This window comes from Abrus precatorius, unplaced genomic scaffold, assembly GCF_003935025.1.
Source record: "Abrus precatorius isolate BTA unplaced genomic scaffold, Abrus_2018 Scaffold4, whole genome shotgun sequence".
In the NCBI taxonomy this organism is placed as follows: Eukaryota; Viridiplantae; Streptophyta; class Magnoliopsida; order Fabales; family Fabaceae; genus Abrus; species Abrus precatorius.
In genome coordinates this window covers 18,902,489-19,046,667 of record NW_020874384.1, presented here as the reverse complement: position 1 = coordinate 19,046,667, position 144,179 = coordinate 18,902,489, and the positions used below count along the sequence as shown (strand labels likewise).

The 144,179-nt window shown below is 31.0% G+C and overlaps 16 protein-coding genes across 27 annotated transcripts in view; 5 read left to right on the top strand and 11 right to left on the bottom strand.

Moving 5' to 3' along the window:
• Positions 1-3,296: 3,296 nt before the first annotated feature.
• LOC113864445 (probable E3 ubiquitin-protein ligase RHG1A) lies at positions 3,297-9,872 on the bottom strand. Of its 7 annotated transcripts, XR_003504844.1 has the most exons (8): positions 9,525-9,830; positions 6,668-8,462; positions 6,454-6,507; positions 4,519-4,617; positions 4,241-4,381; positions 3,955-4,159; positions 3,815-3,858; positions 3,305-3,721 (listed from the first exon to the last, which is right to left on the bottom strand). XR_003504844.1 is itself a non-coding variant. In XM_027498157.1 (6 exons), the coding sequence occupies exons 2-6, from the start codon at positions 8,366-8,368 to the stop codon at positions 4,028-4,030; spliced, it is 2,127 nt and encodes a 708-aa protein (XP_027353958.1). In that variant the 5' UTR covers positions 8,369-8,462; positions 9,525-9,852; the 3' UTR covers positions 3,297-4,027. The 7 variants fall into 7 exon arrangements, 6 of the variants coding, with proteins under 6 accessions (XP_027353958.1, XP_027353960.1, XP_027353959.1 ...); XM_027498157.1 differs by having other exon boundaries at positions 3,297-4,159; positions 9,525-9,852; XM_027498159.1 differs by having other exon boundaries at positions 3,299-4,159; positions 9,824-9,872.
• Positions 9,873-18,589: 8,717 nt separating this feature from the next.
• LOC113865735 (uncharacterized acetyltransferase At3g50280-like) lies at positions 18,590-19,966 on the bottom strand. The gene has a single exon (XM_027500462.1). It carries the CDS (start codon positions 19,964-19,966, stop codon positions 18,590-18,592), a length of 1,377 nt encoding a protein of 458 aa, XP_027356263.1.
• A 5,434-nt stretch (positions 19,967-25,400) lies between these two features.
• Positions 25,401-27,074, bottom strand: LOC113865669 (uncharacterized acetyltransferase At3g50280-like). Its single transcript, XM_027500378.1, has one exon. The coding sequence runs from the start codon at positions 26,984-26,986 to the stop codon at positions 25,607-25,609; it is 1,380 nt and encodes a 459-aa protein (XP_027356179.1). The 5' UTR covers positions 26,987-27,074; the 3' UTR covers positions 25,401-25,606.
• Positions 27,075-28,724: 1,650 nt separating this feature from the next.
• Positions 28,725-30,246, bottom strand: LOC113865802 (uncharacterized acetyltransferase At3g50280-like). The gene has a single exon (XM_027500566.1). The coding sequence runs from the start codon at positions 30,244-30,246 to the stop codon at positions 28,861-28,863; it is 1,386 nt and encodes a 461-aa protein (XP_027356367.1). The 3' UTR covers positions 28,725-28,860.
• A 5,969-nt stretch (positions 30,247-36,215) lies between these two features.
• Positions 36,216-41,922, bottom strand: LOC113865527 (uncharacterized acetyltransferase At3g50280-like). Of its 5 annotated transcripts, none has more exons than XR_003504994.1 (4): positions 40,098-41,477; positions 38,380-38,778; positions 37,298-38,287; positions 36,217-37,201 (listed from the first exon to the last, which is right to left on the bottom strand). XR_003504994.1 is itself a non-coding variant. In XM_027500138.1 (2 exons), the coding sequence occupies exon 1, from the start codon at positions 41,475-41,477 to the stop codon at positions 40,110-40,112; it is 1,368 nt and encodes a 455-aa protein (XP_027355939.1). In that variant the 5' UTR covers positions 41,478-41,909; the 3' UTR covers positions 36,216-37,201; positions 40,098-40,109. The 5 variants fall into 5 exon arrangements, 3 of the variants coding, with proteins under 3 accessions (XP_027355939.1, XP_027355940.1, XP_027355941.1); XR_003504995.1 differs by having other exon boundaries at positions 36,267-37,201; positions 38,419-38,658; positions 40,078-41,477; XM_027500138.1 differs by lacking the exons at positions 37,298-38,287; positions 38,380-38,778 and having other exon boundaries at positions 36,216-37,201; positions 40,098-41,909.
• Positions 36,675-37,877, bottom strand: LOC113866274. The gene is made up of 3 exons (XM_027501154.1): positions 37,298-37,877; positions 37,082-37,201; positions 36,675-37,027 (listed from the first exon to the last, which is right to left on the bottom strand). The coding sequence occupies exons 1-3, from the start codon at positions 37,875-37,877 to the stop codon at positions 36,675-36,677; spliced, it is 1,053 nt and encodes a 350-aa protein (XP_027356955.1).
• Positions 41,923-43,783: 1,861 nt separating the features above from the next.
• Positions 43,784-46,646, bottom strand: LOC113865695 (protein ENHANCED PSEUDOMONAS SUSCEPTIBILTY 1-like). Its single transcript, XM_027500414.1, has 2 exons — positions 44,727-46,646; positions 43,784-44,039 (listed from the first exon to the last, which is right to left on the bottom strand). Exon 1 carries the CDS (start codon positions 46,607-46,609, stop codon positions 45,230-45,232), a length of 1,380 nt encoding a protein of 459 aa, XP_027356215.1. The 5' UTR covers positions 46,610-46,646; the 3' UTR covers positions 43,784-44,039; positions 44,727-45,229.
• A 1,651-nt stretch (positions 46,647-48,297) lies between these two features.
• On the bottom strand, positions 48,298-51,926 carry LOC113866273 (polyadenylate-binding protein 8-like). The gene is made up of 9 exons (XM_027501153.1): positions 51,707-51,926; positions 51,435-51,553; positions 50,682-51,338; positions 50,514-50,591; positions 50,339-50,428; positions 49,383-49,440; positions 49,240-49,319; positions 48,647-48,931; positions 48,298-48,528 (listed from the first exon to the last, which is right to left on the bottom strand). The coding sequence occupies exons 1-9, from the start codon at positions 51,924-51,926 to the stop codon at positions 48,298-48,300; spliced, it is 1,818 nt and encodes a 605-aa protein (XP_027356954.1).
• Positions 51,927-57,088: 5,162 nt separating this feature from the next.
• Positions 57,089-58,313, bottom strand: LOC113865649 (WUSCHEL-related homeobox 4-like). 2 transcript variants are annotated; one of them, XM_027500347.1, is made up of 3 exons: positions 58,071-58,313; positions 57,538-57,819; positions 57,089-57,389 (listed from the first exon to the last, which is right to left on the bottom strand). In XM_027500347.1, the coding sequence occupies exons 1-3, from the start codon at positions 58,311-58,313 to the stop codon at positions 57,231-57,233; spliced, it is 684 nt and encodes a 227-aa protein (XP_027356148.1). In that variant the 3' UTR covers positions 57,089-57,230. The 2 variants fall into 2 exon arrangements, with proteins under 2 accessions (XP_027356148.1, XP_027356149.1); XM_027500348.1 differs by having other exon boundaries at positions 57,250-57,405; positions 58,071-58,305.
• An 11,894-nt stretch (positions 58,314-70,207) lies between these two features.
• Positions 70,208-71,903, bottom strand: LOC113864956 (ethylene-responsive transcription factor RAP2-1-like). The gene has a single exon (XM_027499226.1). The coding sequence runs from the start codon at positions 71,748-71,750 to the stop codon at positions 71,289-71,291; it is 462 nt and encodes a 153-aa protein (XP_027355027.1). The 5' UTR covers positions 71,751-71,903; the 3' UTR covers positions 70,208-71,288.
• A 14,015-nt stretch (positions 71,904-85,918) lies between these two features.
• Positions 85,919-88,401, top strand: LOC113865706. The gene is made up of 2 exons (XM_027500429.1): positions 85,919-87,099; positions 87,474-88,401. Exons 1-2 carry the CDS (start codon positions 86,157-86,159, stop codon positions 87,980-87,982), a joined length of 1,452 nt encoding a protein of 483 aa, XP_027356230.1. The 5' UTR covers positions 85,919-86,156; the 3' UTR covers positions 87,983-88,401.
• Positions 88,402-98,737: 10,336 nt separating this feature from the next.
• LOC113864788 (kinesin-like protein KIN-4A) lies at positions 98,738-109,693 on the top strand. The gene is made up of 26 exons (XM_027498900.1): positions 98,738-99,110; positions 100,150-100,296; positions 100,378-100,527; positions 100,671-100,924; positions 101,431-101,612; positions 101,697-101,821; positions 102,227-102,263; positions 102,722-102,813; positions 102,917-103,024; positions 103,316-103,429; positions 103,611-103,698; positions 103,821-103,930; positions 104,380-104,478; positions 104,559-104,672; positions 104,778-104,894; positions 104,977-105,057; positions 105,361-105,432; positions 106,586-106,679; positions 106,926-106,957; positions 107,031-107,128; positions 107,208-107,303; positions 107,456-107,677; positions 107,940-108,102; positions 108,367-108,522; positions 108,599-108,914; positions 109,149-109,693. Exons 1-25 carry the CDS (start codon positions 98,994-98,996, stop codon positions 108,812-108,814), a joined length of 3,084 nt encoding a protein of 1,027 aa, XP_027354701.1. The 5' UTR covers positions 98,738-98,993; the 3' UTR covers positions 108,815-108,914; positions 109,149-109,693.
• Positions 109,694-110,856: 1,163 nt separating this feature from the next.
• On the bottom strand, positions 110,857-114,686 carry LOC113864559 (probable inactive receptor kinase At5g67200). Its single transcript, XM_027498409.1, has 2 exons — positions 113,181-114,686; positions 110,857-111,557 (listed from the first exon to the last, which is right to left on the bottom strand). The coding sequence occupies exons 1-2, from the start codon at positions 114,598-114,600 to the stop codon at positions 110,977-110,979; spliced, it is 2,001 nt and encodes a 666-aa protein (XP_027354210.1). The 5' UTR covers positions 114,601-114,686; the 3' UTR covers positions 110,857-110,976.
• A 7,283-nt stretch (positions 114,687-121,969) lies between these two features.
• LOC113866272 (low-temperature-induced cysteine proteinase-like) lies at positions 121,970-125,768 on the top strand. Its single transcript, XM_027501152.1, has 5 exons — positions 121,970-122,408; positions 123,999-124,234; positions 124,342-124,482; positions 125,120-125,572; positions 125,679-125,768. The coding sequence occupies exons 1-5, from the start codon at positions 121,970-121,972 to the stop codon at positions 125,766-125,768; spliced, it is 1,359 nt and encodes a 452-aa protein (XP_027356953.1).
• Positions 125,769-131,969: 6,201 nt separating this feature from the next.
• On the top strand, positions 131,970-134,322 carry LOC113865867 (protein RICE SALT SENSITIVE 3-like). Its single transcript, XM_027500646.1, has 8 exons — positions 131,970-132,114; positions 132,186-132,239; positions 132,327-132,458; positions 132,588-132,696; positions 132,804-132,845; positions 132,940-132,996; positions 133,074-133,532; positions 133,800-134,322. Exons 1-8 carry the CDS (start codon positions 131,981-131,983, stop codon positions 133,836-133,838), a joined length of 1,026 nt encoding a protein of 341 aa, XP_027356447.1. The 5' UTR covers positions 131,970-131,980; the 3' UTR covers positions 133,839-134,322.
• Positions 134,323-143,857: 9,535 nt separating this feature from the next.
• Positions 143,858-144,179, top strand: part of LOC113865331 (cyclin-D3-3-like) — a 1,810-nt gene continuing 1,488 nt past the window's right edge. Inside the window, exon 1 of the mRNA XM_027499798.1 lies at positions 143,858-144,179. This exon is cut by the window's right edge and continues 363 nt beyond it. Within this exon, the coding sequence (XP_027355599.1) occupies positions 144,030-144,179 (150 nt within the window). The 5' untranslated portion in view covers positions 143,858-144,029.

The window sequence follows — 144,179 nt, the reverse complement described above, 5'->3', positions numbered from 1 at the left end:
GGGAGTGAAAATCATAAATGAAAATATGGAATCGTAAGATTTTTCAAATTTCATATATATGCATATAAATTCATACTATACATTATATGCATGTAAATAGCATAAATTAGGAAAAAACAACATTTAAAGTCAGTTAAAGCACTCTAACAAAGTAGCATTCACATATCATAATTCATAAGAATGTCATGCATCGGCATGAGTAAAAAAAAGACCCGAACAGAAAAGATGCAAAAATAGCAGCACTACACTTGAACACACAAAGCAGTGGCACACTACTGGGTTTAGTTGCAGACCATGCTGCAAATAGTGGGAGGACTATTGAAATGTTGACAACAAAGTTAGAGCTCAAAGCTTCTAGCGGCAAACTGGATTTGATAAAAAAGAGATACCAAAAAGGCGTCAACTACATTAGGGTTCAACAAAATAGGCTTTTCAAGGAATTTTCAGAATCAAAGTGAAATCTTAAAATTCTAATAATTTTATATTTTGATATATTTAAATCTTATTATATATATATATACTAATTATGCTATTAATAGATACAGTTTAACAGAAAGTTATTATCAATATATTATGAAAATATTTTATATAAAAATTAGATAATTTTAGTCTTTAGACATGCTATGTGAATTTGAATTTTGAATTTAAAATTTAAATTTAGATAAATATTTAGATATGAAGATTTGAAGCAGTTTTCATTTAAGATTCTAAAGTTAAAATTATGATTGTGATAAAACTGATTCAAAAAGATAGAATTCAAACAACTCATAACTCAGGCACAATCTATATAAAAAATCCTTATATTCTACACTTGAGACACTTTTTTTACTTCATTTGACATACGTCTTCCTTTTCTTAGTTCTGACTTACTTCACCGTTGAAAGTTATTGGAGATTATTAGCAAAGACAACAAACTCATTCAGAGTCCAAAGCGAGCGATCGAGCACTTCTTAGAATATGAAAACTCTTTTCATCTTTTTTCTTTTGTGTTTCTCTTGTTTGAATTTTTCCTAGTGTTTTATGAATTAGTTTATTATATTTTTGGTTGTGTATTTCATTATGAGTAACTAAATCTATAGTTAGAGCTATAATGGATCTTATAGCATATTTTATGTGATTTTTACTTTTAATATCATTATTATTTTTCTTTTAATGTTTGGCTTTTAAGAGTAGATCACCCTTAACATCTCATAATTAGTTTCATCGTAACATCTCATAATTTGTTTCATCGTAGGTAATCGTAACATGTGTAATTAATAGAACTATAGGATTAAACGAGATAAAGAGTTAGGTTAATCACACTTAATTCCTCTCTTTCAACTGTTATTGAGTTAACAAATTTACAAAGTCTTTATGCTTTCTCGACCATTTGCCTCATATGATCATTGAGGGGTGATTGCTCAGGAAAAAAAATATTAACATTGTATGATTATTGTGTGTTAATAGAACTACTATGAGTGGTTGGCAATACCAGAACATAAAAAAATGTAATTGGTGAAACTATAAGTCCTAAGCTCATTTTATTCAATTTCTCTCATATGTTGCATTATCATCCTCTTTAATTAATTGCTAACATTTAGTCTTATTTTTAATTCATCACTCTCATTTTGCATTTAAACAATTGAATCAATGTATTTTTTATACTTAAAAATAATTTCTGTGAGATGATAATTTAGAAAAAAAAATTGAAAACATTTTATTACTTTTTTATGGTTACACTTGCCCAAGAACAAATCTATCAGGATTTTACAATTTAAATGAGATTTTACTTAGTCATGATTTTACCATGACTTAAATCGGTAAAACTTCTAAAATCGTAAGATTTTACAATTCAAATTGAGATTTTAACTACCATGGGTTGAATCCCTACACTAGGATTTTGTACAAAAATAAAAGAATTTATCATTGTCATCAGTTCAACGAGAACATATGAAACGATTTATGAATAAAACTAGATTTGGCTAGTTCAAAACTAACTTTAAAAACAATTTATGAAATTAGTTTTAAACTTGAATTTGGTTTAAAATTGAATTTAAGATTAGATGAATTTTATTATCGAAGCAATTTGAATTAGAGATAAAAAAATAAGAAAGAGAACGAATTTCATAAATCTAATTAAATAAAATATCTTTTTTAATAAGTTTTGTAAAAGGATTGACTATTTTTAGTGGACTAGAAATAATACAATTTGCTCTTCTTGCATGTGATTTCAAAAAATTTCTCTTTGTATATTCTCTTATATAATATTTTTTTATTTTTATTTTTTTTGCGATTACCATCTCTTTTTGATCATTTCTAATATAAATAGTCAAAAAAATTATATAAATAATAATTTAAAAAATTTATGTAAGAAAATCAATAATAAGACAAAATTTACATTATTAAAATAATTAGTTAATTTAAAAAATATTAAAAAAAATTACATTCAACTCAAAGAAATAATTAAATACAATTAAAACTAAGATATAACTAACGTATAAATATAAAACTATCACCCACTATAAGTTTGAGCAAGTTTTTAGATAGATATTTCTACGAGAAAAATTAATATAAAAAATAAATAAAATGTGTATCATAATTTTAAAATAACTTATATCTTTAAGTTAAATAAGAAAAATTTAAAAAAATTACAAATAGCATGAGTTATTTTAATTTATTGAAAGAATTTTATTTATTTTACTAATTATTTTTAAATCTTATAAGCATTGATTAGAAATTTTATTCAAATTAGACCATTGTCGTAAATCCAATTATTTTTTATTGTTAACAGAGGCACTTATTTATTCTTATCTCTTTTATATATAAAAATAACCATAATAACTCGTTCATATTACGTATCTTATAACATAAGTTGAGAATAACGTATGTCTGCATGTTAAATTTTGTTACAAGTTTTATTATAAATTTCGCTACTTAAATCATCTCTACCTTTTCTTCAATTGTTTATTCGCTTTTAGAAAAGTTCAGTTTAGAGACAAAATTTAGTGAGAGAATATATTTAAAAACGGGTTTAGCAACGGATTTTAAATAAATATTCTTTTAATACACAAAGCAACATGCCTTCCAGCACTCTCAAAAGGGTGAAAAGCTAGAAATGTCCTCTTAATATAGACCTTAATCAATTTAAAAGACAAATTTCATTTACACAATTTAAAGTTTAACTTCATACTCTTTTCTTTTTTAACATTACTTTATTCTCCTTTTTCACATAACTCTATATGATTTATGTAATCAAGAAAAACATATATTATTTTATTATTAAATAAATTAAAAAATAACATAGAATGAAAAAGTATATATAATTGATGAAATTTTATTAAATCTCAAGAGGTGTAAATGTAACTTATTTAAAAATGTTTATTACAAATCAAGGTCTAATTTAGTCCATACAAATTTAATATAAATTAGGTAATATTGACAAAGTGAACACTTCACTATTGCAATAGCTAAGGTTGCCCAACAGTTTTTCAATGTGGCCGCCTCCTTTCCAACCTTTTCTTCCTTCGCCCCATAAAGAACTCTCTTCTCTCAACTCTTTTGAACCAAACATAGTGTCAATCCCTTCTTCCCTTTCCTTTGACCCAAACATAGTGGCAATAGGAGCATTATGTCGACAAACCTAAGCAAGCTAAGGTAACCATGCCCTATAATATTGATTGATACGGGAGCACAGTATAATCATGAGAGCACCCCAAATACGTAAAATTCAGTACCTACGATTCTGATGTTTGAACAATAATTCTTGTCAGCATAAATCCAAAATGATATGTGCTACGTAAAAAATTTTCATGAATGTAAACCAAGCTTTGTCAACCTGAGTTAATAATTGCTCCTTGATCCACATCAACCATCCACCACCTAGACCGGGAGATTGTTGGCTTTAGATAAATAAACGAAATAATAACAAAAATACACTACAGATAGAAAACAAGGTATGACGAAGCACAAAAGCACCAGAACTTCCTGGGTAAATTGCGCCATTTTTCTTCATGGTCATCATTTTTGCCTGAGGACCAAGTCGCAGACCTCATGTTGCCAAGCCCGTTGTCTTACAAATGGGACACAGATTCTTGTGCATTAGCCACTGCTTGATGCAGTCCCTGTGGTAATCATGGCCACAATCAAGCGTTCCAATATCGTCTCCATCACCATAGTCCTCCTGCAGCACACATAATCAAGTGGTAAGACCCGTGTGCACAAGCATTTAGGGGATATTTCAAAGTCAGCAAATCAGGCGTACCTGACAAACACAGCAGGGTTCTGCATCAAGCTGAGATCCTGTTTCAACCGAATAATTTTTCTGTTTCAAGAGTTTCAATATGGTTTCCTCACTCAATCCAGTACTCACATTTCCAATGCGCTCTTCCAAAGCCAGTAACTCCTATTACAGTCATAAAAATTACGTTAAGAACTTAAGATACTCTAAAATGAAGCACCAACTTGAAATATAAGCAAGGGATAAACTGATTATGGCAGGTGCGTGTGTATTTGCATCCAGATGCAGAAATGAAATTTTACCTCGTAAGACATGTTATCAACATCAAGTCGCATATCCCTGTGCCGATCATGAACATCAGCTATTCCAGAAAGAAAGGATTGATCAAGGATCATAACATCCTGTCACAAAATGAAAACACAGGTCTTACACCAGCATTTAAGAGCTTAGAATAAATATGCATTGAGTGAAATAGTAAGCAGAAAACCAAATTGTGATTTTGAACAGCTAAAGATGTTTGGCTAACATGAATTAGATCAGATGGGTTGTAACCCCAGTGGCTACAGGTGGAGGGAGACCACGAAAAACTATAGGCAGAACCATTGAGGATTCAGAGGTCAATGATTTATTTATCGACATGATTCACAACAAAACATTATGGCATCACTTTTATTAAGTAGCTGACCCTACCCAGTGAGTCGAAGATAACTCTGATCTTTCTAATGCAGGAAAGAGGTGGTCAACTATGGTTAAATATGGGTTTGGTTTGGTCTATTTGTAAATTAATAATGTTCATGCTACCATAACTCATGTACCAACATTCAGTTTTTCTGTTCAAGTTACTTTCCATGGGTAGCATTAGAGCTATTCTACAGGTTAGCACTGTCTGGATAAGGGATTCTAAGCTTTTAACGGTTGTATTTGGGGAGAGGGTATGTTCTAATACAATTAATAACATAATCTTTTTTTCCAGTTTCCCCAGTTCCCAACCAGAAGAGACAGACCTCTGTGGGCTTTGGATGTGTTTTTGATCTCCTAGGTCTCTAACCCTACATCACTTCCACCCAAAATATATTACAAAAATGTAAATGCCTAGAAAACAGGTGAAGGTTATATCCCTTCACCTCCTTGTGCTGTGTTCGCAAACAAAATTAGAGGTTTCTCGGCTAAGTGCTGGAGTGTCCATGTGACCATGATTAAGGGAACAGAACCAGATGATTATTGGATTTCAAATCTTTCTCATGATTATGTGTCTTTTTTCAGAAGTGTAGTAGACTGCACCAAGTGAGATGAGACTTGGTTGTTATTGTTACTGTTATTGTCTTTCTTCAGAAGTGTTTTAGCTAGTTAGGGGGAGTACCCCCGCCTCCACTGTAGTGTAACCTTAAAAAGTAGCTTCCCTCTCCCAGATGTGATAGACTGTTGCTAGAAGATTTAACTAGTGTGCCTTTCTTTAGGAGTATTTTAGCTACTTAGGGTCCATAGTCCTTTCCACACAAATACATGCACATACAAAATAAAGAATTTTCTGCTTGGAGCACATTTCAGAATAGTTATCAGCAGTGTCAAATATCAGCTGAATGAAAAGTAGTTGGAACTTCATTTTGTTGTGAGAATTGCTGGAAAGAATTAATAAATAGAAACCGGAAACCATGTTGGAGGTGCATTCAAAATCACACAGATTACACTGTCACACTTTCCGATAGAAGATTTTACTTTTGATTCGATAACTAGTACCCTTTGCAAAGCGTATTTAAATTTTAGCTTTTCTTTTATACCCTCTGACCACTTGTTATCTGGGTGCATTCCAGTTTTCATCTTTGATTATATTATAAGAAATATACAAGTCATTATTATAAAAGTAGGCAAGACATTACACAAATAACGATGTACAAAATTTTGCATCCTTTCACTTTTTACTTCAAAGCTGCATCAGCTCATACTTATGTTTGACATACATGGACAGATTACCTTTCAGATTCCAAGTCCAAGTTCAATCAAAATTACAAATAAATCAAAATCATTGGTAGGCATGTTAGAGCCATCTTAACTCAATGCTTGCTGCTAAATAACAGAACAAGTAGTTATATTTTTGCATTGGAGCTGTGTCAGGATTGAACCAGCTTTGAATCCAATCCATTATGACACCATTAGTAAATTAGACACAGAAAGGTAAAGAAAACTTAACACTGAATCTATTTTTTGTGAGTATACACCATTAATTTTGAATAACTAACCTCAATTCGCATGCTCCCACCACCTCTACGGATAAGGCCCAAAACATTGCGGAGCTGCCCCATGAAAAAAAAAATTGTCATTTACAAGAGAACAATTATTCATGAATGAAAATAAAATACTCCAAACACTAAATATGATCACTAAAGCAACATTCTTCCTAGCAGTGAAAACTGTCTATTATTGAAATGTAAGAAAAGACAACTGAATACAGACCTCAGATACAAGTCTACTACTTCCTTCACCTGCCACAGCCAAAGTACGTAGTGAATAGGGAATTCCAAAGTCAGTATCTCCATGCCTCTCCAACCATGAAGATGATCTTGGGTTTGCTCCAGTGCCAGATGATAACATCCTCGATTCAGATGTAGAAAGACTTGAGTGCAAGGAAGAATTACTATTGCTTGGACTTCCATTAGCATCAGAACCAGGAGAAAACAAGGACCGACGGACATATTCAGATAACCTCCAAGGATGATGGGGAGCATTAGTATGAGAAGGCCAAGTTGAGGCAGATGGGGGATTGGTTGCTGGATTTGATCCAGTCCGTGATGAAGAAGCAACATTTCCTGATATGCTTAAACTTTCACTACTTGAGCTTGAAGCTCTAATAGTTGGAGTTAGAACAGAATTTCTTAAATCACTTGCAGGTACAAAGACTGGGCGTTCTAAAATATTTCTAGACATACTTCTTGAGCTTGTACCCTCCTGATCCCTGTTGGCACATACAACTGAGTTTGATGAATGGATGTTTCTTGAGCTAGAACTACCATTCCATCTAAATGATTGCCTATTCCTCGGCAAAGCAGGAAAATGAATTACTAGTGGCTGACTATGAGGAATCGTATCATTTATTGGTGGCGCTGACCTCAAGTTCAAAGAATTATCAACAGGATGAAACCTTTGTGACACTTGAGAGGACGAAGAAACACCAGAGTTCCTAATCATGCTGCCAGTCGAGAATGCTGTGGGAGGAATGGAATTCTGTTGGTTTGAAGGATTTATCCTCAACCGGAAATTCCTGAGAAAGCTTTCTGAGGTTCCTGCAACGTTTGAATCAGGGACGTTTTCAGATGCTTCATCCCCCATACCCAGTCCAAGTCTTGCATTTACCTGTTCTGAGGAAATATTTCTGCTTGAACTTCTCCCAGAATTATCCTGAGTAGGAATGGGGAGCCAAGCATTACCATCTGTATGCTGACTGTAGCTAGAACTTCCAGCACCTGAAGATTGTCCAGCATTTCCTTCAACAGCCTTTCTTTTACAAGATGTACGTCGGGTCTCGAGAGAACAACCTGACCTACCATCATTATCTTTTACCAGTAAGCCACTATTTCCAGGAGGAAGTGGAAAAGAACCAGATCCAACATTAGATGGTATACTCTCATTTACTGACCCACTAGACTTGTGTAAATTAGGGCATTCCAGATGTTGACTATTATCACTGCCACTGTCCGCTAAACCTGCATTTAAGTTGATACTCTGGGGCATCAAATGAGAATTGGGGCTGTGCATATATATTGGACCCGTATTGCCATTGTCTAGTGAAAGAGCATTGCCTTGTTCAAGGTGCCTTTCTTCTAGTCTTGGACCAGCTAATGCACCAGCATTTATGGTTGATGACCATCCAAGTTCTCTATTTTGATCATTATTATCAACCTCATTTGGTGTATTACTGGAACTTGGCTCTCCTAAACTCCATCCACTCAAATTTCGCCATTCATGATTTCTAGAATTCGCATAAGATGAGTTCATATCACTGGGAGAAAGAATACAGTCAGGCATTTGATTCTCTGCAGGATTCCGCACATTATTCCAGCAAATCTGCTGATCCACAGTAGAATTATTTGATGTAGATCCACAATCAAATTCTAACGTTTCAGACATTGAACCAATTGTATTTCTCTGTCTTTGCATTGAAGGAATCTATGAGTTTCCCACCTTAATATAGTTAAATAAATGAAATAAATTCCTCAATAGAGCAGCAAATCATGCACTAATTTTGGCAGGTCTGTTCAAGAAAACAATAAAATGCTCATTAGAAATAAAAAATGGACAAGTCGTTAAAGTTATATACTACTGCTAAATTGAAACTATACATAACATTATAGAGTGGTCTTTTTGCTGTCCTGCACCTTATGATGCCAACAAACCAGTGAAAACATTTAAAATAGCATATTTAATCTATAGCCAGGTGCTGACTGTAGTTACATGTAAACCCTTTATAATACTTCTTAATATGGTTTTGATCTAATTTTGCAAAACCGCTTGTAACCTAGTTTGATATAATAATTTCCAAATGTTGTCTCAAAAGGCATCTAAAACCAATAAGTATCCCTTCTTTCAAAGTTCTCATTATCTCTATAATGCACCTCAGTCACAGTTGAATGTTTTCTGTGGACCTTTTTGTTGTAGTTAAAAGATGTAATCTGTATATGTTTCAGCACAACAACATATCAACAAAAGTATCAGAGCATAAGGTAGCACAAGTGTTTCTAACACAAACTCTACAATTAGGCAACAATATTATGAAATAGTATCCTTTAACTATTAATGAGACTAATTCGGAACTAAAGATTAGCTTAAGCATGCTTCTATGCCCTAACCTTAGGAATTAACATGTGGAACAGGTAAGCACCACCCAAATCACAAGCACCGCCACTCAAACCTCTTTTATCAACTAAATTATTATGTAGTACCAATCCCACTAATGCAGCATTGCCAATTGATTAAGTACCGGAAATTTGAGCACCCAAAAGACAAAGAGACGAAACCTCAATAACAAAACCGGCACCTTTTCACACAAGACAACGAATAAAAACGTGGAAGAAAAAAAGAAATAATTTTTCTGACAAGATCAGCCACAATATCAACAATACCGTATTGGGTTGGATTGACACAACAAGAAGCTGAATTAAAGGAATCAAGAACCGTTAAAGAAATTCAAGAAGCAAGCAGAATTAAAATAAAACCATGGAAAATTCAAAGTTTATAAATTTCCGAAGCAACAGCAAATTACCCTGATCACACCATAAAAAAAAGTAGGTTAAGTAGAAAAAATGAAAAAACCTACCAGATGAAATGGAAAAAGCTCGATCTATATGAAAAATCAGAAGATGGGTGACGCAGAATAGATAGAGAAAGAAAGCACTCGTATTGAAGGAGTGCTTTTTATTTGGTTTATTGTTTCTTGTCCTTTAGAAGAGAAAACAAAGAAAGCCAATACAGTGAGAAAAAGGTTAGAGCAGAGAGGGTTTGGAGGACATCGAAAAAAGAAAAATATAATTAAAACAAAAATCTAAAGAGGACGGTAATCTTTAATTTACAAGACAACGCAATAGATTAAATTAGAGTGAGGATCTTGCTTCTTGCCTCGAAATGGAGAGACCATGTTTTGTCTTGTTTTATTTTGATCTTTCCCACAAATATATACTGCAAGGAAATAAATATGTAAAATTAATATTATTAACATTAACTACTCACTTGTAATATTTCATTCAAGATTTTTTTAAAACATTTTATTACATTAATTATTTTATGTTATAACAGATATTCAGATTTATATATTAAAATTAATATTTTATTTTAAATGTTTAAAAATATGTTATAATTTGTTATAAAGTCGTTTATCTTTTTTTTATTATACTGTGATAAATGTATAAACTTTATTTTTAAATTAAATTAAAGTAAAATCAACTTATTTGTCAATTCATTATTTTATTAATGAAAAATTTTATTTTTATAATTTCATTAATTAGTATTTATTTGTTCCAATTAACATTAAATATAATAAAATATTTAAAATCTTCATTATGATTAAAAAAATTATTAATTAGACATTTTTATTTTAAAATTTAAAAATATTTTAGTATTTGGATATTTAATAATCTAGTATCAGTAAAATAAGTATTTATTAATTAAATTGTTTTGTATAAAAAATTTGAATTTAATTTATGTATTTTTATTAAATTAATTTTGTATGAATATTAACCAATATAAAATTATCATAAATATATTATCTCTTAAAATGAAATTAACAAGAAGAAGAAGAAAATTCCTAACATGGTAATTGGTAATTCGATAACGAGAAAAAAAGGCAGAAAGGGTGGCGTGTTTGGGCGCCTGTCGAATGAAGGAGGTGATGTGATATTTGTCTTTGCTTCTGACTTATGTCCCCAAACACGCCAATTACAACGACGTTGGATTTTGGTGCTGAATGCAGCCCCCTTCTCCTCTTTCAGTTCGCATCTCTATTCTCTGTGTTGTACGGATCCAAAAGAAACTAATTAAACCCGAGTTGAGTTTTAATATAGGTTACTTAATCAAAGTTATTAATATTTATGATTTTTTATTTATTTAAATAAATTTATTTGTATGAATTTTAAAAATAAATCATTTTTAAATATCTTAATAAAATATATTATTAAGTTTATTGTATATATCACTGTTAAAATATTATTAAACAAGCATTTAAATAAATTATGTATACAAATATATCCTCAAAGAATAATGCTTTAAAAATATTAAAATGTACTTGTCATTAAAAGAAAGTAAATTGTATTTTTTGAAAAATTACATTGATTTACAATTTTTTATATTAAAGTATACACTTTTCTCTATTAAAAATAAATATATGTTAAATTTGAGTCATAGTTAGCATGAGAAATTTTATTAGATGATTTTTCTTCCATCACAGTGATTTGTTTACACAAATAATCGTTAATTTTAAATACTTAATATCTATTTAGCAAATTTAGAAGATAAAATAAAGTTTCAAACAAAATTCTGAAATTAATCATAGAGATATTTAAAACTTTATTACATGTTTAAAAATATTAAAATCAATAAAAAAAAATTTAAATTCACTGTTGATAACACTAACTGTAGTGATAAATAAATAAAATATATTAGGAGAAACGTTGTAATTATTCGACACGGTTAAAAATATCTATTTATATTAAAAAATAAATAAAAATAAAGTGTGACACTGTGACTCATATACTTGTTCTCTTTTTTGCTTGAATTTCAAGTTCGGAATTGAAGAACTGGGAGTTAATGCAGCTCAACGCAGGCATCGAGTCTAAGATTATGAAAGCCCAGCCCAGATTATATGTAGACTTAGTCTACTTTTTAGTCTTCTTGAGTCTAGTTCTTTTGACCAAATTAAAAATAATATCACTCTTCAGCCCATTTTTTATCGTTGAAAAAAACCCACGAAAAACAATACCTCAACCCATGTCACATCCCCAATGGCCTAGAACACAATTTATGGACTAAAATAACTTCTAGCCTTTTGTTGTTTAGCTCATTCTGGGCGTATTTGCTGCGTTTGGGCCTTGTATTTTGTCATGTAAAATTCAGTTGATAGAAAAAGGCTTTTCACAAAAACAAAGTTGATAAAAAATAACTAAATAACTTTTGAAAATAATTGATTTTTTTATAAGTTTTTTCTAAAACTTATAGTTAGTGTAATTTATTAAAATACGTTTTTAATTTATTTAAATGCATTATATGATAAAATTTGTGACATAAATTTTATATAAACAAATTATTAAATAAAAATTAATTATGTTATGTATCTAAATGCACTTTTAAGTATGTTTTTTAGTCTGCACAAATAACAATTTGCGTGAGACTGGACCAGTAAAATCTTGAATCATTTTAATTGGGACTTGGCAAATTTGTCCGCACAAGCTAGATGAGTTTGATTCATAAAACTATAACTACGATTCATTTCCCTGCATAAATATTTAAAAAGAAAACAACTAACCTATGCAATTGGAATCCTTTAAAAAAAATATATTACTCAAAGTGTTTTTAAGTTTGCTAATTTGGTATGACAAATTGTATTCTCACACATGCAAGTTTCAACAAACAAAAGTTGTTAAATACTTCTTTTTTATACTACCTTGAGTTTTATTTAAAATAAATAAATACTTAAAGATCAATAAAAAATAGTTATATGTTGTAATTATTTATTTATTTATTAAAAAATATCGATAGTATTAATTAGTGTTTAAATAAAAATACTGATAACTATTTTTTATAAATAAGACAAAGTGTAATATTCTTACATCTTTTAATTCATATAAAAATTTGAAGGTGATTTATATAATAAAAGAAAAGAAGATATACCGTATTATATTATTATATAAGTTAAGATAAATTTGACTGGAAATATTAACACCAGATATAAAGTTATGCTATTAAATTTCAAACTATTTCATTAAAATTTATATTATACTTTAATATTATTTTTATGGTAGATTTTATGTGTATATTATAATAATATATATTGAATTTATTTTAGAATTTTATTTGACTCGTCCAAAGTCTTTCATTCAAGTTTGGGTAGTGGTCATGGTTCCTCCCATGCACGGTGGTCAGATAAATTATAAATGGTTTCGTTGTCCAAGGTGAACGAGACAATGGCCCCATGGTGATTCCTGCATGACTAAGATGTGATGGGTTCACATCATGCACCGCCCATGAGTGTAATAACTATACGATGGTTATTGTATGACTAGCATGTCGTGGTGGCCCATGAGTGTTAAGGTGCTTGCTCTGAAGTGTCTCATGGATGAGTTGTGCCATGGTGCATGCGGTATTATTAGGTATGTGCATGGTTGGGTGGCTCGTGATGCATGGTTCAGTAAGTGTTTGGCACGGATGGAGTCGTTAGATGAACGGTTTGCGCATGCTTCGTTCACGGTTAATTTTCAACTAATTTTAAATCAATCATTGTTGTGTTAAAAGATTGTTTTTAAAAAAAAGAGTTTTTTAATCATTAAAATCATATAGTTAACTAAATTTTATTTCAATGTGATAGAATTGGTTAGTTAATTTTTTAAAAATTAAATTAATTCTAAACAAATAAATTTACTTCAAAACAATGTTGAAGTTTTTTTTTTAAAAAAACCTCATAAGACCTTTTGTAAATATAAAATTATTATCGCCATTTAAAAGACTCATTAGTTTGTTTTTTCTAACAAATTTATTTTTTGTGTTATCGGATAATTGAAAAATGCACAAGTGACTAGAAAAAATGTTTGTGGACTGACTGATCTGATCCAAGTAAGCTGTTATGGGATGTGAGCCTGAAAAATAATAAACCTACTCATATGCGACATTGCGTATACATGTCCATTTAATCGTGAATTTAAACACGTGATGCAAATCATGTTGGATTAGTCAAAAGTGATAAAACGTTAGAATTTAATTTTTCATTACACGTTATATGAAAATAATACAAGAAAAATGAAAATATAATACAACAAAATCTTTTTTAAATATAACCAAATTACTTTTAGTAGGTGCTCTTATTTATTTTTAAAATATTGTATATCAATTTTAATGGATGTTATTGGTCTATCTTCAAGACGTCTTCAGCCAAATAAAATGTCTTCAACCCATTATTACAAAAAAGAATGTAAAAGGAATGAAAGAAAAAGACAACAATCAATATACTAACCTGATAGAATTTTAAAAATTAAAATAAATTAAGATTAAGATAAATATGAAAATAATTTAATATATAGCATCAATAATGAAATTGAATAAAATTAATAAATAAATAATTATTTATTTAAAATTTTAAAATAAAATAAAATCAATAAACAACAAATGAATTAAAATATTATTTATTTATATTTGAAAAATTAATATTTAGACAGAGATTGAATATTTTTAAAAATATAATATAATAAATAATTTAATAAAAACTATTATTAATTATTTATATTTGATTCTCAAAGTTGAACCTATTGGCGTTTTCTCTTTTCTTATACAGCAAAGAAATAAAGACAAAATACAATGCAGTAAAGGATATGCCCAAATTATGAAGGAAAGAAATGACGAGTGAGAATGCCTGAAATCATGGCAATGACAAAGAGAAATACGAAAAGTAGGCTGAACATTTCGTGTAATGAAGATAAGCGAGGGTCGTTCCTTTACGACATCTATTGTCTGAGCTGTACAAATGTATCAGAATCAAACATTAGTTACTTCCTTTCACCGAGAAAAATAAAAGGACATTGTTACTTCCTTAGCCAGATTTCATGGGTATTCCGCAAATGCAGGCTTCCCAGTAAAATAACCAATTAATTTTGATTAGTGTTTTAATTAAATTTAATTCAACCCAACTTGTAATCATCCATAATTTGGACTAGTTCATGTTAGGTGAACTTACTTAAAAGAATAAAATTAATTACTACTTGAGCTAGCAAATGTTCATTATTGATATCCACATATTTTTAATTGCATGTTTAATTTAACTAATTTTTTTAAAAATTAATTAATTACAATGCACTTCTAAATCAGCAAAATTTAAACATAACAATTAACGATGCGAAGTTAAATAATACATATAATTGGAAACATACCTGCTTTAAAATTTTCCATAACAATTGCAATTAATAAAACAGTTCAAATTATGATATATTTTGTTTTCAATTTTTTTTAAGTATATCCTCTAATTGCATAAATAAAAAACTATTCTTTCAAAATGTGATTAGATTTGATGACAAATATTTTTCAGATTATCTTGTGTACATATAGTATTTAAAATAATATATATATATATATATATATATATATATATATATTAAAATATAGAATTAAGAAAATACAAAAATTTGAAAACTTAAATATCACCTTTGTTTTTTTTAAGTACAGGTATAAAGGATTTAGAAATTGAACATTTAAAAAATTTTAAGTATAAAAAATTGTCATTAATAATTTTTAAATAAATAAAAAATACCAATAATATTTAAAATAATAATAATAATAAAGTACTAAAAATTGTCATTAAAAATTTTAATTTTTTTATATTCTCAAAATCTTTAGTTTCTATTTTTTTTCATAAAAAAAGTCAAAATTCTCTTAATAGTTTTTTTTTATATTACAGGTATTTTTCACTTTCTCTTAATATTTGTTTATGTAAATATATTTAAAATTTCTATAAATATATTACATTATTATTTTAATTTTTGTTTGTTTTTTGTTTTTTTTACATGTCCACAGTTCCTACCAATAATGATAGTGTACTAAAAACAATGACATCTAAGGAAAGGTTACATAATCGTTGTTACACGTTTTTTTTTTTTTCATTTTTTAAAGGTACATTTAATAGGTAATATGAATATTTTTTTAAAAATATTTGATATTGTTGTATATTTAAAATCAAAACATAAAATATTAATCTAAACATATATCTGAAATTTAGCTTAAATAATTTTTAATAAAGGTTTTTCTGGTTTTTATTGTTGTAAGTATTTTGTTTGACTATAGCATAACTTTTTAAAAATTTATGTTTTGAATCATTGTTGATACAATTTGGTAGACAATGATAGTACAAGCTCATTGTCACATTAATATCTCTACATTGACAAAGTAATTTCGTGTTACCCCACAGTTTCCATTATGTGCCTTTTTACTCTCAATAATGAAACCTGAAAATAGACCTACTCACTACACGTGATCTTTAGGCACAACATAAACTTGAACATATATAATCAATCATTAAATGGTATCATAGTTAAACCAAGAACAAATACAGACCTTGTCATGAGCCCAAAAATTTATGAAATCATAAGTAAATTGTCTTTGTTCATGTCAAATCACTAACAAACTTAACTAGGATGAGCACGCAAGTTCCCACAGAACCAAATTCATATGTTAAACCTCTTAGTTGTTATCATAGCTACGCAACAGGCCCTCTTCCTTGGACCATCAACTCTGCAGCGTGCTAAATACTAGCTAGCCGCTCACACAACAAATTACTTTGTCTCTTAGTTCCTATCCTCAAACCAGTAGTAGTGACGAAGATTATCTGGTTTTTTATTTTAATAATAATAATAATAATAATAATAATAACAATAATAATAATATTATTGTTATTATTATTATTTAAATACATATATATATGTACATTATAAAATTTATGCATAATAAATTTTTCATTAAAAATCATAAAATATTTAGTATATTAAAATATTGTGTTTTTATTATTTATTAATTTTTATCATATGTTGTTTAAAATTATTTTAAAATTTATCATTATTTTTATTATTTCAACGTGTCATTATTTGTATCTAACGTTTTGAAGTCAGGGTCTCGTACAAGACTGTCTGCTTTATCAAAGAGGGAAAACAACGATGCTTTTTGTTAGGCATTGGCCACCAATTTCAGTGATGTTCATGAGGAAGAAAAAGGGCTTTTGTATTTTTTTAATATTTTTAGAAAACTAATTATTATAATAATTTAAAACAACTTTTATGTTTAGAATTTTTTACCACATTATCAAAAGTTTCTTTATACAAGAGATCAAATTTAACTTTTTTCATCTATACTTTTTTTTTTTATTAAGTTATATCTAACAATAAAACCAATAAATTAAGACATGTGGCACAGTAACGTTAAATATCCCATGTTAAAGGAACAAAACTTATCTTTTTTATATATTTTTAAAGAGTTTCATCTAAAAATATGTACTTACAATGTACCCTACAGAGTATCGATTGAGGCATTATTTGTCTTATAATACAATTCACTCAAATAATATGTATTATCAAGTTCCGGCATGTTTTCTTCTTCCGGTTTTTCTTTTAAAAATTATAAAAAATAAGTTTGATGTATTCTTTAAATATATATATATATATATATATATATATATATAAGTTATATTCCTCTAATTGCAAAATTTAAAATAATTGCATTTCACTTTTTAGGTAAACAAAACTTTTAACGACGTGATAAAAAATTTTGAACAAATAAATTGTTTTTAAAAAATATTATTTTAATCGTTTAAATTTTAAAAAAATACAATAGCCGCGGAATATATACAATGTACCGTCTAATTAATTTCACAAGGAGGGCTAGTACTTTTAAGACATTAATTAAAAAATAAAAAATTAAAATGTAGTGTCTTTTAGTAATTATTAGTATATTTATAATTTAATTTTATAAAAAGGTTTATTAAATTTGTACCAAATATTTAGGCATATTTTTAGTAATATTTATTTAATAAGAAACTAAAAAAATTATTAAAGTAATGAATAAATGAAAACTGTCATTAAAAATTACAGCGTAATAAAATCACGAGACTAAATTCATTTTTATAATTTTTATAAGAATGTTGTTAATCAGCATTCCTAAAACAATTGTTAACATTTTTAATAAAAATACAATAAATTATATAACATTTTTATTTATTTTCATTACATTACTTATTTTGGCTTACTTATTTTCTTTCACCTATCTTATTTTATGCATTATTACATATTTTTTCTGTACAAATATAAGTTTCCATTAAAAAATATTTGTATAATAAATTCTAAAATTAGATCTGGACTATATATGGGTGGTATCCATTAGTTACTAAATTTTAAAATTTATTTCTTAATTAATGTACACTTTTACAAAGATTTAAAACTAATAAAAAAAACTACAAGAGCACAAAACAATAATAAAAAGTGTAATATAAAATTTAAAAATTACAATAGATAGCCCTTATAATTTTGAAAATATACTTCAAACACATACAATTAAAAAAATTAATATATCAATCAATTCTTACACATTATTAATTAACTAATTTACAAAACTTTTTTTCATAACACTACAAACAAATTCGTTCATTTATTATACCAACAAATATCAAATTATATTAATATTTGAAATATTAGTACATATTAATATTTTTATCGATAAAATACTTTAATAATTTTCAAACATATTTTATATTAAGTTTATCATAAATCTGAAATTGAAAATACTAAATGTAAATATTTAATATTAATATTTCAAAAAATAAGCGTACGAAATTAACCTTCTTAAGAAGAATTTTTTACTATACGTTTCAACAACATGATTTTATAAAAAGAGTAAAATTTCAAAACTCCTATAATAAAAAACGTTCTCAATAATTTTTGAAACATGGCAAATGCATTCCATAACATTCCAAACACATATTTATTACATTGAAGAATCTTCCAAACGTACCAAATACAAGCATTTCATTATCAGAAATTATGATTATATAAACAGCACATTCCTCAAAAACATGCTTCTCACAAATGAAAAAATAAAATTACGTGCCAAACACGTCCTCAAAGTTGTAGTGACTCGGGTGACCACGTATCAATATGGTGCACACACTGAGACAGAATTCATGAACTCTTGGTCTGATTCCAATGCACTCATTGTCTCTGGTGAAAGGCACACTTCTAAATCCACGCTTCCTCCTCCTTCACGACCTGGGTATGACGTAACCTTTCCATCAACTTTGTTGGCATAGCCACTTCTAACAGCTATTGCTTTACCCATTCCAAATTCATTTCCGTACATGTTGAACCTTGGTGAGCTACCCATCATCACACAGAACGGGTCAAAGAATTGACCAAGTTGATATATCGAAGGAGACTTTAACCACTCTTTCAGCAGCTGCAGCACCGCTCTATCGTTATGGTTTGCAATAGTCACGTGCAACTTCCACGCTGCCCAACCCAGATCATTCTCAAGCAATTCCCCAACCGTGGTGCCCGCATTCAGCGTATGAATTGAGTTTCCAAAGTACTCCTGAGGCAGTGGCGGTTCCAATCTTGTGCGGTTGTTTATGGACAGCTTGCAACTTGTTCTCTGATTATGTGGCAAGCGGCGCGCACGAGTTATGGATCTCCAAACAAGTGCTGATAAGGATTGGAATGAAGAGATTTTTGTCGTGTCAGACTCAGAGTTAGCCTTTGCTTTTAGTTTAGCAATGGAATCTGTTGAAAAGTGAAAGATTCTCTCTCTGAGTTGGGGCGCTTCAAACCTACTAATAAACTCGTCATGATGTTTAAAGGGAAGATTGAGCATTGGACCATAGCCCTCTGGAAACCAGCGTTTGAGAATGGGTTGGAGTGAAATGGGAGTATCATGTTCATGCCCTTTAGCTTGGCCTCGAAAGATCTCGGACCATGTATTGAAGAAATTCCAATACGAAGTGCCATCACCAATAGAGTGGTTCATGGAACAACCTATAAAAACACCATCCAACAATTCAGTGACCTGGATGGACAACAAGGGCATGGTGTGACCATCATGGTTAAGTGCTTTGTGTTGATCAAAGAATGATTGAACAATGGGTGGGACATCAACGGGGGAGATGATGTCAGATATGGTCAAATCTAAAGTAGCATAGATGAATTTGGCTCCATCACTATTGATACAATCAACGAAAATGGAATAAGTGGGAGGGTCTTGGGTTTTGTGTGTGACAAAGCGTCCACACAATGGATAGAAATGGAATAGGGTGAGAGAAAGTGAGTGTTTGAGCTTGTCCAAAAGATTGTTGATGAAATCTTGTTGATTAACTAGTGGTGCGGGCTTCTGGAATAGCAGGCCCTTTTGAATACAGTGTGCAGACAACATGCTATAATCCCAAGGGGTTAAATAGCATGTTTGGTTTGATTCATGGGTGAGACGCTGTGGCTTGATGAAGCATTCTGAAACGCGACGAATGGTAGGAGTACTCATCTTCCAAATAGTCACGCGCTGAAATCGGTTTGTTTTGCAAAGAATAGAAATGTAGATACTTGCTCCGAGGTCTGCTAAGCCATATATAAGCTAATGTCTCGTTACCGTGCGACGTACGGAGCTACAAATGAATGCATGCACGAGACACTAATTGTCGGCACTTTGGCACGGCTAAAACGTTTAAAAAAAATTAAAATAAATATTTTTTAAAATATTAGAGGACGTTTTAAAATTAAAATAAATGTTTTTTAAAATAATAAAATAATTATCATCTAAATTTATTAAAAAAAATTATATGAAAGCAAAATAAGATTAGAAGTAGTTTAAGCTATTGCCATACTATAATGTATGTTTAAAAATAATAATTATTTTAAATTAGTTGTGTAAATTTATTTTAATTTTAAAAAATATTTATTTAATTTTTAAATAATAAATATTGTTATTTTATTTTTAAAAGATTAAACTTTATTTATTAAAATATTAATTAGTATTTTGAGAAAGAAAAAATTATTTTGACTCAAAGAGTTCAATTCTTGCTCTTAAGTATTCTCAAGTGTAATGAGAAATCAAAGTAAAGTAATTTTATCATAAAACTTCTAAGGTTGATTGATTAAAATTAAATTTAGTAAAAAAAATTATTTTAATATTAAAATTATTTTTATAAATTGATAACGTTTAAAATATAAGATAATGATACGAATATACATGTGTCTTATGATAAATAATATAAAGAGTAAAGGAGACCACACAGTTATATTATGAAATATTAAAAATAATTTAATAAATTTTAATAAAATGTATTTGTAAATGAAAAAGTTTGAATTTATACTTGAATTTAAAAATTTATATTGAAAGAAAATTTAAAATTGCATAAGTTATACATAAATTCTTTATCACTATATTCATCATTTTTTCACTATAGTTAGTAGCTTAGAGCTGAGTTTAGTGCAAGCTTTACGCAAAATTTATAAGGTCAGTATACGGAGAAAGTTAGTAGTTCGTTTGGCATCTATTTGCTTAATGTAATGTGGAAGAATTTGACCAAACATGGATTGACGATTCCATCATAAGTTTGTGGATTGTGTGATACTGAATAAGAGGACTTATTGCATATTTTTTTGCATTGCGGTATCTCTATAAAAATATTGTACATGGTGTTTGAATGGTTCAGTGTCAATTTATGCTTTCCTGAACCTTTGCACGAGATGTTACTGAAACCGGAAAAAGTTATAATGGTATGATTTGCAATAGTATGAATAATTTGGCTTTAGTGAAATAATATTATCTTCAATAACAGTATGATAAATGTTAGTAAAATGTTTAATTATATTAAATATCGTTTGTGGAGGTAGCTTGCAACAGGACCTCAGTGAGGATTAATTATATATGTGAATTTAATTTATGATTCTTAACATGTATTGTTAAGTGTTTTTAGAGTTGTAACATGTTAGAGTATCCTTATACTCTAAATTTATCCTTAATAAAATATTGATATTTAGAAAAAGAAAAAGTTTCTTATAATTTATTGAATAATCGAAAGTAATGTAAATTATACATTGATATTGCAAAAATTTATATAATAAAATAAAGAAATAAAATTAAGTAATCAAAACTTGAAACATGACTTAAGAAATTTTAAAATATAAAATTAAATTTATTTAATGAATGAAAAATATATATTTATTTAATAAAAATATTGAAATATAATTTAATAAATTTGTATTGTATGAGGTCCAAGGTAAAGTTGCTACATAAAAGGCTCAATAATTTAAAGTGTATAAAAGTAGAAACACTATATAATTATACTACAAATTTTTGTATTAATATGATGAAAAATTTATAATTTGAGTAGATAAATAAATTATTTTTGTATGAATATAAGAAGTGTGTTTAAATTATTGATATATATACAATTAATTGAAGATAAATATGATTGAGTTTTACCAATTTATGTTATTCAATAATTCAAATAAAAGAATGTTTTAGATGATAAATCTTAATTAAATAAAAACAATCATATGATTGATTAATTTTAGAAGTTAGATTTAAATTTTTTTAATATATTGATAGTGTATAAAACTTAAGATAATATTCTTACATGTAGATTTTGACAAGTTATAACGTATAAAGTAATTGTCACACATTAACATTATAAATTATCAAATTAATAAAATAATTTTAATTGATTAATTAGTAAATTCGTAATTAGAAGATAATACATCTTGAATAATACATTATGATAAAAAATCTATACATAAATATTATAAATTAATATAATTATATTATTTTTTATTTATTGATTATATAAAAATGAATATTTGACTATTCTTATTATAAGAAGAAATACTTATAAATATAAAATTAAATTATATCAGCATTCTACAAATATATAATAAATAAAATAAAAAATAATAATCCTAAAAAGTAAATAACTAACATAAAAATTAAGATATAAATAATGAAATATCATAAAAAAAATTAAAAAATATTACTAATATGAGAATGAGATAAATTTTATAAATAAAAAAACACGATTCAAATATAATATGATAAAATAAAATAATAAAAAAATTATGTTTATTTAATTTTAATAGCCTTTTATTATAATTATTCTAATTATTATTATTTGAGAAGATTAATAAATAGTATTAAGAGGACTAAATTAAAATAAATAAATAAAAATAAAACAAACAAAATAATAAGAATCATATTTTTAGACAAAATAATATTCACAACAATAATAATTAATAATAATACTAAAAAAAGAATAATAATGAAAAAATAGAAAAAACTGAAATAAGAAAATGTATGTTGAGCTAAATAAATAAAAAATTAAAAAAAATTAAAAAAAAGAGAAAAAGGTCCAAATTTTGAAAATTACAAATTTGAGAGGTATATGATTTTAGAGTTATGGGCGTATTTTTCTTCAAGATAAAAAGGAGTCATGAAAGGATAAAGGTGAAGTTAATGGATACTATAGTTTTCGATGGTGAAAATTGGTATGAGGGAGAGGGAAAGAAATGAAGAATGGTAGGAGATGAGTTGTAAGTTTTGTACTTAGAAATTATAATAGATTAAGAAAGAGAAAAAATGATGAATAGAGAGATGGTGAATCCTTGCATGCTTGAAGGTGTGGTTTGGAAAAGACAATGATGAGTAGAGAGGAGAGTAAATTTTAAGTAATTAAAGGTGATGATTTAGAAAAGAGAATAAGAGAAATAATAATGTGATAATTTGTAATGAAATTATGACAGAGGCACGATTGGAGTTGACAAAAGCAGTTTTGATTGCTCATTCAAATTATGAATATGTAAAAAGTTAAATATTTACTTTTTATTTTTTTCTCCTTCTCTACATCTTTATCCCATGGTGTTAAATTGCAATAATGAACAACGGGTGGGACATCAAGGGGGGAGAGGACGTCTGATATGGTCATATCTAAAGTTGCATAGATAAATTTGGCTCCATCGCTGTTGGTACAATCAACGAATACGACATAAGAGGGAGGGTCTTGGGTTTGGTGGGTGACAAGGCGTCCAGCCAGTGGATAGAAATGGAAGAGGGTGAGAGAAAGTGAGTGTTTGAGCTTATCCAACAGATTTTGGATGAAATCTTGATGATTTACAAGCGGTGTGGGCTTCTTGAAGAGGAGGCCTTTCTGAATATAGTGTACAGACAACATGGCAATATCCCATGGGGTTAAATCGCAGGTTTGGTTTGACTCTTGGGTGGGGCGTTGTGGCTTGATGAAGCATTCTGAAACGCGTCGAATGGCAGGGATAGGCATCAAATCTGTGTTGCAGAGAGCTTAGAGAGACGCCGTGTTTTCTTTGATATCTCTAATGGTTACCCTTTTGTATAAATAAATAATATGGATGTGTGCAATCCAATGCGCCCCTTTCGTTCAAGTTTAGGTTTAAGTAATCAAAATTAAACTTTCGTTTGTCTCTATAATATGACAGGAGAATCTCAATTAGAAGAATTGAAGACCTCGTTCCTTATTACTACTTTTATTTCCCACAAAAATGAACGTGTGTCTCGTTCCAATGTATGTTTAAGTAATATACAAAAATATTTAAAAGAACGTTAATTTTAAGGAGATAATAGAATCATAAATTACAATTATAATATAAATATTTATTTTTTAATTTAAAAATAATAAATTTAATGCATTTAATAAAAAATTAATCATTGTTTGTAAAATTGTTATTATGTCTAGTATAAATCAAATAAAATTTATCATTAACTCAAAATATAAGAAAATTAAAATCTCTTTCCATTGAATAGATTAATATATATTAAAAATATCATCTTTGCTAACAACTAACATTGAATTTCCTCTATTAATTAGTATGTTGTTTTTGATAAAATTTAATCTGTGACATTATACTAACATTATGATATGTTAGATATATATTATAAATAAATCAAATGTTAAAATAGTATATTATTTATGAATTTAAATTTTTAAAATTTATACACTATTTTTATTTTTGTTAGATAAAAAAATATATTAACAAAAGTTATTCTACTTCATATTATATTTTTTTAGAAATATTTTTTTACTCACTCAAACTCAAAACAACCTATTGGTATTCTCAATAAGAAATTTTACTTATTTTAAATATATATATATATATATATATCACATCTTAATTCAAAGCAAAATATCTTAATAACACAGGCTTAATTAAACTTTGACTTAAAAAAAATATTTTTTTATCTACTATCTTATTTTTAAATTTTTAAGCAAGTGTCTCGAAAAATATTTTTTATTATAAAATAATCCTTTTTTATATTCTTGTAAGTATCATGACTTTTTATTTAGCCTCTTATTTTAGAATAACTAAATTAAAATTTCATTATATTTATGAAGTTTAAATGAAAACATTGTAATATTCAAAGAATCCAATAAAATTTAAATCTTAAAAATATATATTATAAGATAACAAGAATTCTTTTTAAAAAATATATATATAATTTTTTAAGGACCAAAATCTTAAATAAAAATATTTACTAAAATAAACGTTGATTGATATATTGAGTACCTGACGTTTAATTTGTCCTATTTACAACGTGGAAAAACTAGTTTAGCCGCCACAGCAGATATTGGTTGAACAAGTTAATATTTTTTAACTCATATTCTTTATGTATTTTTATATTTATATATTATTTTTCTGTCACATCATTCATTAACTTTTTTGGACTTTCCTTTTTACACTTATTTAACACTCCAAATGCAATTTCAAACAATCACTTTCGGTATATCCTGACCCCACTAGATACCCCCCCTTTTCTCCAAATAATATCGCGGTAATAATGTCAAAAAAGTTATTCAAACAACAAAAATAATAAACTATATCAATTCTTTTACTTGTTAATTTTTAATACACCTATTTACATAGTAGTTTTACCTTCTATATAATAGATCTAATTTATTATTTATAAAACTTGCATAAATTTTATAAGAGAAAATTACAACCATGTTGATAACCACATAATACTAACGCTCCTGACAATATTGACCTTAGCAAATGACTTCCCATGCAAAAAAAAGGATTTCTGCGCTTAATGAAATACAAATTGGCCTTATTTTAAAGATGTAAAAATTCATCACGGTGAAGTGCATTTCATAACAACTTAGTACAAGGGATTGAACACAGAAACTACATTCATGAACTCCTCATCTGATTCCAAGGCACTCATGTTATCAGGTAAAAGACACACTTCCAAATCTATGCTTCCTCCTCCTTCACGGCCAGGGTATGATGTCACTTTCCCAGCAAATTTGTTGGCATACCCACTTCTAAGTGCTACCGCTTTCCCCATTCCAAACTCATTCCCATACATGTTGAATCTGGGAGAGCTACCCATATGCACACAGTAGGGTTCAAAAAGGCGACCAAGTTGAGGGATAAAAGGAGACTGTAACCAATCTTTGGCCATTTGCTGAACCACTGTGTAGTTATGGTTTGCAACAGCCAGGTGTAACTTCCATGCTGCCCATCCTATATCATTCTCAAGCAATTCTCCTGCCGTAGTTTCTGCACTCACTAAATGAATCAAGTTTCCGAAATATTCCTGAGGCACAGGTGGTTCTATTCTTGTTCGATTGTTTGTGGCCAACTTGCAACCTGTTCTCTGATCATGGGATAGCCCTCGGGCACGAGTTATGGATCTCCAAACATGTGCTGACAAGGATTGGAAAGAAGATATTTTGGTGGTATTGGACTCTGAGTTAGCCTTTGCTTTCAGCTTTGCAATAGACTCTGCAGAGAAATGGAATATTCTCTCTCTCAGCGAGGGTGCTTCGTATCTGCCAATAAACTCGTCATGATGTTTGAAGGGGAGATTGAGTGGTGGGCCACAATTAAACGGAAACCAACGATTGTGAATGGGTTGGTGTGAAATAGGAACACCATTTTCATGACCTTTAGCTAGAGCTTGGAAGATCTCAGACCACGTATTAAAGAAATTCCAATATGCAGTCCCATCACCAATAGTGTGGTTCATGGAACAACCTATGAAAACACCATCCAATAGTTCAGTGACTTGGATAGACAACAGAGGCATGGTGTGACCATCGTGGTTAATTGCTTTGTGGTGATCAAAGAATGATTGAACAATGGGCGGGACATCAACAGGGGAGAGAATGTCAGAAATGGTCGAATCTAAAGTAGCATAGATGAATTTGGCTCCTTCACTATTGATACAGTCAACGAAAATGGAATAAGAGTGTGGATCATGGGTTTTGTGAGTGACAAGGCGTCCAGACAAAGGATAGAAATGGAAGAGGGTTTGAGAAAGAGAGCGCTTGAGCTTGTCTAAGAGATTCTGAATGAAATCTTGATGATTAACAAGTGATGCGGGCTTCTTGAAGAGAAGGCCTTTCTGGATGTAGTGTGAAGACACCAAAATAATATCCCAAGGAGATAGATAGCATATTTGGTTCATATTTGGCCTTTCTGGGTGCGGCTTGACAAAGCACTCTGATATGGGTCGAACGGCAGGGGTACTCATTATGCAAAATGTCACGATGAATTCAGATTTGTTAGTTGCAGAGAACTTGGAGATGTATTATCTCCTTCCAGATCTCAGCAACCGTAGCTTAATTATCTTTCTTTGAATAAATAATATTACATATATTAGCATTTCAATGCCAGCTGGTTCCCACCGTCCATCCCTCTTTTTTTCAGTTTTCTACTCGGGATTCAACTCTTGGATTATTTTTTTTACATATGATATTTAAAAATTATATATATATATATATATAAATAAATTATAAAAATATGAAGTTTAAAAGTTGCTAACGAAGATTTTTGGTATAAATATACAAGTTTTAAATAAAAAAAGTGATGAAATTTCAAAAATTACAAATGACAATTTTTTTAAAAAAAATTAAAAGTTAGTAATGACAATTTTTTAAATAATAATAAAATATTTAAAAAAAAATTCATTATTATTAATTAAGGAAAAGGGGTTTAAATTTTCTATTAATGATTTTTTTAAAAATTCATATATTTTTTTATTTTGTCAAAAATCCTATATTTCAGTAATTTTAAAAAATAATATAAAAAAAGCCTTCAACTGTTATATTATATTTCTAATATTTGTTATTGAGAAATTTAAGGCAATTTTTCACAAGTACTATGTAATTAGGCAAGGAAATTCTGAGATTGATGTAACTTTTAAAATTTTTAAGCAAATAAAAAGAGCAGTATGTAAAAAAAAATATTAACCTCACAGTGTAATTATATATTTTTTATATACGAATTTTATATTTTTTAAAAAATTTAAAGTTATGTAATTTCATAATTTTAATTCCTAATTGTACTTAAGTAAAAATCCCGAAATTCGAATACATTCCACATTCCATAGCTTGTCAAGGTTACGATGAAATTTCTAAAATTAAGAAATACCATATCAATTATCAAATATTGCTTTTGATGGAACATGATCCATGGCAGCTGCTACAATTTCCATAATACTTTCGGTTGTTACATAAAAGTATTATTTTTGGTCTATTCAATAAAAATAATTATTTTTTATTCTAATCATGAAAATCTTTATTTTAAAATATATTATTTATTAATTTTTTAAACTGTTATTTATTACAAACTTTGTGTTGATAAAATATTTATTCATTGTTTTATTTATATAATTAGATAGAATTAAATAGAATTAGAATTGATTCAAAATTATATTTTTTATGTTTGAGTTGTACAAATAATTACACTGTCAATTATGACTCTAACTTGAATGTTAATTTTATTTTAATACTTCTATTTAGAGAAGTATGGGTAAAATTAGATTGAATTTGAGTAATAAACAAATAACATATTATAATGAAAAAATAATGAGAATATTGTATAAAAGTAGTGACAAAATAAAAATGATAGGAAAAACTATTTAGATAGAGATGGTGGTACCATGGTAAAATATATTTATATATACAAAAAAAGTGGCTTGCAGTAATATTTTTAAAAAAATTAATTTGTATATGTGAGTTGGATTAATAATTTTTTTAAATAAATTATTAATTTTTTAAAAAGTTATAATGAGTTAAAATACTTTTTATCTTTTAAATTTATTATTAATAAAATATTGATATTTAAAAAAAATATTTATATATATACATAGATTATATATGTATAACTTTATTATTATTTATAAATATTTAAACTCAGTTTTTATCTGTGCAATGTATATATTAATTTCACGGTTTATGTAATTATAAATAGAATTCATGTTACGTTAAATTACTTAGACAATTTTATTGCAATAAGTCGGTCTCGTTTGACCACCCAATGATATTACAATTCCATTGATTTCTTTGAAGGCTTTTTTATCTTATTGGGAAAGAACAGGCACAAAGGGCAAACTAGTAGCACACACTACACAAGATTGGACTTAGACACAGAAACAGCACTCATGAACTCATTGTCTGATTCTAACTCACACATGGTTTCTGGCAGAAGACACACTTCGAAATCTATGCTCCCCCCTCCTTCATATCCTTGGAATGACGTCACTTTTCCGTCAAATTTGTTGGCATACCCACTCAGAACTGCCACTGCTTTCCCCATTCCAAACTCATTCCCGTACATGTTGAACCTGGGTGAACTACTCAACAACACACTGTACTGGTCATAGAGAAGATGTGTTTGATGAACAGTAGGAGACTGTAGCCAATCCTTAACCGTTTGTTGCACTGCTTTGTCGTTATAGTTTGCAACAGCCGAATGCAACTTTGATGCTGCCCATCCCAAATCATGTTCAAGCAATTCCCCTACCGTTGTCTCAACAACCAACCCTTGAATTGAGTTTCCAAAATACTCCCGAGGCAGAGGCGGTTCCATTCTTGTTCTGTTGTTTGCGGTGAAGTAGCATCTGATTCTCTTTCCATATGGTTGTCCACGAGCACGTGTTATGGATCTCCAAACATGTGCTGCCAAGGATTGGAATGAAGAGATTTTGGTGCTGTTGGACTCTGAGTTGGCCCTTGCTTTTAGCTTTGCAATTGACTCTTCTGAAAAGTGGAATATTCTCTCTCTCAACAAGGGTGCTTCAAATCTACTAACAAACTCATCATGATGTTTGAAGGGAAGATTGATTAATGGATCACAACCCTCTGGAAACCAGCGTTTGAGAATGGGAGGGTGTGAAATGGGAAAGTCATATTCGTGCCCTTGAGATTGAGCTTGAAAGATCTCAGACCATGTATTAAAGAAATTCCAATAAGAAGTGCCATCACAAAGAGCGTGGTTCATGGAACAACCTACGAAAACACCATCAACTAATTCAGTGACTTGGATGGACATCAAGGGCATGGTGTGACCATCGTGATTAACTGCTTTGTGGTGATCAAAGAATGAGTGAACAATGGGTGGGACATCAACGGGGGAGAGGATGTCGAATATGGTCATGTCCAAAGTTGCATGGATGAATCTAACTCCGGGACTGTTATTGCAATCAACAAAAACAGCATAGAAGGGAGGATCATGGGTTTTGAGGGTGACAAAGCGGCCAACCAAAGGGTAGAAATGGAAGAGGGTAAGAGAAAGGGCACGTTTTAGTTTGTTCAATAGATTCTGAATGAAAACTTGTTGATTAACGAGCGGTGAGGGCTTCGTGAAGAGCAGACCCTTCTGGATATAGTGTGTTGAGAACTTAGCAATATCCCAAGGTGTTAAATAGCATATTTGGTTTGATTCTTCGGGGGAGTGTTGCGGCTTGATGAAGCATTCTGAAACACGGTGAACCACAGGGGTAGCCATCATGCAAATAATCAGATAAAATCACAACAAATCGGTAACGGGGAGCTCAAAGATTTGTTGCTATGAGATTATTGCTGTCTAGGAGGCGTGGTTTTTTGCAGCGGCTGTCCCTGCCTTTTATGGACAAGTCCCGATTCACTGCCTCTTAGTTTTTAATTTTTTTAATGAAAAATTTACCAAAATACGGTATTTTAGAAAAAAAATTGTAAAAATATGAGAAATTTTCAATTTAACAGGATTTTTTTTGGTACTTTAAAATTTTTATTAATTTTTTAAAAATTATTATTGAAGAATTTTAATTTTTAAATTTTTTTATTTTTAAAAAATCATCATCGCAAATTTTGACTTTTTATAATTTTTAAATGTTTCTTTTTTTAAATTGTGAGTAGTAATTTTTAAAATTTGATAACTTTTTGTTGTTTTACCAATATTTATGCTAAGATTTGCTAATTGTAATTTTTGAATTATATATTTTTTTCTCCAACCAAAAAATAGTATAATATGTTTGCGTAGCTTTCTACAAGTGAGTGCTTTCATTTAATAATTTTGATATTAAATTCTTTCAACATTCAAAGTTCAAACTTACTGTTAATTTCTTATTCTATTGCATTATTTTATTTTATTTTTTGTGGGAAAGAAAACTGAATTTGTATAGGTGCGTTTAGAAAATTTTGAATAATTAGTAATATTTTCAAATTTCATGTTTTGAACCAGTGCAAAGGAGTTTTAAAAAAGCTGAAAAAGGAAAAGAACAATATAATTCCTAATAAAAAATTAGATGCCATTAATTTAATTTTATAATTAAAAAGAGCACTTGTTAATTTTTTATTTTTATTAAAATGTAAAAATGAGACATGAGAGATTAAGATTATTATTTTATTTCGCTTACATTTTAAAGTTGCTTGTGTACTATATGAAAATTGATTAGATCGTGATAGGTTTTACAAAGTTAGAGTCTAATTTTACTCTTAAATTTAAAATGTATTATTAACTTAAATTTATTTAATATGAGCCAATTTTTAGTATTTGATTATATCTTTTAAAAAATCTAACTTAGTGTAATTTATAAATTTATTTAACGACTTCGTTTGTTATGTAGTATCTTTCAAATAAATTAAAATATTTGTCAATAGACTTTTAAATGTATAAACTATAAATTTAAGTCTTTAAATAAAATAATATATCTTATTTATATTTGAATAAATCAACCCATTAAAATTTTAAAAAATGTATATTCAATAGTTTAAAATCTAATTTTTTTATTATATAAAATTTTAAAAATATTAGCCGAATCTATTTAATAAATAACTTTAACCTATTTTAAATTTAATATAGACTAAGTCATAAACTCCCAGCAGCCCCTTTAAGCGAACGGTAATGATGTTTCAACCAACCTATTATGTGGTATAAATTATTCGAATCCTTTGAGTGATTTCAAAACAGCACTATCCCTTAAAAATAAATTTAAATAGTATTTTTATTAAAAGTGAAATTAAATATATTAAAATATGAATAGATAAAAAAATGTTTTAATTAAAATTTTTAATAATTTGTGAAGTCTGAGCGTATAAAATTATTAGAACCAACCAAATAAAAGTATCAGTTAGAATAATTAAACTGAAATGAATCAAATTAATTTAATTTTAGTGAATCTATTATGTAGTAACTAAATTTGACAAGATTATTTTTATATTAAATAAAACTTATTATATTTTCTATTAAAGATTCAAGTATAAAATTTGAAAATTTAGAATGACCACTCCGGAAAGAAAACATTTTAGTTAATCAGTATTTCTAATTTAGGGATTAGTCTCGTAACGACATATACCTGAGGTAATACGATCACTCAGAAGACAAAATAATCGTTTATCATAACAATTCTCAAATTTTTGTTGTTGCAGTGTATATATTCGTTTTGAACACCTCGAAGCAGCCTTCAACATCTTTTGCGTCGTTATTTTAAGGAATTTAAATCTAATCCCCGTTATTTAATTTTTTATTGATAATATATAACGAACTGATGACATAAAAAATATACACAATAACACAAATAATAACTTAAAACTATTTTTCAATGCAAAACTCAGAATTTATATTACAAAAAAATGTCTATAAGAATAATTTTTATGTGGACAAACTTAACCCCTAATTATACTCAAACAGAATTGTCTCTAATAGAAAAATACAAAACTCCTAATTCTTAATCATAGTCCATTAAATCATTAGTAATTAATATGGAGTGTTTTAAAGGTGGGAACGTAATTCGACATTAGTAATTAATATGGAGTAATATTATTACAAATTTATTAGTATATTTATATACTTTATAATATTTCATTAATATATGAAGTCGTGTTGGCTGTGTCTATCCATAGTCTCACCAAGTCAGAATATCTTATTGGTTTGGTAAAAAATGGTTGACACCGTCAACGACGTTTCTTGCAAACATGCAAAGCTACATTACTCCTCAAAGCTATAAAATTACAAATGCATCTCTGAAAATAGCGGTGGATAATCAATAACGACCAAGGTTAACGATTCACTTTTTATTATTAACTAAAATTTAATAAAAATTAAAGATTTAAAAATATTAATTTAAAAATAAAAAATAAAACTCACATTAATTTTTAATAAATTTTAATATTTTAATTAATAATAAAAAACGTGTTAAAAAATTATGTTAAAAGGATATGTTATTTGCATTATTCAGTATTCTATTTAATTTTACCATTTGATATGTCACATCTATCGTAACAAAACACTGCTTACAAGTCCTATAAGAAAATGCTTATAATAATCAATCCCCAAAGGTCCACGAGCCGCCTTAATAGACTGCCTAAATGTTTTTACCTCACGTGAACTTCTGAAAAGTTCTGCTTTTTTTATTCTCTACAATTAATTAACAAATTATACTAAATTAGTAAACAAAAATATTTAGGGAATTTAATTTTAATATGGCGTTTTTATGATATATTGACCGGAATATGGACTTTTTTTGTATAGTTATGAATGTGTGGTATTTGAAAAATTGTCAGAAACAATTTTTGCAATGTCTGACAGCTATCAATTTTAACTTTTCAATCTTTAATTTTGACTTATTTGTCAGGCAAAAATACAAACAAGCACGCGTATTTAATTAGGTACAGATACTATGAAAAATCAGTAAAATCGTGAGTGGCGACTTTTACTAGCACAATAATACATTGTCTTGCAACTGAAAAATCGTGAGTGGTGATTTTTACTAGCACAATAACGTATTGAAATGTTGCGAATTGAATTGAAACTATGCTTATAAATAAGAATTGCACCATGCTGTATGCGCAAATGAGAAAGAGAAATACGAAAATCGCCAAGGAGGAAGGATCTTACAGAAGAACAATATCAAAGAGGGGAATAAAATGGTTCAAGATGTGACTATGGAATCGTACAAACATATTTCACAACATATTCGTACTCAAAATGTAAATAAATATTTATTTTTTAATACATGCAATGTAGTATAATAAATTTTTTTATTAATTTTATTTGAGTTATTTATTTTTTAATTAATGCAATTTATTTTAAGTTTGTATAAAATAAAGATAATTATTTTAGTTTAAGTAAAAACATAATAAAATTTATAAAATTTTAGTATTGGATAATTTTATTATATTATTTACTTTTAATAAAAATTATTATCATTGAAAAATATATAATAAATTATTCATACTAAGTGTTAATATTAGCCATTGTATAGTATTAAAATAATAATAATAATAATAATAATAGATGTAAAAATAAGTAAAGCACAATTTATATTAAAATAATAATAATATTATGTGTGGGTATAATTAAGTAGAAACATATCATTTTTTTATAATTAGTTTTTTTATATTTTGATATATATTTAATTCATAGATTATGGATAAATTACTATTTTTAAATTATGTCAAATGCATATAAACGGTGACCTTATAAATGCACTTGTTGAACATTGGAGACCAGAAACACATACATTTTATCTTCCTTGTGGAGAATGCACAATAACATTAGAAGATGTTATGTTGCTTGGACTGCGATGCAATGGTATAGCAATTACTAGTTCTACTAATCCAAATATTTTGGCATTGCAGAATATGTGTGAACAGTTACTCGAAAGTCAGCCCGAATCAAATGATGTTGAAGGTTTTGAAATAAGATTAAAGTGGATCACACAACACCCTAGTTGGCTTCCTACTAATTCAGACATTAGGATAGCTCAACATGCTCGAAGATATGTACTTTCTTTGTTGGGACATGTTTTAATGCCAAACAAGAGCAACTCCCTGGTACATGGAAAATTCTTACAATTGTTGGTAAATGTCCATGAAATTGGAATGTATAGTTGGGGTTCAGCATGCCTTGCTTTTTTGTATAGAGGTTTGGATCGTGGTTCACGACATGATGCCAAAGAAATTTGTGGATGCATAATATTATTGCAGGTATGGGCATGGCACAGGCTCCCGTGGTTGGCTCCAATACCTGGTGAACCAGTAGTATTTCCACTTATACTCAGATGGAGACGTCTTCGATATCCAACCAAGACTCCATATAAGGATCTAATAAATGTTAGACTAGCATTAGATAAAATGGCACTACATGAGGTACCTGTTAATATATTTATACATTTCTTAACTATTTTTATACATGTTTGAAATTATTTATGAATAATTATTTTTGAAAATGCAGTTCATGTGGCGACCATATGAGGATGAAGCGATTGATGCCATTGTTCCACATGATTTGAGAGGAGAACGTTTATTGTGGTCAATTGTAAGTCTATTAATATGCTTTGAGGTTGTAGAGTGGCATGCAACTGACCGTGTGATGCGGCAATATGGATTTGCTTAACCTATTCCTCTGCCGCCCCAAAGTCTTGACGGAGTTCACAACAAAGATTTACGTGGATTAAGAGAACCAAAGAACTGGAGGTTGATACATGATGATTGAGTGATGATGTGGGAACAACGACATCAGCATATATTACAAGGAATGGCAATTGACTAGTATTACCAGTCTAATGAGTATTGGAATTGGTACACATTGTATGCAATGAATTGGTTATGGTTGTCTCCACAAATGGAACAGCCACCACCCCAGCAACAACAATTTTTGGTGGATGAAGAGCTTATGTCCTCGCCACTGTCTGAGCATCAACAGGGGATTCCACCACCGTCAGTTCAACCAAATGAGGAGTTTTATTGGTCACCACACACAAACCAATGGCAGCCATTTGAATGGGATGAAGAACCCCCACAACAACAATCTTCACGAATGTCTGTCGATAGAAGAGATAATCGTCGTGGGTCAACAAGCAATGAATCACGTCGAAGGAGATCAATTGATTGCAGTAGTGAAAGTGAGACATCTCGTGGGTTACTTTCTACATATGACTTTCTATTTGAGGATGCCAGACCTTCTCTTGACATTCCTGCATGCAACTTTGACCTTAATGAGAGCGCAATTGTGGATGAAGGGAATTATGATGATGAAGATGTTTATCGATCAGAACTTGTGACAACAAAGTGTGGTGGTACTTCTCAGCAAACACTTTCATTAGGTGAACAATATTCTGTGCCAATCATGTCTTGGGAGATGACACAACAGCACAACATATGTATAAATACATCTGAAAATGTGGTACAAGCAGAACCTACAGTTGATGAGAGAGTTACACACGATGTCACAGATGATCAGGGTGTTGGGGATGACGGTCCTACAGAAGGAAGACGAAGGGAATTTTTTTCGCGCATGTTACGTCCCTTCACCCATGCCCCTGATAGATATAGCCCCTCATTAATCAAGAAGAAAAAGAGAAAATGATGTTTGTTTAATGTTAATGTTTAATTTATGTTTTCATTATTGTCTTTATGTTTAAGCATGAAATGTTATTTATATTATGCAACTTTGTTTGTCAGTAAAATATTTAATAAGGAAAGCTTTGTTTGTTAGTTAAATATTATATGATTTATCATCTCTGATAAAGATACTCTTTCAAAATATAACAAATATTGCATATGACCCTTAATACTGATTAAACAATACTACTTCATCTTACATGACGATAACAACTTAATCATCAACAACAACAACAACATAAATTAAAACTACATAAAACAACAACATCAACCTTGCAAACTTGACCCAGGATCATTTGGACATGTTCTTCTACTATAACTTTCACCTCGGCAAAGAGTGCAACGTCGGGTTCTTCTCATCTCACGCCTATCCATTCCATTCAGAAAACGTGTTGATTTTGGACGACCTCTTATTATGTGCTTTAAATTTGGGTTAGGAATAAGTTTTGGACCTCTATATATCCGCCACGTAATTTCATTTCCAATGACTCCAAACTCCTTCTTATATACTTTGCACAACTCATTTATCTTGTAAACATCTTCGACATAACAACGTCAATCAATGTTCTGACTAGAGCAAACAGCAATGACATGACGACATGGATATCTATCAGTCTGGATGTCACCACAATCACAATACCTTTGCCTGAGTTGGACTTTATATTCTTGATTGTTGTTTACATCTTGAACAAGAAAAGTCTCATTTTGCCTATCAAATACAGTAACACAAAGGTTTCTAGATGCTTGCTTATTTGATTGAAGTCGAGTCGTCATAGCATCAAAAAAAATATGTCCAGCCTTTTTTCGCGCATATGCCTCACAACCTTTACGTGCAAATAACTCAGCCAATCGAAAGTAAGTTGCTCTAACCAGTGCTGTTATTGGAAGATTACGAACGCTCTTTAATACTGAATTAATGCACTCAATAAGATTAGTGGTCACGTGACCCTATCGATGCCCACTGTCATATGCAATAACCCACTTCTCTCGTGAAATTTCATTAAGCCAGTCTGTATATACTTCTCCACGTTGTCTCAACCGCTCATAATGAATATTAAATTCTGATTCAATTCTTGAATAACCTGCATACCACAAACTCATTAATATAAATATGTCAACAACATATAAAATTTATAATTCAATGTAAATATTATTGACAGAAGAATAATGTCAATTACCCATGCGGACGACAAGTTTATGCAAGTAAGGTGTCTTAAATCGTCGCAAGAAATTAGCAGCAATATGCCTGATACAATACATGTAAAATGCCTTTGGAGGTTCCCATTGTCTGTTACTTCGTCTTATTGCTGCATTAATTGACTCGTGCCGATCAAAAATAATACCAACACTATCCTGCGTCACGACATGTTTGCGTAAATTCTCAAGGAAAAAATGCCAACCATCTGCAGTTTCTCCTTCAATAATAGCAAAGCCAATTGGCAAAATATTCTGATTGCTGTCTTGTGCAACAACTACCAATAAAGTCCCCTTGTATTTTTCATATAAATGTGTCCCATCAATCTGCACAAGTGGTTTGCAATGTCTGAATGCCCGAATGCAAGGAGCAAAACTCCAAAAAATACAACGTAATATTTGAACATCATGAACCAACTCATCATTGCGATAAGCTTTAACAGCATCCAATTGAACAATTGACCCACGAACAGCGTCACACATCGCTACAGACCATTGCGGCAGGGCTTCATACGAGGCTTCCCACTCACCATACACTTTTTCAATTGCTTTTTGCTTTGCCATCCATGCTTTTCTATATGTTGTCATATATCCAAATTGAGCTTAGACTTCATTAATCACAAGTTTGATCTTAAAAGAAGGGTCAGATTCTACCATTGGCTTAATACATTCTGCAATTATGTCTGCATCCAACTTACTATGATCCTACGAAATCTTAGCCCTCATACAAGTGTGTGACCTATTATACTTCCTGATTTCCCAAAAACATTTGTTTTTCCTCAAGCTAGCCCGAACAAGTCAATCACAATCTATGTCATAGCTTACACATTTACAGTAAAATGTATTTGGTTCAGACTCAAATACTTTGTAGTTCACTCTTTTTGATATACTGTAATGTTTAATTGTTCGTATAACATTTTCTCTGTCATTAAATTGCATTCCAACACACAATTCTCCTACTACCTCAGAATTACCTATCAAACACAAATTTTAATAAAAAAACTAATTCATTAAATTAAACATAAAATGATAAGAGTATAATTAAAATATTTCAAACATCATATACCTAAGTTAGCATATTCTGGAAATTTAGGTGTTTGCATACTTGTAAGATCTAACGCACGCACGAATGACGGCTCCTCAAACAGATGTTTGCCAATCATTGGACTTGATAAATAGGAGTCTTCATCAACTCCCTCATCTTCTGATTCCTCATCATCACCGTCTTCATCAAAGTCAGGGTCATCACTTTCAGTGCTGTTTTGATCCTATTCAATCTCTCTATTGAGAACGATGCTCACATAGGCTTCATCTTCCTCATCGCTACCTTCTGCACGTGTATTAGCTGTAATTTGTTTAAAAACAATATACAGCTCAATGGTAGGAGTTGGGACCCGACGCTCATTATGTATTTGTTGAATATCTTCGTCGGTTATTATTGCAACTCCTTAGTATTACATGAAACCTCCAAAAATAGAAATCAGACACCTATACATTATACTCTACTATTTTTAGAGTCTCCACTTCAATATATTGACAAAGCAAATATTTTAGTGCTTCATATGATATATTATAAAAAATATGCATACAAATTGGCTTCTCACATATAAATCTCATAACTTCACATGTGTTTGTAATAATTTCACTATTAAAGTACGCTATTATATTTGTACTCATTTCTTTCTTCAACTATAAAAGAATAGTCAAATTTGACAAACAAAAAAATACAAACAGCAGAAATGCAATAGAAAAGCTTTAGAGAGTGGAGAGAATAGGGTTACGATGCAATTTATTACAAATTGCAATGACTATATATAGAACGAGATTTTAAAAAACACCAGTGACGATTTTACTTCTTAAAAATCGCCATAAACGATTTTTACTTTCAAAAATTTTTGAAAACTCGCCAGTGACAATTTTTACCATCATATAAAATTACTTTTTCTTACATTCAAAAATCGCCACTGGCAATTTTTAAAATTTTCCATATTTATGTAATTTTTTTCTAAAGTCTATATTATGGTAATTAAGTAAAAAAAATCCCATATAAAAAAAATGACCCAAATATTTACATCTCATTTTAGAATATAAATTAGGCAAAGGAAAAGAGATGAAAAAAGGAAAATAGAATTAAAAATAAAAATTATGACGGATAATAAATAGAAAAGGAAAAAAAAAATGATAAAAAGAAAATAAGTATAAGACATGGTTAGGCAACGCAATGATGTTGTATAGTATTACACCATTCGTTAAGGAAATGGAGTCGCAAACTCCTTCGTTAAATTTGGCCTTGATATGGATAGGGATATTCCCATGTTAGATTTTGCTTGTATTCCATTTATTTACATGACTCGTCTAACACCTGATCTTGTGGGAATACTCTTATTTAGCTTTCAGTAGCTCGGCTAACCCTGTTTACCAAAAAAATAAATCCCTTTCAATTTTTTTAAAGATAAATAACTACTCTGTGATAATTTTTAAAAGCACATTTAATTAAATTTACAAACTGATAAAGATAGTTAATTTTTTTCGAACTGTAATATTATACTGTGATATTTTTATTCTCATTTCTCAACTTAAATTCCAATATCGATGTTTATCCACGTTTATTTTAATTTATGTTACTACAAGCTCTATTTTATTTTATAGAATAAGTTATGTTTGTAGAAAAGCACACGTCAAAAGCAAACAAGGATTAAAACTTGAAGCTATTTATCACTTGCACAAATTATTAATAAAACATTAAAATTAAGTTGGAAGCTACCTTAATGGACTTCAACTTACAATATGTGTTGCCTAGTTGCAAACTGCATTCATGAACTCTTCGTCCAATTCCAATGCGCTCATTGCATCTGGTGAAAGACACACTTCCAAATCGATGCTTCCTCCCCCTTCATGGCCAGGGTATGATGTAACTTCCCCATCAGATCTGTTGGCACACCCACACCTAACAGCTACCGCTTTTCCCATTCCGAATTCATTCCCATACATGTTGAACCTCGGTGAACTAGCCATCATCACACAGAAGGGATCAAAGAACCGATCAAACCGATATACCAAAGGAGATTGTAACCACTCTTTGAGCCACTGCATCACTGCTTTGTGGCTATGGTTTGTAACAGCAAGGTGCAACTTCCAAGCTGCCCATCCCAGATCATTCTCGAGCAATTCTCTTGCCGTAGCATCTCCACTAACTGTATTAAGTGAGTTTCCAAAGTACTCTTGTGCCAAAGGGGGTTCCATTCTTGTTCGGTTGTTTGTGAACAACTTGCACCTTGTTCTCTCATCATGTGGCACGCGACGTGCACGAGTTATGGATCTCCAAACAAGTGCTGATAAGGATTGGAACGAAGAGATTTTGGTGGTATTGGACTCGGAGTTGGCTTTTGCTTTCAGTTTTGCAATAGACTCTGCTGAAAAGTGGAATATTCTCTCTCTCAGCTTGGGTGCTTCAAATATGCTAATAAATTCCTCACGATGTTTAAATGGAAGATTGATCAATGGATTGCAACCGTCTGGAAACCAGCGTTTGAGAATGGGTTGGTGTGAAATTGGAACATCATATTCATGCCCTTTAGCTTGAGCATTAAAGATCTCAGACCATGTGTTAAAAAAATTCCAAAAAGCAGTGCCATCGGCAATAACATGGTTCATGGAACAGCCTATGAAAACACCATCCAATAATTCGGTTACTTGAATGGATAACAAGGGCATGGTGTGACCATCATGGTTAATTGCTTTGTGGTGATCAAAGAATGATTGAACAATGGGTGGGACATCAACGGGGGAGAGAATGTCAGAAATGTTCAAATCTAAAGTAGCATAGATGAATTTGGCTCCATCACTATTAGTACAATCAACGAAAATGGAATAAGAGTGAGGGTCATGGGTTTTGTGGGTGACAAGGCGTCCAGACAAAGGATAGAAATGGAAGAGGGTTTGAGAAAGCGAGTGCTTGAGCTTGTCTAAAAAATTCTGAATGAAAACTTGATGATTAACAAGTGGTGTGGGCTTCTTAAAGAGGAGGCCCTTCTGGATGTAGTGTACAGACAACATAGCAATATCCCATGGTGTTAAATAGCACATTTGGTTTGACTCTTCGGTGGGACGATGTGGCTTGACGAAGCATTCTGAAACGCGACGAAAGGCACGGCTACTCATCATTCACTCTTGGAAGTGGTTATGCATGTGAAATACAGCAATGATAAAAAATGCTGATATCTTAGGACTTCACCAGAAGGTAGTATCAAGTATTGAGGCATTTATAATTAAACTGCAAACTGCATTTGTCCTCGCAGTAACATTAATAAGCAAGAGCACCGCGTATGCAAAAAGGAGGAGCTTACCTTAATCAGCTCTGTGTTGTTTGCGACTTTGTGTTTGCCAGCACTCTGTCTTTTCTTCTCACAAAACTAAGAGCATCGTTAACGGCGTTGCATAACCGGAATATGCAACCGTTCCTAAAATTTGTTTCACCGTTAAAGTTGTTTCCCGTGGTACCATTCGTTGCTTGGAGAAGAAATTAAAAGTTGCAATATTACATTCCGTCCCTCATTAGATTTTGGACCGTTTAACCTCTGAAGGCAACAATTGCTTAAAAAAAATATTACAGTGGAATTTTAAAAATATAAATAAACTAATATTTTAAGGAACGAATACCAATATTAATAAAATATCTAGATATTTTCCTGTTGTCGCCGCTGCCGTACCCTTGTAATAAAATATCTAGATATTTTCCTCTTTCGCTCACGGCGTGCCTCTACTCAAGTAGCTCGGGCTAAAATCTCTGAATGAAATTTTAAAACTTTAGCGAACCCAGGGGAAAATCCATCATCTGTACCGGTATATGGGCCCAATTTTTAATTTCTACTTTTGGTGGAGGATGAGTAACTAATTCAACTAAAAAATTAAAGATTTTTTATATTTAATTAAATTTAAATTATAAGTTAATATAATTAATCACAAAATTTAATGAAATATTGTATTGCTGAAAAAATTAAGAAATCGTGTATATTTTAATTGTTGGAGTTTGAATTTTAAAGAAATTAGAAGAAGAAAATTGGTAAATGGACTATAAAGTAGAAGTTAAGTGGTGTAGAACTCAATTGTGGGAATACGAATTTTTTATTATGAGAATACGATGCTCACTGAGCATATAAAAGTAAAAAAGTTTTAAAAAGAAATATCTTTTACTTTTCTATTTTTTACGATTCCAAAGCACAAAAATTTAGATTTTTGTACGGTTTACATAGAAATGGCAATTAGGGTAATTTTTTTAACGTATTTTATAGAGGATTTTTATGAGAACTTGCATTTCCTTTTTATTTTCTCTAGTTTATGTAATGAAACAATAATTCTCTCATTTCTGTAAGCGTTTCTATGAACATGAATTTTGTTTTTGTAATATATTTTAATTTTATATTATTTATTTTTATTATGTCTAGCTAAATATCTTTAGGTTGAGTGAAGATGAACTTATGTCTTTACCTTTTATAATAAACTAACACTAGATATAGCTCAAGATATAAGTTTTAATATAACATTTTGATTCTGAATTTAATGCTTCTTTGTTTATTACTGTAAATTTGAATGAAGTTGATGAAAAAAAGTTTATTACTGAAAAGTAGTAAGCTTTCTTTAACTGAGATTAATTTGCTCATTATAAATTATCTAAAAATAAAAATTTATGATGATGTAGTCAATGAGTTTAATTCTTAATGCTGAATGTTTTTTGTTGTATCTAAGAAATTAGGATACTAATTTTATTTTAAAACTAATTACCAAGGAATTGAAGTTGGATATTTTAAAAAATTTGACCATTAGTCATTAGATGAAATTATATTTTAAGTTATAAATATATTTATATACAAAGGGAAAGAGATAAGAGATTTCAAACTCAACCTACCTTTAAATTATTTTTAGACCCACTTCTAGTAATTAAGATATTTAAATGTTGTAATTATTTTAATTTTTATTCCTAGATTAGTTTCTTAGTTCTGTTCATTTATAAAATTAAATTCTAGCACTTTTAATTTTATTTTGTTTATAATTCTGTACTTAGTTAAATTTTGTTCTTTTAGATGTTTCCTTGGATGAACGAACAGACGTATGCACGAACATATTCATTAACACACCGTGCTGAACTTGGTGGATTTTAATACGAGGAAGTTCAAACTTTCTCATGTGTGAAAGTGAAGAGTTTTGTTGCAAGTTAGTCCTTAAAAATAATTTTTATTCGTAGAGCAGGTAGAGAGACTATAGAATACCCTTCGGAGTCCGAAGATATTCATCGACTTGATCAGAATATCAATCCAACTTTCAACCATATTTTGTTGCGTATATCAACACATATTTTCTGCAACTACACCTGCAAGGATTAAATCCTAGTGAACCTTGTAGACCTGTTGGATCTTCGATTCTTTGAATTGTTGGTGGTGGAGCGTCTTTCGCTCTGAGAAGCATTTTGTTCCGCATCTAATTTTGAAGAACATTACTTTCATATAAAATATATTGAAGCTTTCGTCTATTCCACATCCATCAACATTGGCAATGTTTATGGCTATAAAAAAAAAAAAAAGTTTCCATAGGTAATGGTTCCACAGACTTTGGTTGAACAAAATGATTCCCTCTCTTTGTTGGAATTAGAAAGAGGAGGATTTGATTTGAAGGACGAACAATGCTGGTTCTGAGTAGGAGAGTGTGCAGGGAAAAGGCATCTAAAAAGCACTGCGGTGCATCCAGAAAAGAAAACAATTAAATTGCAATTGTTAAAATACTAATATATAAACCATTCATTATAATATGTATAAATTCAACGATAGATATTAACCTTCCTAATGTGAAGAACCTCAGACAAGGACCATGTTAATAAAATTACTAAACTTGGATGCAATTTTATTATTCATGAGTATCAATAAAACAAACTTACTCCCATGGACCAGGCTTAAAATGTCTAGTTATAACAGGTCATTAAATATTTTTACTTTTTACAATTTAGTATTTATAATTATTATAACTGCAATCTAGCCTTTCGTTTCGTATAAAAAATTAAACTGGATATCAAATAACAACTTTGTATTAGCAGGCTGTATCATGGTATAACATTAGAATATGAGTGAAGTTTCAGTTGTTGTTTTCTGCAACCTTTAGCTCAACGATATTAAATTTTATATAGTTGGATATGTATCTTTAGGTGTACTTTTAGTTATCTATCCTTCGTATTTAGGTGAGTATTCTTTCTTCATTAATATATATTCTTTTGCCCATAAAAAAACACAGTATGCATTAATTGCCAAGGAACTCAGATCAAGGTACACTCTCTTATGGCTCAAGGGGTAGTCCCATCTCTCCGTTATTCTACAATATGATAAATATATCTAAAAAGATGCAACAGGAATTACAGTCGTTTGCCACCTGAAAGATATTGACGTAGTAGAATTCCACCCTTCCTATTCTTGCTCTTTTTCTCTTCTCAGAACATCAAGCAGTACCTAAGGGACGTGAAAAAAGAGACTCAAGTTAAAATTCGTTAACATAAACAAGAGTTACTAAACTAAGTTCAAAAGCATTGGCATTGCTGGATAGTAAGTGTAGTGCTTTTATACTAGTATAAATACTTGAAGTAATGCTATTTTAACCCTATACAACTGGTATACATACTAAAATTGGGTGTTAGAATATCATTACTCCTAATACTAAAGAAAATTTTACTTCACTAAACAAATAGAAATAGGGTCTGTTAAATAATTTTAAACTCAGCTTTTAGCTTGACCATGAGCCTTTTTAATGGTTAGTTAATTAGTAGCTTATTAATTTTTTAAGGAAGAGCTGATAAAAAACCTTCAATCATAATGCAACAATACAAAGTAAAAGTGAATTTATACGGTCTCCAGGCAAATCCACTACACGTTACCAACTTAGGACAAGGGATTGGACACTGAAACTGCATTCATCCACTCCTCGTCCGATTCCAGGGCAGTCATGTTTTCTGGGAAAAGACACACTTCCAAATCCACGCTTCCCCCTCCTTCACGACCAGGGTACGATGACACATACCCATCAAATTTGATGGCATGTCCATTTCTAACGGCCACTGCTTTCCCAGTTCCAAATTCAATCCCATACACATTGAACCTGGGCGAGTTACCCATGGTCACACTAGACGAGTAAAATGACCAACCAAGTTGATATATCATAGGACGCTGCAGCCACTGTTCGACCTTTTGCTGCGCAACTGTATTGTTATAGTTTGCAACAGCCAAGTGCAACTTCCATGCTGCCCAGCCTAGATTATTCTCAAGCAATTCCCCTGCAGTCGTTTCTGCACCCACCCCATCAATTGCGTTTCCAAAGTATTCCGGAGACAGTGGTGGTTCCATCCTTGTTCGATTGTTTATAGCAAACTTGCAAGATGTTCTCTTCTCATGCGGCAGTCCGCGCGCACGAGTTATGGATCTCCAAACAAGTGCTGATAATGATTGGAACGAAGAGATTTGGGTGGTATTGGACTCTGAGTTGGCCTTTGCTTTCAGTTTCGCAATTGACTCTGCTGAAATGTGGAATATTCTCTCTCTCACCAAGAGTGGTTCTTCTCTTCTAATAAACTCGTCGTGATGTTTGAAGGGAAGATTGATTAATGGATCACAACCCTCTGGAAACCAGCGTTTGATAACGGGTTGGTGTGAAATCGGAAAGTCGCATTCATGCCCTTGAGCTTGAGCTTGAAAGATCTCAGACCACGTATTAAAGAAATTCCAAAAAGAAGTGCCATCCGCAACAGCATGGTTCATGGAACAACCTATGAAAACACCGTCCACTAGCTCAGTGACTTGGATGGACAACAAGGGCATGGCATGACCGTCATGGTTAATTGCTTTGTGGTGATCAAATAATGATTGGACAATGGGTGGAACATAAACGGAGGATAGGATGTCAGATATGGTCAGATCTACAGTTGCATAGATGAATTTGGCTCCATCACTGTTGCTACAATCAACAAATACAACATAAGAGGGAGGATCTTGGGTTTTCTGGGTGACAAGGCGTCCAACCAAAGGATAGAAATGGAAGAGTGTCTGAGAAAGTGAGTGTTTGAGTTTGTCCAACAGATTTTGGATGGAATCTTGGTTATCAGCAACATTCGTGGGCTTCTTGAAGAGCAGGCCATGCTGGATATAGCTTATTGACAAAGCAGCCAGATCCCAAGGTGTTAAATAACATATTTGATTTGACTCTTTGGTGGGGTGTTGCGGCTTGATGAAGCATTCGGAAACACGTTGAACGGCAAAGGTACTCATCTTCCAGATAGTCACTCAAACTCCAGAACTCAATTCTGTTTCGGGACATGTCATGGTTGCTCTATATAAATAAATAAATAAATAATTTTTAATATATGTGCGGTGACATAAATAAAAATTAAAAATATTTAAAAAATTTTAATACATGGTCGTGGTTTACAGGAGAGATTGGAGTTAGTTGAAGTATCATCAGCGATTGATTTATTGTTAATTAATCGTTTCGGGTCCAAACGTAGCTGTCGACGTAAGCTGGTTAGCTCTAGGTTGAGAATTTGTTACTTAATAGAAAGTTTCTTGAAAAATGAGGCTGAAGACCCTCGCCCATCGCTATGGCTAACTCTCTGGTAAGGGACTGAATTCAACGTGAATTCATGTGTACTGGGACGTTACAATCTATACATTAATTTCATGTTCAGAGGTTGTTGCTACACGCACTTCGTACTTCGGTCCCCACCGTGACCCCCTTACACCTTCTCACAATTAAACTTAGTCACAATTCATATCATATATTACATTCATAGATTCATATCTAGCGCCAACCTTCTTCCCCACAAGTAACAAAAAACGCTATCGTCGGTACCCATTGGTGTCACCGAAAATTGACGCCATGTTCATCCTTACCGTTCAATACTATAATATGTATAAAGCCAACATAGATATTAACCCTCCTCACGGTGAAGAACTTCACACAAGGACCATGTTAGATAAAACTGCAACTTAGATACAATTTTATTATTAATGAGTATCAATGCAGCAAACTTCCTCACATGGGCCCGGGCTTAAAATAACTGGTTATAACAGGTCATCACATATTTTTACTTTTTAAAATTTAGTATTTGTAATTATTATAACTGCAATCTAGCCTTTCCTTTCCTATTAAATATTAAACTGGATATCATCAGATAACACTTGTATGAGCAGGCTGTATCGTGATACACCATTATAATATGAGTGTAGTTCCAGTTGCAGCTGCAATTTTTAAGCCAAAAGGCAATAAATTTTGATAGTTGGGTATACTTAGGTGTAATTTACTTAACTTTTCGTCATCTATCCTTCGTATTTGAGTGAGTAACCCTGGTATTCTTTGACAGAGAAAATGCACTCCCAAAATCTGGATTTTCCATGGCGGGCAAAAATTTGCTACTTTGGTCGGTCCTCTAAAGAATAGAAATATTATCAAGCTCTCACACTGAACATAGAAAAGCTTCTACGTACCACCTTATGCTTTTGGGTTCTGGATGACGACGGGTGGATTGGTGTTTCTCACAATGGTCTTGGTTGAGAGGGAACGCATGACGGGCACCAATCCCTTTAATCCTTACAGGAGGTCGTTCCCAGATTTAAAGGATTGAAAGAGAGCTCTGAGGCTTCAAGGACTCCCTGGTATTAATTTTGCTATTTATCTTCCCTTATTTTCTCCTTTTTTGTTATTTTTTGCCATTAAGCATTAATAAGCGAAACATGGGAATTGAAAGTAACAATGGAAAGCAGTATAAAGCTAAAGCATACTCTTTTCTCTCTTTGTTTTTGAAGAAAAAAAAAAAAGTGGTTCGGACGCGGTCATATCAAGCCACCAAAATATTTTGAAGAGAAAACAAAACAAAAACTGCAAATCAGTAAGTTAATCCTAGTAGTATTGCTAATACTACAAAAAGCCAGAAACACAAAACTCTTAAGGATTGAAACTGTCATTCAGAGATAGATAGAAAAGCCAGGTGATCGACTGGGTTGTTTGATGGCTGCAGTTCAATATCTCTCAACAAATTCATGGCCTCGGCAACTTTATCCTTAAGATCATCTGGTGATTCAATCAGATGTAACACTTCAGCTTGGTCCATCTGCAAAATCATACCCGTAATCTTTGTTGCTGCATTATGCTCCAGTTTATCTACAAGCGGGTACAAAGTTTCACCAAGCATCTAGCAAACCATTCACATGACATTCACATGAGGGTCAGTATAACAATTTCCTAATGCACATAAAACAACGAGAGCTCAACTTAAATGCATTGAAATGTGATCCAGAAACAGGTCTTACTATCCTCTGTTGTTCAGGAGAAGCACTTGCAAGGGCTGTAGAAAGGGTCTGAATGGGCATTTGCTGAAAAACAGGTACATTAGTACATGCATAGACATGTCCCATTTGCATTGGCTGCATCGATGGCATTGGTTGCTGGAGTTGTTGCGTAGGCCCTGCTCCTCGTTGTTCACTTGGGAGCTGTCCCTGTTGACCTTGTTGAGCCCCTGGAACAAACAAGCTTTGCGGAGGAGCACCACCTGGTCTCATTCCGGGAACAAATTGCTGCTGGTAACCAAATCCAGCCTGTATTTGTTGTTGGATGAGTGATTACTTAAAGATCAATTCAATATATGAAGATCAAATATTCATCTAACATGCAACAAAGAAAAGTAACAGACGATAGAGGAACAGGATACAAGACCTAATTCTGAGGTATTATATTAACAAGTAGTTAGATAAGTGGGGTACTAGAAACAGTAGTTACCCTAAAACTAAATGAAAACGTGGCGCGATAATATAGAAGTTTAAATTTTATTCACCAAAACAGAGATCTTCTAATAACACGATATCATTGAACATAAAATTGAAGAATAAAGATAATAACTTCTTACCTGAGGTACAAAGGCTGGAGCTACAGGTGGTCGCCGATAGAAAAACGGTGGCGGTGGTCCCATCCCAGGAGCCCCCAGTGCTAGTGGTCCAATCCCAGGAGCCCCCGGTGCCGGTGGTCCCATCCCAGGAGCCACCAGAGGTTGGTACAGTGGCATTCGAGGTCCAATTGTTCCAACAGGTCTTGTTTGCGAAAATTGTTCCTGTATGAAATAAGTAAATAATATGCCAAATAAAAAAGAAGAAAAATCTCATCAGTACACACAGGATTAAGTTAAGAACCTTCTCATGTATGTTAATCATTCATGTCAACATTCAGATAATATCTCATAACACCATTGAATCTTAGAATATTTCCAGTGTATTTAAGGTAATCTCTTTGGAGAATTTCGGTAACTTATAATAATAATTCATGATTTTTTTCCTTATTTAATAGGATTAAGAATTAATTGTTAATATAAATGAAGGTCGGTGTTTTGTCTTTTGTTCAACACAGGGAATGTTGCTAATAGGCTCCTTTATATCTCCTTTCCTCCTCTACCTACATTCCTGTAATTTCAAGAAATCGCAGCTAAAATATCTACAATTGTTAAACAAGATGCCTATATATTTTTTTCCCTTATTCTAAGTGAAAACTGATGTACTAACTAATAGAACAAGATAGAGGCGTGATTATTCTCAACTAGACAATTCCATAGCTTCCAATTCCATGAATGGAGCAACAGTATTTATAACATAAAACAAGGTATATCTGTTAGTGGGACCTATGAATTTGATCTACGAGTCCTAAATTTTTCTTGTGGTCAGTAATTTGATCTATTTATAAACAGTAACTGGTATTCAGTATCATGTTATACTACGCTTCACATTCACAATTCATAACAATGACATTATAAGGGACATATGGTCTTTGCTAATCTACGAACATAGGGGGAATTTTGCTACCAAATGAAGTGTATGTGTAATATTAACTAAAAGCAGAGAGACGTGGAAGTACCCAAAATAGCTACAATTAAAGATGTACTTGATGCAGGAATTTCTCTTTTACCACAATGTAATTATAAACCATATAGTTAATTGCCAATTGTTACATGGTATTACCTGTAACTTTGCTCTTCTCTCTTCTTTTCTCTGTGCATGGGCGACATAGAGAGGCTTTCCAGCAACCATTTTACCATTCATCTCAGAAAGCTACAAGAATCAACAGATTTTGAATATGAGCATTAAAGTTCCTCGTCGATTACCTAAGGATAGTCAACAGCATTATTATACTTACAGCCCAAGTTGCAGAGTCAGGACATGAAAATGCAACAAATCCAGATCCTCTACTAATCCCCTGTGGATCTCGCATAATCTGCAGGTCAGGCAATAAAAGAAATATTTCACGAAGATGAAGATTTGACCATTGCAGTTATGAACCAATAGAAGAACCGTTGACACACACCTTGCATGAGGTTATTAAACCAAACACAGAGAACAGTTTGCAGAGTTTTTCATCGTCAACACTATCGTCCAAGTTCTTGAGATACAAGTTTGAACCGGGATGCACACCAAAGGCATCCTTCGAAGTCTGCCCATATCGTTCTTTCAGTTCAAGCTGCCTTTCACTTTTTTTCTGGGCTTTTCCAACGTACAACTCCTTACCATCCAAAATCGTTCCATTAAGTTCCTCTAAAGCTTTAGCAGCATCATCAACATTCGCAAAATTGACAAAACCAAAACGTTTCGATATACCATCTATATCTCTCATCACTACAGTACTGGTAATGGGTCCATATTCTCCAAAAATTATGTTCAACTCACCCTCCGTTACTGACTCCGATAGGTTTTTCACATATAGATTATTAAACTTTCCATCCCTCAGAGCACTCTCTCTCTCCTGCTTTCGCCGAAACTGACCCACATAGAGCTGTTTACCATGGATTATCGAGCCATTTAACTCGTCAATAGCTTCTCGTGCAGATCCTTCTTTCTCAAATTGCACAAAACCGTAGCCTTTAGACTGACCAGAAGGATCCACCGCGACCTTGCAAGAAAGAATATTTCCAAAAGCCACAAAGGTTTCATGCAAAGCCTTGTTATCTATTTCCTTATCCAAATTCTGCACCATCAAGAAACTCCAAGACTCAATAACTGATTAAAAAAAAAAAAAAAACTAGTAATCCAGAGAGAAAGGTTATAAATGAGACAGAGGCACCTTGACAAAGAGGTTAGCAGTACTACTCTTCCGAGCGCTAGGGTCCCGATTAGAAAACATTACCCTAATGGGTTTGTTATTCAACGAAGTGAAATTCAGCACTTCAATTGCTTTTTTGGCTGCATGATACTTATCATGATTAATAAGATACCAATAGTTTTGTAAGCAAGATTCAAGAAGCAATAAAAGACGCGACTAATCCTATCGTATCAAATATCAAATCATTTCAATTTCAAGAATCAATAAAGAGAGAAAGGAAAGAAGAAACAAACCGTCCTCGTGATTACTGTAATTGACGTAGCCGTAACCGAGGGATTGATGAGTGAACATGTTCATGCAAATTCGAACGGAAACGACTTCACCAACCTGGTTGAAGTGATTTGTGAGCATCGTATCGGTGACGTGATCGTCAAGATCACCAACGTACAACGACGTGTTCAACGGCGGAATATGACGCTGAGCCACTTCTTCATTCTCGGGGATTTGCGCCATTGCTATCAATCTTCAAAAATATAACGCTTCAGCAACTGAATCAAATGGTTTCACTCTCACAAATCTAAACCCTCACGAGTATAAGGATTTTCGCTCTGCACAAAGACGCTTCACAAAGTCAAATTTATATTCGTTTTATGTATGAACTCGCCTAAGGCGCCAAAACTGGAGTAACGGAAATCAGAACATAACTGTCATGAGAAGAAAAATAAGATAAAATACATTTTATTTTTAAATATTATTTATATAACATGAAAATCGTAAGAATGTGTATGGGTTGAATTTTTTAAAAAAAATTTAAATTCATTTAAAATTTAATTATATAAATTAGATTTTAAACTAATTTATTTTAGTTTTTTTAAAATTGGTTTAATTTAATTTTAAATTTATTTTATTTAAAATTGATTTTAAATATGTTAAAAATATACTATAAATAATTTTTATATTATTATTAAATTATTATATTAAAAAATATTTAAATTTTATAATAACTAATATAAAATTATATGTGCATATATTTTAATTTATTAATAATATAATTTTTTTATTTTTATATTATATTAAACTAATAAATATTTATATATATTCTATTTTTATCGTCTATTTATTACGTAAATTAATTATACATATTTAAATTTTTAAATAAATTTAAAAGTAGTTTTAAAATTTAAAATGTTTTAAATTTAATTTTGGTTGAAACTAATTTTTTTAATTTACTTTTACATTAAATTAGTTTTAAATCCAGTTTTAAATTTAATTTTTAAAGCAAAACTGATTTTTAATATATTTATGAATTTAATTTTAAGGTAAAATTAATTTGTTAAGAAAATTTTAATAATATTTATTAATTATATTATATTTTATAGAAGTTTATAAAATATTTATTATCATATTTAAACTTATTTTTAATAAACAAAGTTAATAATAACAAATTTAAATTAAAACCTATAAAAAAATAAAAATTAATAATATAAATAAGAATAAAATTATTATGTTATAATATTTTAAAAATTAAAAATAAACATAAATACAAAAATAGCAGTAGTAATTAATTCAAAAATATTTTTTATATTTTAATATCTTTAATATAATAATTATATTTTAAAAATATTATTTTAAATATTTAATTTTAATTATAAGAATTAAAATTAATAAAAAGATATTATATATATATATATATATATAAGATTTTAGAGAATAAATTTATAATATTAAATCGCTTATACGCCTATAGTTAATTAAAAAATTCAATTTAACATTGATTATGAATTTGACTTATAAAATTAAATTTTTTGGTCAGCCCTATTTGTACCCAATACCTTTTCTATTAGAAAATCAAAGATATTAAATAAAGAATACTAAAGTAATAAAACATAATGCGTGTATTATAATTTAATAATATTTACTCTATTTATGTTAAAACATAAATTATTTAAAAAACGATACATCTTGATATTGTTTATAATTGAATCATCTATGGTGAATCTATTTCATTAAAAGAAATTCAAGAAATAATAAATAAATAAATGGACAAATAAATCAGTAAATCTTTAAAAATGTAGAGATTAATAAATAAGCATTATTTCTCTTAATAATACTTTTTTATACACATAACTAGAAATCAATTTTTTATTAATAGAGTTAAAAGATACAAGTATCTATTAATATTCGTTCTTTCTTTAACAGTTTTAGAAATCTAAATTCCCAATTCGCAACTTACTTTTAGGTTGATGAATTCACAACCTTAGTTACCGCCATGTCCTCCAACCACCAAACTTTATTTATCATCTTTTTTATCGTCTGTATTTGTCCTCTGCATATAGAGCGAATAGTTGCTGTCTGTTTTGGACCAGCACGAGGCCCAGGCCCTTAATCAGGATTAGATCGAACTAAAAAAATTGACTCCAGAGAGTTGCTTTTTGCTTTTTTTTTTCACACTTTATATTTTATATATACATTTAGAAATATTCTGTATGATAATAATTAGTTTTATTTATAATTTTAATACAATTTTTAAAGTTTAAAAATAATGTTTAAAATTGACATTTGGAACCTTATGTAAAGATTAAAATTTTCAGTTTTGAACCATGTGTGAAAGTGAAAGAGTAAAAATGATCGATATAAATAAAATATTTAAAGGAGGTGATAAAACAGCAATAAAAGATAAAAGATGAAGAATGAAATGTAACAAATATGAAGAGTTAAAATACAAAAAAAAATATTTAAAATTCAAAGTAAAAATAAAGAAATTTAGAGGCTGTTTAATTTTTAAAATATTTTGTTAATTTTTTGTTTCATAGTCTAAATTTTTATTATATATATTTTAAGAAAAAATTATATAACAAAATATTATAATATAAGAAAAAAGGATAAATTTTCTCCATCACGAAGTTGGGATACCTTACCCCTCACACCACGTCATCCCCGAACCGAGAAAGACTCAGCCAGCCACGCCATGCATGCTGTAACTATATTGTATATTCTTTAACCTTTAAATAAATTGGCTTCATATTAAGAAAAATATTTTTTAAAACTTTAAATTATTTTTGAATAATAATAGCAATAAACAGAGATAAAGATATAAAATTTGTCAGTATGTACGAAAAAACAAAATTAACAAAAGATTCATATCATATCACGTGTATAGATCGCACAAAATAAAATAAAAAACAACTTATTAGTAAAAAATAGCATTAGGATTTTATTTGAATTAATTTTTTTATTGAATAAAAGTGTGAACTGGTTTTTAATAACAATTTTTTTAGACTGATCCTTCATTGTCCACTGTTTAGCTTTATTTGTCTGAAAACCCACCCAGTTTACTTTTTAAAAAAATGGCGAATCCAAATTTATTATTACTTAATTATATTTAATCTTGTATTAGCGATGTATTAGATCAATTGTAGTGGTATATATCAATCTTTCAACGTTTGATTTTCGTTTGAAAAATCCTAATCTGTACGTTGAACAAAAAATCATTTTTCTAAATTTTACCCAAAAATCAGAGACTCTTAACCCACCGCGGCACAACTTGTTTTAGTTAGGCGTTTTTCAAATTCTTCATAAGCTGTGACCTAATTTTTCCATTTAATCCGAAATCTCTTTAATTTTTAAAAGGCTCACGGCATTACTAAAAATAGTCATTTTTAACGATTTATCATTAAAATAAATTTTATTAGTACATTTTTTAACAAAAATAAAATGATTAGTATAAATATTGAATTTAAACTAATAATATAACACGTTATACTAAATTTTTATTAGTATAAAACATTAACTTATATTATCAATATACAAATGTTAGTATCGTACGTTGTTTGTTAGAAAAAAAAAGTTTATCAATATAGATTATTCTGACATTTGATAATATTTTTTGTGTTAATTAATACTTTTTTTATGTAGTTAACAGGACATAAATGTATACTTAAAGAAATGTGTACTAACCATAACTCATTATTAGGCTTAGTAAGTTTTTTTTATTACACTTAGAAATATATCAAGCAATGCATGTGAATTTATAAATATATATGACCTATAAAAAATTTAAATAACAAAGATAAGATTGACTTAACGGATAAAAGTATTTTAATTGTATTATAAATTATAATTAAATTGTGAAAAATTCATCTATTTTCAATTAATATTTATTTTTTCAAAGCAAATATTTTATAATTAAAAAATGATTTACAAATACACCAATATTTAAAAATGTGAAAATTCATCTATTTTCAGTTAATATTTCGTTTTTTAAATAAAATATTTTTAATTAAAAAATCTAAAAATACACCATTATATCTAATGATTGAAAATTTATACGTTTTAATTAAATAAATTATAAAAGGTGAAATACAAAAAGTACGTGCACGTAACTGTAAGAAAAACATGACACTAGTATGTTAGAAACTTTTAAATTTCAAAAATCTGACAAATCAATTTAGTTGATCGAAGATAATTTCGGTGACTTATGTAATTTACCTAATGTTGATTAGAAAATTTTGAATATTAATTAAATTTTTTTAAAAAAGTTATTATGATTGAACAATTAATTAAAAATGGATTAAAGTTAATATTAAATATTAGAAAATATGAGAAAGACATGTGACCAAAAGAAAATACTAATAAATTTCTTTAAAAAGAAAACTTGAAAATTATTTTTAAAATAAATTTAATTTAAAAAATCATTAATTTTGTAATAATTAATATAAAAAGCATATTTATGTATCAATTTCGCCATTATTATCGATGCATGGTCGATTGGATGCTATTTCAAAATATTTATATTTAAATTTTCAAAGTTTTGAACTTGACAAAACCTAACTCGATACACACACGCACAAAGAAAGAACTTTATGAGTGAGTGATCTTAAATTACGTGACATGACGATAAAAAGTAACACGAAAATGTTAAATAAATAAAATTATAACAAAAGAGATCGATTAAAATATATAGAGGTTGACATTTAAAGATACAGGTCACAGAGATAAAACTTTATTTTTAATTGAAAAACAGTAGAAAAAACATTTAAAATATTATACTTAATTTTATCTTTAAAAAATGTTTCAAATAAATTCCCAATTACATATATATGCGATGGTCATTAAAGGGCTATTCGGTTGTTACATTATCTGAATATATATATATATATATATATATACACACACGGTAAACGAGAAGGGACTGGATGGCACTCCTATTTTCAAATTGTTGGTCATCCCTCCTATGTCCTGGTTCTCATGGCCCTACGAGGCACTATGTGGTAAAAAGATATTTGCATGTCAATGATGGAAAAATAAATAAATGCATGTACCCATTGATACTTGATGTGCCTCTACTTTATGAAAGTCTGATTTATGATGGGTGAGTGGAGTATCTAACATGATTTTTTTTAAGATTTCGGCTAGAGGACACTTAAGCTTTTTGCAATTTGAAAGGATAGGCTTAAGAAGAAGAAGAAGAAGAAGAGGGAGTAGGTGCGTGGACTTATGCGTCCGTAGCTTCTCCTTTTAACCTAAAAGCTTCGTTCGTTTTATGTTACTGTAGTCAAAAGGATCTATCGTTTTCAAAGCCACACTACCCCGGAGCTGAAATCAACAAATAAAGAGAGACAAATCGCTTTGGTTTGGTTCCAAAGTCAGGAATAGCATTCAGTGGAAGAGTACAGATCAGAGACAACTTTGTCTTTCTTCTTTCCCAATACAAAGAAAAAAGAAAAATAAAGCAAATTAAAGCACATTCATTCAATCAGCTGGGATTCGGAACAAAAGCAAAGCAAAATGATCGATAAATTAAATTGTCAAACCCCTTCATCTGCCTTCCGGGTGCAATGGGAAAAGCTCCAGAGTTCTATGTTCCTCCTCTTCACCTTGTAACCTGCTTTGTTCTTCCAAGCACTCAAATACCCATCTCCTACACTTCTTCTTGTACGGACTATCTTCCTCATTATCTCCCTCTACTACTTCCCCCTGCAAAATTAACTAACTTCATTAAATTAAATTAATTTTTTAATTTTTTTTAAAGATGTACCATAATTAATTATTCATGATCTTGAACCTTGAGATACATATGCCATTAATTACTACGAGTACTATCCTAGCTTAGTCTAGAACATACCCTCGTTGTCTCCAAAGTAACACTGTGAATGGTGGGAGTTCGAGGACTATGAGAAAAGCTAAGGCTGTTGCGCTTCTGCTTTTGTCTCTCGCGTGCTTTGTGGTTTTGAAACCAATAGAACACGTTCTTCCCTTCGATCTTACCGTACTTGCCAAGTTGAGCCGTGATCTGCTCTATCTGTTGAGCATTCGGAGTTCGCATGCCTCCTTTGTACAACATCTCCAATATCCCTATCTGTTCTTGCGTTGGATTCCACCGTGTCCCTCCTGGATGCGTTTCAACCTGTGTATTATAATAATAACTTGAATATTCATTTTTAACTATTCTCAATCAACAGAATTAAATGATCAATTCATTCACTTAATTCGTTCCCCTCGCTAATAATTTAAATGCATTTGCGTTAATGAGTATATAAATGTGGTACGTACGTGCAGGGGAATTATATAACTGCATGGATGATGGGCATGGAGTAAATCAAATTAATTAAAAAAAAGAAGTTAATAATTAAGAGATCAATAAGTAATAATGATAACCTGGCCTTGTGGTGAAGGTGGATCTTTCTTATTATCGTCAGAGAAAACGAGTTTTCTGGGGCCACTTTCTGGCCTGATGAAGCTCTTGAGATCAAAGGGAACAGAAGGATTGGTAGTGGAAGTGTTATTGTCGGTGTTGGGAAGCTTGGGAGCAAGAGGGCGTAAGCGCTTGCACCCAAGCGTGAGGAAAGGTTCGTGCTCCCAGAATCCACGTGTTAACTGATGCACCTTCATGCTGCCCATGGTGGAGAAGAGGATGATAAGGAGATGAGTGATTATATAGAGGAGGAAGAGAGGACACAATGCTAAAGTGGACAAAGTGGGAAATGAGGTGTTGCCTACAAGAACCAAGACCAAATGATGAGATGCAGTTGACTTGGGAATTTCTTCCTATAAATAAAAGCAAAAGGCAAGGGAAGTAATCGAATCAAAAGTAAAATTAAAATAGATGAAAAAAAAAAGGCACAATCAGAGAGACATGCACGGTACAGAGTAAATTATTATTTGAATGTCGATGGAATGAGCGCGTGTGGACAAGGGTGGGTGTGTGTGTGGATGTATGCGTTTGTGCGTGTGTGTTGGCCCGTCTAATCGGGTCTTTTTTTCTTGCTTTCATGATAAGGTGTCCATGCTTTTCGGTGGCCTCTGGCTCTCTCTCTTTCAAAGCTTTTGCTTCATAAATAAAGTGATGTGAGGAATGCAAAAAGATTCCTCCAATCCCAAAACTTGAAAATGGAAGCCCTTTGATCTGCTTTTCAAGATACGGATTTTTATATATAAATGGGGATGAATGAGACGTCGAGAGGGATATGATGAATGCCGTCTTTGTCCTTTTGAAGTGGTAGAGAATGTTGAAGAAAACACTCACTCAACCATATCTCTGAAACCCATTTCCCACTCTTTTGGGAACTGTAGCTCAATTTCCTAAGTACTGCTACTTTACACTCCATATATTGTAATCTATAAGCCATGCACCCATCATCCTCCATATCCCCCCATCAAACGTTAATTATATCCACATTAATTCTATTGGAGAGTTATATATTTATAAATAATTTTAATTAAAACTCGTCCATTTTTTTATTCTCTTACACGTTAAACGAAAATACATATATGTTTTTGAGATATAAAATATATTTACATTTTATTTAATACTTTTTATAAATTTTTAAAAATTATTATAAGAAGATTTAGCACATTCTATATTTATATATCGATTTAATCTGAGTCGACTATCAATATTGCACCAATTCATATTTTTACAGCTAAATATATGTATAGCGTTAGATATATCTTTATTAAACGAAACCTCTGAGAAGTGGGCAATAATTCTCATAACCCGCGTAGCATATGATTGAGTGTTGAGTGCAGCTGGCAAGTGGCAAGTGGCAAGTGGCAACTGGATATTACTAATCACAGTCCCTAAACCAACCAAGTCATCACGTGAGTAAACATACTTACTCAAGTAATTCAAACCCTTTGTTATACACGTGCCATTCGAATGGGGTGCACGAGCGAGAGAGACACGGCACACGTGTTTCAGTCAAAATACATGATGGCCAATCATCACAATCATGCACCCGCAAGCTGAGCGTGAGGTTTTCCTTTTTCACTCCTATGGATATGATTATGAAAGCGTTTTCTACAACTTGCATGCCACTAGCAAGCCGATGAAGAGGCTGTCCAAACCAAAACTTTCCTCTTTCGGGCAATGATATGTTGTATAGTTATTATTCATCAATGCCATCTCTCCCCTTAACTTCAAATTAATAACCAATATTTACACACATTAATTATTATGTCTTTACTTAAAAACAACTATAATCATTTGCAAAAGCCATTCTCAAGAAAATATATCATTTTCAAAATTATTACAATAATCGAACGCATAAACATCCCAATATTTTAGGTCTGACAAATTTGGAACATATAAACCGTATTCTTTTAATTGTTGCATGTCGCAATCACACCTCTTTCTTTTGGGTGTCGTACCTTTGCGTTATTACTATGAAAATTAATAATTTTCAATCGTATAATAGTTCATGATTAAATAAAAAAAAAATACACTATCATTTTATTTAAATTTAATTCTATAAATATGCTGTTCGAGCTAAAAATATACACGGAATGTTTAATACATTATTTCTTTAAAAGGAATGATAGCCATACATTATTTTTTATTTGTTATTTTGAATTCTTGTAAAATTTTCTAAATTGGGAGTACGATTCATTAAATTGGAAAATGAAGTCTGCCTTATTTAATAAACCTACACAGAATTAACCAATAATATGTTAATTATAAAATATGATACCAGTATCTTATAAATTTAATTTCAATTTTCTAGCATGATCTCAAGGAACTTGCTAATAAATCAATATTTAACGCATTAATCCATTAAATTATATAATTCATAGTAAAAAAATTTACTTATTGATTGAAATAGCATTCGTTGAACAATAGCTAATAAAAACAATTTAATTTTAGTCATCCATAAAAGAAAAACATAGGTTAAAAGAAAATTCAAGTTGTCTTGGTAAAGTACATATATGAGAGCACGTGAGAGGTTGGCAATATAGATAACAAGAGAAATATTAGCAGTATATTTTTTAACATATTGTTTATTATTGGTTAAAATTTATTAAAAACTAAAATTACACAAAAAACAAATAATAATTTAAGAGTGTAAAATAATAAAATTTACATAATTTTTATAAGTATCAATAAATTTTAATTAACAAAAAATGTGTTGAAAAAATGCATGCCCAATTTCTTGAATCACGTATGATATCGGAAATTTAAATATTCAAAAATATCAAAACGTATTAAAGAGTTATATAGTTATTTACATAAAACTAGATAAATAATATATGAATATAATATTTAGGCAAGTATCGTTACATGAGGTAAGAAAGAGGGAAAAGATAAAGTATAAGAAAAAAAAAAACTTAACCACTACCAACTTTAACATTTACTATCATGTGTTTTGAAGGACATGTGATTAGACCAGTAAATATCATTGCAGAAGCTGGCTTTGTTAAAAAGTTTGATCGATGACTCCCTTCCAATATAGGAGAAAACCACTTTTAAAGCTAAGCTGTGAAGAAAACAAAAGGGAACTCCAAAAGCTTGTGAATATATATAATGTAACTTTCCTGTGAATCTGATCACCAATTCACCTTGTGTCTCTGGCATCGATAGAATCAGAGAATACTGTGGTCTATCGAAGCATCGTTGTACTATTCATGGTATAAAAAATTGTATTGCCTATAAACTAATTTAAAGTTTATATGTATATACACACCGCACTTTAGTCAAAATTTAAATAACTTGTTGAAGCTATGTGAAATAAAAAACACTTGTCAAAATTTTATAAATTAAATTTAATAAATACAGTTTTTGAATATTAAAAAACCACATTTTCATAAAAATAATATTTTTTCACTGTCAACATTGTTTACAAGTTTGCGTTTTATTTTTACGTATATATAATGATTGTCATCTGCTATTATCCATAATTGTAGTCGTAAAATTAGGGTTTTTTTTGGAAAAAAAGTTTGGCAACCATATCGCAACCGTAATTATGATTGGATCAGTTACATTTATCTACAAAATATATTTTAATTAATTGATAGTATAATTTTTTTATATTAACAGTCCATTAAAATAAAATTTGTTATGATAAAAAGATCGTTTGTTATAAAAAAAAAAAAAAACTTAACTGTCATCTTCAAAATTTTGAAACAAAATAAGTTACACTATTTTAAATAGTTTATTAATTCTGGATTAAAATTAATCAAATATTTATTTTGATGATAACACTAATTTTTAATATGAACCTCCATCATAAAATTTATTATTAAAATAAAAAAATTATTAAAAACTAGTACTGTAAATTCTTTAAAGAGTGTTGCACTTGAATCTTGTTTGCATACGTAAAAGAATATTCTTAAATATTACCGGTTAGTTTCTTAAACATTTAACCGTTTAGTAAATTTTTATTAAATGATTTAATTTTAAAATTAAATTATATAAATTGTACTTATAAAATATTAAACTGATTTAAAACTAATTAATACTTATTTATTTATGAAAAATTAATATAATACATATTTTTAAAGTAAATTAAAAAAAATTATATATATATTTAAAAGATATTTAGACACAGCATAAAACGCGTATCAATTAACATAAATTTATTTTAATTTATAATATAAAATTTAAACCTCAATAAATACAAGTTAATATTTGAATACATATGTTAGAAGAAAAAAAAAAAACATTTTGACAAGTTCGTACAAACCTTAAACTGCAGGCCCGTGGCCCATGAGCCTGATGTGACCCTCCGAGTTATGGTGTCCTGAGTTGTGTTATGTTAACCCCACTACCCCCTCCAGCTCATTTGTAAAATTTAAATTTGTTAACTAAAATTTAAAAATTTTAAAGACTTTTAGTTTTAGTTGTGATTTTAAAATTGTAATTTATTTAAAAATTAAGATGATTCATAATTTTATGATTTTAGTTTCAATTTTTTGAATTTTTAAATTTTCATTATTTAATATTATATTTAAATTTCAACTAAGTACATATTTTTTCAACGATGTCGTTAAAATGAATAGCAAAATATAATTTTAAATAAAATAGTATTGTTCATGTATATATAACAATAGAATTAAGATTAGTTATGATCTATATATCTCGATTGAAATTTAAAATTGTTATATAGTTTCCAAAATGATTAGAAAATACATTGATCGAGACAAAAAAAAAATTATTTTGAATCTTAGTTTCTTACCTAGGCCACTATTATTCAAAATAAGTAGAAAAGTTATGTGTAAAAGGTGAGCTTTTTTAATCTTACATGTCATTGGGCAGATGTCACTATATGTGGAAATCGAAATCGTGGGATAATGATACAAAGGTTGACAATTAATAGATTGTGAGCTTGAGGGCACGTTTTTCGGCCTCACGTAAAACAGATCCCGTTTCTGATTGCACCACATTTATCTCAACTCCCTTCAATCACGACAACACAAGATATTCCCTCTAATCAATCCATGCCAATGCCCCAATGCCGTCCCTATTTTTACACGTATCTACCTTTTCATGATTTTCATTCTAGGTTTGAGCTATTCCACCTAATATATTTTGAAACTCTTAACCTGCTTCTTTTTGCCACTTCATATAATTCCATGACTCTGTCGGTCCCAGATTGCATATTACCCAGTTCAAAATTATATGTCCAAATACAAACATCTAAACACAACACTGTTTCTGTGCCGTCCACCCCATTCCCCAGAAAATAACAAGAAAAACATTGTTCTAATCACATTGGTTTTGAACTGTTGTTTATAAAAAATATATATATAAATTTGTTTAAAAATAGCTACAAACTCGGATATTAGGTCTTCAAATGGTTTCTTATTGTATAATATATTATTTATCGTGAATCTTTTTATTTACATGACGAGTAATGTGTTTATGTATTATATAATCATAAAATTAAATTTAATTGTAACCAATTTAACCATAGTCGACTCAATATAATACTGAACCAATGCTTCCATTGATAATCGATTCAATTTTAAAATATTGTTTATCATAAAATCTTATGATAACCTAATCATAAGATAAGCAGTGGAGGTTATCATAAAATTCACATAAATTTATAAAAAATTAGAAATATCTCAATTATTTTCTGATTGGTTATTACAACTCCTTACTTTATTTTCTCAAATATATCATTTTCTGTATTCAACTCAATCCAAATACTATATGATTGGATTTAATATTGATAAAATAGAAATAATTTCAGTTTTAGACTCGGAGCGAAATGTTACGAATGGAGACATGGATATAATACCTGGCCAAGATGATTTGTCGCCTAGCAAATTGTGATGGAAAGTATATTTTAAAAATGTATGTATAAAAAAATTACAATATTTCGTGTAGTATTAATTTTTAGTAGATGAAATAACGTAACTTATTTTGATAAGATCAGGAACGTAAACGCGAGATTTGATTTTGAAATGGAGGATGTTGTTGGTCAAAGATAAAGGGGCGAAGTTGGGTCGCATGATAGCACGTGGATCCCACACAGTGGAAGAAGCGGTGGAAATCCATCATTAAGGGAAGACAACGCCATCATTTGCACGTGTCCATGGACCATACATTTCATTATCCCACAAATTATCGTAATTTGATTGGGAGTGCATGTGTATATTTGTTTGAAAATTGTACAAACCTAGATGTATACCGATGATGTAAATGTGTATTCCATCACTCATGGCTATTTGCATGCCTGCGAATGAAATCTAAAATGAACACGCTCTAACATGTATGCTGCACAAAATTTATGAAAATTTAAGAAATTGTCGAGTGATGTGATATTTTCAACGGTGCTAAAGTTTGCAGTTTGTTTTTTTAATTACTAGAACAATAATTAACAATGGTCTCGATATAAGGGAAAAAGTTGTTTTTAGTTACATGAATCGGCATTAAAACTCAACATTCCCAGCAAGAGTAATGGAACACGCAATTAGTGTGAAAAAAACAAAAATTGATATGACCCCATTGCGAGTGGAGAAAATAGTTTTAAAATGTATTGATTCGAACTACGTTGAGTATTGAAATTGGTCAGTTTTATTATTAGATTCTGTGACAAACTTTTATAAACTAAAATTACATTAAAAAAATAAGTGTGAGTACAATATCTTATAGTCTAATAAATATTTGCTTTTAATCAAATCGTGTTTAAACATTTGCATTGTCAATAAATTATATAGCATTGTGCATTTGAATTTATATAGTATACAGTTCTCCTTTATTTACTGATAATTAACAATTATTATAAACTACACACACAGAGCTCGTAAATGATTATATTATTCAACACTAGCTAGACCATATACGATCAAAATTAACAATTTCTGTGACAGTTCATAAGATAACACGAATACTGTTGGGTAACTCGAGTAAGGTTGGTAGGTTAAAAATCTTGCAAGTTGAAACTAAGCATATGGCATCGGACATATCATAAAAATCGCAGGTGAAAAGGAAAAGAAAAATAGAAAGATGTCACGTTTGAAGCCACTTTAATTTGTTGTACAAATGCCTTTTTATTTCTATACTCCTAGTCCTCATTTTGCTTGGAAGCCTTTTTAGCTTGGAAATTGGCGGAAAGGGATTGCTGATGCTAATATTTATCGCGTATAATGCCAAATAAAATGAAACGCTGGTGCCATCATTGTTCAGATAAAATTATACTCCTAACTAAATCTATATGCGGCATCTTTATATGCACTTGACTCGTGACTTTATGTTCTACAGTTTCATTCCCTTTTCCGTTTTCTACGTCCTCTTTTCCTTTTTCTCGAGAAAGAGAAAGAAGGGCATGATCGCATGGTGAAATATTTGTCATTTCATGTAAGAAAAAGTGGGTACAATGGAGCAGGGAAAAGGAAAAGGATTTTGTTTTGGGAGAGGGAAGAGGAGAAATGAATGGAAGACAGTCCAAACATAATTAATTGAATTGATGGCACTGAATGAACCCTTCTCTGTACAAACTTTCCCTCTTATATTCCTCCTTTGCCTTTTCTTCTTTTCTCTTCCTTTACCTCTCATTAAGCTTCTTTTCTTTTACCTCTTTGTGCTGTTTGCACTAACTCAAAAAGTTAAAATTTTGACTATTGTTTCCAAGTCCAATCTTCTCTCTTAAACATCATCTTTACTTCCAAGTAAAATAGATAAATATGATAGGAAACAATACATTTTATAAATAAATTATCCAAAATTTACCCAAACCCTCTAATATTCATAATTTTATTGAATGGAATAATGTATAAAATGAATTATCAAGTAGTTTAGAATATATTAAAAAATTATTTATAATCAACAATTAATAGTTAATAAATATTTAAGAGGGAATGTTAATAAATATTTTTAAAATGTTGTAATTAAATAATTCAAAATGATATTTTTAGAAATAAATATTTTCAATATAAATATTTAAATATTTAATCAATATTTTTACAGCACTGATAATTGAAATTTATATTAAACAACTCATTAATTTGTCATCAATATGTTTTTGTTTATAAATTGAGTTTTTCTTATAAATGTAAATTGAGTCCATTCATTTGATAAAAATAAACAAATCTTGTCCATTAATAATATATCAAGTTGTCAACGCCACCCGGGAAACGCATGCCAAAGATTTACACACGCGAAGGCTATTATTTTCCCGCCAAAATTAAACTGCAGGTTGCACTACGTAATCTCAAAGAGATCAGTAATTATCTTTTTAATAAAAAATTATATTACTTAAAGAATTTTTTAAAATATATTAAAAACTATGAAAGGAATGCATGGTTTTTAGTCTTAATTTTTTAATCAATGCCATAACCTAATTTTAGTGTTTGGTTGGGAAAAAAGAAGAAGAAAATTGTTTCTCTTTTTAATGTGTAGTTTAACATTTTAAAAATAAGAAAAAGAGATCAAAATTTCTTCTCACTCAAATTTAGTTCTCTCATAGAGGTGAAAATATTTATAGGTGAGAAATTTTTTTAAGCAAATTGAATAGTTTTATTCTTAACGAATATATTTAACAATCTTAAATGTATAATAACAAATGTATCTATTTCTCACCTCTCCATGTGAACTAATTCAACTAAATAGAGTATTTTTCGCTTCCATGAATTTTTCTCTCACTCTCCTCTATCTCCTCTCCTCCAATAAAATGTCTTTATTGCCTTTTCTTTCATTTGAACCAAACAGTACACAAGATAGTGATTAGCACTTGTTTCATGTATTTAAGAAAAATATTAAATTTAAATAAATAATGATAAGATTCTATTAGAAAAATAATTATCATAATTTTATATCTTCAAATTAATAATATTTTTGATGAAAAAAATATTTCTAAATGCTTAAAATAAGTTAGCAAAATTATGTATTTAGACATTTATTAATCATTTGTAGTGTAAGGCAAGAAAAAGTATTGCGCAAAACGGGCCCAAAGAGATTGTTGTCCGCAGGACGCATTGGACAGGTTGCAGGAGCGCCCCAAATGAAATTGGACCATGAGTCCATGACATGTAATATTCTAAGATTGTCTAATGCTTTCGTCGTATTTGAAGATTCTTATGGTCCCAATTCGGTAATGCTAAATAAGCAAAAGGGCTTCACAATCATAATCACAGAACAGTGAAACACGCAGAACAAGTGCTTAGCTTGCGGGGGCATGGGCGTGAATGCATGATTGCCCATAATGTGTTTTGACCGAAACAAGGTTACTCTGTGCCTTTCTGTTGTGAGCCCAAATCGAATGACTCAAAAAAGAAATAAAGGAATTAATTGAAATAGCTTCTGCTTAGAGCAATTGATTGTAGTCTGAGTATATTATTATAAGATTATGCAATCCTCAGCTATGAGTTAATTAATGTTAGTTAAAACAAAAACCAGTAGGATGTAATTCGACTACAATTAGAGCACCAATTGTAATCTTACTATACTCCGAGAGCTGTCTCACGATTAATGAATATATTTAAATACCTTTCCACTTAAATTACCCACGATCACTTTGCCTTGTAAGCCTTTTTTTAAAAAACAAAACTCTGAAAAAATATTAACAATGACTTACTTCTGTCTTTAGATTTGAGCCCAATTTCAAAAATATTTTTTAAAAGCTAACTAAATATTTTCAATCTCGTTTTCATTAAAATAGAAAAACATAAACTAAATAGGCTCTAAGAATTCTTAAATTGAAAATAAAAGCATGGTCCACGGTGGATAAAATCATAACTTGACTGGTTTCTTTTAATAAGTGTCTAATAACATGCGATAAAAGCATGCGTGTAGTAGTATGTTTTTATTAAAAATTATAAGATAATTAATTTTATTAATAACATTAAATATTATATTTTTAATAAAAATAATATGTTATATATTTTTAAACGTGACTTCGAGAAACCGTAGCTTTATTAGTTGCCGTTGGAAAACACTTTAGTTGTGCCCCTTAATTAAGAGTAATAGTTACAGGATGCAACGACTAAATCTTCCGGAGGTCTTGCATGTTTTTTAATTATAAGATATGTAAAAAAATTAAAATAATTAAGCGTGAGTGCATTTAGAAAATCTCTTAAAATTGTTAAATGATGTTATATTAGAAATAAATATATTCGGAGAATATACATATCTATAAAAAGTTATAACAACTATCAACAGAGGAGATTGGTTTAAGTGATAAGTGACTTATTATCGTTTAAGTAAAGTTTTAAATTTAAATAATTTATATATATAAAAAAATTTCAATATTAAACTTATCTATTACATTCAAGTATGCAATCTGAATTATATCCGGACTTAACTAAATGAAAAGAAAAAGAAGAAGAAAAGGGTTATAACAACTTATCTTGAAAGAGGCACAGAGAAAATACTGGGAATCTTCGCAGTGAAATGCTAGACCCCCAATTACTTCTTTCTTCTTCAATATTCAGATGTTTTGTTGTAGTTGGTCAAAGTTGGATTTGGCATTGGCAATACGATAATGTGCGTGCCTTATTTTCGGCCATTCCTTTGCGAAGTAATGACCAATTATTTGACTAATTGACTAGTGATAATATTAATGATTGCCATGTTGTAAATCGGATTACTAATTTATAATTTATGGGCAAGAAAATAATTATCTTGATGAATCAGGTATGTGTGTTTGGCAGACATTACAATCTTTAAAAACTAATTTATGGTTAAATCACTGTCCCTCACCTCACCATTGTATCCACTTGTTAAGAAAATCCAAGGTTCTCTTGCAGCATGAATGAGTGGCGATATTGACGTACTCATGCTTTCCATTAAGCAAATCAATGTGCTCATCATCTTGCTAACTTCAGGCGTGGAAGTCCCTTCTCTGTTCAAATGCTTGTTTGTACTCCCTAGTTTTTTGTCCTCTTGCGTAAGGAAGATATGTCATATATGGGTGTCTATACCTTGAATGTTATTTTCAGCGTTTTCAGTTCATCCGTGATCTATTAAAAAAGTATATAAAAAATAAATTTACCAAAATCTATATGATTTTATAATTTCTTATCTGATAACTTTATCTTTAAAATTTAAAAATTAGTTATTTTAAGAACAAATATTATTAAGCTTATTTTATTTAATATTTATTTTATCAATATTATATTTTATTGATAAAATCGTTAAGTTTTTAGTTTTTGTAAAGAAAATTAAGTGTATGAAATTTTATACAATTTAAAATGTATTTGATACATTATAAATTAATTTTGTTTTAACATATTATATATTTTAAAATATAAAATTCTCAATTATAAAATTACATACACACAAGTGTTTATTTATTTAAAATCAAATATTTATATTTATTAAGATGATAATATATAGCTTAATTATTAATTTTAATTTCACAAATATTGATAAGAAAATAAGTCTTCAAATAAAGCAAAAAAGTATTTAATTTATGCAATAAATTATAAATTTATAAAACCATCACAAATTTTTCACGTGAAGAAACTTTTTTGGAACTCTCCTTTATAGTTAGGAAAATGTATCTTGAATATTTAAAGTGAACAATTTTAAATGTCCTTCCATGTAATATATTTTTAAAATATAAACTAAATATAATACTATTTTTAATAATAAATATAATTCGTTAATGATTTTATGCAAGGGGTGAGGAAATAATCATGGTGAGCTTGAAGTTTGACCAAGTGGAATCCTTCATCAATGATTGGAAAGCGAGGGACCATGCCGCATAGTGGCATGCCGCCCATTCCAAGTAGAAAAAAATTCTCTAACATTATACTCATTGACGTGTAACAAATGAGATTTTGGAGCAAAGGAGAGTACAGATAATTCACATGCTAACAGAGAAACGTTAACACAAACAAAAATGCCGACAAGAGTTTGTAGTTCTGCTTGGTTTATATCTGAAAGGGGAAATGTCTTTACCAGAGAAACCAAAAGCATCTGATAAAAATATTCACGACCTAGTTTTGTATGCTTTTTTTGGTATATTTTTTTTTTTAATTAAAAGAAATCTAAATTTCAGAAATTTACTATATGAGAGTATGTTCCAGAGGAATACCGAAAATTTGTTCTTAGAAGAGGGTGAAAAAGAAATGGAAGTAATATTGAAAACCAAATTAAAAAAAAAAAAAGAGCTAGCTGAGGCCCTACTCTCACAATGTTTATCAATCTGTGCTACACAAAGCTATCCTGAACTCGAACTTTCCCATGACTGTGACAAGTGACAACCTCGCTTTGAGACCGATCCCCACTGTTCTCCGCGCAGTCTTGCCCATTCTTTTGAGGAGAAAAAAAAAAGTTTTTGTGGGGTGCCAATGCCATAAGCAACTGCTGCTTTTGGTGCTCAATTCTTCCTTATCTCTATATCCACTTGTTCGCACTGTTCTACAACTGAAACATTAGTGTTTGTTTGTTTCAAATTAATGCGGCTTTGTTGGGCCACCGCTGTTCCTATCTTTATCTCTTCACCCGTGGCCTTCTTCACACCGATGAATTGCATTTGCACATATTTGGACCAATCATCAAGATAACACTCGAGAGAATATAGCTCACAAACAGAAACTTAAGCGCGAAGAGAAACTCGAGAACTTTCAAAAAATAAGGGTAAAAATACACCAAGTAATTATTTTCACAACATGACGTCCAATTTAACACACAGAAAGAAAACATGAAACAACAAATCAAACTCGGTTAATTCGATTCGATTGTTTAGGTCCAGCCAACGGACATCTTGTTACAAATTACAACACACCTGACCTGAGAAAAGACCCTATATATGCCCCATGAAAGAGAGAACCTACGTGGCTACCGCTCTAGTATTCATATAATGAGAACCAAAAATACAAAAAACAACACTAAAGTGAGTTTAATTCTTTACGAGGGGAGCAACTAAAAATATAGATATCCTTATTTTTAAGGGTAAATATAATTTTGCTTGCTCAGCTCGTAAATAAGTTAGCCTCATCTCAGAGGTTTCTATTTCTTCCTACACGTTGTAATAAACATGGAAGAAACTATTTACTCCAATCATATAGTATATTACAAATATAGAGGATTTGAAAGGAAAAAAAGAAAAAGAAGATAGGCGACGGGGGAAGCTGCAAGCTTAAGCCCTATGCATAGACGATTGGGTTGATTCGTGGATGAATATTACTCTTGAAGGTAAAGGGAATTGATCAATCTTCGGGCTTTGGATACTCGTTTAAATCTGGTTTGTCGGAGGTGACGTGAGTGGAAGGGTTGTGAGAGGAGGACTGAAGAGCGGTTTGAAGAGCGTCGACTCTGGCGCCGACTTGAGTGGCTTTCTTGCGAATTGAATCGGCGGACATGTCGCCGTGTTGGGTGGAAACGTCGTCGTCTTGGAACAACAAATCGGGAAAGTTGAGACGAGCCGAAGGGCCTCTGAGGTAGAAGACGGCGGTGTCGTAGGCGCGTGCGGCGGCGACAGGGGTGGTGTAAGAGCCCAACCAAATCCTTGATCTTTTGTTGGGTTCTCTAATCTCGGCCACCCACTTCCCCCACTTCCTCATCCTTATTCCTCTGTATGGATTGTCTTGGTGTTGCTGCTGCTGTTGCTGATGATGCTTTCTCTTGGTGATGGACGAATTGGTGGAACAACAATCTCTTTCTTCTTCCATGACCTATTCACCTGAATTTGTTTCCTAAACCAACCAGCCACCTAGTATCTATGTCTGACCCATCTTTGTTTATATATAATATTAATTGGGAAGTGGAAGCGAAAGGTGTTGGTAAGGAGATTCTGTTCATACCCTGGAAGCACTTTCCCCCCAAACCATGTTGCTGTTGTATTAGTTTCTATTTATAAGGAGAAGAATGAAAAAAGCATATAATAATAATAATTAATAATTAATAATTAATAATGGAGAAGAAGTGAAGGGAATGAGTTTCCCACTTGGCTGCTAGTCTGTCGTGTGGTACGGCCGCCACGTTAAGCTTTCTTTAAGATAAATCCAAAGATGGCCGACACAATCCATCCCAGCTATGCCCTCTTTCTCTCACTCCCATTTTTTGTTTCTTTTTTTATTACACATTCCACGTACCTTTTTCTATCACCCCAACCCCAGCTGGACCATATATAAACACACAAACATTTTTAATTTAACTATTTCTGCTTTGCCACTTATTTTTCCTTTCTTCCCCTTTATATGTTATCTAACAGTCAAATAATAATTATTATCTCTAATAAATAAGTTGGAAAGAGGAAGCCTCGTTGCTTGAAAGTTGACGATCGATGCAAAGAATTAAGAATAGTTAATTAGTGATTTTTTTAATATACGACATCAAAATTTACTTAAAATCATAAACTTTGACATTTTAAATATTATAATTTTCAAAAAATTAAAATTTGTTAATATCTGATTACGTCTCTTAAAGTATACGTTAGAAGAATAAAATGATACGTAGTGAATAATTAAGTGGGGGAATTAGTAGAACAGTGTTAGTTTAGTGGTTGTGGGAATGAAAATAATAAATTGAGGGTGGAACTTTAGCGGATGGATGAAATCAACAAAACGAGACAAGTCGGTGGTAATGGACGGATGGATGGGGGCGATTAGAGGAAGACTTTCCGTCCACGCAATAAAATATCTCATATTCATATACATTTGTTTGCTTTCTTCACAACTATAGTCTCTGTTTTTCCTTAGTTCAACGCTCTAAGTAATCATCTTTTAAACCATGTTTAAGGTTATATATTCAAATTTTATTAAATTTGTTTTTTTTAAATTATAGTATTTAATATTATTTATGTATTATATTTTTTGATTTTTAGTATAGAAATATCATAAATAAGTTCTTACTTCTATAGTTTTAGACGCATGTTAAAAATTATTTTTTATTAAAAATTTTGTAAAAATATACTTTATAATAAATATAAAAATTAATAAAAAAAACCTCAAACTTAATATTTTTATTTTTTTATCCTTATAAAAACTTGTCATAATTAATTATAATCTTTAATTACATTTAATAAAATATAAAATTTAATTTAAATATATTCTTATATTAGCATAAATTTTATAATTACAATATATTTTAATTGATTGACGAGATAATTTTTTTTACATTGATATTATCAACAATTTAACTATATAATGCATGTTAATTTTACTCAATTAACATTATTATATATAAATTATTTGTTAGAATGATATTATATATTCTTATTATGTATTTCATAATTTTTTAAATATTTTACAAAATAACTATTTAATAATTTTAAAATAAGAAAACCATATTCAAATATTTTTAGAAGTAAAAAAATCTCATAATAAGTATTTACAAAATTTTAAATCTCCTTAAAATTAAGGGTGATAAATTGTTAGTGCTTACTATTATATTCGTAAATTAAAAAGAAAACATTATATACTTTATTATATATATCAATATAAAGCTAATAATTATTATCATTCTACCTTTTTATAGATATTAGATATCCTTTTAATCACCGTGAAATTTACTTAAATTGCTCGTTGACATCAGCGGCATTAAATTTGCTGACCATCCGATGGAACGATAATTTCTCACCGACTGGCCGGTAATTCTGTTGACTTGTATAACGACCGCCACCCCCAAAAGACTTAATAAATGCTTCCATGCAAGAAGAACGAAAAGGAGGGAAAGAAGCCTCTCACTAAATTGTTCCAAGAGATTTGTATAATTTGTTTACAGTTTTATTCAATATTTTTAAAGAGAGGAACATATTATAAGAGTCAAAATTTCTCTCCATTTAACTTTAATTTCCTTTATAAAGTAGGTGGAATTGACAGGAAAAATATTAAACTAATCAAATAAAATCATTTTAATTTAACATATGCATATTTCACTATTGTAAGTATATGACAATATGTTTATTTATTTCACCCCTTCTTTCTTTGTAAAATTTCTCCCTTGAAAAAAATTGACTTATCTCTTCCTTTTGTTTGAATTAAACAGTGTGTACAATTAGTTAAGTGAATTTTTTCAATTTAATTTAAATATATGATAAAGTTTTATTCCTTCTAAAAATTCTGTTAACATAATAATTTTAAAATGGTAATTTTTTTACTATATATATATATATATATATATATATATATTGAGTATTAAAGAATACAATTTTTTAATACAATTTTATTACTGTTAATTGCTTAAACTTAACTATTATCACTGTTCTTAATTTAAAAGTAAAGTATGCATTACTTCAGTATTTTACAATATTTGGTTACCAATCCTTTTAATACTCAGTACACTTCATTGATGTATATTTTCATTTTTCAAATTTTAAGAATTTATTGTTTCTATTTATCTGTGACTTTTAAAATTTTAATATCATGGATTAATTTTTATTATTTATTTTTTAACTTAAAATAATAATTAATTAATGAGAGAGATAAAATTATATAATAAGAATTCCATGGTAATTTTAATAAAAAACAATAAATATATTTTTTTATTCACGTACAAAATCATTAAGTTACAGATTAAAAACTAGATGAAATATATTTTGTTAATGTTAATGCGTGTCATTAAATAAGAAACAATAATAGAAAATATTTAATAATTTATATAAGAGTTCAATTTCCAAAAAACACTATTGTTCTCTGGATAAAATAATAAATGTTATGTTAAAAGAACATAAATATTTTAGTTTCATTAAATTCCATTCTTAATTTATCACCCCGGGCTATAAGGATGGGTGTTAATTTTATTTTTTTTTAAGTTATACAGAATAATAATTTTTGGAGACATGGATAAAAATACTTGCTTAAAATTTTGAAAAAATGCTTGTTTATATTTTTAAATTTAATGCTAATTAAGAGTGTTGTTGGAATTATTGATCGTTGAAATAAATTCAATGAATAAAGGATTCATTATTAATATTACTTTTGAGTGTATGAGTATAAACGATTTGGTTTTGATCTTGACTTGTCAAATTATTTATTTTTAAAAGTAAACAAACTAAAGCTTGGCTTTAAACTTAAATATATAAAAAAATGTTGAGGTTAAGTTTTTATTTTTTTTCCTATTTGAGGTAAAGCTTTTATAAACATAACATTAGAAGCTCTGAATAATTTGTGTCTGCGTAATTATAACGATAATTTTTTTAATTTATATAAAATTAGATACATGTAATAAAGTATAATCTTATCTGAAAAAAATATCATTACATAATTTTTATATCCAAATATTATTTTATTTTATTTTACTACTTACTTGATTTCATCTTTTAAAATAATTAAAAAATATTTAATAAACATTAAACTAATAAACTTAAACTTACTTCAACAATATATTTAATAAACTAAAAAATAACAATTAAAACAGAGAGTCTCTTGAAGTTAAAATAGCCAATCCTTTTTTTTTCTTACTTTAGAAGTGATGTGATTAAAAATTAATATTATATTTTCAGTTTTAATATTTTTTTATTTCTTATATCCTAATATTAATTTATTAAAATTGAACTTAAACTTAAAACATCTTAAAAAGACATGAAATTTACGTATTAATAACATTGGCATCAGATTAAATGTATAAATTTTACGAAATAATGATCGGAGAGGATTACAAAATTAATTTTAATATAATTAAATACAATATCAATACTCTTATAGTCTTTTTAGTAATACTCTATTGATGAGATTTATTTTATTACAAAGAATCATATAAAATTATATATATATATATATATATATATATAGTTTAAATTATTTAATTTTTAAATATCCACATCTCATACTCAAAACTTATTCAAATTAGTAGAAGTAGTCAAACAAAGTTATTTTATCGCTGTTTTGATCAGTTTTGCCTGTAACCCCTGTCAGAATCGTTGGACAATCTTCCTCAAACGACGCAACATATAATGATTAATGAGATTTTATTGGTCCACCAGATGAGGATGACGAGATAATATCAAATTGAACGTTCAGCTAACGACGGTGAAAATCCAACATGTAAGGTTAGAGTTTGTTTGTTTTTAAATTATAATAAAATTAATAATTTTTAATTAAAATGTACACATTTTTATAAAACATGGTATTTAAATTAATGTGTGTGTGTATATATATCATATTTAATAAATTTGCTTAACAGAAATATTATATGATAAAAAAAAAAGCACTGAACGGATACTGATGGTTGTTGAATTGGTTCTTTTGGGCTGTATAGTGTATCTGGGTCTCTGCATCAGAATTCACACATGAATTGGAACGAGATACTAGCTAAACAATAACTAGGATGCTGCACATTAAAAGGACGTAACATTTTAATGTGAATGAATAAAAGGTTAATAAAAAATACATATTTAGTCAGTATCCGCATGATGATAGAGATTCAGCATAGGGTCACTCCCAACGGCTGACAAGAGAAAGCAGAAATTACACACACAAAAATGATAAAACCTAGTTTGTGTTTTGCGCATAAGGACACTGAGAAATGGAATTCAATGCATCACGTAAGAGTATGAAACAATGATAGAAAATTAGCGGATGCAGGAAGCGGGCTCCACCTAACTGCCCAACAAGGGAGGAAGTTCAGTCGGCAGTCCAAGTTGTCCACTAATGACATTTTAGTATAAAAAATCTTACATTATTTTGCAAAATTTAATCATAACCCAATTGACATTATTATCTAACGTCCTTATCAGTGGCTTAAACACATTGAATAATGGAATAACCTTACTTTAATTCTCCTTAATTTGGCATCCAGGTTCTGCTAAAGATGCATGAATTGGACAGTAATGGTCAAGAAGTGTGCAACTTGTGGTTGCTTCAACAAATGGTAGCTCAGCACCTCTATGGATCGTCCATTATGGATTAACCACAATGTACCTTTCCAACAGCCATAAATATATGAAAATACATGTTTTGCGGCGACGGGACAGTCTGCAAATCCTGTATTGCTATCAGGACAGGAATGTAACGTCGGTAGTCCCCACCATTTGGTTCTTGATAAATGTATCTGCCTAGCTATCAACAAGCTCAATATCTTTTTGGTTTAATTTTTCAGACTAAATATATTCATGTGGTTACTCTGTGAGATTTTTTATATTTATTTTTTTATCATATTATCTATTCCAGTTTTCTTTTATTTTTTTCATCCATTTCATACTTTAAAATGAAGCGTAATTTCATTTTTAAAAAATGTTATTTTGTTCTGCATACTTAAATAAATGTTCTATATTAACAAGCTGTACTTCTTTGTGCGGACCTTCTACTCTTTAAATGTCAAAGACACTGACTTGGCAATTGTTAAATAAAATATCTTTTCTTGGAATATTAAAGCATTAGGGTAAATTATTGGCATCCTACGGTAACTTGGCATGACAAGTTTTTGTTTTATTTATTTGTTTTAGGGAAGATTATTCACTGAACTTTTAGTCCTCCATTCAAGGACAAACCAAACTTAATCCAAAGAGTTAAAAGTCACAAGTTATTGTGGGAGCTTTAACTTGGAAAACTTTTCAATATAAGCTGATATGAGTCAACAATAGGGTGCTTGACGAAGCTTTGGCCAGTTTATATTTTTGGTATGAAGCTTTTATTTCTTGATTATTAATTGTTTATTGAAGATCAATAAATAGATCATGATGCATTGCCTTAGATTCTACTTTATCATGGATGACAATGAACATAAAGTCGCCAACACTCCAATTGCTTAAGCTTTGCTGCATTCCCTCTACAGACTGGCCCACCAAGACAAAACTTCTCACGGGTAATTAGCTGAATTCATATATTGATTCGTGTTACGGCCAACCTATGACTAATAGACAACAAATGTGCTAAGTTGAAATCTTTTCTTATACACTGAATCAACACCTAACTCGCATTTTCATCCAATCAGTTCAATTTTTTTTTTAATATTAGATAGAATATGGATTCAAATCTAATACATGCAATCATATTCAAGGGCTGGGTAACATAGATAATAATTAAACGAAAAAAAGGGTTCGATTTTAAGAACTGAAATAATTCGATAATAATCCATACGGTACTTCTCCTCTAATAAAAACCCAATTGCATTACTCTTTTTCAAAGTCCATTATATAACACAAGGTAAATCCACATGGAATATCCTAGCAAGAAAGACCGAGGGAATAAAGATAACATTTCTATTTAGAACAACAGTTAAATCCAAAACCATTGCAAAAAATATTTAAAACCATGTATTAGGGCCTATCGGTTTAACTAGCAAAATCATTTTTTTTTTGCTTATGTACACGTCTCATGCGCTAAATCTATTATCGGGATTAATTTGACAAGATATTCTAATTGTTTAAAACTAATGCCATTAAAATCAATTTTATCTAATTTAGAAATATTCAAACACTTCATATAATTGAATCGACACACTTTTTAACAACGGTACTTGTCATATGAAATATAACCCACATTCGATCAGCTAGCATAGAAGTAAATGAATCTAGAAAGAAGCAAGCTGCGAAGAAATGTAGGTATGTGTGAGCGTATAAAAAATTGCATTTATTGTATGAAATATTGAATGACAATTAGATTTCATTAAAGGTCCTGTTAATCAATATTTTAAAAATACTAATTATGAAATTGATATATAAAAATATATTAAAAATTACGTTAAAATATATATATTGAAAATTATAGAAAGAGTGTATCATTACACTTCTCAATAAATAAAGATACTGGATTACATTTGTCTTACATAAAAAAATAACTCAAGCAACTATCATTCACAAAATTATCATTAATGTTGAAAAATTTACCTTTTTCTGAAGAATTTAAAATTAAATCGCTTAATGTTAGTTACTTTTCTCTTTTAAAGAATTATGGGCTAGTAGGATGGTCTACTTGGCCTGTAGCCAATACAGTGTTACATTAAACTAAGAATTTGTTTGTCTGCAACTAAATTAACTTAATGTAACCCCAAAAATCTCGACAGAAAAATGTAACCCCAAAAATGTTTTAGTCTCTGGTGGGCCAAGCTGAATACCTGAGCCAGCCCTACATGACATCTCGTTATTCCCATATAAAAACCTCAAAAGTGTTTGACCAATAGAAAGTTAAACCCATTAGTGACTCCAAAAAAATACGTAGACGCTCTCATTCATTAACTGGCGGCTTTCAGAAGCTTGTGTAGGTTGGTACTGATTCTCGTGGATCAAAAGAAAAAAATGTTTGCTATTTTTTAGGTGGGCCTTTCTCCCCCAGTCCATGTGAGTTTATTTGGGTCAGGGCCTTCTTTCTATACTTTTTACTTCCCGTGCTTCGATTCATAAAGCTTTTATTCACTAAAGAATCATATTTTTAATTTAATAGGAATATTTAACATTATTTTATATCATTGATAATTTTTTATGCCATTACATTAGAAATGTATAATAAATTATATAATTCCTCTGCATCATGATTTTTTTTTCACATTTTAAAATGTTTAGAAATAGGAATGTGTTCATGTAAATTATATATATAGTATGATAAATCATACTACTTATAGGAGTAAATATCATTTTTGAATATTTAGCAATATCCTCCTTATTATTTACGTAGTAATAGTAAAGAAATATCAAGAAACATTCAAATTAGAGAAAGTAGATTCTTTCGTGATATGATACATTTCTATCTTTTGCTTCAAGTTTCTTTATATTTTCGTGTAGTTATCTTTCTTGTATTAGACTGCTTTGTTCACCTAAACGCGGGGAGGGGGGCATGTTGAGTGCAAGACTTGTTAAACTAGAGGAACTTAATTAAGGACAAGATATCTTGCAGCATACTAATTATTGCCAAAAAAATTTAATTTATTATATATTAACAGTTTACTGTTGAATTAATCTTTATTATTATAATTTTATTTGATAAAAAATAAACTATAAGCACGAATATTATACATTTATATTGATATAATGCATCATTAATATAATATAATACATCATATGATTAATGTTAGTCTACAATGTCTAAACCCAAAATTGCATAGCTAGAGAATTTTAGTTGTAGTTTATATAATTAGCCGAGTCCAAAAGCTATAATCCAAACCCTAAATCTGTACTATAAGGTAGTGTTTGTGTTCAAAACTTACAGACAGAGAGTGCATCCGGTCCTCTTGCTTGTTAACTGTTTTGCTGACGCATACGTGACATTGCCAAACATGTCATTTTGATTTTTAATTTTGTTGCATGGTTCTTCTGTTAATTAATGATAAGAATCCATATCCTTTCTGCAAGCAACTACGACAGCGGTTTATTATCCATTGCGGGAACTTTTGGTCTGCAAGAAAGGGAGACAAAGGAGATTATGAGCTCTTAAATACTCTACCACATTTTCTTTTTCCACTTTATTAAAGGAAGTTCGAGTGGGGAGAAGAAAAAAATCAGCGAAGAAATTAACTGCGTTGTAAAATATGAACCACTCAGTGCATTCTTATTTGCTATCCTACCAACAAATGCTCTAACATTTTAATTCTGCTACGAATAGCCCTTTTTCCATATGCTGTTCATTACCATCATAGTTGGCTTTCCTCTTTCTCTTTTTGCTTTATTTTAAAAGAACTTTTTGTTTCATTATCTTTCCCTGCATGTGACTGCATTTTATCTTTCTCGATACTTTTAAGATGAAAAATGTTTAGTAACAGGTTTTTACACTTTAAGAGAGTTAAGAAAAAGTATTAAATAAAATAATAATATTACTGATAGAGTACTGACAAATCAAAACTATTTTAGGATCTTAAATTTCCTTCTTCAAATGGTTCAAATTCTAAGTGGAAAAAATTCACTTCCACTTTATATACATTAAAAATTGTATTTAATTTCATTTCAATCTTAAATTTTGTTTTCAAAAATTTTTTCCGTCACTATAATCCAATCTGGTACTTCAGATAAGGCTTAGAATTCGGTTTTCATCAGTTTAGAGACAGCATGCTGTGACTGCTACTTACTTTAGCGCAGCAATAATCTATGAATTATTAAAGAAAAAGATTTAAAAGTTAGGAAAGCAAGTAGGTTGAGTTGGGTTAAGTTTCATTAATTTTTAAGGCCTCGATCAATTTTTACACTTTTATACATATCAAAAATTAAATTTTATTTATTTAACTAATATGAGTTATCTTATCGATAATTTGTTCAATCTTTTTTATAATATATATTCTTTCCATTATAATAATGACACGTCGTCTAAGAGAGTAAGTGCTACAATAATATAAAACTTTTCTTTTTTAAGATTTTGAAGATATAACTTTAAAAAAATAACAATGACATAAACAAGTATTTAAAAGGTATTAATATGCTAATGTTTCTAAATTTTTATATGAACTATAAGCTTAAATATTCAAATAAATAAATATATAATTTTAAATAATTTATAATAGAATTTAATATAACAATAAATTACTTGAAAAAATAATTTTGTCAAAATCAAAAAGATTGTTAAATAACATAAAATCTAACCTTACAAACTAGATGAATTTTTCAAATATTTGTTAAATTTTTTAGTGAAAATAGGCATGGCTTAAGTTAGACTTAATGTAACTCTGGCCATAAATTTTTAAAAAGCAACCTAGCTATCCTTTTTATTTTCAGTCAATGCCTAGCTAACCTATTCTAATTGCTATTTACAGTAAAATAAAATAAAAGCGATGCTTTTCTACGGCTGAAAATTTCTTGCTTTTCATTTACAAATCAGTCTTAATCGATCAATTTAATCAACTTTTCTTTCGTCAAACAAATGCTCAAAAGTAAAACAGTCAAAAACTGTTTTTTTATTTTTATTCTTGAGATTATAAGCATTAGTAATTTTCATCTCTAATTTTACAAAAAATTTATTTTCTTTCTTAATGAAGTAATATATGTGTCATTTAATTACCTTATTCGTTTTTAATGCATTTTAGATTAGATTAAATATTTTTTTAAGTTATATTAAAAATTAGAATTAAAAATTGAAGTGAGTAAATATTTACAGTTTTTAAAACTAAAATAGAAATATATTCTCCAAAATTTGGTTTAAAATGCCAATTGTAGATATGAAACCAACAAAACTTGGGGGTTTATTAGTTTAAAGCATGTTTTTATACATATAAAAAATTAACTAATTGAAAAGAAAAATTGTCGATCGAAGACACACTGTGGACGTGTCGCGTGAAACGCACATAAAACAAGACACGAATGCCCTCTCTGTTTTTGTACATGTTCTACGAGGGAAAGTTAAATACTTTGACTCGTTATCTTACGTGTTGAAATATATAGTACGAAACATAACGATTCTTTCTTCTTCTTTTTTCGTGTGATATATGTGTTAGATAAATACCCTTTTCTTTTTTCATATTGTTCCACTAAGATAAATACCTTCTTTCCTTTAAAATTAATAAAACAGGGAAAGAATTGTTAGGGAACCTTAGTGAGTTTAAAAATGCATATTATATATAATATGCACTTTAAAATATATAAAAATAAAAAAATATTACCTTCTTATATTTTAATTTTATGAGATTTGATACAGATAATATAAATACTACATAATTATTGATGAAACTTAGTATAGTTTATATACCTTAAGTGATTATATAACACGAGTGTAAGTTGACCTCTCCTTGAAAAAGCATGCGAAGGGTTAGAGTTATACCAAATCTTAAAATAAAGGCCAATCAAGATTAAAATATTAAGCAAGTCATGTGATTTATATTCTTCTTTGTCCACACCAATTTCCAAATTCCCATAATCGTAAGGAAGATTTACAAACCATCATATTTTTATGTTTGTGTGCCTCAGAAACTCTTCTATCCCCACCAATTAACCGATGGAGTTGGGAATTGTCATATAGAAAGTTCATGTATAAAGGAATAAGATATTATTTTTTTATTAAAATAAAAAAAAATGTTAACTTCAACGTTAGGACTAATGATAAAAAAATTAATAATAATAAAATTTTATCAAAAAAATAAATATTGTAATTTCATAATTTTAACATAATAAATATATACTTTAATATTTTTTATTTTTAAATACTTAAATTTAGTCTTTATGATTGAGAAGAATAACTTGCAGGTTAAATATTCATTTGAGTTTATGTGTGTGAGATTTGACGTTGACGGAGTTCTAAATTTTGACGCTTAGTATTATTTGATTTTGTTGGTAAAGGTTTCTAAAATTCTGCAAATTTTTCTTTAAAACATCGTAAGTTACAATTATCAATCACATATGACGTGATTCATCTGAAAAGAGAAAGTACCTTTCTTTAACTTATCTATGCATTGAAAAGTAAACAAATAAACATGCAAGTAACTCTTATTGGCCAACCCATTAAGATAGATTACCATCTTACGAAATATAATAACAGCTTAAAGGGATTAGTTATAATTTAAATAATGATGCCCACTTTTCACAGCTGCATCAATCTGAAAAAGCAATTTAATTATGTATCATCATCAAATTAATTGGTCAGAGAATGATTACCAATTATTTGGTTCATTGCCCTTTCATGCTTTATTTTTTGAATAAAACCAATATGAAAGTATACCATGACCCAGTTTTAGTTAGTTTATAGCTTACAAAAGTCTTTTTAATTGAGATAAGTACTGGATTTGTAATTTACCAAATAAATTCTTATAAATTTATATATTTATAGGGAAACTAAATATTGAAAGAAATTATAAACAATTGAGTCAATAAGTTAATTTTATTATGAGAAGTTTGATGATTCATTTAAATCTTTTATTTTTTTATAATTATTTGTCAAAAAATGTTTAAATTAATTTTAAAAAGGTGTTTAACAAATAAGGGGAATACTTCAAAGTCTGAAGATTAATAGTTTTTCGTTAAGTTGGATTTGAATATTAGAAGATCAAAATGCACTTGTCCTTTTATTAACGTGGAAGAAAAAGAATACGTTCGGTCTGAATATTTAACCAAAATGTCTAAAAATACCAAATCATAAAATTCATATTAATAAAGTCGTACTAATGTATTTATTTTCTGCGTCAAATTCGACTCCACCATGTTCCATATCTAGAAGATCCATTGTTCATTGAATGAGACAAATTTTTCATGTGCAAGTTTTAACCTATATTTGTTATTAAACACAAACTGAACATGAATTATGATGTCAGGTGCATTAGTGGCAGAGTGCATTCACTCACCTAAAACTCCCACTATATGCAAATGAAATGTTGGAAGTCCATTCAAACGTTGCGTTGTTTGGAATCATTGAAAAAATCGTTTTGGTTCAGAAATAAGTTTTCTATGGCATATTTATCGTTCAAAAAAAATCTTAAAGTTGGTTTTTTTTATGGTATTAAAATTTATAATGATAATACATTAACAATAGTTCTTAATCATTTTTTTTACTTCTTATTTCTTAATTAGTGTTCTGAGAACACTTGTTAGAATTTACTTTCTTTTATTAAGGTATTTGCATGTCTTGATATATTAAAAAAATCAAAAGAAAATAATATATATTTTATAATTGTTCATACAAGAAAGTACAACTTTCTATAATTTTCATACTCCTTAAATAATATGATAAATAAAAGATAAATTTATTTTTTGTAAGTTCAATTATAAGTTTTAAATTAAAAATAACAATATGTGATAAATAACTTATGTATGACATATGTATAGAAAATATAATATCGCATGTAATATTAATTTTTAATAATTAAAGTAACGATGTTGTATGATTGTGTAGTATCTGTAACTTTTTGTAAGTCTCGGTCTTGCTGTTATTCCAATGGGCCACGCGGTCTTTAGTTTGAAAACCTTTTGTTTTTCTTTCCTTCTAGTTTTTTTATGGAGAACCCAAAATGTCCATTCAGACGAATCGGAACACAGAAAAAAGACACCCAGTTAATGACCAGAAGCGAAAAAAAAAAAAGCATCAACTTTTTGCTCCGAAGGTGCCAGCGACAGGATAATCAAACAGGAAAACATCCTCTCTTTATACAACTTTTTGTTTTTCGAGTAATGGAGAACTACTAATTTTGCTAATTATACAAATTTTCTGACTTTAATAACTAACACCCTTTATCCCTTTCTTTATGATCAATCACATCTATCTTCCGTAGATTAATCATATTCCTTTCTGACCCGTTAATCCGCAAGTTAATGTGAGAAAAATACATGCCAATACTTTAGGAACATATTTATTTCACAAATTAACTTAATCCCACTCATTTAATAGTATTCTATTGCAAATCAAGGTTATAGGACCAAATGAATCTGGGAAAATTTAAGATAAATGTGAAATGACCTTTATCAACATGCTAATTTCAATTGCTTTTGTACTCTCAGTTTTTATCAAAATGTGAAATGATCTCAAATTTTATATTTATTCTGTGTCTTTTTATCTCTTTTCATTCTTTATTCCTTCATTAATTGTATTTATGATTTTTCCTTTCGTCCGTTATCTTTTTCACTAAGATTATAAAAACACATCTGACAGTGTAAATCATCATTTTTTGTTTCTAGAAGTGCTTGCTAATGGAAAGCATAACTTAGCGCTGTTCTCATTAACTCTCTCTCTCTCTGAAAACAAAAGACAAAATAAATCGTCAAACGCGTCCCTCCTCATTGAGGATAGTCTGTCGGTTCTCGTTATGTGTATATATGATACGAATTTAATAAATAACTTTTATTTAAATTATAACATTTAATATATTATTTTTTAAATGATATTTATATAAAATTTGTATTTAATATTTTTGTACATTTTAAAAAATATTTTTAGTATATATTAAACATTTTAATTTTTCATTAATTTAATGTTATGCATACTTATATGCGTAATATAAAAGTAGATTAAAAAAAACCCATACATTGAATTAAAGGGAACTGACAAAGAATTGAATTCTTAATCTAAGAAAAACGGAAGCTAGATGTGTGCCACTTCACGGTTCGGTAACGCTTTCTAGGACCTCTTTGTGCATAGTTTGATTGAACCAGTCTTAGTCCACGCCCGCCATTATTCTCAGCATAATTTTCTCCTCTTTCTTCCTTTCCCATCACTCTTCCAAACCCAACGATTTCTCTGATCACAACAATCTATGCAACCCAAAGAAAGCGGAACTTAACAAAGCATAAGAACAAAGAGATGAGCCATTGGATACACGTGGCGGTTGCAGCATCCGCGGTGGGATGCGTTTCGACCCTTTTGTTGGTTTTCATCTGGCGTTGGTGTCATCAAAGAAAGCGTAGAAATTTCGTAGAACCCGCTAGCTTGACCAGAATGGAGAGTCTCCAAGCTGGGATTTCAACTCTTCATCACCAACCTTCTCAATTGGATCAAGGAAGCAAGAACAAGAGCAATTACAATTACTATGTTTTTCGTGGTGGGGTTTCTGGAAAAAGAACCTTGTTCAATTGGGGTGATCACCCTTCTATGGCTGCTGATGCTGTTGAAAATGGGTGGTCAAGATTCGCCTTCACGGGTTACAAGAGCTACACGCCATCTCCTTCAAAAAGATCAGCACTTTTAGGTGTGTGCGCTGCACCAACAAGTGATCATGGAAGAGAATCAGAGGCTGAGATAAGCTGGGAAGTGTCACGTGGATCTGCTGAGTTTATGCAGAAGGTGAGATTGAATCCTGGGATGAAAAAGTCTCATCAAAATAACAACAAAGACCCTTCTTCTATGATTGTTGCTTCTATCATTAGAACGGCTTTGCCACTTCCTGGCCCTCCTTTGGGGAACTGTGCTTTTCCACAAGAAGCATATTTTGAAATTACTATTTTGTATTCTCGTGGGGATGACTATGAATCGGTTGGGAAGAGTGAAGGTGAAAAGACCAAGCTCCTTGTTCAAGGTAACTCTAATGCTAAAGGGAATTCGGAGGCTTTGGTTCATGTTACCAGCAGCAATAGTCATAAAGCCAACAATGTTGAAGAAATAAAGCTTGGTGGCAAAGAGGGTGGGAAGAGTGAATCTGTGATGTTCTCGTTGGGATTAACCGCTGGAGGTTCTGTTCCTTTGAGAGTTCCCGGTAGCTACCCCGGGAGCATTGGCTTCAACTCCAACGGTTCTGTCTATCTTGATGGTAACTATTTCCTAATAAATCATCTACCATTAGCTTATTGTTTTCCACGTTCATTTGTTTACCATTTGAGCATTGGCATCAATATTATTCCATTCCATTAGGTAGAGATTTGTGGACTGGTCACACTTCTAAACCCACTTAAAATACCGACACTATCAATGGTCCACATGAAATATTTCGTAATCCACACTTATAATCACATTGTCACACGTTATGAATACTTTTAGCAAGTAACAATTATGTCTTTTATGATTTTGTTTTGTCAATCGGGAATCAGAAAATTGACTCCACATAAGTCGCATACTTACTTACAAACATGGTTTTGGTTTCTGCTATAGTATTTTGAGACATCTAAGTATGAAAATTTGTTACAGGAATGAAACTTGTATTCGAGTCTGAGAAGGCAGAATGGGTAGGAACCGATAGGGTGATTGGTTGTGGGTTTGATCCTAGGCAGAAGAAGGTTTTCTTCACCTTAGACTCTGAGCTAGTGCATGTCATTCACTGCCAATCAGAAGAATTTGGCACTCCACTCTATCCAATCTTGGCTGCAAATATTGACATTCTGGTATTAATTAATTTTGGACAAAGTGCATTTAAATATGCACCTGCAAATGCCCAGAGAACACCAAATCCATGCTTTATAGCCCCACTTGTAAATTCCCCTGCTGCTACATTGGGCTATGATGACAGCAAGGAGCTATTCTCAATGGGAAGGATTGATTCTCAGTGGCTCAATCGGTCTACAACCAAAGGAAGTCACAACAATGGGAGTAATACTAATACTAATAATCACACAACGGATTTTGATGAGGAATCTGAGGCTGATCTATTTGAAATCGTCTTAGATGGTTCTGGAAAATCTCCATACACAGCATCATAGCTTAACAGCAAAGAGTGCGCAAAGTTGGTATTTGTCTTGGCTCTGGCATTTAACGTCATCAATACTTGTCTTAATAGAACATGGCTTTGCTGCACATACATCGTCTTCATTTGGAAGAATGTTTGTTGTGTCTCACAATCTGAGTGGGATCTTTGGCATCCTTTAGTGCTATACAAATATATACAGAACACACACACAGAGAATCATATACATGACAGATTACTTTATCTATCATCACTAATTGTGGAGGCCTTAACATTGACTAACTAGTCAAACACAGTTTGTCTTTCGTTTTCCACTCTCTTTTTCTTTTTCCAAGTGGCCAAGCATTTGTTTCGTTGTTTTCTTTTGGAAGAGGACACAGTCTCCCCCCTTGTAAATATTGTATTCTGATATAATTAGAAGTTTACTTTCAGGCTTCAACAGTTGAATTGTCTATAAACATTCTCTTTGCTGCTGCTTGTGAATGATTATTGAACACGGCAATAATAAACACAAGGGAAAGGGAAGAGGAAGAAGCATCATCTGTAAATTAGTATGTACTATGAGCTAAATTATACTTTTCCTCTTCTTTTTAAAGTTTTAGTTTTGATCCTTTTCTTTGAGGTTAATTCGGTCAGCACTATTATCCCACATAAAATAAGCTTCTACACTTAACATGCTTTTTTTATGTGACATTAACACTGATAACTTAGTCTTAGCTGGCAATTAAACACACTATAAAATGTTGTCTTTTTGAGCATACAAATGACTAAAATATAACTTCAACACAATGTCTCCTAGTGTTGACCTCCTTCTCCATTGGCTAGCTGTAAAATGTTCATTTGGTGAAACACGAGAGAAAAACGAGGAACCATTAGTGTTGCAAAAAGTGGTTTTTGTCTAATTTTACGTAAAATCCACAAGAGAGAGAGAGTTGAGGGGAAGGGGTGATTATCTTAGAAGAAAAACACAGGATAAAATCACCCGTGTCCAAAAAAACACAAGAAATTTAGGCCATACTAGTATGATTCAGTTATATGTTTTGAAATATTTAAAATTAAAACCAAATTTTAGTTTTATAAATTTAAATTTTAAACTTTTATAGTTGGGAAAAGTAGGCCCTGTTTATTTATTTATTTGAATGATTTAGCTTCCGCAATAAACAGTTGAAAATGAAATCCGTTGTATTCATAGGAATTCAATGATCTTAATCAATTTTGTACAATAAACCTGACATTTTTTTATTGATCTCTCTGTATTCAAACAGATTTGAACCATCAAAGTCGGGGTATTCTATTTAATGATAAGAATTTCATCCGTTTTGCTTTTGCCGGGGGTGGGTGGCATAAAACAACTAATAAATTAAGCAGAATCGATATACCAAAAAATAAAATCAACATATAATTGCGTGTCAAACTGTCAATCCTTAGTTGTAGTTAGATTGGTCGAAGGTAAGAATATTATTTTCTTCGAGAGGTCATAAATAAAACAAATAAACCACTTACTATTTTATTTTTACGATCAAAACCACTTACCCAGTTGATGCTAGTGTCACCCTACTTTAACGAATTAAGATGCGCCACCACTAAATAAATAAATAAAAATTAATTAAGATGTATTGTGCGCATCTTCAACTTATAGTTTCTAATTGTAAATTTAACTAAAAAAATTTATAACGGTATAAATAATTTTTAAAATTAAAATTGTTTAATAAATTAATTGTAAAATTAGTTGGATCGTATTAAATAATTTTAAAAATAATTAATATTATATTAACATAATATTAAAATTGATATCATACTTTACTTTTGATTTTAGAGTTTATAATATAATCTATCATTGTAGAATATTTTGTTATAGATTATTCATTTTATAGTTTTAAAAGATAATTACATAATATTTAAATTTTTATTTTTTTATCTTCATATCAACTTAATTCGATCATGACCATTTTATTAGGCTAAGGATGGGATCTCATAACGCTTAGTGTAAAATTAGATTAACAAAAAAACCCTGATAAAACATCCAGTCTCCAAGTCATTCTCACAATAGTGAGGATATTAGCTTAATCTTTTGTGTATCAGAAGATGTAACTAGTGCTCTTGATTATTCATACTTCAAGGCATTTACCCAATTCATGATACGAAACAATATATTATACATCTATTTTTTTAACTGAAATGAGCAGAAAAGACAAATGGCAACTCTGAAAATGGATTTAAATTTTCAATATTTAGTTATTTCATTTTTAAATATGGAAGTTAAATATTGTTGATGTTATTCTTCAATTTTAGATGATCTTAGTAATATGTGTGAACCTTTCACGTTGATTTTTATTATACAAAGTTATTAAAATAAAATTCTAATTTTGATTGAAGATCCTTACTAATAGTGCTAATTACATTTAAATTTTGGCCTTATCTTTATGCTAGTCTTGAATGACAAAATTCTCAAATATTGCATATATGTTCCTTAATTATCATCAACAACAAATTAATTTAGATCAAGATTTCAAAATGAAGATTTCTAAAAATATAAATTAGAAATAAAAAATTAACAAGATCCATATATTTTTTTATATTTTTAATAATTTTTTTTAAATAACTAAAAATGTGTTGTTGTTGGCTTTTATCTTTCAAAATTTCTCATTTTAACATAGATGAGAATCGATGATGCAATTCAAGCGATGACAGAAGAGAGCTGGAAATGTTGAATTATTATTTCCCCTCCCCCACCGATCCAGTGTCGCAACTCTTTTGAGTGATTTAAGAAGATCCAACTCTGAATCTGCTGCAGAAACATTTAAGTAGCCATTCAATGGAAACAACCATTTAACCTACAAAACTAATTTCAGACGCAATTAAGGGGTGCAGGCCGCTTGCTTTAGATGAAGCTACTAAGTAAGGTCGTTCTTCTTAATCACATCGATAATCTTGTGCAAATTCCATGTATCAGCTTTACACAACACACAGTTTGCAAGATTCAATTCAAAATGAAACTAAATTGAAATTAAATTTAATTGAAATAACGAATGCTATTGACTTAACCTAGTTTGTTAATGGACGTTTAGGAGGCTTGTAACTTTTTTGGGAAAGTAAGACGAGGACGACGAGCAGGAGAAAAGCTTCAATAAAAATATGTCCTTCAAGCACACGGGATAATGAGAATGGATGATAATTAATAAATATGAATTCACACGTGTGGAAGGGGAAAGAAAATAGAAAGAACGTGGGATTAGGATCGATGATAATTAATGACGTTTATTAATGAATATCCGTTTGTTAGGAGTGGGATTAGGATGATAATTAATGACATTTATTTCCCTGATGTTGAACCAACCTTCTGCTAACTCTTAAATTTTGTTTGCATGAAATTAAACAAAATACTGAAAATAGGGATGGAGAAATAAAATATAAAATTTGAATTGGATATAAAATTTTAAGAAAAATTCAGGGGGTAGGATGAATAGAAGATATTGAAGTAGGAAGATTACAATGTCATACGGGGAACAAGGATGTGATTTGATCAATTGGAGAAAATGAATTTCGTATGAATAGTTTTAGACTTTTCCCCTCTTACCCATTCAAATTTTTCTTGATTGAGTTTGGACTAATTCGGTCTATCTAAATATAAAATATAAGTTAAACCACTTTTCCAGCCTTTATTTTAAAAATCAGAACAAGAAACGATGTTCCTTACCTGAAAACTTGAGACAGGAAACGGGCTGGTGTTGGGGTAAGGTTTAGTTGGGTGGTACATTTTTCTACCTCTGAAAACCAGCGAGGACTTTCACCCTTTCATCAAACATTCCAGTGGGTTATTACCCCAAAAATAAAGATGGTGGGTCGGATAATACCCACGCTCAAAGCAAAAATTAGATTGTGTCCAGAAAATAAAAAGCCATACTATCAAGTGTTTAGGTTGTCTTTTCTACAATCTATCAGTCCAATATTGTCTACATGTCCTATGGCCGAAACAATGATTGTCCAAACTCCAAACTAATGGACCGCATTAGGGTTGCGTATTTGAGAGCACTTGTGGACTAAAATTGGACAAGAGTTATGTAGGGGTGTTGGTTGCATCAGATGAAGTTTAGGCTAAGTAGCTAATTTTGAGAAAGTTTTTTAACCTATTTAAAATGTCTTATTATGAAACGGTGTCAAACTTTCAAAAAATTTTGTAAACCAACCATTTAGAACAAACTTGAGACTTAAATTCAAGAATTAAACTGGGCCCAAAACTTGTAAAACTTGGCCTAATGGAACCTATATACCTCCATGGTGATTATATGTCAATGAACTCAATATCTACCCTGCACAACTAAACGTTTGCTTTTAAGCAAAACAAGTGGTTAGATGTCAATAAAGTTTGACGCAATTGACAAGTGGTTAAAACCTTCTTATAACTTTTTTTTATGTTTATTTTAATAAATTTCATAATGAAGCCTATAAATGTTTCAGATTCATTCGATAAGAGATCATTAAAAATAAATGTTTGATTAATTTTTTTACTCAAAGGTGTCTTTAATCTCTAATCATTGGGGGAAAATACCTTGGTTAAAAAATGGAAAGTGATTGGATATGAAGGAGTGAGGAGCTAATGTTCCCCAATTAGCCAATCATATGTCATTACTCATTGTCCTAAAGGCCATGCATCTATAGGTACTTATATAGCAAAGCCGACAGCGCATGCTAATGACATCGATGAAAGCTTGCAACGTAGCACATGTTGTGTCTCCAACTCCGATTCCACATCAAGAGGGAGAATATACTTAATTCGTAGATATGCAATTATGCATTGCAGATTTGATCCTACACAGGTATAACCAAAGTATTAAATTAAGCAAGAAAACACGATAAGATTGCGTATTTGCTTTGAATACGCAAGGGTAGCGTTGCGATCAAGTATAATAGTATCATGGGATTCACATCGATTTTAATGAAACCAAACATATATTGTGTTCGATTTACTTGAAATGCTATTGGACCTTAAGATAGTAGTATAATAATTAATTAATGATTCTGATAAATAAAGTGAAGAGTTGCATGGGAGAGATTGATAGGGCTGAAGGAGGCAGAAAGATGTGAGATTGGTCAGAAAAAGAAGGATTAGGAATGATGTTAGCAATTTAAAGGTGGTGTGAGCATGTGATTCAAAGGTCCACATGGAGAAAAGCACGGGCAAAAGAGAGACTGGGTTGAGAATAAAGAAAGCAGTGGTGCAGAGTTAGTAGCCTCACTCCAAGCACGACGGAAAAGCTAGTCCCTACTTATTCCCAAGAAATCAATCGTGTAAGTTTCAATTCCTCAACCATGTGATTGTGCTCTTCCTCTAACCACAATCATGTTACTGGGCAATGGGGAATTAACCACTTCGTATCATTAAGAACCAAAAGACACATTTTAAATTTTAACCACGTTTCATGGCCAGAGCTATTGGAATATTCCAATCACCAACATGCACTTTTTTTAAAGGAAAAACTAACGTTCATCTTTTTTTCTATGATTTAATAAGTTTATAGTTCCTCTAAATATAAGTAAGTTTTTTTAAAATGTTACTATTGATCTTCATAATTTTTTATTTTCTTTACACGATTCATCAAATCATAATATGTATCTGATCAGGTTATATTGATTAATGACTATTTTAAATAATATATGATGTGACATATTTATTTATATATATATATATATATATATATATTATGCTATTAGTGAGTCATAATAATTTTTAAAAAACTAATTTTTTAATATTAATAAAAAATAAAAATATATTTTACTCTGAAATCGATTAGATGCTTTGCTATAATGTGGACCTAGGCTAATAGTGAATACTTCTTTTCTCCATTATGCTCCAGTTTGTTTGCCATTGATCCATCGGTTTCAAAGTTATAGGATTTTGGCTGTTGAAATTTTAAAGTCGAGACTATTTTTAATATTATGAATTGCCATTTTATTTTTTAATATTAAATTTTCATTAAGTTATTTAATGTTTATTCAGATACATCCTCAGTACATCACTCGTGTAAAAAAATAAATTTATATTAATAAAAAAGAAAGTAACATATCACTCTCTTTCACACGCACACACACTCATTTGTTTTGTTGTTTAGTGAGCTCAAAGGACAAACCGATCGGTTTGGTGGATGTTATTATCATAAATAAACTCTAAAACCCTTTTTTATAAATGATTTCAAAAGAACTCATTGCAGGTGAATACCAATTTCAATCACATACCTAGAAAAAACACTGTTAGAAATTCCACCTGATGTTACTTGCTAGTGTCGATTTTAACTACAGGAGCTAAAAAAAGACGTGTTGTCCTAAGAAGCCCAAATAAACAGTTTAATGGGGACCACATTGTGGTTGCTTTGTTTGCATCTGAGGTAAAGTTCGGATGACAAAATCCAATGAACGAAGAGTTAGGTTGAAAAGAAACTTGAGGTTGGAGTTTTATGCACCCAACTCCCTCCCTTAAGTTCTTGGTCTTCCTTCTAAATAAAGGAGGCAGAGAAATGCTGGAAAAGAAAAAACACTTGTTTTTGCTGCAAGTTTGCTTTCCTTGCAGTCCACCACCACATGAAGAGAAAAGCCACACAAAGTCACAAACAGAGGAGAGGTCATTTTCATTATTTGGGATCGAACTATAAAATAATCCAAATTTTTCTAAATCATTACTTAGTTAGAATGGTTTTTTCACACTAACAAGGCCAAAGCAAAACTTGTCCTTTCCTAAACTTGCGACAGTGGTATTAATGAAATTTCCAAATACAGTGTTAACATTTTTTTATACTCTAATTGAGAATTTAAGTAATATTGGTTGCCCGGCAAATGACATGGCCCGCTAATCAACTTTTGCCACGCTCTGCGACATGATATGTATTGTCCTTCATTTTGTTAGGTACTGACAACGGCGTAATTGAGCTCTCAAAAATGTACAACATGACCCCAGACTCCCAACATAAAATAAAGCTTAAAAATATCTACAGGACGTTGGTGAAAATTTTTCATAAATATTATGACAAAAACTCCAATTGAAATTACGTGTTGATGATATTTTTAAAAGCATTTGCTCATCCAAAAAAACATTTATTAACATTTTTCATACATTTATAAAGGGTTTAATTTCATAATTCTAAAAGCAAGGTCACTGTGTGTGGGCCTTCAACTTAAAGCAGTGTCTAGGCAACATACACAATCAAACTACATTCACTAGTCACTAGAGATCAAACCCTGTCAGTGGCCCCCGTTCAACAACTTCGAACTTTTTTTCAAATTCGCTCAATTTTTCAACTGTTACCTGGTTTTTATTACAATCAGAATGAAAAAACTCCGACCTTAACATGAGAAGGACAAATGTTTATTCATATAGATTACACAGATACATGGATACTAGGATGTACGCAGGGTTTCCCGTTAAATGTTTCCTTTTGATTTGCATAGCTGAAAATTCTGTGGACTCAGAGGGAGAATGGAATGACGTGGAATCATTCAATTACGTTTTTCAAAACTTTCATTCGGTTTTTAATTGGCATCATGTAATAATTTTTAATTAATACAAAAAATATAAAATTCAAGTTTTAAAGCTTTAACTTTTATCAAGCAAATTTACTAATAAAGTAAAATATAATAAAGTGACAATTTATTTTACAATAAATTAACAGTTAATTAAAAAATGTTACGTCATACAAAAAATAATAACGTAAGATTAAATAATGAATATATTAATTTAATAATATTTAATTAATAAAAAATAAATATTAAATTTAGAAATATAATAATATTATAAAAATAAATTATAAATTATAAATTATAAAAAATAATAAAATAAACTCATAAGAAGGACGATGAGTTGATGTTTGTTGAGGGGAATCCACTTGCATTACCTTGCTTATAAATTTAGAGCATGTATCATTAACTTCTTGTTTTTATTAAAAGAAGGTATACGTAGTTTTGTATTTTACGTTTTTTGAAAAATTTCACTCGGTTTTGAATTGTCATCGCGTAGTACTACAGTAGTAAATAATAACGTGTAAAAAAACATGCATAATTTATGTGTTTAAGCTTAGACTTTTATCAAGCAAAACTACTCAGGGGGAGTCAAATAATGTAAAGAAAAAAAAAAACTAAATTATCGGATGAGATTTTGTTAATGTAATTTATCTCAATGTTCAGTTATTAATATTAATAAATGAAATTAAATTATCAATATCATAAAATAATAAACACTCATTCATCTCATGGGTACAAAAATCTGGTCATATATAAATTTTTTCCAATCAAATAAAGATGAAAGAACATTCATAATTTTTGGGTCTAAACATAAAAGGAATGTTAAAGAGATTACACAAGTTTCATGAAATTTTATCTGATATAATTTTACACGTAACTTTCACACTGCATACCATTTTTTTGAAAAATACGAACTTTAATAGTTTCTTATGACTTAATAAAATTTAGGATAATGCTAAAACATACGAAATATGGTTCCTTTAAAATTTTAAAAATATAATCAAACTATATAGACTTAATAAATTTTTTAATATTTTTTATTAAAATAAAATTAAAAATAAACATATTTCCTGTTTAGGACAAATTTTTATTAAATCAGACCATGTTTTGTATTTAAATGAGACAAAATTAATTAATTTATTTTGTTTAAAATAAGAATAAAATAGTTAGAATGTGACACATGTTATGTGTTTTATATATAACATAGACAAAAAAGTAAAATAAAAATTTGAATTTAAGTTTCCAGTTATGTAGAGACATGTGATATAATCAGAAAAGAGAGAGAAAAATAAATAATTTTTTATAATAAAAAATAAATAAATGAATTGTGATGTGTGAAAAGTATAAAGTCATGAAAAGATATTAAATAAAATTAGTAATAAGAAGAAAGAAAAATAAATAAATTATATTAGTAAAATAAAAAATAAAAAAAAATATAAAAAAAAATAAATGTATTCACTATGTTTTTTTAATAAATGAATTATTTTTTTCTTTCTTCTTATTAACACAATTTATTTATTTTTCTCTCTTTTTAACACAAATTTTATTTAATATTTTTTCATGACTCTACTACCTTTCACATAGCACAAATTTTTTTTTTCTCTTTCTACTAACAAATTTTTTTTTTCTCCCTCCTATAATTGGGCCCATGTATGTCTCTATATAACTATAAACTTAAATTTTTATTTTTATTTTCATTTTTTATTTTTAGTATATACGAAACACATAATATATGTTATATTTTGATTAATTTAGTCTCTATTTCAGATAAAATAAATAAATTAAAAATAAAAATATAATTTTATTTCATTTAAATATAAAACATAATCTGTAATAACAAATATTTACTTCAAATAAAAAATATATTTATTTTTTATTTTATTTTAATAAATAATTATTAAAGAATTCATTAAGCCAACTATATATTCAGTAATTCAAACAAGTATTTTATATATATGCGTAACACAAAATTGATTGGTCGGTGACAGGACCGTTGGGATTTTTATGTTGTTGGTAATTGTTGATTTGAAAAGGTTTAAATTATTGATTGTTACGTGTAGAGAATAAGGATGAAAAAATGAGCTGGTTTCACAGGTAGACATATACGAAGGTTGACACTGACAGGGAAGGGTGACAGCATGCTTAAAGTAGCATACTACAAAGATGAATTTATGAGCTGCCACTGCCACAGATTGTGGGGACTGTCACACTCTGACCAAATGAACTAATGGGCCCCACCATATGAGGTAGGACTCCGCCTCAGCTGTATGTCCCCAATTCGTAGCTCTCCTTTCTTTTTTTCACTCCCATTGCTTTCCTCCGGTTATCCAAATCCAACCTATCTCCTCTATTCTCTTTTTTATTACTATACTACTTTTTTTTTTATATATATAAATATCTTTTCTGTTTTTCTTTTTCATATCCCCTCTCTGCCTAATCAATTTATGCTAACTCTTTGGATATATTTTCTTTATTTTCATCATGCCCATCCTCATCTCATCATATTATTTAAAAATACGAGATGATACGAATTTATTTTTCTAATATGTACACATGCGTCAGTAGTATTTGTGCAAGATATGAGCCATAAATGCATTGAGGATAAGAAGTTAAAAACCAAAAGTGTATTCCCCCTATATGTGCAGACATGCAAACGAGGTGTCACAGAAACAAAAGAACAAGTATACTATGGCACCTGTGAAATGTGGACGTCAAGTGATGATGACTGGGTACCGTCAAAGACGCAAAGCTCCCTCTTTCTCTCCATAATGGTGTCTGTATATGGTTCCGCGTCACGTGGCTTTGTGCGTTGTGGTATTCCTTTTCCTGCCTTTGTTCTCAAACCTACATCCCAACTAGATTACGTTAGGTTTGTTTCATTTTCTCGAACTTGCACTTTTTCAAGCCCCGCCCTTCTTCTCTCCTTTGCCTTTCACTAGCTTTATTTCTTTCAACACCATTTTTTTTCGTCACAAAATAAGGTGAAATTATTGAGCCCTTTGTAAATTTTGGACCAGAGATCCACGTCCACGTCGAATATTTATCACTTTTTTCTCTTTTCTAACTTTTTGAGAAATAAACAAATAAAAAATAATTCCCCTTAAGCAAACGAGGTTAGGGGTAAAATAGTAAACACGGTAGGAAGCGAATAGAAGAACCTTTGATGTGAGAGTCCATAGAGGTGTACAAGGGAGGGCAAATTGGGAAAGAATGTGAGAAGAGGTTGAAAGCACGCGACCACAATGCAGTGAAGGTGAAGGGAAAATGATAGTGGTTGTTGTTCTTACAGTTACTTGGTGCAGCTTGCTTATGAGACCCCTCCGTTTCCACAACTACCCTTTTCTTTCACACGCTCTCTCTCACCATTTTTAATTATATCACTTTCTCTCTCTAGCATTGTCGGAGGCTCTCTCGGTTTCAGCTTCTTCTCCAAGCGAATTGATCTCTCTCTCTCTCTCTCTCTCTCTGCCTATAATCCGCTCTCTCTCTGTGTCGCTCTGTTAGTTAGCTGCTTCCCCATGGAAGCAGGGGAAGATTGCTGCGTGAAGGTTGCGGTCCATGTGCGGCCACTCATCGCCGACGAGAAGCTTCAAGGCTGCAAAGATTGTGTCACCGTCTTCGCTGGGAAGCCGCAGGTTCACTTACTCTCAACTCAACCATGTCGTTCATTCATTCATTGATTCTCTAGTCCAATGTGAAAGCTGAAGCGCATTGTCGTTGACTCTCGACAATGTTTCAGTCCCGCATTCTAGCTAGCTATTTCCTATTCTGACTTATAGTCTCGTGTGGAAGATCTGGATCCGAAAATGCTTACGTAACTAACTTTCGTCTTCGAAAACTATAGATAGAGTTTGGAACCGCTTTTACGATCTGATACTTACCTAATTGGGATATTTGACTGGTGTCTATTTCTGGCTCATATCATTGTAGGCTTGACTCGTAAGTTTCTCAAACGTTATTTTGGGGAAAAAGAGGCTATTCTTCCTATCGAATTTTCAACATAGGGAGGAGAGGAAGGCCTTTATCTGCTCTTGTAATTTCGCTTTTGTCTCTTGGGATCATAGCCCCCGAGTACTCTAGTGCAGTGTTTAGAACAGTCTATATCTATATATTCACCAATAATTCCGAATAAGTTTCATACAAAAATTCATTTATAAATGAAAATAATTATTTAATTTTGGAGGTTGCACAAAGGCACACCAATTGAACATAATAATTAACTAGGAAGTCTCAGTAAATGAAAGTAGCTCTTTAATTTCTTGTTGTCATCCGGACTTTGGTTCAATTGCTTGTTGCATTATTTTTGGGTTTCGTGTTTTTCAGTTCCTTATGGGAAAATTCTACTGCTGTATCAAGTCAGGTTTTCTCGGCAGATTTCTGTAATAGTAGTTCATAATTTATTCTTTATAAATTCATCACGCTAAATATTTCTGCATGTGCCTTTTATCTCCTATTGAAATCTGTTAGTGATTCTCATTTTTTCAAGAGAGTTGGCACTCGGCATATATTTTCATGTAATTTGCTTGCAGTTGCATGGGTGCCGATTGCTTATGGTTTATTTTAAGTCATCGGGACACCTAAATCGAAATGCACCCAATGATAGCATCCTTTATTAAGTAGCTAAAAATTTTGCTGGGGAATCATGTGCTAATCGTCACTGTTACTGTAATACAGGTACAAATTGGCGCCCATTCCTTTACATTTGATCATGTTTATGGAAGCACGGGTTCTCCCTCAAGTGCCATGTTTGAAGAATGTGTTGCTCCCCTTGTTGATGGTTTGTTCCAAGGATATAATGCTACTGTTCTCGCTTATGGTCAGGTATGGTTACTGCTATAGGAAACAGAAGTTACATGTCACTGCACCGGTCTCTTTGCATTTGACACTTCCCCTCCCTTGCAGACAGGTTCTGGGAAAACTTACACAATGGGAACTGGCTTTAAAGATGGTTTCCAAACAGGAATAATACCCCAAGTTATGAATGTTTTGTTTGGCAAAATTGGAACCTTAAAGCACCAAATCAATTTTCAGTTGCATGTTTCCTTTATTGAGGTCTGCTGATAAGCTTTGTTACTGTTTGGTGTTTACAACATATTTTTGTAATTTAAGTGTGCTTAATATTTGAAACTGATAGAGTTAATGTGTGCAAAGTTGTTTAGATAAAGTATCTGACAACAACATTTAATTGTGAAAAGATTCTTAAAGAAGAAGTAAGAGACTTGCTGGATCCGTCCTCCGTGAGCAAACCAGAAACTGCAAATGGACATGCAGGAAAAATGACCTCGCCCGGGAAGCCACCAATTCAAATTCGTGAGACGTCAAATGGTGTCATTACTCTTGCAGGATCTACTGAAGTCAGTGTAGCAACACTAAAAGAAATGGCTGCCTGCCTGGAACAAGGATCATTGAGCAGAGCAACTGGGAGCACAAATATGAACAACCAATCCAGGTTGATAATGCATTTTTCTTCTCTTCTTTGAACTGCACAAATTAGTTTTTTTATTTGTGAAATATTTTTCATCAAATTTTTAGATTCAAAAACTACTTTTGAATAACATAAAACTGCAAGATACGATTAGTGAAAGATCTGTGCTACATAAAATTCAGATAATAAATCAATAATTAACTGACAAAATTGGATATTGTTTGCCTTTAACGTCTCTGTTTTAAACTGCACTGGCAGTTCAAGCATCAAGCAATAAGACTGAGATAAGGTTATATTCTTTAAAATAAGCTATGTATGAAATTTTTTGGATTTATGAAACACACGTATCTTTTATAACTGCAAGAATGATTGCAATTTTGCTAGACGTCTGATGATCTTTGCAATTAATCTTAGGGCAATTTACTTGCTGGTACCGATCCATGATTAAAAATTTGTGCCTCAAACTGGCGTTACTGTTTATTCTGCTGGAGTTTTGTTACTTATTCTTCTTCTATTATGTGTCCAACTAGCCGATCTCATGCCATCTTCACCATCACATTAGAACAAATGAGGAAGCTCAGCAATCCTAGTGATAGCTGTTTAAATGATACCATGAATGAAGAGTATCTTTGTGCCAAGTTGCACTTAGTAGATCTTGCTGGATCGGAAAGAGCTAAAAGAACAGGGTCTGATGGTCTGCGTTTCAAGGAAGGTTAGTTTGGGACGTTTTTCACTTTTATTTTCTGAGCATGCTTTTGACAGTACATATTCACTAGTCATTTAATCTTTCAAACAGGAGTTCACATTAACAAAGGTCTTCTAGCGCTTGGTAATGTTATTAGTGCACTTGGTGATGAAAAGAAGCGAAAGGAAGGCGTTCATGTTCCATATAGGGACAGTAAACTTACTAGGCTTTTGCAGGTTTCATAACTTTTTATTTAGCTTCCTTTTTGCAGCATGGACTTTCCTTTATTATAATGTTGAAGGTTTTTCATTTGGAGAAGAAACAGTGTGCAATCTATATCTTTTTACATCAAATTCATCAACATATAAATTTGTAGGAAGCTCTTATATTATCAGGATGTTTTATGCTATGAACATATCCTTTGTATCACAAAATCTTACCTATGTTGATCTGGATCATTCTTAACTGGAAATCTACAATTGCTTAGATGAAAAATAATTATTGCTAATAAAAGAAGACAAAATAAACAGGATACATGTGTATGAAATAGTTGTATTCAATTTTTATTTCTTTGAATTTTTTTAGTTTAATTACTTTTATAGTATTCTATATTTATAGATGAAAGTGAAATGATTTTGCAGGATTCACTTGGAGGTAACAGTAGAACTGTCATGATAGGTCGGTTGTTTCTCTTTCGTGTATTCCAATAAATTTTATTTTTTTGCATCCTATTAGTGGACCTCAGCTTCAAATAAACGTTTCTAATCTTCAGCATGGAGCTCAAGTTACAAATCAGATTTTTAAAATCCCTTTCAGCTCTTTTAATGTTCACATTCATGAAAAAAATTGTGTCTTGCTAATGGGAAGAAGTACAAGGGTGGCTTGTAATGTTAGAAATGTATAAAGAAATGCCATAACAATGAAGTAATTCTTGATTTTGTATTTTACGGTCTCAAACTTTTCCCCTACTCTAAAAATACATTATTTTTCAGCAGATTTTAAATTCTTGCTACTTCTCTGGTATTAAATTATTGATCTCAAAGATTAGAAAGCTGTGGTTCTAGTTCATTTTTTAATCTTCTAAGACAAGATGTTTTTGAAATTTTTTTTTTCTTCTTCCATTGATTTGTTTTCAGCCTGCATAAGTCCTGCTGATATTAATGCTGAGGAAACCCTTAACACTTTGAAATACGCAAATCGTGCTCGCAATATCCAAAATAAGCCTGTTGTAAGTATCGGCATAATTTTTCCACTATCTTTCATTTGGCAAAATCAAGATAATTTTGTTTTGATAATCATTAAAATGTCCTCTTTTGTTTATTCTTATGTAGATCAATAGAGATCCCATGTCCAATGAGATGCTAAAAATGCGACAACAACTGGAGTATTTGCAGGCAGAACTTTGTGCCCGTGCCGGTGGCTCTTCGGAGGAAGTTCAGGTAGTTGGCTCCTTGAACCTTAAGTGATGTCTTGATTACTTTAATATACTTCCTATCATAGGTCAGTGGAAGCAATGCATTAATTAGTTTACTGTTGTTGTGCATGGTTGGATGATAATCAATACTCATTACAGTGTTAGCTATTCAAAGGAAAGATGTTCTAACCTCAATTGTGCTCGTATCTCTTATTTTATAGAAAATTCTAATGTAATATGATCTACTTTAAGTACATAAATTGAAATGGTCTATATTCATCATAAATATATAATCATCTCATAACTGATTATGTAGGTCCTTAAAGAAAGGATTGCTTGGCTGGAAGCTGCTAATGACGATCTTTGCCGTGAACTTCATGAATACCGTAGCAGATGCTCTGTCGTAGAACAAAGTGAAAAGGATGCTTATGTATGTTTCTTACTTTCACTTAATATTCTTCTTTGACTTTAGAATGTTTTTCTCAGATACTGTTTTGATGCTTATTTTTGTCCTTTCATCTCATCTTGGTATTACATTCCAGTTATTTAAGGGAGTTCAGGATATCAGCTTGATGATTTATGTACGCGAGCTTTAAAACTTTGTTTTTCAGGACGGGAGCACATGCATTGTGAAGGCTGATGCAGTAAAGAGGAGCTTACCCATCGTAGAGGCTGATTATCCATTGAATGAAACAGCAGGTAAGCCGCTTCAGCCAAACATGCCCTTGCTCAGTCCTTTTTCTTTCTCTTTCTCTACCCCTATTTATTCAAGTGTAATTAAAAGTTCAATGATTCAGGGTACTAACTGCCAATTTTAGCAGGTGATTCAAGGGAAATTGAAGAAGTAACAAAAGAGTGGGAGCACACACTTCTGCAAAATAGTATGGATAGAGAGTTACATGAATTGAATAAACGCTTGCAGCAGAAAGAGGTTATTGCAGTATATATGTAAAATTAGATACATATTCTTGACATATTATGCATGAATAAGAAGTTCATTCAAATCAACCTAACCACCAGCAACTTCTGTTCTATAATTTCATCAACCTTACTGAAAATTCTATTTCTGATGCTTGCTATGGTGTCCAATTTACCATAGTAAATGATTGTGTTTCACTTTAATCCATTTTCTTTATAACATAGGCACTTAGCTTAGTAAGGCTGTTACACTACTGAAAAGTATCAGATTGTTCATCACATGGGAATTTAATCATTTAAGAAGACAACAAAAGCAAAAGAACTAAACCAGCAGAGTGATTGTCTGCCAGCATTATTGGAAAATTAGAAAATATTATAGTTTGACTCTTTTAGAAGTGTCTTCAGTATGTTCTCCGGTCTCATATTTTATTAATTTACATTTTGGGATTGATGTCTGTGCAGTCTGAGATGAAGCTTTTTGGAATATCTGATGCTGAAGTACTCAAGCAGCACTTTGGAAAAAAGATAATGGAATTGGAGGATGAGAAGAGAGCAGTGCAGGTTTAATAGAAGTTATGCAGATTTATTTCCACACAATGAGAAAATTAATATTAATGTATTCACCTGGTTTATGAATGCAGCAAGAGAGAGATTCGCTTTTGGCTGAAGTTGAAAATCTTGCTGCCAATTCTGATGGACAAACGCAGAAATTGGAGGATATCCATGCCCACAAATTGAAAGCACTTGAATCACAGGTGATGTCGAATAACAATTTTTCGTATGCACATTAAAATTTATTTTCCATTTCCAAGATTTAAATTGGAAGATATTCTAAATTACAAAAAAATGATACATGCTAGATTCTGGATCTGAAGAAGAAGCAAGAGAATCAGGTGCAGCTTCTGAAGCAAAAGCAAAAAAGTGATGAAGCAGCAAAGAGACTACAAGATGAAATACAGTGTATAAAGGCACAAAAGGTCGACCATTGAATATCTTCAAATCCATGATTGTAAAATCACTTTATATACTCTCTCCGTTATAACCTGAATAATGTTGCAGGTACAATTGCAGCAAAGGATAAAACAAGAGGCTGAACAGTTTCGACAGTGGAAAGCTTCTAGAGAGAAAGAGCTGTTGCAGGTATGTCAAGTTTCTTCTTTTGTTATTTTATTGAATTTGTTCATGCTACTTCTAAAAGACATCTTAAGATGCTGAAAGTTCACCAATTAGTTTTGTTTTTTTTTTTTTTTCCAAAACGAAATAATTGGTTCAATATCAATTTAATGTTTTTTGGTAAATATTAAACATTGATGCATGTATGATTTAAAGTTGAGTCCTGACTGCTCCAAAGCTTGCAAAGGAATCAGCTTGCGTGTCATTTTTCACTTGAATTTACATTTACTTTTACTGTGGTAACTGATCACCTCGCAATTGCAAAAACAGTTAAGGAAAGAGGGAAGAAGAAATGAGTATGAAAGACACAAGCTGCAAGCGTTAAATCAGCGCCAGAAAATGGTAAATATTTCCAAAGTTGTTTGATGGCTATTATGTGTTTTACTTAATAATCTGGCTTTAGATACTTTGTAAAATTAATTTTATAAGCCATATGCAATTGAGTTTTTGTTTGTTATTGGTGAATTGGAGTCATTTTAATCTTTTATTCATAGATTTCCCTGCAGCAGATACTCCTGCAAGTATCTAAAAAGTATGCCTACTTTTTATTTCAGCAATAGGTTTACTTTGTTTGAACTTTGACCTCAAAAAAATTGTTTGAGTCAAATTATTAAGAATAATTCACAAGAATGTTGATTTGTTCTACATTTGGGATAAATAATAAAGACTGAGGAAATTGTGGTATGGTTATTTTTGCCGTTACCCAGGGGCTTCTTTTTGTCAGAGTGCTAGGGAACTTTTTGTATGTAGTATGTGTTAATTACTGTGACACAGACATGGAGATACTATGGTGTGCCTTTTCATTATACTTTTGAGGTTTTATTAATAAAAAGTAAAGAAATTTGGTTCTAATGGGATGCGCTCTTGATTCTAGAAGCCTAAAATGTATGATATGGTTCAATTTAAAGGCAACTAAAACGGTGTTGTATGGGATAACTTGCTGAGCTTGCCAAATCACTGTTGCATGGTATCAGTTCAGTTAATTTAATCGGCAATGCTTGGCTACGTGCAAAACATTATTCAAGATAGACTACATGTGTGAGATCGATGACTTCAGCAAAATTTCAGGAAACAGTTGTACCGCATGTGCACATAGCACCACTGAACAAATATTTAAACAATGTTTAGAAAATGAAGTTGAATTAATGCATTTTGAAATTGTTTCTACTTGGTTATAAGTCATCTAGACATTCTTAGAGATTAATATTCCCTCATGTATAATTGGCATATGTCCTCCAGATAATGTCAAACATGCAGAAAATCAGTTCTTCTTTCCAAGTTAAATAAAACATTTTTTTATTTTGTGATCTCAAGAGGTAGAATCAAACAGACATGCAGTGAATACATGTATTTTTCTACTCAATGTGAACAATTCTTAACAGGATAAAAGGAAAGATTCACAGAGCCGACACTTGATGTTAATGTTGACTATTGTGGTTATTATGGCTGGTACACGAATAACTGCTTGTGTTAAATAAATGAGTATAACTTTCAGGTCCTTCAAAGAAAAACTGAAGAAGCTGCCTTGGCCACCAAGAGGTTAAAGGAGTTGTTAGAAGCCCGTAAAACTTCCAGCCGAGACACTTTAGGTACGATTTGTTTTATGTGGACAATATTCAATTCTTGAGAGTCTTAGACAGTAGATGCTCATTTTTATTAATTTATGTTTTCACTTGTATGAGTCTGAGATAATGAATAGTTAGGTTTTAGTAAATAAGAGCATTATAAATGGATGTTCTAGAATGTCTTAAAAATCAAAAGCACTGTTAGCATGATAGTACATGGCATGTGCTCTTTTATGTTGCTTAATATTAATATTCTTTTTCATCTTCCAGTTACAATGAATGGAAGTGGCACAAATGGGCAGGTAATGAACTCTCCTTTTTCTTCTTAGATTTCCTTTGCTATTCATGTGATAAGTTTTTGTGTTTCATTTTTAGAGCCATGAGAAGTCTTTACAACGGTGGCTTGATCATGAACTAGAAGTCATGGTTAAAGAGCATGAAGTTCGTTTTGAGTATGAGAAACAAAGCCAAGTGTACGTAACACATGCTCACTACTTATTTTTGTTACTGATTGTTCTATTACAGTATTTAATTTTATTGTATAATCGTCAGGCGAGCTGCCCTTGCAGAGGAGTTAGCCATGCTGAAACAAGTAAATGAGTTTGCTGCCAAGGGTCTCAGTCCTCCAAGAAAGAATGGATTTGCCAGGTTTTTTTTTTAATAAATCTAATTTAATTTGCAAATGCCCCATGCCCACCTCTTCACTTTTCAAAAATATTGGATCTATGAAATAATATGTGGAAATATACTAAGGGTAACATCTACTTTAATGGGTTGCTTTTAAAACTTGTCTTTCTCAGGGCATCCTCCTTGTCCCCAAATGCAAGAATGGCCAGAATAGCTTCACTTGAGAACATGCTGAGCATATCATCTAATTCACTTGTGGCCATGGCTTCTCAGCTTTCAGAGGCAGAAGAACGAGAACGAGCCTTCACCAATCGTGGACGCTGGAATCAGTTGCGCTCAATGGGAGAAGCCAAGAATTTGCTTCAATATATGTTTAATTCTGCCGCAGATGCCAGGTGCCGCCTTCTTTGATCTGGACCTTTTCTCTCTTTTATTAGCTGTGTCTTTTTTAATACTCTAGAAATAAGCTAACTGAACAATTTGTTGATTGAACACAAACAAGCACAAATGTATGATATCAAGAGGAATATATGACATTAAAAAAGGTCATGCAGAATTCCTGTATAAAATAAAGTATTTTTTTTTTTTATAGTGGCATTGGCATATGTTACTGTATACCGATGAAATTTGAAGTATGAGTTCCTATCTTAACAACAGGTGCCAACTCTGGGAGAAGGACATGGAGATCAGGGAAATGAAAGATCAAATCAAAGAACTTGTCAGTCTATTACGGCAAAGTGAGATGAAGAGAAAAGAAGCTGAGAAAGAGCTAAAAGTGAGAGAACAAGCTGTTGCAACCACATTGGCTACGTCAGCTTCCGTAAGATTATTGTTATTTGGGAAGAATTATATGCTAAGAAGCCTATGATTAGGAAGACAGATGCTGGAACTTTATACTTTGGCAGCTTAACAATTGATTTTTAGTACTTTTCCTGGGCTGTGAATAGTCTGCAACATTTGGATTTAGGATATGATGGTTCTTGACTAGATTCAAGCTAAAATCGACTAGCGTTTGAAACAAATAACTAATTTTCAGGTTTTTGCTTCCGTCGTTATTAGTTAACTTACCACTCAATGTCAACAGGTAAACTCTCCAAATACATTGAAACAACACGCTGAAGACATGAAAGGACCCTTATCTCCAGTGTCTATGCCAGTACCAAAACAGCTAAAATATACACCAGGGGTTGCTAATGGCTCAGTGAAGGAATCAGCAGCATTTGCCGATCAGGGTAGAAGGGTAAGTTGATCTTTTTTTATATGAAATCGGTTTATGTTTTTTATTGGATACGGTTGTGAATTTTCTGTTAATGCAGATGATACCCATCGGGCAGCTGTCAATGAAAAAACTAGCAATTGTAGGACAAACTTCTGGCAAGTTATGGAGGTGGAAAAGAAGTCATCATCAGTGGCTACTACAATTCAAATGGAAGTGGCAGAAACCATGGAAACTTTCAGAATGGATTCGACACAACGATGAGACGATCATGAGAACAAGATCACGCTCACAGGCTTTGCTACATATCGGGTGATCTTTTATGATCTGTCCAGTTGATGTGGGTCATTATTTTTCGACCCACAAAAACTTATCCTAGACACATGGCGTTGGAAATAACAGAGCACTACGTGCAGGTAGTAACCCTTTACTAATTTAAATCTTTAATAAAAATTTCATGCCATGCATATGATCTTGCAAAATTATGTCCTCCGCTATCCTTTGAATGAATTTATAATCGCACTTTATCTTGTTCATTTTTATCTATTTCTGTGCAAATTTTTATCTTTGTATGACTCGAAGTAATACTTTCTTCTTATTTTACTTTTGTCAAGATCCGTTGATCTGACATTCGTCGTTTCTTGCAACAGTGTAATATAATGGGTTGAAATGTATATACGTGTCAGTCTTGAATAACGCTGTCCAGATCTTGGAAATTTTGCCATAACTACTGCATTTGGAGCATCTTGGGAATATGCTGCAATGTAATGTTTGGACAGAGGCACCCAAATAATGAAAACAAAGATATTGCTTGCTTGAAGACATTCGTAGATTCTGGACAGACAAATTATCTTTGAAAAAGTTGTCTGTTCATACCAGCACTAGGAGAAACAAAGTACATATTCTTTAGTGAAGTCTTGGAAATGTGTATTTAGGGTCTTCTATTCCTTATTGCAAGTTCTTACGGTCCTATTGTGTTTAAGCCAATTGTTTTTTGTTCATAGGTTATTTACTGTAGTATTTGTCACACAACATAGGGAAATTCTCCTTTAGGTTGTTTTTAGTACTCTAGGGCTTCTTGTGTGTAAAGAACATTGGCTATTTTATTGAAAGATATACTACCTTACAGATTGTATAATAATAATAATAACAGCTCGTCTCATGTCCTCTCAGGCCTCCTAATGGCCTCTCTGAGTAAAAAAGCTATATATGTTCATGTCTTCTATTTTATAATGCTAAAGAATCTAAAAGGAGCTAAAAAGAATTTATTTCGTTTATGCCTAATGTGCTTCACAGGACTTGCAAATATGTATTTAGGCCTCCTACCAAGGGCCACTTTGCTGTACTCATGTGTTTTACTCAAATTCTTTTGCCCGATCATATAGACACAGAATATTCGCTTCCGCCCATTCCTACAAGAACGTAGAACAACCTTGCAGACGGGTGAGCAGCATAGATACTTCGGCTACTTTTTAACACGCGTGACCTTATTAACTGGGAGATGTAGAAACAATGGAAATAGACTATAAGCTCTAATATTATGTTAGTTTTCATCTTAAAACTAAAATAACAAGTTATATGATGGATTGCAGCACACAAATTCTTCTTGAGAGAATCTCACCTGAGTTAAAGAACATCCGTACTGTAATAAGACTAGCTCACGCGAGTTAAAAATAATCATAATATACACTAATTGCCTAGGGGTGATAACGATAATCTTTCAAGCTAAACAGAGAAAATCAAATTCTGACAACAAAAATGGAGTGAAACCAAGTGCATGTTTTTGTGTACATTAAATCACTACAAAATCACATTTATCTTATTGTAACATAATTCTATAAAAAAAATTATTAGGATGCTTTTATCAAAATTTGAATTAGTGTGATAAATTGTAATTTTTGCAACTAAGTTTAAAAAACTTATACTAAATTTTACTACAAATTTACTTGAAAGTAAAAATTTACAAACATAAATCACGTTGTTTTAAATTGACTTTTAAGGAAAACTAATCCCACAAAATTAAATTTTATTCTAACTCAACTTTATAATCACACGCAAAGATGTAAATATGTTTGTGTGCGCACCCGTGTGTAGAGAGAGAGTGTGAAAATGAACATGGATACATTAGCTACATATCTGTTCATTTGACGAAAACGGATAGTTTTTAAAATATAATCAGGTTGGGGACTGACTGAATCAGCACTGGACAGCGCAAGCTCAATTAAGATTTTTTAAAAAATAATCAAAATCTACCCTCCAAAGTTTACTTTCGGACAGCCCAAGTAGCAATAGACACAAGCCCAAAAAAGAAAATTATGCGCACCCCACATTGTATCAAGTTAATACCAAGATGGTGACGTCTGTTTAAGGAATACAAAGTATAACTTATGAATTTCTTTCTTAATTTTTTTAACCCCATTTAACACTACTCTTTTGTCCTTCTATCCACCGTTTATAACATAATTAAACCAAAAAAAATTAGTGCATCGCATTACTACTGCGTAGGTCCAATTCACTACTATCCTCCAATAGTACAATATCTTTGATTTCCTGCAACATCTTCAAGACCTGCCACATAGTGGGTCTCTGCTCAGGCGAGGTCAAGCTGCAGGTTGTAGCCACCTGAAGAAGCATGTCCATTCGGCTGTCATCACCCCCATTGTCATCCCTGATGGACCTCACCCAACCGGACATGTCACCAGGAACCAAGAATGGAAGCTCGGAAGGATATTTCCCCGTCAGAAGCTCTAGCAATAAAATCCCATAGGCATAAACATCAGATTTGTGGGTTGGGTGGTGATTTGGGTTTCGAGTCTCTGGAGCCCTGTAGGCTGCTGAATCGCCATCTTCATCAAAAATGGCTGGGTGGGTCAACACCGACAGGCAGTAGTCAGTGAGGCATGCCTCGAAATCAGGTCCAAGGAGAACATTGGAAGACTTGAGATTGCCGTGGACCAGTCTCCATGCCTGGTGTATGAAGGACAGCCCTTGTGCTACGTCCTCAGCTATTTTTAAGCATGATGTCCAGTGCAATGGCCTTGCCCTGCTTGATCTCGAACCTGCACCAAATTAGAAATTATCAACGGATCAAGTTTTTAGTTCTTCAATATATGTAAAAGTTAGGGTTTAAATATTGTTTATTCATATATTTTAGTAAATTTTAAGTTTTAGTCCTTCTTAACGAATTCTTTTAGTTTTGGTTTTTTATATTTTTGTGATTTTTTTTAATCTTTATCGTTAATGTAATCTATTAAGAGATCACTATATGTTTAATTTTTATTAAATTATGCTATAAAAAATTAAGAAAAAAACGAATCAAAATAAAAAAAATTTGTTAAAAGAGATTAAAATAATTTTTTTTGAAAATATAATGAAAATATATATATAAATCTGAAGTTAATTATATGTGTGAGTATGAATCACTCCATTTAGGTAGGGTATTGGTAACTCATCTTGAAAGAGGATAATGAGAAATAAAAGGCAACAATCAAACCTAAAGCATCAAAGAAAGAAAATTGAAGAATAGCTGGTGTTGGACTCGTGGCAGTTGATTCAATGCAGTCTGGTACGTATCTAGAGAAGCCCAAGACCGGCGTCTCACTAAATCACTTTATCACACTCACAAATTTCATCACGGAATACAATTAAACAGTACATGCGCAGGGATTGCAGGGCCCCACAAGGACAAAGAATTAGATATAGGCCATCGGTAAACTATAAGCACCAAGCACCTTGGGTTCCACCTCCTACCCACGATGGTGCGGAATCCTGCTGTAGTGGCTATGCAAATTTAATGGCTTCTGAATGCTCGTTCTACCATAACCCCCCCCCCTCTTCCCCAAAAAAAATAATGCCCAAGTTTACCTTTCAACGTGATCTACCCGTCCCGAATTGAGCAGTGTCTGGCAAAGTAATTAACAGAGCTCTATCCAAACCCCAACTGGCAATGCCTAAAAGTGTAAAGACGAAGTGAAAATAAAAGCACTACAGCTATAACTATTTGCTAGTAATGGAAAAACCGGTCCTCAAGTAATAGTAGCATCTATCAGCCTCAGACATATAGGTCCCAAGGAGGGAGGTGCCATAAAACAGCTCGCTATCCGACACGGACCAGACAATTTAGTAAGACTAGTCACTAGACCCATGTTTTGTTTAATTAATTCCCCATCCCATCTTAAAATAATTCTTTAATCCACACACTTACAAAAGCAATACCTATGTAGTCACTCGTCAGCAAGATTCTCGGTGCTGATTGAAAAGCTCAAACGCTATCAAATCCAAATGTGAAAATCACATGCAAAAGGGAATTCCAAAAACTTTCCACGCACCAAAAATCCCGTCTTCTGAATTCTAGTCACCACCGTTATTTTGATCACACCAATGAGATGCACTAACTAAAGTTAATTTTGTTTTTAAATTTAACAATTATCAAAATAAAGTTTTATTTTAATAAAATGTTTATATTTAATATTATTATAAATTAAAAATAATTATTTTAATAAAGAAATAACACTGTCAGCACCTATGTCCTAACTTTCTCCTAATTAATACTTTGTTGTAATTTCAATTAACTTAACAGTTTGCATAGAAAATAAATTAAGTGTAGAGTGCAGCGAGTAGGAATGAATCGGCGCTAGCTCAGTAAGTAACGGGGAATGAAGAAAGAGAGAAGGGGTGTGTACCGTGTATGAGGGAGAAGAGGCTGCCATTGGGCTGGAAATCATAGATAATGAGTCTCTCTTGCTTGGCCTGAAAGTATGCCCTAAGTGCAATCAAATTGGGGTGTCGAAGCCCACCCACTGCTTCCATGTGTCTCTCGAACACTTCCTTAGTCGCATGCGCAGCCATTTTCGTTGCATCAAGTCGTTTCACCGTTACAATTAGACGGTTATCCAAAACTGCCTTGTAAGTAGTTCCCAGACACCCTCTTCCTAACAACTCAGCAGAACCCTTCATCAGCTGCTCCAGCGTATACACCTGCGCCTCACCCGCACAGAATACCAAACTCCCACTCTTCGCCACCTCCGCCCTCTTCACCTTCTCCTCCAACTCCCTCTCCAACTCCATCTGCATCACCGCCGCTGCCTCCGCCGTCGCCGCCGCATCCGACGCCATCATCCCCGAACAACCTTCCTTCTTGCTCCGACACCTCTGCTTCCTCACCGCCGCCGCGAAGCACACCAGCGAAACTATCAGAACGAATACTCCGGCCGAGAATCCGATTATCATCGCCCTCCGGTCGCGGCGCTTCTTCTCGTACGGCTGCCGGATCAAGCCGTTGACGCCGTGGACCTGCGCGCTCTGGCCGAGCCCCGCCGCTGGCGGCGAGGAAGGTCCGAAGAAAGGCTCCGCTGGACGGCATTCTTTGCGGATGATTTCGCCGCAGAGGCCAGGGTTGAAAGCGAAGGAAGAAGCCTGAAAACGGAACAGTGCGGGAGTGACCGGAATGGCGCCGGAGAGGTTGTTGCCGGAAACGTCAAAGATTCGGAGAGAAGACTGGTTAAACGGAGGAATGGAACCGTTGAAGTGGTTCCAGCTAAGACGGAGGCAGTGAAGGCGGTCAAGGTTGGTGAAAGCGGTGGAGATTGATCCGGTGAGGTTATTGTGAGAGAAATCCAAGGTTCGAAGGCGGTGAAGGATGAAGAGTGAGGGAGGGAGGGAACCGATGAAGTGGTTGTTATCGAGAAAAAGACTTTTGAGATTGAAGAGACCGGTGAGGTCCGGTATGGGTCCGATGAGGGAGTTGTTTTGCAAACTAAGGACTCGGAGTTGGTCGAGACGTGACAGTGTGTTGGGAGCCCAAACGCCTCCGAGATCTAAGCCTTGCAGCACGAGACGCACCACTTTGGCTCCGTTACATTCCACGCCCTCCCACGCGCAGAACCGGAGGCCGCGCGTGGTTGGGGAGAAGTCTAGGTGTTTGTTCACGTCGGCTTTTACTTTGAACGCAAGTAGGGCGCTGGCGTCCGCGAAAACTAACGGCGGAAGATGACGGCGTGCGAGTTTTGAGGCAAGTGCACCTGACGCGAGCAACAGCAGAAACAGTATCAGCAATAACTGTTGATGAATGAACGAAGCCAACTGCTTTTTCTTCTTCGGCATTGTTGAACGAAGTTGAGATCAAGGTCGATAAGAGACTTTGGTGTGGCAAGTGATTTTAAAACACTGTGTTTTTTGTGTGTGTTCGGTAACCATTTCATGGACTAGGCTACGAGGAATGGGAATAGGGCGTTTTACATTTTACAAGTGCAGCGAGAAGCGAGCAGAACGTGACAAAAGGGTGTCTGAGTGCATAGGTCAGAGTCACGTGAATGTGAGGTACATTAGTATGAGTGAGAACACATACACTCTTCCCCTTCTGCTTCTTATGATTTCAATTTTAAATTTATTATTTTAAGATTTCTTATTAAAAGTAATATTTCTAAAATAATAATTTTAATCAAATTTATTGTCATTTTTATTTTAAATGTATTTTTAATAAAATAAATATTTTCAAAATTTTATTTAAATCAAATTTGTAATAGACGCTTAATCTCCAATAATGATACTTATTTAACTGGTTTAAATTTTATTTTGTTAATTTCAATCAAATAAAAAGATGAATTATTATTCATATTTTGTTATTAATTTCTTTCTAGTCAAATTTATGCTAACTTTTGAGGTAAAAAAATATCAATCAAATGAAATTTCGAGCGATCAAATACTGAACACCAAAAACCAACTGATTTGGTGCTCTAGTGTCTTTAGTTGTAGAGCGGTGGCGTGGCACGTGACTTCTGTTTATGTGAGCCACTGGTATATATCGAAGAATAACTGTTTCTTGCATCTGATTGAAGGGCGGTGCGGCTCAACCAATTAAATTGTGCACTGAATAACTGTTTCTGAATTGATATAAAGGAATAAAAAATGAATACCAATGGTTTTTGTTTTCAATAAAATTATAAATTGTTATGAGGACAAAATTGATTTATACTAAAATATTTTTTTTTGTTTTACTATCAATTTAAATAATTTTTGCTGTCTACGTAATTTCTTTTCTCTCTTGTTTCTCTCCTGACTGCATTTTGTTTTCACACCCAATCATTTGTCTCGATGAATGTCTTTGTGCTCCCTTATATCTCACAAATTAAAATTTCCATTGCCATATGCCCGATGATTTATTTTTTTCTCGTCTTTTTTCGTTGTCATGTGAATTATGCTATTAAAGGAAGAAACCATTGTTTTTAGAAACATTAAATAGGTCTTAGACTATAAAAATATATCTACATAGGTTTGCAAATACAAGCGTAATGATCGTGAGGGCGTGGATTAACTTATTGTTCTAGGTAGAGTTCCAGTCTACTCTACTCTGGACAACAATTTCTATTAATTAATCCACCTAGTTGTGATACTTTCATTATTTTTTAATTACATTATATATTGTGTTTTTTATAAATATTGTTTAAAAGTAAAATTTCCTCCGCGTTAATATGTTAATATCACAATCATTGTTAAAAAAAAAGAAGCAATATCATATTTAAGTTACCTAACCCATGAGGAACGAGTCTGGTTCATGTATTAAAATGCTACCCGTGCATTTTTATTTTTTTTTATCTAGGTACATGTGTGGATTTGAAAATAATATTTTCAAGGTCCCTTACAATGTTTTTGTTGATCTATTTACTTATTAAATAATAAACTTAGTTAAGATTCGTATGTTTTGAAAACGAAAGATGCATTTTTTGAACATTTTTTATGAAATATAAAAAAATATATAATAGTATCTACCTCTTCATCTATAATATAAGACACAATTCTTAAATAAAAATAATTTTAACAATTATAAAAGTCATTTTATTAGTTAACTCTTTTTTATTATTAAATTAGATAGAATATCAGTCAATCTTAAAGATAAAAGAATAAATTTACATATCTTTTCAGCTTCAATAAGATGAGTACTTCATCAGTTAGATTAAAGAATAATTAAATTAATTAAAATAAATAATTATATTATTATTTATTTAATTATATGACTAAAATAAAAACTGATTCACAAAATCTATTAACCCATAATATTGTTTATAAAAGAACAGTAAAAGATTAACTTTAAATATTAAATAAGCATTTATTAATATCTTACTTTGTCATCAGACTACCTTTTACATATACATTTTTTACATCAGATAAAGAAAGACTTATAATACAAAAAAAAACGTCATCTTATCCTGCAGTGAAAGAATATTTTAAAGAAAGGCTTATAATACAAAGAATAACGTTATTTTAATCTGCAGTAAAAGAATATTCTAAAGATAGCAATAACTCAAACTCTTAAATATTGCGATTTTTTTGGGAGGAAAAATATTGCGGTTGGAATCATTATCGTACACTATTCCATTGCCGCCATTGATGTAGCGATGGCTTAATCCTGATCTATCAACATTAATGCTGAATAAAAGAATTACCAAAGGGATATTGAAAGCAAATAACATACATAACGCCAAGTAGAAATTAAAATCACAGATTCATGGTTAAAGAAAGATTATAGCAGTAAAAAGAATTTAACACCAAAGAAATTTATTTTGAAATCAATAATTAAATGTTGAGTTTCAAATGTATCCTTTTAAAAGCCTTACATTATATAGTTTCTTGCAGATACACGTGTCCAAATATTTAAGCATCCATAAACATATATATTTTAAAGTTCTACACATGAATCAAGTTTGAAGAGTTATGGAGAAGGAAAAACACAGTTGAATGGAAGAAGTTGACAATTTCGGGGAGGGGTTCCTATGGTACTATTTAATATCCTAAGTATTTTTAAAATATTATTTTTAATAATCTACAACAAAATTTGTTGTCCAACACAATAGATCATCTCATTTTTCTCATAGATAAACTCTACAATAGACCAAAACATCAGGATTTGAGATAAAAATCGTAATTGAGAGTAGGTATAAAGAAAACTGCATAAAATTGTAAAGAAGGAAAGAGAAGTGTGTTGAAGAATCTAGAAAAGTAGAAGATGTTGAGGTTGAGGCTTTAAGAAATTAGCTTAATGCGTGGCTGCGCTCAGACTATACGTGATGAGTGCGGAGAAAGAGAAGAATTCAGTTTTGAAAGAGAATTAAAAGAAGCATCGAGGTGTAATGTGAATAACATTGAATTGAGTAAAAAGCGACGTGATAAATTTAAAATTAAATATAAAAAAATTCGTGACTTACTATCTTTAAAGGTTTTAATATTTTCATAATCTTTCGTTTTTTTTTTCATATAAAAAAAACCACGTAACGCCTAGTTAGCTATAATAAACATAAAATTGACATAGCATAGCATCCGCGATAACAGTGTGGTAACGGTGACAGTGACAAATGAAAAAAACAAAACATTGATTTAAACAAGTTGCAGTATCTTTAGTCTTTTCCCAGCCTATTATCCACCGGAGAAAGAAGACGTGGCATGCCTTTTTCGAAAGGGCAACCTAGTTTCTAACTTTCTGGTATTATCATTCATTATTATAACTACCGTGTTTACGCCTGGGTAAAAAGGTCAGGAAAAAAATTCCATTCAAAAAATTAAATATTATTTTACAAGTTCTGTTAGTATTATTTATTAATTAAAATTTAATTTTTATTTTATTATAATATTTATATCTAATAATATCACAAATTATTAAATTATATTTCTAATTTAATTAATACGTCCACAACACTTAAATATCGACATTTTATCTTTAAAAAAATAAATATTACTTTATAATTCACTATCTGTCACTATTATCTATAAAATAATATTTAAATTAATAAAAAAACAAATATTTATTAAAAATATATTATTTAATATCATTCATATATATTTTACTGCAAGTTATATTCATTTTTTCACTTATTATTGTTTAAGCATTGTACTTAGACAAAGTTTGACATAATCAACATTTTAACCTTTTATTAATAGACACACACTCAAACACGTGAGTGTACGATAAAAGGAATTAAATAATTTATAGACGTAAAATGTGTGTTAAAATGTTAATTAGTAAATAATTTAAAATATTATTTTTTAATTATAAAACTATTAAACTTCTTTCATAATAATTGACTTTATTTTTTTTTACAAAATTATGAAATATTGAAATATATTGTGTAATTTTTCTAGAAACATTATTCTTAAAAACTACATTTTAAAAAATATCTATATAAATGAAAAGTTCTCGTTATCAAATATTATCTAAAAAAATAGATACTAAAACCATTTATTATAATTAAACTATACTGAGGCTCGGGCTTGTAGCTTTGAGTAACACTGCTATAGGATTTATGTTTTAGAAAATTGACTATATTGCGCCTCGACTCAGAAAGTAGGTCATCCTGAACCTCATTACCAAAGAAAGATTCAAACAAAACCCTGGAAGAATCACGGAATTGGTAGAAGAGCTTCTACCACCTCCCGGCTCAGCAACCAGAGCATACAGCCGAACGATAATGTTTTCGCTTCCTCTCCCTCTTGGGCTCTTTTTCCTTACCCTTGTCCTTGCGCTTTTTTGGCTAACCTTCGTCAAGAACAAGGTCTCGGGGAGGATGGCGAGGTTCGGTTACCTCTGGAACATTGTCGAGTTGGGGATGGCGATGCTCTTCAACCGACACGTCACCTGGAGTTTGCCTTCTCAAACCGTGACAATAAGTCGGCATGTTAACTCCTTTTTGAGCCATCAGACCTATAATACAAACAAAAAGTCAAATCAATATAACTCAATATTCAAACTACACTATAAAAACAAAGCATACCATCCATGTCCAGACGAGGATAAGGAGACTTCAACAAAAGGATGAGGGCTCAGACAGAAAGCTCTCGGGGAAGAGACTTTAAGCACTCCAGGGCCGACATCTCTTCAGCCGACAACAAGTCCTCGGGGAAAACGTCGAAACGACGAGGTACCCAGGTCCAGTGGAAGGGGAAAAACGGGTTGTTTTCGCTATCGAATAAGTATTTCCTACCTATAGGGTGCACGGTTACTTTGAAGAAACCGGTCTTAAAACCCTTAAAGGAAGATGCATATGGTTTGAATAAAGGCAGTTCAGGTTGCCTTATTAAGGACACCCATCTTGCCATGTCCGAAGGACGAGTACAAAAAAAAATGAAAAAACAGTCGTACACTAGGTTCTATGTAATGAAACCTACAAAGAATTCTAAAGGCTTGTATAGCCACCCACCCATTCGGATGGAGTTGTGTCAGCGCTACATTTAGAACCTGCAGTACTCCCATCTGGAAGTTATCAAAGGGTAACATTATACCTAATTCTCTAAACATATATTCGTATACAAAGAAGGTGTCGGGATAAAAATACTAAATCAAGATTGCTGGAGCCATCCCCCAGCAGGTATCGATAACGATAGGATACGGATCTGAAGATTCCCATAGTGATATATCACAATGGTCTACAAAGGATTGGAGATCCCTATTCCTTTGAAAGTGTGAGAAGTAGGCGACCACTTCACAATAGACCCATTCATAGTCAGGAACTGTACAAGGAGGGAATACCGGTCTTTCCTAGGGGGGCTCGCATTCGACAATGATTGGGTAGTTTCAGAATCATCGGCACCTCCCGACGGTTTGGCACCATCACTGCATTCCCTAACTATTTGTTCTACTTCATCCTCCGCCCCACTTAGCCTTGAAAGAACCTCACCCTCTTCGGTTCCTCTAACACTATGAACTTCAACAGTAGTCGGCCTCGATGAATCAGACAATGAGTTATCCCACTCTAAGGATTCGACCATTGCAGAAAGGAAAAATTAATGAATGACTAAGCGTACCTTGTTGTAGTAGTTGGAAAAAGGAAGAAAAACTTCTAAAAGCAGTGTATACCACTTGGTCTAGAGGAATAGTATGCACCCTTCGGTTTAGAGCAAAAAGGTGTAAACAAAGGCCTGAACCATCATATATTTATAAAATCAGAGGTGTCGGGCATACGAATGGTCATATCCCTTCCTAATCGTCAGATCTTTCCTAGATCTACGAATGTGATCAGGCACCCTTTCGTTTTCAGGGGCACACAAAACGAGGAAACTTTAACAAAAAAATCTCTGACACCCTAAAGTGGCCGAAATCATTATTTATATTATTTGTATTTTTTAATTATTTTTTACTTACATCTAAAACTGAATAGGATTTCGGTTTGTGTGTCATCGACCTATTTATCTCTCTATTAAACCGAATACCCCTTCGGTTTACTTACCTCCTCATCACAACCAAATACCTCATCGATACTCTTATCTCTTGACTAAAACTGAATATCCTTTTGTCTACATATCATGGATAAGTATTTTATCAAACCTTTGCATCGTACCTCTTCGGGCTTTGGGGGCTAGTGTATCAGATAAGATACTACTTGGTCTTACCTACAGAAAAAGAGAACCGAGTACCCCCCTCTGTCAAGATAAGCCAAATACCCTCTCAGTTAGGATTAAAGGTAATTAACCCAATTAAGGGTAATAGTCAAATTATTATCTACTCTAATTAAAGGACCAAAATCAGGGTTGACTTAGCAAGTCTATTAGCCCATAATATTTCTTATAAAAGGAAGGTAAGAGGTACAAGTAAAAGGTTGACTTTTGAATATTTAATAACATTTATGGCTCACCATCGAGACCTGACTTCAGTATCGGAGTGTCTTTTGCAGGTATTATCCTCACATCAACAACGTACAAAAAGACGTCATCCTACTCAAATAGAGATCAGGAGATTAATGTTTTCCTATCAGAAATACAAACTATAAATATTATCATTAACGCATTTGAATTAAGATTATATGAATTATCCAATGTGATTGAAAATATAGTAATATTTAACATACTTAAAATGTATTCTTATAAATTTTTAAATCATTGATTAGCATGTTAAAAACACGTTAAGTCATTATAATATTTGTTTTGTTTTAATACAGGATAACTCATTTAAGTAGTTTATCTCAAAATTCATTAATGGTAACGTACCTGTTTGTTTAAAAATTCAATATTCGCAGCTTGTGTCTAAAAATGTATTTGGATAAGATCACAAAATAGATTTTGCAAAAAAAAAAAAAAGCATTTCAGGACTTTATTTTTAAAGAAAAAATTATATCAGAGAAAGTAAAATAATTTGTAGATAAAGAATTGTATATCCAAAATTTGAAAAATGTTTTATGAAAATTTTTCATGGACAAAGTACCGTTTCCTGTTTGCATATTTTTAAGTGTAAATATAATAAAAAGAAAAATATATATAAATAAGTGTAATATAATATAACACGTTTTATAAATATTTTTAAAACCCACGTGCTTTCATTTTAATAGATTTTTTAAAGTTTAATTTATTTTTATTTGTATTTCAAATTGTCTCGGGGTTCATCACCATCCCTCGCCGATACTTTATATATTTAAATCACTATACACACCTGTCTCAGACCCCAATCACTCATCGAAGGACTTCTTCAATCTTCACAAAATATCGAGAGAAAATGGGAAGGAATGGATGTGCCAAGGTAATGTTCAAGATCCTCATCGCGTTCACGGTCTTCGCAGTGTCATTGGCCTCGGACAAGGCAGCGTGGAGGAGTGACGAGGAAGTAATGGCTATATACGAGAAGTGGCTTGTGAAACATGGTAAAGTTTATAACGCGCTGGGCGAGAAGGAGAAGAGGTTCGAGATCTTCAAAGACAACCTCAAGTTTATCGACGAGCACAACGCAGAGAACCGGACATACAAGGTTGGATTGAACCGGTTCGCTGATCTTAGCAACGAGGAGTACCGGACCAAGTATTTGGGAGCCAAGATTGATCTAAGGGTGGCCAGGCCCAGCAACCGTTACGCTCCGCGCGTGGGCGACAAATTGCCGAAATCTATTGATTGGAGGAAGAAAGGTGCCGTCGTACGAGTCAAAGACCAAGGAAATTGCGGTAAGTAATACACTGCCATGCGTGTCCTGTTTACCCATTATCATGTTTGCCCGTTTTATGGTAAATGATTCCTTTTTTCATATTAATATCCCAAACACACCTGGCTAGGTTTTTATTTTTAAATTATCCCTTCACGGAGGCTAGTCCTTCTGATTCCTTACTTCTATGAGCTACTCACTATGATTTTTTTTCAATAACTAACAACATTTTTTTTGCATGGTAAGGATATATTTAAATTAAAAAAAGCTATATTACATAATTATTTTTTAAAAAATTCATAACAAGTGAAAGAATATTTTTATTATTAATGATAAATATTTTTTGAATATGATTAAATTAAACAGTAAGACATTTTATATTATGAAACATTACTTTTATTGATATCTGATGTTAAAATTTAAAACATAAATTGAAATTAAGATTATAATAATATTAAAATTTATTTAAAAATATTTTAATTTGATATAATATAATTTAGAAAGAAATAAAATATTAACCCAAAAGTAAAATTAAATATATAATATACAAATTGTATTATTTAATAAAAATAATATTCATTTTTAGAAATACAGGTGAAAATTTTAAGCTCGTGTTATAACTAGGAGTACATCTATTCATAGAAAAATGGACTCGTATATATTATAAGATGTTAGATAGATGTGAGTTAATTTATTATTTTATTTTAAAAATTATCAAATGAAACAATATTTTTTTAATTTCCTAATCTCACTCCCCAAGCATAATTATTTCAGACACTTAATGTAAATATTATATAAGCCATTTTAAAAAATTCATGTAAAAAATGTGTGCACTTAAAGAATTCAATTTCATCTCAAAGTCTAAACCACCGTATAATGGGGCATAGCTAACATGATATATGCACATGAGACTGCGTCTGTCACACTTCAGATTCTCATTATGTACGAAGGCCCTAAATTAAGCAATTAAAAAAGACTAGTATCATATTTAAGGAAAAAAGTGTGAATACTCTAAAATGAAAAGACCTAAACATGTAAATGGTCAAAGATCCAGCGCTCTAATTGAGATAATTTGTATAAATTTATTAAATGTTTAATCGGAACCCATTAAGCAAATTTTTAGAATATACTGAACTAAATATGAATATATTAAATTTGAGTGCATTAAATAAAGTGTTACATTTTAATTATTTTTCATTGAATAGATATTACGCTCATCAGTATATTGATAGTATTCAAAATATTGATACTTTATATTAATAATGATGATGTACAATGAATATATATTATCTTAATAAATTGATACATAAATCTTCTGGTCTCGTGTGCACTTTTAGGCTTTAACTTTGTATTATTCAATTAGTTGTTTAAAAGAGCCAGCAGCAGGACCTGTACCTAAACACCATATAATTAATATAGAGTGTAAATTCGATACACGGCAAAATTATATAAAAATAAAGCATAAAAAACTAAAATTTAGGCTTTACTAAAAATTTTAAAAAATAATGTCCCTAATTTCTCTTCACCTAATTTTTAGAAAAAAGTATGTATATGTTGAGATGTATGACATAAAAAAGCTGATTGCCTATGTTTTTTCTGTTTTCAAACGAAGGTAGTTGTTGGGCATTCTCTGCAATCGCCGCAGTGGAAGGGATTAATAAGATAGTAACAGGCGATCTAATTTCACTCTCAGAGCAAGAATTGGTGGATTGTGACAGAACAGTTAATGCAGGATGTGATGGCGGACTCATGGATTATGCCTTTGAGTTCATTATAAACAATGGTGGCATTCACACCGAAGAAAGTTACCCCTATCGAGGGGTTGATGGTATATGTGACCGATATAAGGTAAGTTTCGGCTTTATCATTTGATATATAAATAATAAATAAGTAAATGTTCTGTCATAGTTTCGTTGTAATATTTAAATAATTTTTTCTTCCTCTCTTATTCACAGAAAAATGTAGGACTTGTTACAATTGATGCCTACGAAGATGTTCCTGCCTATGATGAGTTAGCCTTGAAAAAGGCTGTAGCAAATCAACCAGTGAGCGTTGCCATTGAAGCGAGCGGTAGGGAGTTTCAGTTATACGAATCAGTAAGTTTCTTATTCAACTTTATTTAAGAAGTAAAGGACTAATGCCAACTACATTGTGAGCACAGAGAAAAAGTAAACAATTAGCAATTTGAAAAATTTGTGTAAACGTAAAGTTAATATAAAAAAATTATAACTACTCGATTTGAAGTAAATGTATATGATCGTTTAAATGTGAATTTAAATAAGTACTTATTTTTATTTTTTTATAAAAATTCAATTAAATCATACGCATTAAAAAAAGTTGCCGAATTAATAACATATTTTTTTAAAAAAAAAACTAGTCACAGCATTCTTAGTTTGTCTTGAATTAAAATAAACTATATTATTATAGTAATGATTAAAATGTTAAAAATTTTCAACAATAAAAAATAAATATGTAAATAAATAATAAATATTTTTAAAATTTTATAAAAAATCTTTTAAGTACCAACAAAAAGAATTATAAAAAGGACCAAATGAAACATCCTACTTGATTTAATGAGATGGATTATGAATTTTATTCAATTTTCAAGAATAATTTACATTAATGAGACACTAATCATTTGTTGACACATTGTTAATGAAGTTTGAACTTTTAAGCATTTGCTGTTATATTTTTCCAAGGCCATTTGAAAGCGATCAGTGTCAATTTTGTTAGGGTATATTCAGAGGAAAATGTGGGACAGCATTAGACCATGGTGTTACAGTTGTTGGGTATGGAACAGAAGATTGGATTGATTATTGGACAGTGAAAAATTCATGGGGCAAGAGTTGGGGAGAGGAAGGTTATATTAGAATGGAGCGTAATTTACCAAAAAGTAGAGCCGGAAAGTGTGGAATTACAACTTTGTCCTCCTATCCCATAAAGAGGGGCCAAAATCCTCCAAATCGTGAACCATCACCTCCTTCACCAGTGAAGCCGCCACATGTTTGTGATAATTACTACAGTTGTGTTGAAGGCACTACTTGTTGTTGTGTTTTTGAGTTGGCAAATTATTGTTATGGGTGGGGATGTTGTGCTTTTGAAGCTGCTACCTGCTGTGAAGATCACTCAAGTTGTTGCCCGCATGATTATCCTATCTGCAACATTTATGCAGGGACCTGTCATATGGTAAAGACTTTAACATCAATTCGTAAAAATGTCAAATTTCCCATAGATGACATGCCTTTGAATTCCCACGTATATATAACTGATTCTTTGAGATTGTCTATTGTAGAGTAAGAATGACCCCTTTGGAGTGAAGGCAATGAAGAGAACTCCAGCTAAACCGCACTGGGCGTTTGCGGGTAGGAACCAGATAATTTGACGGTGACCAACTTGGTACTCATCTCATTTCACAACTTTCATCTAATTGCCAAAAATGTATAAAAACCATAAATGTTCGCCATTGGGTTACCGATAGTTAATGGTTTGTCAAATTATAGTCAGAACTAAATAATTATGCTCTATTTTATTTTTGGCTCTGTTTTAAATTATAAATATCAATCAATAGAGCCTATGTTGATTATTATCAGTTTCATACTTTTGTTGATTGATGATTTAGCTTGTGTTTCGTTTGATGGAACTTGGAAGGACCAAAAAGTACCAGAAAAGAAGTGTGAGAGAAAACTGAGTGAATAAGATAACAGAGGGAAAAATAACTGGGAGTAAGAATATTTTTATCTTTTTTTTACCCAATTAAATAAACAAATGTAAAATTTAACTTTTGTTTCTACTTTTCTTTTCTCTTTTAATTAATTCAAGTAATTTTAAAATCTTTTCATTCTCCATTTATTTTCTCTTTTTCTTTCCTGTCTTTTTTCTTTTTATTATCTTTTCTTGAAAAAAATTATCTTCAACACTGAACCATTTAGTAGGAGAGAGAAAAATATTGTCAACTGTATAAAATAAATGAAATTTTCTCTTTTTTGTTGAATGATTCAATAATTGGAAGACTCTTAATCCAATTTTATTACATCTAACCATTTCATTTAATGACTGCCATTGTCCTATCATATACCTCACAGTCACACGTCAAGAATTCCATTCCGAGCACTTTTTTCTGATCTGTTTGTTGTCATATGAATTGTGCTATTAAAAGAAAAAACTGTTGCATTTAAAAATATTAATTAGGGATGCCAATTGACAATTCGGATATAAATTTAATTCGTATTTACCAAAAAAACATTAAAGGAAACTGTTTTTTATTATTTTAAATTTAACTCAGTTTAAATTTTGATACAGTATATCAAATTGAAAATATTTATTTTGAAAAACTAAAATTTAAAATTTTATAATTATAATTAATCTTAATTTAAAATTTTAATTTTCTATGGTTCTTTCTTAATTTTAGAAAATATATTTTTTAATTTAATCACGTTTAGTACAATGGAGTACTTATTATTAATAATAAACAAAGTATTTTTTAATTTATAATTTTTTAAAAATTTAAATATTTATGCAATTTATATTTATATTTTATTTTAAATATAAATTAAATACACGAAAATATTATATAAAAAAGTTACATTATATAGTTCTGTATTAATTTTTAAAATATTATTTTTAATTATATCATGTTTAATGTAATAAAGTACTTATTATCAATAATAAAAAAAAGGTATTTTTTTCAATTTATAAATTTTATTAAAATTTAAAATAGTTATGCAATACGTATTTAATTTTTAAAAAAATTAATAATATTCATACAATACACAAGAAATTTCATTAAATATACATAAAAAGCAAAATACTATAGTACCACACATATTATTTTCCTTGAGTCCTTAACAAGGGTAAAAAATGGGTTGGGCTTTACAAAACTTGAATATAACCCATTTGTCAAATCAAAATCTTAAATTTGACCTATTTCCTCGATACATTTAAGGCATACCTTTATCTTTTTAAAATTCTAACTTGATTTTAAAAACCTACTTTAACATTGAATTGATTAAATCTACTTTAAATGTTTTTGAAAATTTTATAATATTAACATATAAAATCAACTTAATAAAATTGATTAAGCTTTTCGGGACCATGCAGTTTTTTGTTTAGTCTGCTGCCGCCTGCCACTAGCCCAATCAAGTCAAAAGCGTCTTTTCTTCCCTCTTCTATGTGCAGAGGTATGATGCTGCATTGTTGGTCATTTCCTTTTACCCTCTCTTTTAGCAACGCCAACTTTTCTTTAATATTTCATATATAAAATTTTATAATACCTTTTAAAAATTAACTCTAAAATCTAATTTCTAAAACGGTGAAGCAAAAGGAAACCCCCTGCATGCTTGGAATTGTATCTTTTAGGCCTTTCTTTTGTTGCTTAGGGGGTTCTGCCCTTCACACCCGTTATAACGCAGTATAAAAAGGTATGGGAATAATAATAACTCATATTTGTACCTACTCATGGCCAAAACTCATACCCTAATTTGAGTTATGTAACTTATCTTCTACACCAAACATGGCCTTACCAATTAAAGACGGTACTTTTTAGAATCTCTTTTCCTCCCTTGTGTTATCTGGGACGAGACAATCACTTAACAAATGCACATTAACGCTTATAAAAGATAAAAGACCAGACTGAAGTAAGACATGCTAGCTATACTATTACTCCGCCAAAATATCATCCAAACTTAATCGTCGCCAATACCATCGTGTAACTCCATGCATCCCAAAATAGCAGCACTGTCGTCCAAGTTATAAGCTCGAAATACAACTCTTACGATGTTCATATTTATTTTTCACGTTTAAACATCTACATAAATACATGAGCAGTTTCAACCATTATGTAATGTGGAAATTTATTTATATAATAAAATAATCATTATTTAAATAATATTTTTATCTTTATAATTTAGTTATTAATAAAATTTTACCATTTTGTAAAGTTTTTATTCTTACGTAATTTTTTTTTTATTATTATTATGATGATGATTGATGATGATGTAAGGTAAAACATTTACATGTATTTTTCTAAAATATTGATATAATTTTACGTTTTTTATGCATTAATGATGCAAATATCTACAAGATTAGATGATGGTCAAGTTGATCTTTGGCAGATTTCTAACAGATGAATAAGCTTGATATACTCAAATTGGCGTTACACTAATTAACGTGAAGTTCCAAGCTTAAATAAACGGAGGAGTTTTATTTTGACTTGACATCAAATTGAGGTGACAAAAAAGAAGTTGAAATTAAATGCAATTAGACTAAAAGGTACAGAAAATAATGTTTAGCATCAAAGCAAACACATAAAATGTGAATATAAGACCATCAAAAGTGTATACAATAAAAAAAAACTGTAAATACCACTAAATTAAAGTTTAAGAAATAAAAATATAAAAAAATAAAACAAGGAAGAGTCAATTTTTTTTTATGAATCTACCCTTAGAATGATTTGTGCTTGTTAATCAGGCTTGTGTGACCTTTTTACTCCATTTACCTAATAATTATTTTTGTTATTTAAATTATTAAAAATTTATGTCATATGTGATATTATATATTATTTATTTATTGTATACAAAAAGTCATTTTAAATATGAAAAATACTTAAAAATATCCCATTTTAACAATACACTAAATATTTTCCTATACAAATAATGTTAGTCGTCTAAAAAATCGAAGCAAGGATAAAAGTTTGTAAGAACCAGCCAAACCTAGCAGGCATTATTTTCATGGGTCACACATGCTTATATAACAAATGGACCAGCCTACTAGACATGGTGTTGGTCAAAGAGAAAGCAAGATTTTAGAACCAAAATGGCTTGATTGGATGTAGGAAGAATGAAGAAACAAAAGCGGGAGAGAAAAAACGAGTAAAAAAATATTTGTTTTGTTATTTAATTAAAAGAAGGAAAATGAGTAAAATGAAAAAAAAAATGTTATTATTCTTGTATAAAACAATATAGAAGATTATTTTTTTATTGAAAAAAGTATACTGTGTAAAGAGTAAAACAAGTATTTAAAAAAGTTACTATAGTTGTTGTCTCAAATCTTATCTCGCATGAAGAGAGTTTCTTTAAGTTCCACCTCAATTTCAAATAATAGTTTATCTATTGTAATAAATAACAGGTTCAAGAAAATAGAAGATTGTCCCATTTCAAATCTAGGTCATGTCACAATCTAAAGAAGGTATACAGCAACACTTGCGTATTCTGAGCTGAAAACTTGCTTTAAAACTGTAACTCAATAAAAGAAAGAAAGAAGGCAAAAAAATTACTGCAATTGGATTGAAGACAGTCAAAGTGATTAATTAGCAGCAGCAATTTTCAACTTACCTAAGGAAAGTATGTAATCAAGCATTTAGACATTACAAGTGCCATTGGTTTCTGCAAGAAACTGATCAATGTTGAAATAATTATGTGCCAATGTGGTGGTGTCGTTGGAATGTTGTATCCGTTGAAAAAGGTCGAGAAAATAAATGGGGAACGGGAACAAGTGTGAAAGGATAGAACGGTGTGTGGGACTCTTTTGGGCCCTATTCTTGTAGCTGTCAATCCGTTTGCTTGCCCAACCCATGGGATACACCACTCACTCACTCTGTAATTTGTTCAGTTATATTATTTTTTATTTATCTCTCTTCATGACATTGCTCATTTTATTTCAATTTTTTATATCCATATTTACAGTTCTCAAATTAGGTATGAAAAATAGTTGCAAGAATAATATTTCTCTTTTATTATTTAGATAATTCTCGTTATAATTTGCTAATATTATCTGCATTATTCGATTTTTTTCAATCAAAATTTTTATTTTAATTTATAATCAAATTAATCATTTAAAGATATTTTATATTTACTTTAGCCTTCCCAAAAGAACAAATCGTATACTACCATCCATATATGTCAACGGGTAGGGAATTATTTGAAAAATGTCTACGATTTATACCTAGATTCATAATAATTTAGTAATAAAATGTTTAAATATAATTCAAATGTTTGAATATTTTATTCGATAAATATCTTTTTTAAAAGATTAACGTTGTAATACACATAATTTTAAATGACTAAATTTGAGTTTTTCCTAGCATTTTTACTCTGGATCAACGTATTCTTTCCAAAGTCACGTTAACTTTTCCATTTATAATATTCCTTTGTGAAGGCATTGGATCATTGAATGGGCTTAACAGGCTTAAATTAGCTTGTCTTGTTCTCCAAGTACGGCACTTAAGTTGTACTAATGTGAAGTTAATGAGATGAGGTTACACAGTGCTTAGAGGGTCCATGACGGAAAGGAAAGGCAATTTGTTATTATGTGCGACGTAAGAGGTGAAATCAATTGTCATCGAACAGGACCACTTCAATAAGAGACAAGTAGACAGCCCCTTATAGTCGTGGCATTGCCGATAAGTAGCTAACTCTAATTAAGTGTTTTCAAGGATCAATATCACACCCAATATGCGAATCCACTGCTCACTATGTTCAAGCGCTTTCTCAACTCTAGAAGCATATTAGGATTCTTTCTCCCCATAAGGACATGCGTGCATATAAAATTTTCACCGTATTTGATTACTCGTTAAAAAGTTATTTATTACAGGCCTTACGAGAAAAGGAATTTTTTTTTCATTTAATTAAATGTCCCTTAAACTTTATACCAACAGAAAAACACTAGGGTTTCATTTGACTCACAGATTGGCCTTAATAGAACAAGTGAGCTGAAATATAATTTTTTTGCTTAAATATATAGCTTTGGTCTCTCATACTGTATTATCTTTTAATTTTAATCCTTAAGTACTTTTAAATGATGACATAACTAACTGATTTCACATGTTAATTTTTTTGTTTCATGTCATTTTTTAGAGCCATATCAATGGGAGGAAGTTAAAGTAATAGTTTTTTAAAATATAAATATTAAAATAAAAAAGATAACCCTTTATTTTATTTTACCAGCGCATAGATATGAGAAAAGCTTAGATTGTATAGAAAATCAGAGAAGAGATGAGAAATTAGAGAGAAAGTTACAAGATCGAAATGGTCCTTCTCTTGTGTCTTTATTTTTCTAGCAGAACCATGCGCTGTGTACAAAGGGTCCAAATCCATATAGAGTTTTTCATTACAGTGTCTTATGTACAACATTCTATGTAATTAACTCTTAATCAAGGAACTAACCTCACAGCTAATCATAACTAACCGAAATCGTAACAGAAGAACGGTCTACTATTCATTACACACGGAAATCAGAAGGAATGAGTTAAGAAGTGATAGGAGGAGGAACCATATATATGATGAACAAGCTCCTCCTACACGTGACACAGGTAACCTGTGTAATGGAAATATCAAACTCTAACCAATTAAAAGGCTTTAAGGAATTTCTTTTTGTTATAAATGCCTTCACCAGTGAAGCAAAGTGGGAAAGGGAAATGTGAATGTGGAGGTCCCACTGTAAAATTACAACAACTCGTATTGTCTTTTACATTACAACCCTTTGTGTTGGAGCACTTTGGTGGCTGCAAGAGGCCAGTGGGTACCATCACTTCGTTTGCAACTGCATTTTGCCTTTTAAATTTTAATCTTTGTTGCCCCCTCTCCCCCACTATCGTAGAAGATGGAAAGTGGATTACCCTTGCTTAATTGTCTCTTGCAGCAGACTCTCAGAAGCATTTGCACTTCTCCCTCTTCTTCTAAGTGGGTATATGCTGTCTTCTGGAGGATATTACCTCGTAACTTTCCTCCTCCGAGGTAAGTAATATCTGTTGAAAGAGCCAACAATGTTTATGTATGTACAAGAGTGATAATTGTTGTTACTATAGGTGGGAGTTTGGAGGAACTTCTCTTGATCGCTCCAAAGGAAACAAGAGGAACTGGTAATGTTGTATGTAACTATGACAAACTCATGTCTCTTTTCGGTTAGTTCTGTTGATGAACCAAAAAAGTTGTTTTTTTCTTGTTAGGATCCTTGTATGGGAAGATGGGTTCTGTGATTTTAACGAATGCGAGCAAAGGAAGAGCGGTTACTTGAACGGTAGGTTTGGAGCTGACGTATTCTTCAAAATGTCGCATGAGGTTTACAATTATGGAGAGGGGTGAGCGTTCACATTACTCTACCTTTACATTTTCTTGCCATTAAGAACATTCGTTATCTTTTCCTCTGTTTCTCAGAAGAAGGAAGCAAGGGGACAAAATAATTCATCGTCCGTTTTATATATCTGCAGATTACTAGGAAAAGTTGCCGCAGATAATAGTCACAAATGGGTTTATAATGAGAATCACAATGAGTGTGAATCTAGCTATATTGCTCCATGGAATGCTTCTGTCGAGCCAGTAAGAGAAGTTATTGATATAAAAGCAAAATGATCGTAAAATATTTCTTTAAATTTTTTTATTAATGATTATTATTCTTTTGCTGGACTTGTCTTGATATTTTACAGCAACCAAAGGCGTGGGAGATTCAGTTCAATTCGGGTATTCAGGTTAGTGAATTCGATCACAACATCACGTAATGGCCGACACTCAAATCAAGTCAATTTTACTCATGTTGACAAAATTATTAACTCATTTTGGTAGAGTATTGTCATAATTGCGGTTAGAGAAGGCGTAGTGCAATTGGGTTCATTTAACAAGGTGTTGCACTTTCTCATTCCTTATGTTTCTCCATTCTGGCAAAATCTCCATCGTGTACTAATTCATGAGTACTTCAGATTGCAGAGGATCTGAATCTAGTGATCAGCATACAAAGAAAATTCAGCTACCTTCAAAGCATACCGGGTGTGTTCGGTATTCAAAGACCGTACCTACCCATCCAACATCCATACATTGTGAAGCCCAGTTTCATAGAAAGCAATGGAATGGTTCTATCTACCTACGACATGAGCCAAGTAACAGGAGTCAACAAAGTGGTTGACGAAAGATCTAATTTTTCTTCCATGATAGCTATAGATTTGGAGTGGAACCCTTCTCAAAATGGAGCAACAGGGGCACCTCTTTGGTCAGCCCCTCCTTTGCCAACCATGCCTTGCAGTTTTGGAGCTATGCTATCGAAACTACCACCCCATAATTCCACACAAGCACCTGAAGCCGTGATTCAAAGCAATGGCGAGAGAGTGAAGATTGAGGAGTGCGAGTTTCATCATACCTATGATGGTGATCATAAAGGAAAGGTTAGTTCCTTAAACAAGTAGCATTGAATGGATTTGCAACACTAAGTAGCGAGTAGTGTGTTAAAAAATGGTTGGTTATTTTCTCCCAATAGGCCACAACTTAGCATTATGTATTGTGGTATTTTTATGGGTGGCCGACAATATATCAATCATAGCGATGACTGTTACTGTTACTTTCTGCGCATTTATGCTATGGATGAGTGCAATGCAGACATTATTTGTTTGAGTTCAACTTCATTTGTGTACAATCTTTGCAACTTTTTCTAGGGTGTGGAAAAGATACTACTGAAGCTGCTACTAAGTTAATAGAGTGTACAATAATAATTGAAACTTAAAGGGGAAATAATTTGCAATTAAGATCCTTAACTTAATACTCTGTAGTCATCATGGATCCTATGATAGCGAAGGAAGAATGGCATTAAAGATTAGAATGGAGTGGTGGGCCGGGCTTGACAACGTGGCCTATCCTTTGAAATGTGGTGTTCCATCTTGTGGGCCTGTGTTGAAAACGAAATGAAACAAGACAGTGATAATTGAAGTCAGCAACTCAACGTCAAGCTGCTCTGGGCGACAATTAGTATTTGAAGCCATGGTCCCCACTGTTACCCTACTCTACTGTTCCTTGTACCACTCAACCTTAGACAATTACATTTCCCAATTCTCGTCTTCTTCCACAGATATTATCGTTTCCACATTCTAGTTTTACCTGCAACTTTGTAATAGATTTTTTTTATTTTTTTAGTTTCTTAACTTAGATTTCTTTTTAATATCCAAAACTATTCAATTTCATGAAAAGTATTTAATGGCCGTAATGTTTAATTTATTATTCTTTATTATTAATTCAAAATTATTTAATAAAACTCATTCATAATTTTATGTTTTAATAACAACGCGTGTTAAAAAATATGCATTAGAAGGTATCTTCTTCGTACTCTTATACTTTTGTTAGGACGTAGGTCTGCTAATATACAGCGACTTATATTAAATTGTATATTTCTTGTTATTAGGAATTAATATGCAAATATACCGTTACTTGCATTGAATTTGACATTTATCTTGCAATGTGAAATTTGCCATATATGGCTACCATTACTAATTACATCGTGTGGGTTCTTTTCCTGGGCTTGTGTCGCTCTGTTAAGCCCAAAAATAAACCCACTTCCAAGGGAATAGAATGCAATGCACATCCATATCCATTTTAATTGACACCACTTATTGACCAAAATAAATAAATCAGGAAAAAGGACAATCGCTGTTCCATTAAACCAAAACAAAACCACCAAACTGACACCTTTGAAGTTAGGAACAGAAATTTACTTTGGTTATGTTTATTATATTGAATCTGAATATGCAGGTTCAATAGTGACTTGCTGTAATAGTAGCTTTTAAATTATGGCTTGGCTAGTGATTTAGGTTGCGAGACTCTACTAGATTTCTATAGTTCTGTAATCTGTTTAATCGTTATCTTCTTCAAAGATGGGGAGGGTCAACACGGGCAAACAATATAGTCCGTGATGTGCATGCCTCGAAATCGGCTCCAAGAAGAACGTTGAAAAACTTGACATTGCCGTGTACCAGTCTCCATGCCTTGTGGATGAAGGACATCGCTTTTGCTACGTCCTCTGCTATTTCAAGCATGATGTCTAGTGCAATGGCCTTGCCTTACTTCAAATGGCACCAAATTAGCAACTATCGATGAATGGATTGGATCATCTTTAATTATGAGTATGGGTATGAATAACTTTGAAAGAGGGTAGTATTAATAGGAAATAAAAATCAACAATCAAGCCCAGTGTTAATAGAAAATAAAGAAAGAAAAATCAAGAATAATTAAATGCTAATATTGGTGTTTTTAATGTAGTTTGGTAATGAATGCTATTCCATTAACCCTCCCTTCAAAATAAAGTCACTCCAGAAGACTAATGAACATTCCATCTACTTCCACTATAACAATTCACATAGGTTTATTGAATTACATGATGAATAGTTTTACACTACAGAGACACGATGCAAAAGGAAACTCAAACTAAGTACTCAGCTTTCTCTGTTGTTTTGGTTAATCTATCACATTAACTGTTCAGATCTAAATCAAATCAAAGCTACTAATTCAATTTTTAAACCCATCCCATGGCTTCCAAATTTACCTTATCCTCACATACATCCAATGAACTATCAATCCACTTATTCTCTACCATTGATCCAGACTGATTAAAAATCCTTACCCACTTGCCTTGATGTTGTATGTAACCCATGATACTTTGTTACTCTTAACGGATCAGTTTATTTATGGGGGAAATTTAATCAGATGGTAAGACAGACAAACTTAAATGCTTTAAAAATTATCATTAAGTCAGTCATTAGATTTTGTTGAACTTGGTAGTTATCATGAATAGATACTTCTCGAGACCTGTCTCCTATGGCTGATAACAAAAAAACCTGACAGAACAGAACTGGCACTTAACTTCGAATTCTGAATTGAAAGATATGAGGAAATTCCAGTTTAAGCCGAAAGACTGAAAATATAGATAGCAATTTTAAATTCAGTAACTTATCCCTCCATTTATTTAGAACAATTTGATGACCCAATTTGTTTTTTTTTCTCTCTCAACAATGACCCAACTTAAGTGGCTGCTTTCTTTGTTCTTTTCATCACTAGGCCCAAACTAAAGCAAACAAATATGCTAGCTAACTCTTATTTGCAATCCGTTGACAGGTCTTTGTAGTTTCTATGAATTAAACTATATACTTAAGCAGCGGTACATTATGTCTTTTTCATAAATCTTCAAATTGATGTACATGTTGGAAAGAAGTCAGCTTTAATTGGGCTGCGGCCTCATTTTTCTACCAACAAAAAAATTAGGTTAACTATACTTTTGATTCTCTACATTTCTCTAATTTAATTGCAAAGTTTTGTCCAAATAATTTTCAAATTGGTCCAAGTAACTTCTCTTATCACTTTATTATTAAATTGATTCTCTTTTGATTGTGGTGGCTTTTGTGCAATGTCTTTTCTAGTGTTAGCAAAATCATTAAAAAAGGAGTGCCATACAATCGAATTTAATTTCTTCCCAGCAAAAAAAAAACATCGTTTTTGTGCAGCAAATTCAACGTCCCGTCATTGTCAAACTGACATATGGTTTAATAGTACCAATGTTAAAACTAGGAGGATAACGTTGTAGAAATTAAAACAAGAAGGATAAAAATCAAACTTGAATGAAAACAGGGGAAACAAAATGGGTAATTAAGCCAAAATGGTAAAAATTACAAATCGATTTGATATTCAATATGCAGTTTTGTAAGTATTTTCCTTGGTGAAGTGTTGAGAATTTTTTATGTTGTTGCCAGTGCTGAACACATTTTGAAGAAGCAGTTATCTTCTATTACCGTCAAGGTTACTACTCCAATTACATCAAATGTCTTTACCCATTGCGGTGCTTGTAGGTACACCAGATATAAATAATTAGAAATGCTGCATTTCAAGATATTCGATCTTCCTTTTTGCAAATATGTATATATATATATATATATATATATATATAGGGGACATTTCAAGGAGTTTGTTATCACTTGGCTGGTTATCACAATTTATTGATCAAATCATGTTTATCCTGGTTGGTCAAAGTCAAAGACGTGAGGGCAAGAGAGACCTTGCATAGATGATACTTGAAAGTCTGTCTCCCGAATCCCACTATAATTGGATTCAACTTTATCCATTATAATCTAGTTTGAATATTTTTTGTATGATCTTCAGTTCTGCAGACCATCCCCCCTATTCAACTGAAATTAACAAGTATGGCCATTTATCCAATGGGATGATTTTGGAGTTTGTCATGCTCCTTTTAAAAAATAAACAACTTGTTTGGTTTTCATACACATTTCCTTTTTATTAAAATTTGCTTCGACTAACCTCAAGACTGTTCAAGTTCAGCTATTACTATTTGGATTTGCTTGTAATGATTTGCTCTGGTTACTCACCAAAACACACAGCATGTACATGATATGGACATATGACTTATTTTCTTGTGTAGTTTGACCGTCATCCTCAAGGTGTCTTTTTATTGTAAGAACTAATGATAGCTTACACCGGAGAACAGTACCTTACTGATGGAGAAAGGTTTATTTGAGAACATTTAAGCGTGGGAGTGGTTGATGTATATATAGTGATTTGTTTACTTTGTTGTTCTGACTGTTTTTTACATGTGTTTTTCTCCCCTCATCGTTCAGGGTCTTACCTACATAGTCAATGGTGGTAGATAGTCATTGACTGGGTTACCGAGCTTACTATAAAAGGAACACAAAATGATTGAAGTGAGCTTCACTTAGTTGACTTATAGAACGCTTTGTTGGCGATGCATAAATTGGTGGTTACTGGTTAGGTAACTGGTCGGCTGCAAGGTATGGAATTTTGTTGTTTGACTACCTTAATATTTTATAGGATATTTACCAGAATTCTGTGTCCTCTTATGGTCTAGTTTTACAGCATTTTTTAATGTTGCAAGGTATATTCTCTTCAGCATAGAACTTTTAACTACTTATATTTTGGAGGGTCCTTTCACTTTGAATGTATTCATTCCCAAAGAATGCAACTTTGGAAGAGTTAAAAAAGTACCCGACCCGAGTCTGGAAATATCTGTAGAATGAGTGGGAAGCTTAGGACTATACATTTGTTCTCATTGTGGATTATGGATTTTGATTGAGGTGTTTGTGTATCCAGCTATATTAGTCACGGACTATTTAGGAATGGTTGAAATGGAACATGCACCAGTCAACACTCGTGAGGTTCAAGCGGAGCTAGAGCAGGTTGTCTAACTAGGTTCTGCACAAAGTCAAAACTGGGAGAAACTATGTCTGATCTAACTTTAGAATCTTAGCTGAATATGTTTCTAAATCGTAAAACAGAATCATCTTTCTATATGTTATGTTTAATAGTAAGCACCAAAACAGAAACATCTTTAACCCTTAAGGGCAAATCTCTTTCAATTATGCTTCAACATTAAATAATTTTCTGTTTTGGGTTATGACCCTAATGCATTCTAACTGAGCCTGAAATTGAGGTCAATTGTGAAGGAAGTAGCTAAATATGAATAACTATTTGGATTTAAATCCAAATATAAGCATTTGACAAGGATCATTACCTTCATGCTGTTGTATGTAGAATCTCTTATTCGTTTGTTTGTAAACGAGTATGCACTAGACTGCATCCATTTGCCTTGTGATGCTATTTACTAATGATGTGGGGGGGGGGGGGGGGGGGGGGGTCAGAGTTGGATTATTCAGGTTGAAGGATTTGATAGCCATGCAACAAAAAAGTGTTACCCAGTCTGCAGTGTCTAATGCTCCTGCTTTCAATTTTCTGACTATCACAAATAATTGCCTACCTTTGGAGTCACTTCCGCAAACACCTAAATTGATTTTTGTCATTGTGATATACTTTTTAATATAAAATTTATAATTGAGATTTAAGTATGTATGTATGTACATATATATAATTTTATGGAAAAGTGAAAACAAGGTCATGGGTCAACCTCTGGTACATTAATTATTACATTATATATTGGGTCATGCTTCATAGTTGTTACGTTACCGGCATATACTACTTTATCATTACGGAGAAACATTATCATTAAGCTCTGACTTGCATTGTGGACCCCATCTAAGTGGTCTTCACCCAGCTGGATCAAGATCCTTGTGGGCCATCATTTCATAACCCACACATTATTATTACATTTATTGTTTTCTTAGTAATCAAATATCGACAAAAATTTTTAAAAAGAAAAGTAATAATAATTTACTTTCTACGGGTTAATTTCATTAATTTGAACCCAAATTATCAATTTTGGTTTAATAAAAATACTTTAATAAAGGCACCTTTTAATAATTAAATTAAGGCACTATTTTCTCACCGTTTTTTAAATCATAATATATATGGACATAGTCTTTTCTCATTGATATGACAATATATAATTTTTTATGCTATTAATATATTTAAATACATTGTATTTAGATACATAAAAATAAAATAAAACAAAGAAGAGACATAGAATAAAAATAAAAATAATTTTTTACTGTTTTTTAGAAAAATAATTAAAAGAAAGGAATTATAGTTGGTTTTGAAATGAAGCAATATTCCCACTTATACATTTTTTTATATGTATATAAATAAACTTACATGAGCTAAACTTAAATAAATATTTTTTATTAGAGAATAGAATTATATCTTTACCTTTACCTAATTTTTAAGTATTTTTAACTATTAAATGATTTTTTGAATGTGTACTTTTTTTGTTAAAAATATTCATACATTTAAATTATGAAATAGTAATTAAAAAAGAGATCATTCAAGATCAAGAGATCGTATGGATAGTCAGAAAATATTTTATTTTTATTCTGTTTTTAGTTTTAGAAATTGATACAGAAAATAACAAATCTCTGAAAACAAAAATTAAGACATCAACTTTATAATTAAAAATAAAAATAGACAATAAAAATAAAAAAAACATTTCTTAAAAACAAGTACTCCTCAAGATGTTTAATTTTTCACGAGTAAAATATGATATTGCGTTAGATACGACGACACCATCTAGGTCTACTACATGGTACGATTTGTAGAAAGGGTTCATGAGTCCCAATAAAGGGTTTTGCTCTTTTTTTTTTTTTTTTTTTTTTTCTTGCTCTGAGATTGAAATGGAAGAAATGAGCCACTTTCTGATCCTTCAGAGAGTGGACATGTCTGACTTTGACCAGTATGAAGTGCGGGTTGCTGTTTTTGCACACACCACTTTGAGGAGAAAGTTAGAAAAGAAAACTCATAATGATCTTGTCATAAGAAAATAAATACTTTTGCATATGGTGGTGTTGAATGCAAAAATGGATATTGCTTTGGCACATGAATCACTTAAATTAATTAACTATACTTAAACAGTGGCAACTCTTAAAATTTCGTACCACAGTTTGGTGCATGAGTAAAGAGCAGTGAGAAAAAGCAACAGTTGTTGCGTTGGTGGTGGGCTGGAAACCACAACTAGCTTCCACAATCCACAACCACCACGATATATCTACCATCTCACCTTTCACCACAATCACTTCCCTTCAGTGATTCTGTCTCACCTGCTTGCACTAAGGATATCTATTGCTAGCCCCTTTTTTGTGCATTTCTCTTTCTCTTTATCTGCCCCCCACTCGTTTCTTGGAGATCGAGCCTATAAAAGAGGTAGAAGAATTGAAAACAAAGATGCAAAGAAAAGAATAGAAAAAGAAAAGAAAGAAAGCAACCTGTCGAAACAGATAAATTAACCCTACACGCGTATGTCTCAGTAGTTAGTTACAGCTATAAACTGTACTAATTTTTTTCTACTGTATACTCACTAGCCCACTATTGCTAATATTTTTGACCTGCATGCAATGATCAATGGCTAAGAAGGGAAATTCTTCGAAAGACAATGCTCTCTCTCTCTCTCTCTCTCTCTCTCAGCTCTTGTTTCAGTCCTTCTGCTTGCTCTGTTGCAACCATTTATTGTAATGGGGCTATTGCAGGGACATCTCTTTATCGTACGACAAAAAGAAGAACTGGGTTGTCCTTGTGTTGTGTTATATATTAGTAGTAAATTATGTTTGAAAATGTATACTTCCGTAATTGTCATGTTGTGTAATAGTTTTCGCTCTCTGAACCACAGGGAATGATACTCCCAATTGAAATGAAATATCATCCAATGCCAAAGTGTTTACGTCTCTTTCTAAAATCTTCTTTGGACTTCCGCGTAAGATCGACTCTGCTCACTCTCAATACCCTTGCATTGCATGCGCTCCTTTACGCAAATCATTCAATAAAGTTCGCTTCTATGCATCACACTGCCAATTTTTTCAGAAAATAAAATTTTGAATACGTACAAAACTCCTTCTCTTTGTTGGTATATAAGACAGCATTACTGCCTAGGAAATAGTTGTACGAATTAAAGAACTAAACAAATAGAATAATGGATATCTTCATTTGTAGTTGAATTCCGCTCAGCGTATTAAGCTATCAACCTATCATTCTCGCTTTTCAGATTACATGTTTCGTTAATCAAATTAAGAATGATACGTCAGTAAAATAACTAACAACTAAAAAAGATAGTGTTGCTTTTTCTAAATCATTTTTTTAACATGAGAAACCAGAAATGGGACCAATAATTTTACAAATATATGTCATTGTTGACGTGTGTATATCTTTAGGATACAAAATAAATTAATTTGCTATTGAAACTGGACCTATTAAATGGTTTCTAATTAAATTGATATTCCCAAAAGATATAGAATCTCTGAATCTTATTGTTGTCTTGTGATCTCAAAATGCATTAGATCTCCAATAAAGTTTAGTACACAGATTCGAGATTTTAAATTGAGAAAACATGATTAAGAGGAGCTACTATGATTCATACCAAATATATCCATTTTTTATGCTAATGCAATAAATATAATATCCACACTAGTTAAAAAATCCCAGTTCATGGACGGGCATCATTATGAGTTGAACACGCTATACTTACACTCATTCTCACTTCTTAACAATTTAAAACACAGAGAAACGAAGATGGTACGGTTCTTCAGTTCCAATAAAGAAAGAAACTGATCTGGGAATTATGATGTTCGATATCTGACTTGACTATTTTTGAATTTTAACTTGCATAAAATAATATATAATAACTTTTTTTATTAAAAATACATAACTTAATACATTGATAATATTATTATAAAATCTGTTAATATTTTTTATTATATCATTGATCACTTCTTCCCTTGCTTGTTATTTTTATTTATCTTGTGGAGAAGATCGCATCAAAATGGCTACCCCGTTTGCGTTTGGAAACCATGGGCTCACACATGAACCATAGAACTCCAGTTGCGTAAATACATAACAAAAACAAATAGTAAAATATTGGGGATTCAGAAATGACAGCTCATTTTAGAAGAAGGTTTTAATGGTCCGAAAACAATTGTGAGGTTGTTTATTGTAAAATAATGGATGTGATGCAATGCAGGACCAGAAATGAGGATGGGGAGAGAGGGGGGGTTGTGAAAGCTCGATCGAGGCTTTGCCATTCTGTCTCATATCAGACCTCAGAAACAGAATGAGAGAGAATCAAATATGTTATTTTCATGTGTCGGACACTGTGTATGTTTTCACTCCCGCGCGCGCCAATTTTTTTTTTTCTCTCACTCTCTTTTCAATCAATTTATTTCCATCTGTATTAACTGTGTTTAGATTAGGTCATTAAATATATATATATATATATATATATATATAATAAGTTTTAAATTCAATAATATTGCATGAAATGCTATTTTCAAATAATAAATATCTATCAATTTAGCCACTACAATTAAATTGAAAATCAGACTTCAAAATTTATAAAAATAGTTATCGATGTAAGTCATTCTCATTAATCTCGTCAACTTCACTTAGCCTATTGGATATTATTTTAAAGCGCTACTGTATTGATATTTTTGTATACTTTAAAGACACGTAGTGTACGAAATATCTTTTAACTACGCCAAATGGTAAGAGAAAAAAGTTTTGAAAAAAATTATCAATTACTTTAGTAACATATAACAATAATTATATTTTTGGGTGAAAATGGATAATGATTCTCATTAAATTTTTAAACTCATTTTCATGTAATAATTTGATGAAAATATACCTTTTTTTTTTTATTTTGATGTATTGAAAATATTGAATAATCATAGCTTGGTTGAGTCAAGTTTGAAGAAAAAAATTGTTCAAATTAACTAGTACACAATGAAATGAGTTAGATCAATTGTTTTTAACTTTTTTAATGTGATTCAAACTAACCCCACATGATTGTGAAGTTGATTCAGATCGTTGAGCCTATATTAAAAATACAAAAATTATGACTTGTAAAATTAGAATTAAAAAAGTTAATAATCTTTTTAAAAAATAAATTATATTCAAATAAAAATCAATCATTAAAGAGTCACATTTGAAAATATAAATTTAATAATCAGCTAATTTTCCTGAAGCCATCTTTTCCTGACTTAAAATTGAAAAGTTGATATTTATTAAATTTGAAAATTACTGTTTTGTCTGATGGAATTGTACAGTTGTACCTCTGCAACGGTTTAAACATTCTATAAATTAATTGATAGTTAAAATGATGATGAATCTTAACGGTTGAAAGAGTAGGAGAGGGATCCATTAATTTGTAGGGTACAATTGTCACGTGTCGAGTAATTGTGGTGCATGGCCCATGTTTTCATTCAGCTCTTGGGCGCGAGACACTCCCAATAAAAAGAAAATTCATTTTGGTTGGGTTTGGGAAAACCACTCTCCTCGTTTATTGTATTTGTCACTGCTCTGCTCTGTGGTCACTCCTTCCTTTCATTTTCTCTTCTCAATCTGTCCCTTCTCATTTCTCTTCTCAAGCAGGGTAATGGAGATGCCTCTACCATTGAGGCATTTCACACCCTTCCTCTTCTCCCACTCATAAAGATCCTTTCAAGATGGCTAATCACCATCATCACCCTCACCAAAAATCCCTTTTCGACACCCTATACTGCTCTGAAGAGCATTGGGAAGAACACGTAGGCCAAGATGAATTAGAACAAACCGAGCATGTGTACGGTTGTGATTATATAAGCGCTAACACTAGT

What these genes read in the sequence shown, in the direction of transcription:
- LOC113864445 (XM_027498159.1), bottom strand. Translation starts at nt 8,368, where the DNA reads ATGCAAAGACAGAGAAATACAATTGGTTCAATGTCTGAAACGTTAGAA. An exon ending in GTAGTAGACTTGTATCTGAG is followed by an intron (nt 6,508 to 6,667) that starts GTCTGTATTCAG and finishes TTCATGGGGCAG; the next exon opens with CTCCGCAATGTTTTGGGCCT. An exon ending in GTGGGAGCATGCGAATTGAG is followed by an intron (nt 4,618 to 6,453) that starts GTTAGTTATTCA and finishes ATTTTGTGACAG; the next exon opens with GATGTTATGATCCTTGATCA.
- LOC113865735 (XM_027500462.1), bottom strand. Translation starts at nt 19,966, where the DNA reads ATGAGTACTCCTACCATTCGTCGCGTTTCAGAATGCTTCATCAAGCCA.
- LOC113865669 (XM_027500378.1), bottom strand. Translation starts at nt 26,986, where the DNA reads ATGAGTACCCCTGCCGTTCGACCCATATCAGAGTGCTTTGTCAAGCCG.
- LOC113865802 (XM_027500566.1), bottom strand. Translation starts at nt 30,246, where the DNA reads ATGATGGCTACCCCTGTGGTTCACCGTGTTTCAGAATGCTTCATCAAG.
- LOC113866274 (XM_027501154.1), bottom strand. Translation starts at nt 37,877, where the DNA reads ATGGCAAAGCAAAAAGCAATTGAAAAAGTGTATGGTGAGTGGGAAGCC. An exon ending in TAAACTTGTCGTCCGCATGG is followed by an intron (nt 37,202 to 37,297) that starts GTAATTGACATT and finishes TGTGGTATGCAG; the next exon opens with GTTATTCAAGAATTGAATCA. An exon ending in GTGGGTTATTGCATATGACA is followed by an intron (nt 37,028 to 37,081) that starts GTGGGCATCGAT and finishes GCATTAATTCAG; the next exon opens with TATTAAAGAGCGTTCGTAAT.
- LOC113865527 (XM_027500139.1), bottom strand. Translation starts at nt 41,477, where the DNA reads ATGATGAGTAGCCGTGCCTTTCGTCGCGTTTCAGAATGCTTCGTCAAG.
- LOC113865695 (XM_027500414.1), bottom strand. Translation starts at nt 46,609, where the DNA reads ATGAGTACCTTTGCCGTTCAACGTGTTTCCGAATGCTTCATCAAGCCG.
- LOC113866273 (XM_027501153.1), bottom strand. Translation starts at nt 51,926, where the DNA reads ATGGCGCAAATCCCCGAGAATGAAGAAGTGGCTCAGCGTCATATTCCG. An exon ending in AGAGAAGAGCAAAGTTACAG is followed by an intron (nt 49,441 to 50,338) that starts GTAATACCATGT and finishes TATTTCATACAG; the next exon opens with GAACAATTTTCGCAAACAAG. An exon ending in ACCTCGAATGCCACTGTACC is followed by an intron (nt 49,320 to 49,382) that starts AACCTCTGGTGG and finishes TTGGACCACTAG; the next exon opens with CACTGGGGGCTCCTGGGATG.
- LOC113865649 (XM_027500347.1), bottom strand. Translation starts at nt 58,313, where the DNA reads ATGGGCAGCATGAAGGTGCATCAGTTAACACGTGGATTCTGGGAGCAC. An exon ending in CACCTTCACCACAAGGCCAG is followed by an intron (nt 57,820 to 58,070) that starts GTTATCATTATT and finishes TATAATACACAG; the next exon opens with GTTGAAACGCATCCAGGAGG. An exon ending in TTACTTTGGAGACAACGAGG is followed by an intron (nt 57,390 to 57,537) that starts GTATGTTCTAGA and finishes TTAATTTTGCAG; the next exon opens with GGGGAAGTAGTAGAGGGAGA.
- LOC113864956 (XM_027499226.1), bottom strand. Translation starts at nt 71,750, where the DNA reads ATGGAAGAAGAAAGAGATTGTTGTTCCACCAATTCGTCCATCACCAAG.
- LOC113865706 (XM_027500429.1), top strand. Translation starts at nt 86,157, where the DNA reads ATGAGCCATTGGATACACGTGGCGGTTGCAGCATCCGCGGTGGGATGC. An exon ending in CGGTTCTGTCTATCTTGATG is followed by an intron (nt 87,100 to 87,473) that starts GTAACTATTTCC and finishes AATTTGTTACAG; the next exon opens with GAATGAAACTTGTATTCGAG.
- LOC113864788 (XM_027498900.1), top strand. Translation starts at nt 98,994, where the DNA reads ATGGAAGCAGGGGAAGATTGCTGCGTGAAGGTTGCGGTCCATGTGCGG. An exon ending in CTGTTCTCGCTTATGGTCAG is followed by an intron (nt 100,297 to 100,377) that starts GTATGGTTACTG and finishes CCTCCCTTGCAG; the next exon opens with ACAGGTTCTGGGAAAACTTA. An exon ending in TAAATCAGCGCCAGAAAATG is followed by an intron (nt 105,433 to 106,585) that starts GTAAATATTTCC and finishes TATAACTTTCAG; the next exon opens with GTCCTTCAAAGAAAAACTGA.
- LOC113864559 (XM_027498409.1), bottom strand. Translation starts at nt 114,600, where the DNA reads ATGCCGAAGAAGAAAAAGCAGTTGGCTTCGTTCATTCATCAACAGTTA. An exon ending in CCTCTTCTCCCTCATACACG is followed by an intron (nt 111,558 to 113,180) that starts GTACACACCCCT and finishes AATTTGGTGCAG; the next exon opens with GTTCGAGATCAAGCAGGGCA.
- LOC113866272 (XM_027501152.1), top strand. Translation starts at nt 121,970, where the DNA reads ATGGGAAGGAATGGATGTGCCAAGGTAATGTTCAAGATCCTCATCGCG. An exon ending in GTATATGTGACCGATATAAG is followed by an intron (nt 124,235 to 124,341) that starts GTAAGTTTCGGC and finishes TCTTATTCACAG; the next exon opens with AAAAATGTAGGACTTGTTAC. An exon ending in ATGCAGGGACCTGTCATATG is followed by an intron (nt 125,573 to 125,678) that starts GTAAAGACTTTA and finishes TGTCTATTGTAG; the next exon opens with AGTAAGAATGACCCCTTTGG.
- LOC113865867 (XM_027500646.1), top strand. Translation starts at nt 131,981, where the DNA reads ATGGAAAGTGGATTACCCTTGCTTAATTGTCTCTTGCAGCAGACTCTC. An exon ending in AGTTCAATTCGGGTATTCAG is followed by an intron (nt 132,846 to 132,939) that starts GTTAGTGAATTC and finishes TCATTTTGGTAG; the next exon opens with AGTATTGTCATAATTGCGGT. An exon ending in ATGGTGATCATAAAGGAAAG is followed by an intron (nt 133,533 to 133,799) that starts GTTAGTTCCTTA and finishes AACTTTTTCTAG; the next exon opens with GGTGTGGAAAAGATACTACT.